This window comes from Trichosurus vulpecula, chromosome 8 (assembly GCF_011100635.1).
Source record: "Trichosurus vulpecula isolate mTriVul1 chromosome 8, mTriVul1.pri, whole genome shotgun sequence".
NCBI classification, from domain to species: domain Eukaryota; kingdom Metazoa; phylum Chordata; class Mammalia; order Diprotodontia; family Phalangeridae; genus Trichosurus; species Trichosurus vulpecula.
Genome location: NC_050580.1, coordinates 122,595,431 through 122,731,087, shown reverse-complemented (window position 1 = coordinate 122,731,087; position 135,657 = coordinate 122,595,431). Strand labels below are relative to the sequence as shown.

General features: G+C 39.2%; 1 protein-coding gene across 1 annotated transcript; it reads right to left on the bottom strand.

Annotated features, from left to right (window-relative positions):
- Positions 1 to 70,782: 70,782 nt before the first annotated feature.
- On the bottom strand, positions 70,783 to 126,307 carry BLM (BLM RecQ like helicase). The gene is made up of 22 exons (XM_036737230.1): positions 126,191 to 126,307; positions 120,437 to 120,538; positions 117,659 to 118,356; positions 113,877 to 114,039; positions 112,457 to 112,587; positions 110,272 to 110,404; positions 108,386 to 109,149; positions 103,134 to 103,325; positions 96,500 to 96,618; positions 95,151 to 95,264; positions 94,367 to 94,465; positions 93,909 to 94,057; positions 90,178 to 90,284; positions 89,302 to 89,462; positions 85,307 to 85,502; positions 83,691 to 83,881; positions 82,606 to 82,753; positions 81,335 to 81,534; positions 80,767 to 80,959; positions 79,610 to 79,732; positions 75,604 to 75,790; positions 70,783 to 71,995 (listed from the first exon to the last, which is right to left on the bottom strand). The coding sequence occupies exons 2-22, from the start codon at positions 120,532 to 120,534 to the stop codon at positions 71,827 to 71,829; spliced, it is 4,335 nt and encodes a 1,444-aa protein (XP_036593125.1). The 5' UTR covers positions 120,535 to 120,538; positions 126,191 to 126,307; the 3' UTR covers positions 70,783 to 71,826.
- Between the last annotated feature and the right edge of the window lie 9,350 nt (positions 126,308 to 135,657).

Sequence of the window (135,657 nt, the reverse complement as noted above, 5' to 3'; positions counted from 1 at the left end):
TAAGTTTGTTGCTATTCCTCCTACAGACACTATGCATATTTATGGGAAGATGTGCCCAGATTTATGGGGGTGGGGGTGGGGGGAGAATGTTTAATTGCTACTGTTCTTACATGTCATTTTAGTGAATGGCGTAGTAAGCCAAAAGCTCAAAACTTTTGATTTGAGCTAATTTTGTTGTTTTGAATTAATTTGCTTTGGGAAGCTAGGTGGTGAAGTGAATAAAACTTGGGCTTGGAATCAGGAAGACTCATCTTCCTGAGGTCAAATCTGGCCTTAAACACTTAGATGCTATGTGACCCTGGGCAAGTCACTTAATCCTATTTCCTCAGCTTCCTTATTCGTAAAATGAGCTGGAGAAGGAAATGGCAAACTACTCCAACATCTTTACCACAAACACCCCAACTGGGGCCACACAGTTGGACATGACTGGACAACAACAGTTTTGTCTACTGGCTCACTATTAAAGACAAGCTCACCAATGGAGGCTTGTGGGCTACAGTTTTAGGAGTAGAAGCTGTCCTCTGGGGACCCAACCTGTGAGTATGAGTACAAGTCGGGGAAATAGTCATAGAAAGGGTGGTATACTTATACTCTTGATCCTACCCGCTTCCATCTACTTAGGCAGATTGTTTCATTCTCTAATCTTCACTCTCCATCAGGCTTGTTTCCCATAAATGTGCACAGGTTTTACATATCCTTAAACAATCCTCACTTGACTGTATCTTAAGGTATAGACATATACCTTTCTTCCCTTTCACAGCCAAATTTCTAGAAAAAGCACTCACTTGCTTTCTTTCTTCCTCTTACTTTCCAACTTCTTGAAATCTGCCTTTCAACCTTAGTAATCAACTGAAACTACTCTCTCAGAGATTACCAATTCTCTTTCTCTCTAAATGATTTCTTAATTGCCACATCCTAAGGTTTCTTCTCATTCCTCATCCTGCTTGACATCTCTGTAGAATTTAACACAATTTATCACCTTTTCTTCCTGGATATTCTCTCCTCTCTGGATTTTTCTGAAATGGCTCTGTTTTGATTCTCCTTCCACCTATCTGACACTACTTCTTAGTCCCTTTGGCTGGATCTTTACCTATGTCCTACCCCCAAACTGGATAGTACTCAAGTCTCTGTCCTGGGTTGTCTTCTCTTGTCTCTTTATACTCTTTCTGGGTGATCTTTATCAACATCCATGGGTACAAGTTACCTCTTCTCTACTCTGCCATGACCTCAACCCTAAGTTTTCTTTTCCTTTGATCTCTCCTCTCTTTCCTAGTTGGTTTCTTAAAGAAAATTCACTAGCTTGATGTCAGGGTTAAGCCTGTCTTTATTGGTGAAGTTGGCTTTTCCCCTGTAAGGGTAAGATCTTTTGGAGTTTGGTTTTCCAGGATCCTTGGCCATAACAATCTCTTGTCCCTACGTGTTAGATATGAGTTCTATGGTTCAAAACATCTCCACCATGACCAATGTAGATTGTAAGGGCCAGGCATCACATATTTAGATTGTAAAGGTCAGGACCCTGGAGGAGTGGAGTGTAAGTATAAAGCAGGTGAGCAGTGGTCAGTGAATAGGGAACCTTAGGGTTGAAATGCACAGGCTTGGATGCTGTGTGTGCATTGATCAGCCCCCATCAAGGCTTGGGGGGAATCTATGTTTGCCTCAACTGGCCCCCATTGAGGCTTGAGGGGATTTAGGGGAAGGCACAAGTTGTGCCTATCTCCTTTGGCCCTATTTAGAAGTAAGGGGAGTTGCCTCCCACCCCTTCTGAAGGGTGATTAGGGAATGCTATAGGAGTTGGTGCTCAGCAACCCTTGTCAGAAGGTTAGATAGAATAAAGTCTGCATTGTTTAATTGTTAATGTCTTTGAAGCTGTCTTTCCTTTATAAAAACAGATCAAAGAACCCGTGCTAGCAGGCCACTCTGGGTGTGCAAGGGTGCTTGCTATTACATCCCTTCCCTCCCCCCGCCCCCACTCTCCCAGTGCCTTAGACTCCTTTTGGGAGGCCATGTAACCTGTGGATTACACAGTCTAGTCTTCCATGATCTTTGAAAGCGCTTACAACTTTTCCCTTTAGATTTAATTTCTTCCTGTTCAAGTTGGCACCCTGGATTTTCTACCACATTCCTGTTTCTGGCACTCAGTAGCTTCCAGTTTATTGGCAAAGCTGAGATAATAGATACATATTGGTATCAATGAATAGTGGAACTGATGGGGTGATGGGACCTGGACCCTTAAAAGGAAAAGACCAGACGTTAGAGGGGGCAGAGCCAAGATGGCGGCTGGACAGCAGGGACTTGCCTAGGGCTCTCCCCCAGGACCCTCCAAACACCGACAAAAAATGGCTCTGAACAAATTCTAGAACTGCAGAACCCATGAAATAGCAGAGGGAAGCAGGGCTCCAGCCCAGAACAGCCTGGATGGTCACTGGGTAAGGTCTATCTCATGGACTTGGGAGTGGAGCAGAGCAGAGCCCAGTGTGGGCTGCGCCCGGACCAACCAGACCACAAGCCAGGCAGAACAGGCCCTAGTGCCCTGAATCAGTGAGCTGTGGCAGTTACCAGACCTCTCAACCCACAAACACCAAAGACAACAGAGAAGGTTAGTGGGAAAAGCTGGGGGACAGAGTGAAAGGAGTTTGGCCACCTCCCCGGGGGCAGTGGAGGTGGTGCAGCTACAGAACTACAGCTGCAGTTGCTTCTGGCCCCAGGCCCACCTGGTGGGAAGAATTAAGTGGTGGATCAGAGCAGGAGTGCAGAGCCTGCTTAAGATCTGAGTCAGGTCCCAGTTGGCAGTTCTTGGGGGAGGAGGAGCACTGGTGTGGCAGAGCTTGCTGTGAGAAATAGCTCTGAAAACAACAGCGCATCCCCTCAAGCTTGGAACAAAGTATTCTCTACTTTACAAGCAGTCATCCCCCTATGAAAAACTCAAGGGTCAAGTAGTTGGCTGGGAACATGGCCAGGCAGTAAAAACGGATTCAGATTCAGACTCAGACTTTGGAATCTTTCTTTGGTAACAAAGAAGACCAAAACATGAAGCCAGAAGAAGTCAACAAAGTCAAAGAGCCTACATCAAAAGCCTCTAAGAAAAACATGAACTGGTCTCAGGCCATGGAAGAGCTCAAAAAGGAATTGGAAAAGCAAATTAGAGAAGTAGAGGAAAAATTGGGAAGAGAAATGAGAATGATGTGAGAAAATCATGAAAAACAAGTCAATGACTTGATAAAGGAGACCCCCAAAAATATTGAAGCAAACAACACCTTAAAAAATAGACTAACTCAAATGGCAAAAGAGCTCCAAAAAGCCAATGAGGAGAAGAATGCCTTGAAAGGCAGAATTAGCCAAATGGAAAAGGAGGTCCAAAAGACCACTGAAGAAAATACTACCTTAAAAATTAGATTGGAGCAAGTGGAAGCTAGTGACTTTATAAGAAATCAAGGTATTATAAAGGAATGAAAAATGGAAGACAATGTGAAATATCTCATTGGAAAAACCACTGACCTGGAAAATAGATCCAGGAGAGATAATTTAAAAATTATTGTACTACCTGAAAGCCATGATCAAAAAAAGAGCCTAGATATCATCTTTCAAGAAATTATCAAGGAGAACTGCCCTAATATTCTAGAGTCAGGGGGTAAAATAGAAATTGAAAGAATCCACCAATCACCTCCTGAAAAAGATCCCAAAAAGAAAACTTCTAGGAATATTGTTGCCAAATTCCAGAGCTCCCAGATTAAGGAGAAAATACTGCAAGCAGCCAGAAAGAAACAATTTGAGTATTGTGGAAGCACAATCAGAATAACACAAGATCTAGGAGCTTCTACATTAAGGGATTGAAGGGCTTAGAATATGATATTCGGGAGGTCAATTGAACTAGGATTAAAACCAGGAATCACTTACCCAGCAAAACTGAGTGTCATGCTCCAAGGCAAAATATGGATTTTCAATAAAATAGAGGACTTTCAAGCTTTCTCAGTGAAAAGACCAGAGCTGAATAGAAAATTTGATTTTTGAACACAAGAATCAAGAGAAGCATGAAAAGATAAACAAGAAAGAGAAATCAGGGACTTACTAAAGTTGAACTGTTTTGTTTACATTCCTACATGGAAAGATGATTTGTATAATTCATGACACCTCAGTATTAGGGTGGCTGAAGGGACTATATCTATCTATCTATCTATCTATCTATAGACAGAGGGCACAGGGTGAGTTGAATATGAAGGGATGATATCAAAAAAAAATCAAATTAAGGGAAGAGAGAGGAATATATTGAGAGTGGGAGAAAGGGAGAGATAGAATGGGATAAATTATCTTGCATAAAAGTGACAAGAAAAAGCAGTTCTGTAGGAAGAGAAGAGAAGGTAGGTGAGGGGGAATGAGTGAATCTTGCTCTCATCAGATTTAACCTGAGGAGGGAATAACATACACACTCAATTGGGTATCTTACCCCACAGGAAAGAAGGAGGAAGGAGATAAAAAGGGGGGACGATAGAGGAGGGGGCAGATGGGGGAGGAGGTAATCAAAAGCAAACACTTTTGAAAAGGGACAGGGTCAAGAGAGAAAATTGGATAAAGGAGGATAGGATAGGAAGGAGCAAAATATAGTTAGTCTTTCACAACATGAGTATTGTGGAAGGGTTTTGCATAATGATACACATGTGACCTATGTTGAATTGCTTGCCTTCTTAGGGAGGGTGGGTGGGGAGGAAAAAGGGGAGAAAATTTGGAACTCAAAGTTTTAAAAGAAGATGTTAAAAAAAAAAGTTTTTGCATGCAACTAGGAAATAAGATATACAGGCAATGGGGCATAGAAATCTATCTTTCCCTACAAGAAAGTAAGGGAAAGGGGGATGGGGGGCAGTGGGGTGACAGAAGACAGAAGAGGGCTGACTGGGGAACAGGGCAATCAGAATATATGCCATCTTGGAGTGTGAGGGAGGGTAGAAATGGGGAGAAAATTTGTAATTCAAACTTGTGAAAATTAATGCTGAAAGCTAAAAATATTAAGTAAATAATGATTTAAACTAAAAAAAAAAATAAAAAAAGGGAAAAGACCAGGTCTTTGTGCTGTGTGGGACTGGGTTGCTTTCAGTCCCAGGCCTCTCTTGCCCAAGGCATCAGGCCCATCCCAACCCACCTAGATATTCAATAATCCTTTTGGGGCTCTCTGACCACTTTGCTTTCATTGTCTGCACCTGGACCATCCCAGGCTAGTTACCACTCCTTAAACCCATCCAGATCTTCTCACTGTCTTTTTTTGTATATAAGTATCAGTCCCATCCTCATCAAATTTGCAGACTCACTAGAAACTCTGCCAGTTCCTATTGACCAATATAATAGCAGATTTATTAGGAATCTGCTCCCCATGCTGGTGTTACAATGCAACCTCACTACTTTGACTGAAAGAAAGCTTGAGTGGTGGAATTCTTTAGTGGCAGACCTGCCCTGTACCCTTACATTTCAGGGTTCCCAGCACCCCAAATTGCAACACACTTGTGAGCTCTACCCATTTTCCTGTGCCTCTTTCGTGACTTTTCTTATTCGCTGAACCCAGGGGATGATAGCTTTCTAATCTCCAGATTTCACAATAGCAAAATAACTACTTGTCACATACAGTTAATTCTCTCCCTGCCTCTCCCCCATCTTCTAGCAGTGAGGCACGATATGGTCTCATACACTCGTTTCACTAAATGAGGAAAATGAAGCCCAGAGAGGTTAAATGACTTTTTCTAGGTCACATAGTCTGTTAGTGCCAGAGCCAAAACTAGAATTAAGGTTTCCTAGCTCCTAGTCCAGTGGTTTTTCCAATATAGCACTTCACCAGTTATCTGAAGGCAGGGCTGTTTTAGATGGAGTCATACCTGCTGCTCCCCAGGCTCACTCACAGCTTTACTGGAATGGTTTGCGTATTCAGGAATCTTGGTTGGAGGTATTTTTAGGATGTTCAAAGACATTAGACCTAAGAACTACTAAAGTCATAAGCAAAAGTTGATAACTCACACAGGATCCCGATGCCCCTTCCCTACATTAAATAGCACACATGAAGAGAAATCAGATGCATTTAAAAATAATGATTATAATTTTATCGGTTACTCTAAGGCTGACCTTTAGTCATGTCCTTGAGGATGAGGACTGTATGTATTAGCATAATAATATGCAACTATGAGGGACTTGATGAATATTAATTAAGGAAGGTTGTGTCAACCACCATTATCTCCAAGACTGTTATCTTTAGCTCTTTTCTCTTTCTATTCTACACCCACTTTTTTTTGCTTCCTTTTTCAATTTGCTTTCAAATGGTTAACTTAGTTCTACCCCTCACTTCCCATTCTCCTTTCACTTTGCATTCCCCTTACCTTTCCATAGCCGGTTCCATTTTCAAATGCCACTCTTGAAGCTATCTCTCCACTCTTTGGTTTAGTCTTCATTGTCCTTTTGTCAACATATCTGCCTGCTTCTTCTTTATTACTACAAATGCCTTTCCCTTCACAGGGTCTTCTGTTATAGGCTTTCTTACTTTACCTCCTGCCTCTTTTTTTTTTTGCTTTCCTGGCTCTTTGTAGGTGTTGCTTCTACTAGTCACTGTATGTGAATACCTGTGGCACACCAGGCATTATACTGGGAAATGAGAGACTATGATAATGGAAGCTCTTCTCCATCTGATAAATTGTTTCCTTCAGGCTCTTCCCTTTTTTGTCCTTCTACCACTATTCCCTTCAAGACAGGCAGCTAATTTTGGGGATTCCTCAAAGTCCTTCTTTAGGTCTTTGTCATTTAGGACATATTGAAGAGATAAATTCTGAATCTTCTCTCAGCACAAGCTCAGCAACAAATTGCAACTAGGAAATAGTACAAATTCTCTCTCTGCAGCATCCCATCCCAGGACCCTGAATTGAGGGCGGAGAATCCTTAGACCCAGAAAGCAGGAAATGGAAAGGAGGGTTGGAGTCAAGCAACTATGTCTGGAAAAAAATGAATGTATATGAGTGATCATAGTTCGATCAAATAATGACAAAGGTAGTGTGTGTGTGTGTGTGTGTGTATGTCTGTGTCTGTGTGTGTCTGTGTCTCTATGTATGCATTTCTGAGAGCATAGAGAAGCAGGTAGTGTAGATGGTGACCAATCTGGTATGACTTGAACCCTTTGACCCCAAATATCTCCCTTAACCCTAAATGCCAGAAATTACACTATGAGAGATATATTCCTTGTATTAAAAGTGCTATACTATATCTCCATACTTCTTTTGAAGAGCAAACACTCCAGCAATTGATAACATTAAACTATGCTCTTTTGTGCCTTAAGATGGTGCAGTAGGGAGTAGTTGAAAGAACACCAGACTTGGGAGTCAGAAGACATAGGTGCAAGGCCTGGTCCTGATGCTGGTTATGGGCAAGTCTTCCTCCCTTTGAACCTCAGTTTCCCTTTTTGTAAAATGTGGACCCTATTACTTGCATTACTCACCTTCCAAGGTGGTTGTAAGCAATTTGAAAAATACTTTGTTATGTGTGAGTCATTCATCTACCGTATATTAATTTGGCACCTATTGTAGGTGAGATGAACCCTGTCTATCACCTCAGTGAGATTGGGGGCTAGAGAGTTGGGAGGTTAGATGGGGAAAGAGAGGAGAGGGAAGGATTTTAAAGCACAGGATGATTCCAAGAGAGGGTGAGCAGGATGAAGGCAAAGGACACTCTTGGAAAGAAGATGTTCTGAGGGCTGAGGGCAACCAAAACGAAGAAAGAGAATGGGGCCAATTAGTCAAGGATAGGAGAAGGAAATTGTGAGAAGGAGCCTAAGAAAAATCCAGCTAAAATGACTGGTTCATTCTCCTAAGGTCTCAGTCTCCAGAGAAAAACCACTTTTTGGTGCTCCATTGTGCCTGAAATGTAGTAGCAATAACAACTTGCGCAGTCAGCCAATCAGCAACATTTGTTGTGTGTGCCTACTATGTGCAGAGTACTGTGAGGCACATGGGGGATGGAGGGAGAGAAGGATGAGAAAGATTGGTAGAGTATGGACGGTATGAAGTAAATTGTGTCTTCATTGTCCCTGGCCTTCAGAAACTTACCTTGAGCAGTCAAATCCTCAAATTGATGGATGATCTCATCAACATAGATGTTTTCTTTAATGAAAAAGATCACAACCTTGCCTGCCCGTACTTCGCAAATTGTCCATGTTGTCTTCTAAGTTCAACACAGGGGGTCCACCCCGACACGCCAGAGGCCTTCCTCACTTTCTCCTGACATTGGAAGGCCACCAGTAGAGCATTCTGTTTGTCTGCCTGTCATCACTCAGCCTTCACTAGGTAAATAGCCATGGCTTGAGTGGGATAGATGATAACTCACATTTCTTTGTGGCTTTGAAGTTTGCGAAGCACTTTCCTCATAACGACCCTGGAGGTGGGTAGTACAATTATCTTCATTCTGCAGGTGAAGAAACTGAAGCTCTGAGATGTTAAGTGATTCCATGATAGCACAAATATTGACATGCAGTGTGAGCTGTCTGAGCCAGAATTCAAACTCAGGGCACCTGACTCCAAGTCCAGTACTCTCTTCACTACATACCAGAATGCCTCCCCTTTTTTGTTTTAGACATAGATAAATATAATAGTTAATAAGGACTGGACAGGAAATTTTGAGGTGTTCTAAGGGACTTTAGAAGAATTTGGACTTTCTCAAAGCCTTTAAGCTGAGCCAGCTGACTGGAAGGAAGGGCTCTTTGTCATGGGTAATAAAGCAGCTGCTGCCACATCTGAGAGATACCTTTTTGGCCTGACCTCTATTAGAGAGCATCTTTACTCTCTTTAAGAGTTGGCTTCAAGGTAAGATAATATAGTGACGGTTATAGGGTTTAGAGCTAGAAAGAACCTTAGAGAGCATCCAATCCAATCTCTCCCATCGCCCATTGTAAAGATGAAGAAACTAAGACCCAGAAAGGTTAAGTGATTTTCCCAGAATCTCATAAGTTGAAATAGCAAAATGGAGACTTGAACTCAGGTCCTGTGACTCAGCACCTAGTACTATATCCATTATACCAGGGAAAAGAACATTGGGACAGGGGTCAGTTAAACATGGCTAGCTGTGACCCTGGGAAGTAATTTAACCTCTCTGGGCATCAGTTTTTCCACCTATAAAATGAGGGATTTAGACCAAATGATCTCAAAGGTCCCTTCCAGCTCTGACATTCTTCGATTCATTCTGTGAGTGGAAGGAATCAGACAAACCCAAGTCTTTCTCTTCTTCTAAGGCCCTCATTTGTACTAAGTCTTTCAATTCCTGTTCATCTTAAATTTGAGCAACTCTTACTCAAACCCCTTGAGGTTTTCCTGGGACATGGAAGAGGCAGAGGTTTCAGAACCACAAAACATTCTTCCTGGGAGTCAGCTTCAGGACCACCAAAGTGCTGGCCCTTTCTGAGGTTCTTTTAGTCACACACAGAATCCCTTCCTGCTCTCCTCCCCCAGCATATGAGCACTGGAATCAGCAAAAGCAAGGCTGACCAGAGCAGATCTGTGCATCTCTGAAAGCAGTTTTTAGGAAGGACGTTGCATCAGATTTTGGATATCCATCTCAATTGTGGCTCACACTTCCTCTGAGCTCTTAGAACTTGGAGACACTGGTGAAATGGAGGTGAGGGAAGTCCTACAACTGAGGGGGGGTTGGATTTGGCTGGATTTTAGTGGTTTTTAAATGCTAAGGAAAAAAAACCCCAACACAGCCTGTATTTTAAGCTCTGTGTATGGGTGGGTCCTGTTCATGGAGAACAGACTCTAATGATAGGGTGGGTGTAAGTTGACTCTTAACCCTTGTCCCCATGTTCTAGTCCTTGGTACATTTTCTCCTGGCCCAGTGAGGTAAGGTTCTATTCCCTTTCCCTAGAAAGGAACACCTTCAGAGCTTGCTGTGGTTTTCTTCCTTCCCTTTCTGGTCTCTGAGAGATCTAGGGCCATGGTTTCTTTTGCATTCTACCCTAGCCAAGGGTAACTATAGCAACTAGGGAGAAGAGCTCCTAGCCCCAGAGAGGATGATCTTAGCAGGAACTGTGGCTTTCTCCCACATCCGTCTGGGTGGTAGATATGCCAGAAATCAGGCCATGGGGACTGAGAAGAGACTGACGATGAAGGGACTTTCCCTGTAGCATCTGTTGCTGCTGAATCAGAATGTTTGGCTGTTAGCTGGAAAAGGGTGACACAGCATGAAGGGTGCTGTTTGTCTACGTGAACTGGTTGGAGATTAACCTAGAGGATTTGCCTGGGAGAGACTTTAAAGACAAGACTAGAAACTGGAAAAAACAAAACAAACAAAGAAACAAGAGTATATCTTCCACAGCTAATTAGTCACCAAATCTTATTCATTCTTTTCCATAATGCTTCTCTAGGCTATCAGCTCCACCATGCTCCCCGTATTACAACTGTAGTTCAGGCTTTCATAAACTCATACTTGGGTTCTTTCAACAACCTCCTACCTGGTCTTCTGACTGTGGACTCTCCTTTTTTGTATCTTTGTCTGTCTTGTACAGTAGTGTCAAATTTACCTTCCTAAAGAAGATATTATTATCTTTAAGCAAATTACTTATGTGCTCCCCCATGCCTACCAAAAAGAGTCCAGATTCCTTACTGTGGCATTCAAGACCTTCCACAATTTAGTCCTGTCCAACCTTCCCAGCATTTCCCACTGCATACACTCCAACCAAACTGCTCTCCTCATGTCCCCAAACACAACTTCCATCTCTTTTGCCTCTATGGCTTTGCTCATGCTCCTCCCTCAGCTTAGAATGCATTCTCCCCACTTCCAACCAGACCCTGCCATCATCTCTGCATGTTGGAATTCATGTTATCTCTTAAGGCCACCTCCTCTATGAAGATATCTCCTTGATTCCCCCAGCCAGAAGTAATCTCTCCCTCTGGACTCTAGAGTACCTTGTGGGAACTTCCCTTACCACACTTGTCACAGGCTGCTTTGTACAGCTTAGAAAGACCTGAGTTCAAATTCTGTATCAGACACACTCAACTAGCTATGTGATTTTGACCAAGTCACTTGATCTCTTTCATTCTCAGTTTTCTTTGTCTATAAAATGGGGAAAATAATAGCACATGTGAAGCATGTTGCAAATCTGAAATCTTTCAGGTATTTATGTACTTGTTTAATCCTCTCCCACCTCACTAGGTTATCATTTGAGGGTAAGGTCTTGTCTCTAATTCATCTTTCTATTATTCAGTTACTTGGACACAGGGAAGGGAGGAGGGAATAATTACTTATATAATACAACCATATGCCAAACACTATGCTAAGTGGTTTTTTTTTGTAATAAGAATTATCTCACTTGATCCTTATATAATAAGTACTCAATAAATATTATTTGGTTGATTTTTATATCAAGCACTTAAGGCCTCCCACAATTTGGTTCCAACCTACATTCCCAACCTCATTTCATATCACTCATCCTCATACAGACTTTTTTCCCAGCCAAACTAGATCACTGGCTGTGCCCCATCTCATCTTAGTGTCTCCTCCTGCCTTTGTGAGTTCAGCCAACCCATCTATGCCTGCAGTGCACTGCCTTCTGATCTCACCCTGTGGGAATCCTTTTCCTCCTTCCAGGTTTATCTTAGGTGCCTCTTACTCCATGAAACCCTTCTGTCTCCACCTCCCCCCCTCCTCCCGCCCCCACACCCACACTCTACCTCCTTAGATTTTCCTATGGAGTTTTGTTTGCATTTCTCTTTTGCTCCATTTGATCACACTCAACCCTATGTTATACTTACTTGTCTAAGGATACCAAATCCTCCTTAGTAGATTTCAGATTCCTTGAGGGCATAGACTGTGCCATTTTAAAATCTTCTTATCAGTGTCTTTGTGTCATACAGTTTGGAAGGAAGGCATTAGTTGTGTCCTTCTGTAGCTATGGAATTCCAAGTAAATGTGATGTGCTGTCAGTATCAGTCCTGGCAGACCCATTTTAAATTAGTATTCATTTTTTTTTACTTGCCCAATGGCTGGTTTTCTTTAGGCCCAGACTGATTTCTCTCACTCCAGCATAGGACCTGTGTTAAGCTGAACCACTGTATTTTACTGATTTTACTCTTGCCAACACCACACAAAGGTCCTGTATTGGTATGAAGAGGACACTCCTCTGGGGAACCTCACAGCACTGGAGGCCCTCAAGTTACTGGCAAGAATATTTTTTGGGGGCATTTCCAGCCAGATAATCATTCTGTTTGTGAACCTCAGGGCTAGCTAGCTCATCACTAGAGTCTGTTATGAAAACACCTTTAGTTCATAAAACTAGGAAATTAGAAGTCTGGGAACTTACTGTGAGTCATGGATATTCACTGAGTAAACAGCATTGCCCTAAGTAAACAGCTTTGCTCCTTCAAGCTAGCAATGAGTGCCTGTTTTCTCCAACTCTAGGATGGTGCTATTCCTTGGAATCAATGGATGGACTCCCTGGCAGGCAAAAACTAATGAACAGTGAGTTCTGCCCAGCTGGGCTGTGGAGAAAAGAGCTTCCAGAGTGCCCACATAACTGTTCCTCTGGGGCCTCTATAGTGTTGATGTGTCAAGGGTTAGGAGGGGACTGGGCAGTGGTGGGGAGGGTGCTTAACGGGAAGGCCAGAAAGGATCAGAGTTGGAAAGGAATCTAGAGGTCATAAAGTCCAAACTCCTCATTTTACAGATGAAGAAACTGAACTCTAGAGTGGTTAAGTGACTTACCTAGGATCATATGGTTAATATACCTCTGAGGCTAGATTTGAACACATGTCTTCCTCCCTCTGAGTCCAGTTCTCTATCCACTATGAAGTGCTGCCTGTTGGGTACCAGAAGCTGGCTAGGCATGAGGAGATTTGGGGCCAGAGCAACTGAGACCAGGATTTGGAATAAGAGGAGTGAGTTTCAAAGTGGGGTGGAGAGCAGGTCATAGTGAGAATTGCATAAAGAGATCATTGTCTGGAAAGAAGACTCCTCTTTGGTCCTAAGTTTTTGTTTTTTTCTTCTGTGAAATGAGACAGTTCGACTATGCAATCTTTAGGGTTCCTTCTAATTACAACTCCAGTAATCCTATAATCCATATGCCGCAGAACTAATGTTGCTGAAAGGTAGTCCTCATAGTTTAGAGGGTGAAGCCCAGGACAGTTCCTGGAAAGGCTAAAATTTCCTTCATCTGTAGCCCAGTTTCATTCTTAGTCAGAGACTAGGCCTGTGGTCTACATTGTGTTAATCCTAACCTCCAAAGGGACTGCTAGTACTTGGAGGGAAATGTAGCTGCCACATAGCCCTGGAAGGAGTAGGCTAGATGGGAAACAGCAGGGATTGAGGATTAGAAGGACAGCAAGTAGATCCTAGGAGTGGTTCTGTTGTGGTTTGAGGCACTTGGAAACCCAAGAAACAAGGGCACAAGGGGTCTGCCTAGAAAGAATTCAACCACTCAAGCCTTCTTTCAGTCAAAGTAGCAAGGTTTATTTGTGACCCCAATTTGTGGCCCTGCCTAGATTCTAAGTGAATCTGTGCAATTTAATGGGGGTAAGATTGGTACTTATATGCAAGAAAAGACAACAGGAATATCTAGATGAAATTAAGGAATGGTAAATAGCCTGGGGTGGGCCAGGTACAGACAATGAAAGGAGTTAAGTGGTCTGTGTTGGGTCTGAGAACCACAGTGAAAGGATTGTTGAGTATCTTGGTGGGCTAGGATGGGCCTGATGCCTCAGGCTGGACGCCAGGGACTGGGTTGCTGAAAGTTCAGGGTCTAGGTCATATCACCCCATCAGTTCCATGGTCTGGTTTTTATTTTTCCCTTCTCCCTTTTCACTCAGGTACCTTCTACAGGCTGAATGAGGAGGAATTGTCAGCCTTTTTTTTTTTAAATAGATTTTTATTTCATATTTGATTTTTACATTGATTAGATTTGCTTATCCTTCCCTTCCCCCTCTCCCAGAGAACCATCCCTTACAACAAAGAATTTTTTAAAAGAAAAAGAAAAAAAAGCTTAAGCAAAACTAATCAACACATTAAAAAAACTATTATTTATGCAATGTCCCATATCTGTGCACCCCAGCCTCTACAAAGGAGCCACAGTAGTGTTTTCTCTTACTTCTTCTTTGGAATCAAACTTGTTTGTTTTTTTAAATTTTGTAACATTCAGTTTCAACTGTTTTGTAGTTGTTCTTTCTTCTTACATTGTTGTAGTTATTGTGTATGTTGTTTTCCTGGCTCTGCATTCTTTCCATGTTTCTCTGTATTCATTGAATTCCTTGTTTTTTACAACACAATAAATTATTGTATTCATGCGCCACAATTTGCTTAGCCACTCCCCAAGTAATGGATATCTACTTTGCTTCCTGTTCTTTGCTAACACAAAAAGTGCTGCTATAGGTATTTTGGTGTTTATTGGATCTTTTTTGTCAATAACCTGCTGGAGGTATATGCCTAGAAGTGGTATTTCTGGGTCAATGGGTATGGACATTTTAGTCACTTTATTTGCATAATTCTAAATTGCTTTTCAGAATGGTTTTACCAATCCACAGCTCCACCAACTATGCATAAGTGTGCCTGTCTTTCTATAAATGCTCCAGTCTTGACTGTTCCTGTTTTTTGTATGCCTGCCCTTCTTTGCTGGGGATTCAAAACATACTTCTTTTCATTCCCTCCTCCCCAGCCATCTTCTCAATAACCTAGCTAACTACCTTCCAACTGCCTGATTGTCCTTTCCAAGTCCCTTCTCCTTCAATTATGAAATCACATGAAATCAACTCTGCTCTTGTTTCTGGATGGGCTGCATCAACCTCCCCCTCTATGATTTCACTCCCCATTCCCTAAATTTCTGTATCAAAATTGGCCCTTCCAGGTTACCATGTCTCTTCCATTAGGAAAAAAAAAAAACTCTGAAGGTGGGAGCTGTTTTTGGTTTTGTGTTTGTACCTTCATTCCTTAGCATAGAGCCTTTGTCATCCATTCCTTCATGCATGGGTAGGCAACTTGTGTTATATATATTCCAGGTCTAGACCCCTTGTCACATTACCCTCTCCGCCTCAGGTAGAAAATAAGAGATATTCAATTTCTGCAAATGTGGAAGTTATGGATGGGGAAGGGAAAGGGGGAGGGTTGAGATTAGGGAGAAAGAATTTTTTCTTGTTTTTTTTTTCTTTTCCTGGACGGAAAAGAACATTTTGAGAAAATTTTAATTTAGGTGTAATATTTCTTCAAAGCACTCTTTGTAGTCCTAGCATTACTTTATCAGCTTAGAAATAAATATAACAACATGTTATCATATAACTTGGTTTATTTATGGAATGTGGAACTTATTAACTGTAAATTTAATATGTAAAGTAATATAAAGTAATAAGGAAATATAAATATATGTAAATGTAAAATAATGATGTACATAAAGTAATAGTACATCAATATTATAAAGTAATATAATAATAATAGTGCCATTTTTATAGCACCTTAAAGTTTTCATGTTGCCTTACTTGGGTAACAACTTATACCTGAAGTCTTTAAGAACACTGACTCTGTGCTCCTAGCTATTTTTCCTAGGGTCAGTGTAGCTGTTTTGGGTAATAGCTATGTAAATTATGGGCTGAACCCCCATTCAGTACAATGGTCTCTATTATGGCAGCATATAAGGATCAAACAGTACTTTGTTGATATTCAACAATATCAAAAAGCTCTTAAGATATAAAACAGTAGAAATAATAAGAGGGAATCAAGTAGGGAAATCATTCTCTGTTTCCATACCTGAAGAGGTGTAATCTCCTACAGCTCCAGGTGATGGATGAGATAGAAACCTACCAAGAAAACTCACAAGTTCACCCATTTCCTCTCAGTATGCTCTCAGTAGACAGAAAGGAGCCCTGCCAAGCACCTCTGGGGACAGGCTGGAATCTGTTGAAGTCTCTTGGACTTCAGGACAGTCAGTTCTACTGGGACTCTTGGGTTTGAGGATGCCATGGCACTACTGATCCATGTGTTCTCTCTTCTGCCCCCTCACTCAGACCATAGCTTGGAGTTTGCCTCTTTGTGAGAAAACACACACACACACACACACACACACACACATGCACATGTACACACGCACGTACACACACACATTTTAACTTCCGTATCTTCTTTATTTGCATCCCTAATCACAGCTTCTCAGGAACACACCAAAACCCCCTTTTTCTTTACAACTCCCCATCTCTTTTACTAAATTCATGTCATGTGATGCAATCCTCAAGTCCCCACAGAACCAGACTTCCTGGAGATTTTTCTAATGAACACCAAGCAGCATCCTTGCCTCATCATTGTGCCTGAAGCTGAGTTGAAGAGTTCCCATTAAGAGCAAGCTATTACAAATACATTATCTTGGCTGAGTATCACCACAGCCTAAGCTCTACTCTAGCTGGCTCAAACTATCTCTAGACTTGTCTCACATTACTCCCCCTCAAGAACTGGAGAACTGGATATTCCAAACCAAATGTGCCTACTCTCCATACACACGATCCCATCTCCTGCCTCTGTGTCTTTGTATCTAGGCTGTCCTCCACGTAGAACGCTGTCTATCCTGACCCCTGCCTAGCTGAAGTGTCACTTCTAACGAGGTCTTTCCTAATCCCACCAATTGTTAGTACCCTATCCCTCTTGAAATTACTCTGTATATATTTTGTATTCATATATGTGTGTGTGTGTGTGTGTGTGTGTGTGTGTGTGTGTGTGTGTATTTGTACATGTTTCCCTCCAGTAGTCTGTAAGCTCCTTCAGGGTCAGCTCTGTTTCATTTTTGGCATTTACAAGGAGCTAGGTAGAGTAGTGGATAGAGTGCTAGGCCTGGAGTCAGGGAGGACTTGTTTTAAAACTTGGCTAAGTAAGGTGCTTACTAACTCCATGACCCTGGGGAAATCACTTGATTTCTTTCTGCCTCAGTTTCCTCAGCTGTAAAACTGAGATAATCATAGCACCAGGGTCCTTGTGAGATTTGTGAAGAGATTAGCTCAATGCCTGTCTCATCTTAGGCCCTTAATAAAGGCTTGCTCTTCTCCTATTTTATTTTTACTCCTATCATTTGGCATAATACCTGGCACATAACAGGCACTTAATAAATGATGATTGAATTGAACAGGTACCCTAGATATTATTAATTCTGTTTTACAGATGAGGAAATTAAGGCTTGGTCACAGCTAATGTCGGATTTGAATCCAAGTCTTCCTGACTTCAAGCCTGAAAGGCTCTCCATTGTGCTTATTCAGCAATTAATTATAAATTTGCTAATTGGATTTACTTTCAAATGTTTTAAATTTTTAAAAATGAGAAGAGGTACCAGCTGTTGAACTTTAATGAACCTGTTTAAGTCAGTAACAAAATCTAGCCAATTCTACCCTCTCTGGCCAAGACCCCATTGGACTGATTACCCCAGAGGGCAATCAGCCATTGGCTCTTTGTTTGGCAACTTTGTTGGCTTTATTAGAGCAAGCCTGGCCTGAGTTCTCTGGGGCCTCTGGCTTGGGATTTGGCATAAGGGCCATTTCGTAGGCCTGTTCAAAAGGGATTGTCTCACTCGGAATCTCACTGTATTTAGAGACTCCCTTTTCCTATTAACCTCAAATTTCCCCTCTTGATGCCTTCCTGGTTGGTGTTCCTTGTTCTTTGCCAGATGTCTAGAGATGGCTTTTTGCTTTTCACTAGTAAGCCAGCTTTTCTTCTTCATCCTAGGAGAGTTCCAATGGATTCCATTTTCAGCCTCCCTTCAAACCAGACACTCTAATCCCCTTCTAATTCTATATGTACCATGGTGTGATTTTTAATCCCTTTTTGACTCATATCTGTTATGAGCAAGATTTGTCATAGATGGACTGCTTGGAGCTCCATAACTATCTCTCCAAGAACTGGGAAGGGAGGTCTGCTTACCCAGGGCATGGCCATTAGGGATCCAAGATGCTATTTATCACTGATGGACTTGGTATCAAAAAGACCTGGATTTGACTGCTACTGGATCTGTATTCCAAAGGGATCACAAAAAAGGGGAGAGGACCCACATGTACAAAAATCTTTATAGCAGCAATTTTTGTGATGGCAAAAAATTGGAAATTGAAGGGATGCCCATCAACTGGGGAATGATTGAACAAGTTGTAGTATATGAATGTAATGGAATACTATTGTGCTATAAGAAATGATGAGCAGATGGACTTCAGAAAAACCTGGAAAGACTTAGATGAACTGATGCTGAGTGAAGTGAGCAGAACCAGGAAAACATTGTACGTAGTAACAGCAATATTGTACGATTGACCAACTTTGATAAACTTAGCTCTTCTCAGCAATTCAGTGATCTAAGACAATTCCAAAAGACTCATGATGGAAAATGCTCTCTACATCCAGAGAAGAACTATAGAGTTTGAATACAGATTGAAGTATACTATTTTCTCTTTTTGTTTTTTCTTTCTCTTGGTTTTTCCCTCTTGTTCTGATTCTTCTTTTACAACATGACTTATGTGGAATTTTTTTTTAAAAGACCTTGATTTGATGCAAATTAAAACAACTCTGAGGTATCACCTCACACCTATCAGATTGGCTAATATGAGAAAAAAGGAAAATGATGAATGTTGGAGGGGATATGGGAAAGCTGGGGCACTAATGTACTGTAGGAGTTGTGAATGGATCCAATCATTCTGGAAAACAATTTGGACCTATGCCCAAAGGGCTACAAAACTGTGCATACCCTTTGATCCAGCAATACCACTACGAGTTTTATATCCCAAAGACATTAAAAAAAAGGGGAAAAGGACCTATTTGTGCAAAAATCTATAGAGCAGCTCTTTTTGTGATGGCTAAGAATTAGAAATTGAAGGGATGCCCATTAACTGGGGACTGGATAAACAAGCTGTGGTATATGATTGTAATGGAATATTCTTGTGCTATAAGAAATGACAAGTGGGATGATTTCAGAAAAACCTAGAGTCTTTCATGAACTGATGCAAAGTGAAGTGAATTGAACCAGGAGAATGTTATACACAGTAACAGCGATATCGTTTGATGAAAAGCTGTAAATGACTTAGCTATTCTCAACAATACAATGATCCAAGAAAATGCCAAAGGACTCATAATGAAGCATACCATCTGCCTCCAGAGGAAGAACTAATATTGTTTGAATAAAGACTGAAGCATGCTATTTTTCACTTTCTTTCTTTCATTCTTTTTCTTTTATTCAAGTCTTCTTGTATAACCTATATCTTTTTGCTTACTGTCTCAGGGAGTGGGGAGGGGAAGGAAGGAAGGAGGGATAGAATTTGGATCTCAAAACTTAAAAAAAACCCACAGATGTTAAAAAAATTGTTTTAACATGTAATTCAGAGGTGGGGGGAAATAAAATATATTTTTAAAAAAGACCTGGATTGTAGTCCTGGCTCTACTGCTCATCAACTATGTGACCATTGACAAGTCACAACTTCTCATCAACTGTATTCAACAAACATTTGAGAGCTTTCTTTGTGTGCTGTGCCAGGTGGTGGGAATACGAAGATCAACATGGTCCTTGCCCTCAAGGAGCTAATATTGTGTAGGTCTCCTCAGTTCTCTTATTTGTAACTAGAATAATACTACTCAAAATAGTAATAAACCTCCTTGAAGTGTTGTGAAAGAAGAAATTGATCATCAATTTAATAAGCTCCCTAATCAAGTTGGTAAGCTTGGGTTGTGAGCCTCCTAAGCCTTTGATGGGCTCCACATGGAGAGTGTTGCCATTCATGCCCTGTTGAGAAAATGGGGACAACTCCTGATTGGGTTTCAGGGATTAGGGCTGTTTCCAAGATGATTTACCTAGTACCTTGGGGAAGATAGATTCTTTTAAGGCAGCTGGTGGTGCAGTGGATAGAGCCCTGGGTCTGGAATCAGGGTGACCTGCATTAAAATCAACCTCACATACTTATTAACTGTGTGATCTTGGGCAAGTCACCTAACCTTGGTCTGCTTCAGTTTCCTCAATGTAAAATGAGTTTTATAATAGCATCTACCTCCCAGCGTTGTTGTGAGGAGCAAATGAGAAAATATTTCTAACACGCTTAGCACTGTGCCTGGTACATAGTAGATATTTAATAAATACTTGTTCCCTTTCCCATTCTCCCTTGTAATCATGAATTGGAGAGTTTCAGAATCTGTCCTTTTAGCCAGAGAAAGGCAATTTTCTAGGCAGTGTTACATTCCAGAATCTAGCCTTCTAGTCAGAAAATTGAGATTTCTTGGGCAGTGCCAGCTTTGAGGATTGTCTCCAAAGTAACCTTAAATTCAAGAGAAGGGGTGTTTTCTAAATAGCAGACTTCTTAAAGAAAGAAGAGTATCATCAACCTAGTGCCTGTAGAACCAATAAAAGTTAAAGCTACATCATGGGGAGGAGTAAGATATCAAGTCTTTGCCATCCCCTAATATTATTGTGAATGATTTGCACAGTGCTGGTCAGATGGGAAAAGGGCTGCCTGCCCAGCAGCTGTTAAGTGTATCTCCCTTATAAATGAGTCCAAGTCCATTTATTCACTTGCCCCAAAGGTCATTCACCTCTTAAAAGTAGACCAAACAACAGGGGACACTAGTCGTCTGAGAAGAACTGTATAGGATCCTGTAGGAGAGCTAAAAATTCCCTGAAATGTCAGATATCGCCCTGATTGCCACCCCAAGTTCAGTCCTTTCCGAGTACTATGAGTACTTTATGTCTTATCTGTATGTCTGTTTATGGGCTCTTATGAATCTTTTCTTATGTCTTTCTGTGTGGTGAAATAAAGACTATCCTGTACCTGATAATCGAGAATTCATTTGTTACCTTGGATACTTATACGGGATCTGGGAAGTCTTTGCACCTACATCTGTAGAAACAGCAATCGTTAGAGATTATCCCAGAGTAAAATCTGGATAAAGATGAAATGCCCCAAATAGGAAAAACTGACCTAGCTCATGTGAACTTAGAGTTGAGGGAGGAGAGGAGAGAGTAGGGGCTAGGCCTTGGGTTATGGTTGTGAGGGAAGAAATTTGTAAAGCATAAAACACTTCACAAATGTGAGCGTTTATTATTGTCAACAAATGGAGTGCTTACCAGGTGAAGGCAGGCCTGGGAGTACAAAATAGACAGCATAGTCCTTGCCCTTGAAGGACTCATAATCAGGTTGAAGAGACAGGACATTTATTCATTCATTATTTATACTTTATTGATATTCTTTTCATTTATTTTTTACATCGCTGTTATTTCCCACTTACTCCCCCCGCTCCCATCTCCCTTGTAACAAATCAATATAGTAAAGCAGAACAAATCCACACAATGGCCATGTTTTATTATTCACCTCTAGTCTACTGCCTCTCAGTTAAGAGGCTGGAGGCATACTTTTCCATCAGTTTTTTGAAATTGTGTTTGGTTTTGGCATCTCTCATAGTTCAGAAGTCAGTGATGTGGTCATTGTGTAAATTATTCTTAAGTGAGGACATTTACATAAAAACAAATTAATACAAGGTAGCATAAGCTAAGTACAAATGAGTGGGAGAGACAATAGCAGGAGATCAGAAAAGGGAGATGTATCATTGGCCACTTTATAGAGGATGGTGGACTTAAGATGGGCATAGAAAGAAGGAAGGACTTCAGTAAGCAAAGAGGAAGAAAAGGACATTTAGGTAGGGGAAATCGAGCTAACACAGGGAGGTGGAAATTTTCAGGGCCAATTTAAGGTATCAGGATGAGTAGTACCACTTTGGCTGGAGCAGATTACCTGTTAGATCGTCATGGAAAATAAGTTTGGGGAAGTAAATAGGGTTTCTTTTCTCCACATACAAAAAATTCCCTTGTCCCTACTTCTCTGACCTGCTTCTCCCTGCTAGATTGTCAAAAAACTTGCTTCTGAGACCTGTGCAAAATCTCTCCTTTTTCCTCATGCCCCCTCTGTTCCTGAGTGCACTGAAGGAAAAAGCATAGTAAAGTTCCTGTCCCTTTAAGTTATGGCTGCAGCTTGGATGTACTCAAAGGACCCCCTCCCCTGTGGCTTTTCCTTTCCTTTTATTTGCATAAAATTTGCATGACAATCAACCTGGCCCAACTTAACTTTGAGAGCACTTGCATTGGCTTTCCCCAGTTGGTGTGGCAGAGCAGAGTTTCCCTTCACCAAAGAACCTTTTTCTGGGTTAAGAAAGTACACTTGCGCTTCCAAGGCAACAGGCTGAGAAAACATGGCTCTTGCCAAGCTGAAGGAAGCTCATAGTAATGGCCCAGGACTCTAGGGTGTCCGGGAATAGGAAGGAGGAAACAGAGATAGCAAGGGGCTAGGGAATGGACAAAGAGAGAGTCTGACTTGACACCTGAGAATCACTAGTAGCTCCCCAGGGCTCAAAGATGTAGGGTGCACAGAGCCTAGATTTGGAGTCAAGATTGGGGTTGAATTTCTATCTCTGCCATTTACAGCCTGTGTATCCTTCGGCAAGATAGTTTTCTCTATTTGGTCTTCAGTTTCCTCAACTACAACATTAGGGGGGTGGACTGGATGGTCTCTAAGGTCCTTTTTAACTCTAGCGCTATGATCCTGTGACTGCACTATGGAGTTCAATACATGATTCCATGGAAAGAGCACTGGGTCTGGAGTCAAGAAGACGTGAGTTCAAATGTGACCTCAGACACTTACCGGGCAAGTGACTTAGCCTCTGTTTGCCTCAGTTTCTTCAGTTATAAAATGGGGAACGTGAAATACGACGATATTTGTAAAGCTCCTGGCACATAGTAGGTACTTAATAAATGCTTGTTTCCTTCCTTCCTATATAAATGCTAGCTATTATAATTAATGGGCAGCTAGGTAGCTAGGTGGATAGAGTACCAGCCAGAGTCAGGAGTACCTGAGTTCAGTAAGCTTCAGACACTTACTAGCTGTGTGACCCCAGGCAAATCATTTAACCCTGTTTGTGTCATTTATAAAATGAACCGGAGAAGGAAATGGCAAACCACTCCAGTGTCTTTGCCAAGAAAACCCCAAATGGGGTCATGAAGAATTGGACATGACTGAAATGACTGAACAACAATTATTATTAATATACCCTTCCTGAGTGAGACTTCGACACTCAGCGGTTCACTGGTAAATGTTTAACAACCACCTTCCCACCCCCACCCCCAGGGACACATGACTTTTTAAAAGTATGACACATACTTTTAAGTTTAATCTGCATTATTGGTATTTTCTCCATTACTTTCTTAAATTTAGACAAGTAGCATAATAACTCAAATCCAGATTCGTTTTATTTGCTGATTTCCATGGTGTAAATGCTCACAAGGAAAATTTAACAATCAGTCCTTTGAGCTATTTCAAGCTGGATCCTTCATACTTTCTTGGCCCCTATATTTCACACTGAAGTCAGAATTAGTCTGAACTATGAGGGACTCATTTACTTGAGTAAGTATTTTCTGGCCTCTTAAAGAGGTCTCTCCACAGAATACCCTTCATCTTGTCCATGCTGAAAGAGGAAAGAGGAAAGTTGAGGCTGGAATTCTTTAATTCATTATTTTTCCTTCACCTATACATACTGACTTTAGGAAAGGATTAACTCTCCAGGGTCCTGAGTCTTCAAACCCATGGTGCAGAGAAAAAGAATACTGTCAATCCAAGTTCTTGGAAATGAATTCCAGCTTTGTTACTAACTAGCTTTGTGATACTGGAAGAGTTAATTCACCTCTCTGTTTCTCAGTTTCTTCACCTGAACATAATATTGAGTGGGGAAGTTCCCATATGAGCATATATGGTGGGGGGAGGGTATTTTCCTTTAAGTAGTATCTCATTGATAATCTAGACGAGGTGGGTAGAAGGTAGGAGCCAGGCTGGATGCTTGAGCCTAGGCATAGGCTCCCCTTCAGGCAAGACCTGTCAGGAATTTAAGGGATATTTTCCTTGAAGAGCAAGATATTTCACTTGATAGTCAAGATTCCCCCTTTCCTAGGCTTAGCTCAATTTTCCCTCAAGGGGAGAGGGTTATTTTCTCTTGGAATACACACACACACACACAAACATGTACATATAAATAAAATATACACATATACATGTATAGTATGTGTTCAGGGAGAATGTGTATATCTATATGAGAGAGAGAAGATAATACATAACGATATTACAATATTATTATTATTTTCTCTTTGCTTGTGGGCTCTCTTGTTTATGGAAACTTGCTCCAAGCAGGGTATGATTTCAATATGGCTGCAATGCATTTGGGCCTCCAAATGGAGTCATTGTCTGTTGTTCCTCTCCCCTCATATTTAGCCTTGCTGATGCAGGTTTGTACCTTAAGTCCCTTAATAAAGATCCACCCTCTCTCCAAATCTTTACCTGGGCTAGTATTAACCAAACCAGACAAAGATTTTAGCAGCCAACAAATTTTGTCTTTATAAGGGAAGGAACAAAGCGATAGTTGAAAAGAGTGGGGAAGGGGGAAAACTGTTCCTTTGGGTAAGATAGTGGCTCACTCCTGACTTTCAAGGCGGAATCAGTTTCTCCTCCTGAGGCTCAGCCCTCTCCCAATGGGAGAACATAGTGTCCACCAGCTTAACAGAGATATCAGCTCTGAGTTAATCCTTCTTTAACTGGCAACTGAAGGGAAATGCAAAGTTCCTTCCAGCTGCAGTAGTCTCACCATGCATGCCCCATCAGTTCCTGCAGGCTAGGCAGAAAGGCTGCTTCCAGTTCCATGGTCTGCATTTGGAGCTTATTGGGCCATGGAGGAAGGAATAGGGAGGCTGAGACAAATAGATTAGGTACCCTGTTAGAGTTTGCAAATGGCTGCTTGTTCTGGTTTCCAATGCCTTTTTCCCAGAAGCCTCCAAAAACTGCCCCAGAAATTCCGGTTCTAAACATGTCACCAACTGGTAAGCCTAGGAAAGAGTCAGGTCTCCCATTTCCATTACAGTGCTATCGGGTTTCAAGGAGCTCATGAAACCAGAGATATGAACAAAATGGGTTAGATTAGATAATCAGGTCTACTTTTCCCAGTACCACAGCTGGGTTGACTTGCTTCTGATTTGTCTCTGAGGGGATAGGACGGGAAGAGGAAGCTTGGACCATATTTTACCAGAATCTGTTTTCTCTTACTCTTGTCTGGTTCTGACAGTTGGAACTATTAGGGGCTTTGGAAAAGCTTAGGCGTAGGTTTAAGGATATGATTCATAGGACTGGGATTACCACCGACATCAGCAACTTAGCCTCTCTTTGTGGCTGGGATATTTCTGCAATAATGCCATTGTTCCTCTTTGTCTCCATGCCTCCATTTTTCTTGAGGAACAGCTTGTGTTCTGCACAGAAGCCTGCCTACCTCTCATATCTTGTTCATTTTTCTTGTGTCTCTCCTAAAACTATCATTTGACGTTTTATTCTTTATTAACTCTTTGGCCCTCAGACATTCCTATGAAATCTGGGCATGATGTTGCTTTTCTTCCTTCCCCTACATTCCCCTGTCTTTATCTTCTGGCTTTGGAGCCTCATAGAAGAGACCTCCGTAACAAAGGACTGGTGGCTCAGAAGACCCCTTCCTTCAAACCTGCACTGTCTGAATCACTCTAATATGGGGGTGGGGGTGGGATAGTGGCAATGTTATCCATATTCCATGAAGAAAAACCATTTATTAGGCACTTATTAAGTGCCAGGCACTCTGCAAAGCATGGGGATTGCAAATATAAGCAAGCCAGGCAAGCGCTTCTTTCAGGGAGGTTACATTCTAATAGAGAACATAATACATTGTGGCAAGGTGAGCTGCAAAGGGGGAAGGGAGGGTATGGGCATGGTGACATTGTGGAAATGGATGGGAAGTGATATGGACACTTTGTCCCAGGCAAAAATTCACTTATCAGACCCCAAAGGCAGAGTCCAGGATTTTGGTAGGAGGGGTATAAGGATGATGGTAGAGTATAGGTGGCATGTTATTCCCTTTGCTGTGACTTCTCCAGTAGCAGGGGTCACATGGAGGACCCTTTTATTTCTCCAGTAGACATTCGGTTCAGGAACTACCTTCCTCTTTCTAAAAGGTCAGTTTTTAACTCTTGAATTTGGGGGTTACTCTAGGCTAGAAAAAGGGTTCTTACCCTCTGGCAGTCTAGTGAAACCTGTAGACTCTCTCTTGAGATGTTTTAATATTCATAAAATAAAATTTATAGGATTATGAAAAAACAAATTATATTGACATAATTATCAAAATATTAAAAAAAATTCATGTATCCCAGGATAAGAACCTTTGCCCTAGCGGCAATCCCCAGTGCTGGTACTGTCCAAGTAAAGGACAGATTGTGAGATCAGTCTACTTAGGAAATTTGCATTTTCACTTTCTGCACAGGATGTTGGGACCCAAGCATAATGAGCATGAACTCTCCTCTTGGGCCACATGGCCAAGAGCTATTCTGTTTTTGCCATGGGCTTTAAAAAATAGATTTTTATTGATATCTTTTATTCTCACTTTGCCCAGATTTCCCCCTGTATTTCCTTTCTTGTACGTGCTTTTGTAGAAACTCTTGATACATTTTCACCACCTCCCTCTAGTTCCTACTGTTTCTCTGATTGGCAAAGATCACTGTCAGGAATTCTCTTCTATAGTAGAATGGGAAAGAAAGCTGTAGGTGAGCATATGGAGCTCCCAGTTGTTTCTGCCCCAAAGCAGAATTAATGGTTCCTGGGGACACTTCCTTCTCCCTGAAGCTAGGTCACTTTACTGGGCTCTGGTCTTTCTTCTGAACACCAGTCCTACTGGGTTTTCCTCATTCCTTCCTTCTTTCCCTTTCCTCTATCATTATCCTAATTTCTTACTTCTCTTCTAGTCCAGAAGCAACCAATGTCCCAGAGTTCTTTACCCCAAGGCAGACCTAGGTGAGGCTTTCATTCCTGTAGCTTACAAGGTTTCTGTCTCCTACAGGCTCCTGATGTTAAGTGCTAATCTTCATCCTAACATGTTGTATCTCCTGGAACTCATCTCTACTAGGGTGGAATTCCAGCCCTCTAGCAAGCTTTCCTCCTCCAGCATTTTCTGATGGTTTCCAAACCTTGACCAATGTTGTATGTGCTGTGTAGACATGCATGCATTGTAGCATATCTTGGGCAGCACTCTGTGCAGAGACAGCTGGATGAGAGTGATAAGCTGATAGGTTGAAGTCAATGCACATTATCTGTCATGGAATAATAATTCTTTCCTCCTCTAGCTATGTTGAACCTTGGGGCCTCATTTCATTCCCTCTTTGTTCTTCTTGTCTCTTGCCCTCTGTGCTTCTGATGTTAACCTGGTAACTTGATATTCCATGGACATCCTGATGATAATAATAGCCGCTTTTATGTAGGGGCATTTAGGTGGTCTAGGATAGAGTCCTGGAGTGGGAGCCAATAAGAGCTGAGTTTGAATCCTGCCTTAGACCTTTATTAGATGTGTGACCCTGGGCAAGTTGCCACATCTGTTTGCCTCAGTTTCTTCATCTGTAAAAGGAGATAATAATAGTCTTTACCTGCTAGGGTTGTTGTAAGGATCAAATGAAATAATATATGTGAAACACTTGGTAAACTTTATACATACCACTGCCAACCTTGCAATGTAAATATTAGCTGTTATTGTTAAGTAGTACTTTGTCACACCCAGGATCAAAGACAATGAATATAAAATGCTTTAAAAACATTAAAGTATAAATTAAATCATACTATATAAGAAGGCAGCTAAGTGGTGAAGAGCCCCAGGCTTGGAGTTCTTATCTGGCCTCAGACACTAGCTGTGCGACCTTGGGCAGGTCTTTTGACCTTTATCTGGCTCAGTTTCCTCTATGGTAAAATGGGGCTAACAATAATACCTACTTCCCAGGGTTGTTGTGAGGATCAATGCTATAATATTTATGAAGTGTTCAGCTTTACAGTGCCTGGCACACAGTAGGCGCCTAATAAATGCTTGTTCTCTTCCCTTCCCACTACATAATGTGTCATTGTTATTACAAAGCACTGTCTTCACAATAGCCCTGTTGCCTCTAGTTTTATTACTCAAACTTTATAGTCTCGCTGTATCAGTGTCAGGATGTCTCTTTATTACTTTTACTTCTGTACTCTCACTGAGGCTCAGAGTTAAGTGACCTGCCCATGGTCTCACAGCTAGCATATGATGGAGCTATCTCAAACCCAGGTCTTTTAAGTCGCATTCAAAGAAGTGAATTGTCTTAGCCGTGGTCACACATATTATAAGTGGCAGATGAGGCTCTTTTGATTTCAAGTCCAATACTCTTTTTACTCTGAATTAGAGGAAGCTGTCCTCCAATAAATGGATTTTGTAGTACTTTTGTAGTACTTTTCAGTATCTGATCAGGCAAGGTCAATGGTGAGAGGGAGCTAAAAGTCAATGCTGCGCAGAGACCTAATTTGGCAGAAGGCAGAGGAAATGGAATGAGCTACCAAAAGCCCCAAATATTACTAAATCAATACCTAGGCATCCCTGGTAGTACCTCAGCCTGCCAGCTTGCCCAGGAAGTCCATTCCTCTGCTGAGCTTGGGCACACACCTTCTTTGGTTCTCATTCTTTTCATGTACCCACTCAATAGTTTTGTTTAGCATTTGGCCCTGATTAATCTTGCTATAACTTCTCAGCAGCAAAGTCTAGAGCCTCTTTGTCCTGAGTGGAAGGAGGCCAGGTTGTGTGTCCTCATTTCCTTCTCCTGGTTCCCTGGTAGCACCCTCTCCCAGCTGCATGAACCCATATCCTTTCATCTCCCTCACTCTCCTGAGTCTCCATAGTCAGATCAGAGCAGGAATTCTTCGTCCTTGTTTTACCAAAGCTGGTAGTTGAAATGGTCGAGGTGATGGCTTAGGTGAAAAGTACAGCTGTTTGGAATTGGCACCCCTCCCCTGTACAATTCCATCTCATTTGCATGGCTGCAGGGGTTAGCTTAGCTTTCTGCTGGGCTGTGTGCTTCTGTTCACAATACCCTGTGGTGCTTAGTAGAGTGCCCTGCAGTGCCCTACAGTGCTCCACGGTACCCATAGTGCTTTGCTCAGAGCAGACTCAATAAATATCAATATATGTTGGGTGAATGTTTACTGAAGAAGGCAGGGATCCCTCATTTCCCTCTCTCTCTCCCCAGACTGGTTGATAGGGAAAGAGACTCAGGCTCCATCGGCCAGGTGCTACAACCCTGACCTGAAGGTACCATCAATACTAGGCTGATACAGGAGTAAAGGCACTGCTTTCACACCAGACTGCCCTGCACCATTGATATTAGTCAGTGTTAGCTGCAGGCTGGACAGTATTACTCTCCAGGCACAGTGGGCCACTATCTCTCTGGCAGTGAGATTCATAGCTGGGGGTAGCATTGGCCTGGCAGGCCAAACCTGACTTTCGAGATGTATTTAGTTTTTCCTTGTGTCAGTATCTACTTGCAATTCAAATCAACTTGCTTTCTGCAATTTAAAAAGTAACAACCACTTCTCTTTTTTTTTTCCTTCTCTATTCTTCTCACCCTTCGGTCTTATTCTCCAAGTGTTGGATTGAAAAGCCCAGATTTAAGAGGGCAATAATATTGACCCCTCTTGTTTCAATGTTGTGATTTTAACTTTCTGGTCCATACTATAGGTTTATTGGTTTCTAGAGCTGGAAAGGACCTTTGAGATTGTTTAGCCCAACCCCATTTTAGTAATAAGGAAAGTGAAGCCTAGCCAGGTACAATAGTTGTGGCTTGTTCTAGGCTGTAAAACTTTAGTGGGCAAGGAGGCATTGGTTTAGGTGTTTTGAGGTGAAGTAGGTCCCCTTTCATTCGAGGCCCAAGAGGAAAGTCAGGAGACCCACTTGAGAGCAAAGTTGTAAAAAGGGATTCTCAGTCAGGTATCTGGTCCCAGAGGTCTCTTGTAAACCTAACATTTGGTGATTCTATTTTATACTGTGACCAGCTCAGAAACATTAAGCAAATAGGTCTCCTCCTGAACTCTTCTTTTTCCATTTCCTGTCATGGGCAAAAACCATGATTCACAGCAACCATCTAGTTCAACTTATCCCTAACCAAGAATCCCTGGTATAGCATTTATATTTAGCTTTTACTTGAAGACCATCAGTGAGGGGATGAAAGGTCGGCAATTCCAGTTTAGGGAGTTTCTGATTGTTCAGAAAAATTTCCCCTCATATCTAGCCTTAATCTCTCTCTCTGAAACTTCCAACCATTGCTCCTACTTCTGAACCTTAGACCAGGGGTGGAGAAACCTCACAAGTTTCGATTCAGTTGAAGGGCCATACTTGAGGACCTAGAGGGCCATGTGTGGCCTTGAGGTCATAAGTTCCCTGCTCCTGGGCTAGACAGAAGGTGGTACAGAGCATTGGACTTAAACTCAGGAAGACCTTACTTCAAACCTGGCTTTCGACACTTGCCAGCTTTGTGACCCTGGCCAAGTCACTTAACCTTTGTTTGCCTCAGTTTCTTTATGTGTAAAATGGGGATATTAATAGCACCTACCTCCCAGAGTTGTTATGAGGATCAAAGGAGATAATATTTGTAAAGTGCTTAGCACTTTATGTAAGTGTTAGCTATTATTAATATGCTCTCCTGTTTGTTAATGTTTTTCCCAAAGTGTAGCACTCACAATTCAGAACCTTGGATATGGTCCAGCCTGAGAAGAGTATCATAAGACTATTACCTCGTGTGTGTGTGTGTGTGTGTGTGTGTGTGTGTGTGTGTGTGTGTGTGTATTCTGGCCACTATATCTCAATGAAGACTAAGATCACTTTAGCATTTTTGACTGCCATGCCTAACAATTAACTCATGTTGGCCTCATATTCCACTAAAATCTCCAAATCTTTTTTAGATCTAGTCATTCCTCTTCCCTACATTTTCCTGAAAATTTGATTTTTTTAAAACCCAAGCATAGGATTTAATACATATCTCCAATAAATTTCACCTTCCAACAGTCTAGACTGTTAAGATTTTCTGGGATCCTAAATCTGTTATGCATTATGCTTTCTATTCTTCCTAGATTTATGTCTTTTGTAAATTGGATAAGCTTATTCGGTTTATGTTTTCATCCAAGTGTAACACCCCTCTCTAGGCTCATTCATCTAATCCCTGCACACGTTGGCAGATTGGGTCCCCAGGGAGGGTGACCACTATCAATCAATCAATTGATAAACATTTATTAAGCATCCACTGTGAAAAGAGGCATAAGATAGTCTCTGTCCTCAAGGAACTCAAAATCTAATGGAGGAGACAATAAACAAATAAATATATACAAAAAAGCTATATAGAGGATAAATAGAAAATAGCAGAGGGATGGCACTAAGATTGAAAGGAGTTGGAAAGTCTTCCTGTAGAACATTGAATTTTGGTTGAGACTTAAAGGAAGCTAGGGAAGACAGTAGGCAGAGAACATTCCAGTCATGGGGGACATTCAGAGAAAATACCCAAAGCTGAGAGATGGAACCAGTGTCACTGGATCAAAGAGTATGTGGCAAGGAGTAAGGTATAAGAAGACTGGAAAGGTAGGGAGGGCTAGGTTATGAAGGACTTTAAACTCTAAGCAGAGGATTTTGTATTTAATCCTGGAGGTGACAGGGAGCCACTGGAATTTATTGAGTAGGAGGAGTGATGTGGTTGGATGTCACACTTTAGTGGCTGAATGGAGGATCGATTGGAGTAGGGAGAGATTTGAAGATTTGTAGACCTGCTTCAAGCAAGCTTTGCATTAGGCCAGGTGATGAGGTTCTGCACTAGAGTGGTGGCAGTGTCAGAGGAGAGAAGGGGGCATATTTGAGAGATGTTGCTAAGGTAAAATCAACAGGCCTTGGCAGTGGGGAGTGAGAGATAGTATCGGCACTAAGGTTTTGCACCTGAGGGACTGGGAGGATGGTGCTGCCCTCTACATTAATAGGGAAAGTAGGGAGGGGGAGAATTTAGGGAAAAAGATAATGAGTTTGGTTTTTAGACATTTAAGATATCAACTGGACATCCAGTTCAAGATGTCTTAGAGGAAGTTGGAGACTTGAGATTGGAGATCAACAGAAAGACTGGACAGGATTGGTAGATATGAGAATTATCAGCATAGACATGGTAATTAAATTCATGAGACCTGAGGAGATCACCAAATGAAGCAGTATAAAGGGAGAAGAGAAGAGAGCCCAGGACAGAAACCTGTGGGATACTTAAAGTTAGAGGATATGATCTGGATGAAGATCCAGCAAAGAAGATTGCAAAGGTGTGCTCAGATTCATAGGAGGAGAACCACTAGAGTGGTATCTTGAAAACCTAGAAAAGAGAGTATCAATGAGAGTGTGACCAATATTGTCAAAAGCTGCAGAGAGGTCAAGGAGAATGAAAATGTAAACAAAATCCATTGGACTTGGCAATTAAGAGATCATTGATAACTTTGGAGAGAGTAGTTCAGTGGAATGATAAGGTTGAAAGCTAGATTGGAAGGGATTAAGAAGAGAGTGAGAGGAGAGAAAATGGTGGCACCTATTGTAGACAGTCTTTTCAAGGAATTTAGCTGCACGGGGCAGAAGAGATACAGGATGATAGTGTGGATAGAAGGATCAAGTAGGGCATGTTTGTAGGTAGTAGTAAAGAATGAGTCAATAGACTGTAAATTCCTTGAGGGCAGGGACTGTCTTTTGCTTCTTTTTGTAATCCCCTGCATTTAGCACTATACCTGGCACTTAGTAGGTGCTTAATAAATCTTTATTGATTGATTGAATGCTTTCTCCTTTACATTTCAATTTTGGTGTCTTTTAGCTAGGATAGACCTTCAACTTTTGTTTGTCTCCCTGGTCTATGACCTCTTTCGTAAGTCATAGATGAAACTATTAAATAGCACAAAGCCAAGGATACGTTTTTGGGTCAATCTATTGGAGACCTCCAAGTTGATGTGGAACCAGTAATGAGTGCTTTTTTGATCTAGTAACTCAGGCAGTTCTGAATCTTTGACTTCATATTATTCAACCAACATTTCCCTGTTTTGTTTATAAGAATATCATTAGATACTTTATCAAATGCTTAAATGTAGGCGATCTACATGTATAGTTTGATTGGATTCAATAAACATTTACTAAGTATCTACTGTATACCAGGCACTGTGCTAAGTGATAAGGATACAAATAAGAAAAAGAAAAAGTTATTGCCCTCAAGAAGCTTATAGTCTAATGAGAAAGACAACATACAAAAGGAAGCTAAAAGGGGTGGGGCACCAAGGGGTACCTTTGTAGGTAACCATGCACCATGCCATGATGTTCTATGGAGTTGAAACCAAACAGAGCTGCTGATGGAGATTTACCTGAAAAATACAGAAAAGTTCAGTGTCCTCTATAAAGGAAGGCTGAGAGGAACTTATTGCTTTACCCTCCAGCCCTCCAATAAGAAGGAAGAGGCAACTGAAGGGATCTGAGAAGACCTTGAGTATCAGAAACTGAGTCAATCAGCAAGGTGATGAGCTTTCTGGTGACCGGCTTATCTTGGGTGAAGCCTGATATTCACAGCAGTCAAAGCCAAGGAGAGCCACTGATGGCCTGGAATATAGCACTTACTTCTTTAGCATCCTTGTCAATAAAGGACATGCAGTTTAGTCTGGGATTACTGTTCTTGATGAGGCCATACCTATTCAAGCTTAGTAATTACTGCTTCTTTTTCTAGACATAAACCAGCTCTTTAAAAATATATTCCAGGTTTTTCCAGGAATCAAAATTAAATTCACTGCCCTATCATTTGCAAGCTCCACTCTCCTCTTTCTTTTTGAAAGTCAGGTTATTTTATAGTAATATAGAAAAAGAAATTGTAGGAATTAGAATAAGCAATGAGGAAACAAAACCGTCATTCTTTGCAGATGATGTGATGGTATACTTAGAGAATCAACTAAAAAACTAGTTGAAACAATTAACAACTTTAGCAAAGTTGTAGGCTATAAAATAAATCCATGTAAATCATCAGCATTTTTATATATTACCAACAAAGTCCAGCAGGAAGAGATATAAAGAGAAATTCTATTTAAAATAACTGCAGACCATATAAAATACTTGCAAGTCTACTTGCCAAGACAAACCCAGGAGCTATATGAACATAATTAAAAAACAATTTTCACACAAAGACAGATCTAAACAATTGGAAAAATATTAATTGCTCATGGGTAGGTTAAGCCATATAATAAAAATGACAATTCTACCTAAATTAATTTACTTATTCAGTGCCATACCAATTAAACTACCAAAAAGGTTTATAGAGCTAGAAAAAATAATAACAACATTCATCTGGAAGAACAAAAGGTCAAGAATTTTAAGGGAATTGATGAAAAAATGTGTGAAGGAAGGTAGCCTTGTAGTACCCAATCTCAAACTGTATTACAAAGTGATAATCAACAAAACAATCTGGTACAGGTAGATCAGTGGAATAGATTAGATAGATAATACATAGTAGTAAGTGACCATAGTAATTTAGTGTTTGATAAACCCAAAGATTGAAGCTTTTGTGACAAGAACTCACTATTTGACAAAAATTGTTGGGAAAACTATAAAGCTGTTTGGCAGAAACTAAGTACAAACCAACATCTCACACCACATACCAAGTTAAGGTCAAAATGGTTACATGATTTAGACAGAAAGGGTGATATTACAAGCAAATTAGGGGAGCATGGAAAATTTTACCTGTCAGATCTAGGGATAAGGGAAGAATTTATGGACAAACAAGAGATAGAGAGGATCATGGGATGTAAAATGAATACTTTTGATTATTTTAAACTAAGTTTTTGTTAATAACAATAATTGGGACACTAACGCATTGTTGGTAGAATTGTGAACTGATCTGGAGAACAATTTGAAACTATGCCCAAAGGTCTGTAAAATTGTGCATACCCTATAGGTATATGTCCTAAAGGTTATACAACCCTATAGGTTTGTATGCTAAAGAGATCAAAGTAAAAGTAAAAGGACAAAATTACTTATGGCTGTTCTTTTTGTAGTGGCAAAGAATCAGAAATTGAGAGGATGTCCATCAATTGGGAAATGTTTCAACAAGTTGTAGTATATGACTATGGTGGAATACTGTTGTGCTATAAGAAATGATTAGCAGGATCCTTTCAGAAAAACCTGGGAAGATTTTTATGAACTGATGCAAACTGAAGTGAGCAGAACCAGGAGAACATTGTAATAGCTATAGTGTACAATGATCAACTGGGAATGACTTAGCTATTCTCAGCAATACAGTGATTCAAGACAGTTCTGAAGGAGTCATGATGCAAAATGCTGTACACCTCCAGAGAAAGATTGAAAATAATTTTATCACTTTCCTTGTTTTTCTTGATTTTTTCCTTTGGCAACATGGGTAATATGGAAATATGTTTTGCATGATTTCACATGTATTAGCTTCACAATGAGTAAGGAAGGAATGGAAGAGAAAGAATTTGATACTAAAAATTTTTTTAAAATGAAGGCTGAAAATAAATACATAACAATTAAAAAAGAAAAATTATTTGCCTTTCTTCAGTTTCGCAGCACCTCTCCCATTTGTCAGTCTTTTAAAGATGTCTCAGCAGTTACATCTCAATTTTTTCAGAACCCATCTAGGTTTAGTAACTTGGATTCATGAGGGTAGAAAGGTGCTTTTCCCCCACTATCTCTTTATTTATCTTGAGTTTTAACTGCCTATCAACCATTTTTTGTTCTGTCCTTCCTTTCTAGTCCAAAAATCATCCTCCTTGGCATAAAAGAACCAGAAGCAAATTAAGAGTTGAATTGTTCTATATTATTTCTATCATCTTCTTATCTTTATCCCTGGTGTATCCTTTCTTTGATTCTCCTATTTTCCCTAATATAGTTTATTTATTTTTATTGATACTTTTTGTTTTCCTATCACATTTATTTATGAATATATGACTCATCCACTCGCAGGTCAAGTCTTTTTTTTTAATAACAAAAGTTTAGAAAGCAAAAATAATTTAGCAAAACCAGGCAACACATTGACTGCATTTGATAGCAGATATATTATCCCATACCCATGGTTCCTCACCTCTCCAAATAAAGTTGCATTTTTCTCATCTCTTCAGTACCAGGCTTGCTAAGCTTTGTCATAGTTAGCCTGTAGTCTCTTTCATTTTACCTTTCTTTCTGCTTACATTGTTATTTTCATTGTGCATATATGTTTTCCTGCTTCTGCTTACTTCTCTATTATTTAATATAAATTTTCTGATGTTTCTTTGGATTCTTTATATTTGTCATTTCTTAATGGTGCTTACATTATGGTGCTTGTTTCTAGTTCTTTGCTAGTACAAAAAGTTCTGGTGTGAATAATTTGGTATTTGTGGGGCCTTTCTTCCTGTCTTTGACCTCCTTGGTGTATATATACTTAATACTGGGATCTCTGGATTAAAGGGTATGGCAATTTTAATCAGTTTTTTAAAGCACAATTCCAAATTGTTTTCCAGATACCCATATATTTAAACATTTTGAGTTTAATTTTATATGATTTTTAAAATTAGCCTACTCCTCTCACTGTTTAATAAAAGAAAAAAAAAAGAAAACCCTGAGTACATACATGCATAGTCCAGAAAAAACAAATTCTGCCATTGATCATGTCTGAAAATGTATGTCTCTTTTCTGCATTTGAGTCCATGACCTTTTTGGCGGGAGCTGAGTGGTGTCATTTTCATTATTTTGGACTCATGCATTAGAGTTTTAAATGCTTTAAAGTTTTTTCCTCCCCATAATATTACCATTGTAAAAATTGTTCTCTTTCGGGGTGGCTAGGTGGCACAGTGAGTAGAGCACCGGCCCTGGAGTCAGGAGGATCTGAGTTCAAAAGTGGCCTCAGACACTTGACACACTTACTAGCTGTGTGACGTTGGGCAAGTCACTTAACCCCAATTGCCCTCCCTTCCCCCCTCAAAAAAAAAAAGAAAAAAATTGTTCTCTTAGTTCTACTTTGCTCTGTATCAATTCATAAAGGTCTTCCTAATTTCCTCTGAAATGGTTCATTTTGTAATTTCTTATGGTGCAATAATATTCTATTACATTTATATACCACAATTTGTTTAGCCATTCCCTCATAGGAAGATACCTTTTTAGTTTACAATTTTTGACTATCATGAAGAGATCTGCTGTAAATATTTTTGTGTAGATGTCTTTTTCCTCTTTCTTTGATTTCTTTAGGGCTATCAGTCTAATAACCATGTACTTAAAAAACATTTTTTAAAAATTCTGAACTTAAACACCAGAAAGAGAGCATTTTTATACACATAGGAAAACACAAAAAGAGAATTCCATAATGAAGTCATGAATTTCCATTACTTTAAAAAAAAATTTCCTCCATATATCGGTAAAAGTCCTTTTTATTGCCCTTGATATGCATTACCAATCTCAACTCATTCTGAACTTTAGTGTTCTTGAATGATTTTTGCAGAGCCATGTAACAATTATTTTGTATTAATATTCTCTTACTTGCCCTTGCTTCCATCTTTTATATATGCTTTTTAAAAATTTAAGTTGTGGGGGCAGCTAGGTGGCGCAGTGAGTAGAGCACCAGCCCTGGAGTCAGGAAGACCTGAGTAGAGCACCAGCCCTGGAGTCAGGAAGACCTGAGTAGAGCACCGACCCTGGAGTCAGGAAGACCTGAGTTCAAATGTGACCTCAGACACTTGATACTCCTACTAGCTGTGTGACCTTAGGCAAGTCACTTAACCCCAGTTGCCTTGCCTTCCCACCTCCAAAAAAAAAGATTAAGTTGTTTAATGAATTTTCTGTGTATCCAATTTGGACTCCTTAGATAGTTTCCTTTTTTCTTCCTCGTTGGAATTATCTCAGAATTTCATTCTTAAGAACCCCCTATCACTCTTGGGCCCTACAAATTTTAGGCTATGGGATCTCATCAATCTTTGTTCTGAATTCAGTGACGTCTGGTCTCCCACACTCTAGGGTGAATACTAGAATATGCACAGCTCTCCTTTCCTTTCCTATTATGAATTCTAAGATGAAGTGGTCACTTCACTCCAAGGGTGCCATTTCTGCTCCTACTTTGGCAACAAGTTCTATCTTTTGAAGGATTGAAATCATTATTAAAGCAAGCCAAAAATTTACTCTCTCTCCTATTTTTGTCAGAGAGGGCACTAGTAGATAAGTAAAGTCTGACATCAGTACTTTCATCATGCCCCCATTCTTGAATTGTGATTTGTTTTCCAAACATCTCATCCACTGACTCCTTCCGTCCAGATGGTTTGCAGTACACAACCATGCCGGTATAAAGTAGGTCAAGCCTCTAGCCTATGGTCTTTGTCCCTCCTCCAGAGCTCAATGTTTTCAGTTTCCTTCCTGGTAAAACCTGCTCTCAAAATGAGTTGAAACCTGAACTGAAGTGTAAATGACTCATGATAGTTTGAGAGCTCACCATCCATGGCATTAGCATTTTAGTAAAGCTGAAGGAATGAGGCTCCAGTGGTGGAATATCAAGGATCATTGGGCAAATGAGGGAGGTGTTTTTATGGGTTAGAAGAACTTTTCTAGCTTTGTTAGAGTCATATGATGTTGTTGTTGTGTTTGTCCTTCGTTTTAGAAGAGGACCATGACATCAGCGAAATGATGACATGACTTGCAGTTGACTTTGATTAGAGTGAGGGAGGGCTGTGCAAGGTCACCAGCCTCACTTTCTCCTCCAGAGCCATGTGGATCCAATGACTTGATGTTTATCAGGATGACTGGAGATGACCCAGGAAGCAATGGGAGACCCTGGCCCTTTTAGTCTCAGGCCTTTTCATGTACTCACTTAGAGTGAAGGAGGGCCCATTCAGTGAATAGGCCTCTTTAAGAAATAAGTCAAGGGATGGCACCTTTAATTAGAAAAAAAGAAAAAAAATTAAGCTGGGAGGGGAAGACCCTGAGGGTTGCTGTTCCAAAGTGAAAGTTACCATTGATATTCACTTTAAGGGCCCAAAATACAACCATTAAGTGGTCCTTGGGCAGGGACCTATTGTCGTCCCAGTTTACCTCCTCCATGTATCCTTAAGGTCTGTCCTAGCAGCTCTTCTGCTGGGACCAGATGGGCGTAGTACTGAAAAGCACTGGCTGCATTGGAGCACCTTTCTCACAAAAGTAAGCCAGCTAGCTAGCCGGGTCTTCCAAGAGTGTCTGAGGTGTAGGAACTGAAAAGAATGCTGATTTTAGAGGAAGGGGAACTGAGCTGAAATCCTGGCTCTGATACATAACTATCTTTGTGACCTTGAGAAAGTCTGACCTTACTTACTTACAGTTTCCCCATCTATAAAATGAGAGGGCTTAGCAGGAGTGACCACTAAGGTTCCTCCCAACTCCAAATCCTTTGCTCCTATGTAAAATCTGGCTGTGGGAACCTAGGGCCTGCTGGAACAGGGAATGGTCAGGCTGGTTATACATCTCAGGTGCCACTTCCTACAAGAGGCATTTCCTGATTCTCCACCCCTCCCCAGTTTAAAAAAAAAATCATTTTTATTATTATAAACTTGACCAACATCAACAAACACAAATGGTTCTCTATAAAAAGAACAGAAAAAGACGGCTTCCTATGAAACCACAAGCCTCTGCTGTATAAGACTTATTCTTCCTCTCCCACCTGGGTGTTAGTTCTCTACCCCTCCAGACAAATTACTTTGTATTAATTTTGCATATATTTCATACATATTGATCTGGGTACATGTTATTTTCTTCCCAGTAGAATAATAGCTCCTTGAAGGAGTTATTTTGTTTTGCCTTTATTTTTACAGTGCCTAAGCTTGGTGCCTGATACATAGTAGGCACTTGATAAAGGCTGGTTGAATTGAGCCTAAGTTTGTGTGTGTGTGTGTGTGTGTGTGTGTCCCTTTTTTGTTGTTGTTGTTGTTCAGTTATTTCTGACCCCACTGGGGGTTTTCTAGATACAGGGCCGGTTTGCCATTTCCTTCTCTAGCTCATTTTAGAGATGAGGAAACTGAGGTTTAAGTGACTTGCCCAGGGTCACACAGCTAGCTAGTAATTGTCTGGGGCTAGATCTGAACTCAAGGCTTACTCCAGTGCTCTATTTACTGCCCCACCTAGCCACCCATCATCCCCTGGTCCCTTTGCTGTCCATTCACTCACTCATTCAACAAGATTTAGGTCTGTAGGGTATGAGCCTGGTGCCAAAGTAGGGGTGGTGGTGGGGAATTCAGAGATATTTAAAGGCATTCACTCTTCCTGCCTTCCAGGCGTTTATAATCTAGTTTGGGTTTGGGGCAATAAAGGCCTGAAGGCTGTTTAGAGACTTGATAGTAATGAGATAAGATCAGACTGCAGCTGCTTGAGGCCAAAGGATTTAACCGTTAGAAAAGCTTTGAAAGCTAGAGCAAAGGAGGGGAAGAAGAAAGGTGGGTTTCTGGAGATTTCTCTCTGCCAGAGACTGGGGGAATGATCTTAGGATACCAGGCCAGTTTCCTTTCTACTACCACCACCTCACACTGCCTCTTATACCTTACTGTCATAGTTTTGTAGTCTACATGGCTGACCCAGGATTGTGAATCTAAAAAGACACAGGCAGAAGGAATATACATACATCAGCAGAAAAGAAGGGGGAAAGTTCCCTCTAATTCTTTCCAGTGATGCCCATGGAAAATTCCAGCTCACAAAGCCTTCTGTTTTGGGGGATGGGGTGTGCCTTGGGCCTACTTTATCATTTTGTACCCTGAATGCCCTATTGCAAATATCTGACATTTGCGGCTTTTATAGGAAGGAGATCTCACTTCCTAACATTTTTCTACATCAGATAACATCATGGCCTCTTGTGATGTGGTAGTCATTTCCTATAGTTCTTATAAGAGAAGCTGCGGACACTGATCTTAGCATCAGGAAAAATAAGGTTTAAGTTCCTCCTCCAACGCAGTGCTTTAGCTTTCTGAACCTGTTTCCTCATCCATAAAATAAAGATAATAAGACCTGCACCATCCAGCCTGCACAGAGGTGAAGACGTTGCTCCATAAACCTTAAAGCATTATAAAATGTCAGTCCAATTCAATAAGCATTTATTAAGCGCTTACTATGTGCCACAATTAAATAATACTTGACTTTAAGGAGCTTACATTATTCTTAAGCAGATGGTGGTAGTGGGTTTGGAGGAAGGAGGACAGATATCATACACAGATAGGTAAATACAAAATAGAGAGAAAATAAATACACAGTAATTTGGGGAGTAGCCATGGGAGAGGAGGGATCAGGAGACGCAGAATATAGGAGGTGGTACTTGAGCTGAGATAGTTAGGGATTCTAAGAGATGGAGGTGAGGAGAGAGATGGGTTATTATTGTTATCCTAGAAACACATTCCCTCACAGTTTTATTTATCTAAATCCTCGAGGTTTGGAAGGAAGGAGCTGAGATTGTTCTGAGGGTAGCAGATGGGAGGCCTAAGGGTGGGCTGGGAGGAGGAGGGATTCTGAAGAGATGAGAGAAGGGATTTGGTTGGCTGACCTAGGCTGGATGTGTAGAGAGACTGGGAAGGGATAACAACAGACTTCTCAGTCTACTGCTGAAACGGCGAACCAATATGAGGTCTGCCTCAAATAGGGTGGAGGGTACACAAAACTCACCTGCCAAAGTTTGGACTTCCCTGGGGTTTCTGGAAACAAGCCTCTGCTAGACCAGCTTGTAGCATGGCCATCCGAGAAAGGGTGATTCTTTTGGACCAAAAATGTGAGCCTAAGAGGCTTAGTGTCAAATAGTAGGGGCTCTGCAAACAGCAGGGCTGAATCAAAGGGCCTCTCTGTACCCCGGCAGAACCCATGTGTTTGTAGGGCTATTTGTGAAGTCCCCTGGCCTCTTCCCCCATTCTTGCATACACTGAGAGCAGTCAGCCAGGAAGAGAATATTCAGCTAACAGGACAGTGAGTGATATTTATAGCGTGACCTGACTCAAGGCAGTGAATGTGGGAGAGTGGGGAAGGGATTTGAAACTGAAAAGGATTTTGGAACTAGAAGCAACTGGGTGAGAGGCATTAAATCGACTTAATTTTTTTTTCTTTTAAAATGTTTTATTGATTTATTTTTTCTTTTTAAACATTATTGTGACTTCTCAATGACTTTCCCCATTAGAAGCCTACCCTGTAATAAATAAGCACAGTCAAGCAAAACGAATTGACCCATGGGCTGTGGCTAAAGATGCATGCCTCATTCTGAACCTGCAGTCTACCACCTCTCTGCTGAGAGGAGGGAGGCAGGAATGCTTCATCAGCAGTCCTCTGGAGTCATGATTGATCATTGAACTGGGTCTTTGACTGTTGTTTTCCTTTACATTACTGGGGTCATCAAGTACACTGTTCTCATGTTGCTTAGTTGGAATTCTTCACCTTTGTCATCTCTTAAAGAGCAATAACATCCCATTACGTGGATGTAGGGCAGCTTGTTGAATCATTCCCCAGTTGGTGGGCACCTACTTTCTGGTTCTTTGCTATTGAAAAAACCACTTTAAAGCAACCTTTTCTACACTGCTCTACCCTGCTCCCTTTACTCTTTGTTATCTGTGCTGTGCACTTCCAGGGTGGGTGACCCACATCAATGATATTGCTATATTCATAATGATAAGATTTAACTGGGCACCTGGGTAGCACACACTAGCTAGAGCATGAGACCTGGGGTCAGAAACTCATCTTTCTGAGTTCAAATATGGCCTCAGACACATATAGCTGTGTGACCCTGGGAAAGTTGCTTAACCCTTTTTGCCTCAGTTTCCTCATCTGTAAAATGAGCTGAAGAAGGAAATGGCAGACTACCCAAGAAAACCCCAAATGGGGTCACACAAAGTTGGACATGACTGAATAACAATAGACATTTAATTACTTGTTAACAGACTCTAGCAGGCCCAAGGAGTTGGGATGACTTCTTCCACCAAGCAGCTCCTGCTTTGGACTCATGCATGCTCCTGGGTTCAGGCCTAGGGGATACCTGCCTTTAAGGAGTGAAGTCAAACTCTTCCCCCACAAACAAAACAGAACAAAGCAAAACAAAAACTCTGGGAAGAAGTTCTTAAACAAAGATTAGGTTGACTGTTGACAAGGGATTAGAACGTTAAGCAGTGATAGCCAACACAACTTCTATTAGACTCTCCTGTTAGGTTAATACAATCTAAAAACATGAAATACTTTGTGGGACTCCCTGAATAGCCATTTTATCTTGATCTTAGCTTTGTATTGTCCAGTTAGCTTTCTCAAGGTCTAGGTCTTCTGACAAACCAGGGTGTGATTTTTGCTCGTCCATCTGTCAGTAATCATCTTTATTTTTTTTCTCCCTGAGAAGCATTGCAGTAGCTGCAGGGAGTTTTCCTGGTACTGGGCTCCCAGATGTTCCAGTGATTCCAGATCTCTGGAATCCTCCATGTAGCTGTTAAAGGTGGAATCATCCATCTCAGGATCGCCCTTTGGTTACCTGTATTCAGAGAAAGAAACACAAAGCAGAAGAGGCATCTAGGGTCTTGCAATTCAGTCTCATCACATGCTTTCCTCACTGTGTGTATGTGCTATAGCCTTACATTCAGAAGAATGGAAGAAGACAGAATGAGAGTGAGAGTTGTCTTTCCCTTCAGTAGGGGTTCTTAACCTTGGGGTCTGCGTACTTTTAAAAAATATATTTTGATAACTATTTCAATGTAATTGGTTTCTTTTGTAATCCTATGTATTTTCTTAAAAACATTATTCTAAGCAGAGGTCCACAGGCTTCACTAGACGATTAGAAGCGTTTATGATGAGAAACGTTAGGAACATTTGCTTTAAAGTCTTTTGCTGCACAGGGGTCAGGCCTCTTTTATGTAATGACTCATCATGGGGCAGAGGGAGGCACTTAGAGACCCACCAAAAGACTCTGCTTTCCACAGTCTTTTAGAAAGGAATCTGCTGGAACAGCTAGGTGGCGCAGTAGCTAGAACATGGGCCCTGGAGTCTGGAGGACCTGAGTTCAAATACTGCCTTAGACACTTACTAGCTGTGTGACCCTAGGCAGGTCACTTAACCCCAATTGCTTCCAAAAAAAACAAAAAAGAAGAAAAGAAAGGAATCTACCTTTGAGAAGGGAGAGGGGTAGGGGAGGGGGACATGCTCTGAGCTCCAGGGATCTGAAAATTTTATTGGCTATAATTTCATTTCTAGAGCTAGCTCTGGCAGTTTGTGCATCAACCTCACCTTACCATCTATGTGTACATCCCTGGAAAATATATTGCCAGGGTAAGTGAACTTTATCCATAGCATTCAAAATCTCTCCATTTGCTATAACCAGTGGCTCCAGGTATGGATGGTGAGATGCTGGCTAGTGGAGAACCTCTGTTTTCTTGGTGTTGTCAGGCCAAAATTAGCCTAAGTGGCAGTGAATTGATCCATACTTTGCTGCATCTCAGTCTTAGAGGCTGCATTGAGTAAATAATAATCTTCAAACAAAAAAGTCACAGACCAAGTCTCTCTCCACCTTAGTCTTGGCTTGTAGCCTTTTCAAGTTAAATAATTTACCATCAGCGTGATAGCTGACCTTGATGTCATTTTTATCCTTGTTGAAGGCATCTGACAACATTGCTAAAAACATCATGCTAAAAAGCCTGGGAGCAAGCACACAGCCCTGCTTCACTCAATTGGTGACTGGGAAAGTGAGAGAATATTGTCCATTATCCAGAACCTGTGGCAGCATGCTGTTGTGGAACTGACACCTGATACTGATGAACTTTGGGCAACCAAATTTTGCCATGATTTTCCATAAGTCCTCATGACCAACAGTACCAAAGGCCTTGGTCAGATTGATGAATATTGTGTACAGACCTCTGTTCTGCTTCTGGCATTTCTGTTGAAGTTGTCAGCTAGCAAACACCATATTTCCTTGGCCTTTTCATCATATTTCCTCATAGTTCCTTGGCCTTTTCACCATATTTCCTCATAGTTCTTTGGCCTTTTCAGAAACCACACTGGTTCTCGGGTAGATGACCATCTTCCAGGTGAAGCATCAGCCTATTAAGGAGGACTCTGGCAAGAATCTTGCCATCAATGACTAATAGAGACCCCTCCCCTCCCTGCTGTCTTTGTTACAGGACAATCTGTTTCCTTTTCATTTATAGAGATGAAGCATCCTTGAACTCCTGGAAGATAACCTCCTCTTGCCATGTAATCTGGAAGATTTCAATCAGCTTTTGTATGAGCAGTGGGCCCCCTGCCTTGTAAATTTCGGCTGGAATGGAGTCAGCTCCAGGTGCTTTGCCACACAAGAGGAGCCTAATGGCATTCAAAACCTCTTCTTCAGGTGGAATTTCGGCTAGAGAGTGATTGACTTCAACATGAGGTAAATGGTCAATGGCTTCAGCATTGGTTGAAGGGGGTGTATTGAGATCACTCTGGAAGTGTTCAGCCCATCTTCCCAGGATCATGTCCTTATCACTAATCAACGTGGCTCCATCAGTGCTGAGTAGTTGAGATGTACCATAGACCTTTGGCCCATAGCCTTCAAGGCATCATAAAAGTGCTTTGGGTTGTTACTAACAGTGTAAAACTGAATTTCATCTGCCTTTTTATTGAGCCAAGAATCCTGCATCTCTCTGAGCTTTGCTTGCACTTTACTTTTGATGGAGTTAAATGCTGCCTTCTTAGAGACAGATGAACTATCCTGCTGGTAAACCCTGTGGAGTTCTTGTTTTTTTAACTTAGCAGCTTCTGAATTTCCCCATCATTTTCATCAAGCCAATCTTGATGTGAGTGTTCTGACCCAGATGAGTAAATGTAATGCTGGACACCAAATCTCTGAAAGCTGCCCACTCCTTTTCTACTTCATTGCTGCCAACCTCTTATCCTGAGACCTTTTCCCCAGATTTATCTTGCTTGGACTTCTAGAAAGGCAGTTGAGATTTCTATACCTCCCTCCACTGCCACCCTCCCCTCCTCTGACCCTTTATCTGTTTGTGGGCAAACCCTAGACATGAACCATACTTTGTTTTAGAGATTTCCCTGAGTTTTTTTCCCCACGGTGGGGGCAGAGCCAAGGAGACAGTTTGACTCCTTTGGGGTCAGACCTCCCAGGATTGAACTTGGTCTGTGTGACCCCATAGTTCCTTTTTGGGGATGCTTGGATCACAAGGTATATGTAAATGTAGAGCATTACACTAGATGATCTCCAAGGATGCTGGCACATAGTAGGCATGTAACAAATGCTTTTTGATTGATTTATTATGGTTATAAATCCCATCAGCTTATGGTTGTTAAAACTCGGTTGAATCCTACAAACATTTATCATACACCTACTATATTCAAGACACTGTGTCAAACACTAGGGCTACCCAGATGAGCAAAGTCCGGGTCTTCAAGGAGCATATCACAAGCTAAATTGGAGGTGGAGACAGTACCAGTAACTGGAAGGATCAGACAAAGATTCCTGGGAGAGGGTACTTTGACTCAGCTCAGAGGGTTCTGCAGCAGTGGAGATGAGGAAGTACCTTCTAGGTGTGGAGGGCTCCTTTTACAAGTGTTCAAAGGTGGAAGATGCAGTTTTGAGTTTGGGGAGTAGTTAACAGCTAGTCTTCTCCCAGTTTGTCCTTTAGGAATTGTTTTGTTTTCATCTTGGTATCTCAATGCCTAGCACAGTCCCTTGTGCATAGTAGGTGATTTAATATGTGTTCAGTGAATTTAATTGAATTGGAATCAGGGGTATGCTGGAATCAGCTCAAACAGAGCTGACTGTTAAATGTTCAGTGTGGGCCTTTATACCTCGGAAATTGGCAAGCTACAAATGAGGGTTGGCTTATTATTCTGTTGATTATCTAGACTTTGGAAAGTGATGGAGAAAATGTTAGTAGTGCAAATTAAATTTTAAAGGGTGTCCTGCAGTTTTTCAGAGATCCAGTTGTTAAATATTTACCAGCATATCTCTGGCTGGAACATGGCATTCAAGGGAATAATGTGAAATAAAGCTGGAAAAGTTTATAGAACTCAGTGGGGAGGGCCTTAAATGCTAGGTTAATGAGGAAGGTTAGTAGGAAGATTGCCCTACCCACCATTCAAAAATTTATTTATTTATTGCAATCATATAAAACATTTCCATATTAGTTATTTTATACAAGAAGACTCAAATTAAAGAAAAAGAATGAAAGAAAGTGAAAAATAGCTTGCTTCAGTCTATATTCAAACAGTATTAGTTCTTTCTCTGGAGGCAGATAGTATACTTCATCATTAGTACTTTGGGATTTTCTTGAATCATTGTATTGCTGAGAATAACTAAGTCATTCACAGTTCTTCATTGAACATTATGCTGTTACTGTGTATAATATTCTCCTGGTTCTGTTCAATTCACTTTGCATCAGTTCATGTAAGTCCTTCCAGGTTTTTTTTTTAAATAATTCTGTTTGTAATTTCTTATAACACAATAATATTCTATTACAATCATATACCACAGCTTGTTTATCCAGTCTGCAGTTGATGGTCATCCCTTCAATTTCCAATTCTTAGCCATCACTAAAAGAGCTGCTATAAATATTTTTGTACAATTAGGTCCTTTCCCCCTTTTTTTGAAGTTTTTGGGATATAGACCTAGCAGTCCTGCCAGTCAAAATTATGGTGTATTTTATCTCTTTTTTTTCCTGAGTTTTTAATCAATTGAACAGTTAATCTCCTCTTTGTTTATATCTTGGAACTAATACTTTAGCCTATACTATTCTATTCTCCTGTGGTCGTACTGTGCAAGTTAGCATGTTAGATTGTCAATATATAACACTGATGAAATAAACACTCTTCCTCATCTTCAAAAGTTTGTTTGAAGACTCACCTCCTTCAGGAAGCCATCCCTGACTAATTCTACTTAGCTCAGCTTACACCATCATTTCCTCATCATCGTTCATGTAAATATTGTGGTGGAGCTATATCATTCTTTGTGCTTATTCCGAGACATCATTATATGTATTCTTTTGTATTGTGGTGAGTGTGGTATGCTGGAGGACAGTTGGAGGTCACTGTCACCAATAAAGACAGGCTTAACCCTGACTCAACAACAGCCTAGTGATGTGACAACTAGGACGTCACTACCCCTTTCTGGGAAGGAACTTCTTAATTTTCTGTAACATGAGGGGATTGGACTACTCTAGCAGTTGGAAAATCCTGTGATTCTATAAAATCCCCATATAAATGGATAAAGCATTTATTAAGCTATTACTGTGTGCCACAAACTGCTAAATTCTAGGGATACAAAGAAAAGCAAGATGGTCTCTGCCTTTGAGGACCTCACAATCTGATGGAGGAGACAAAATGCAAACAACCATGTAGCAACAAGCTATATACAGGATACATAGGAAATGATCAGCAGAGGGAAGGCACTGAAATGAAGAGAGATCAAGAAGGGCTACCTGTAGAAGTTAGGATTTTAGCTGCGATTTGAAGGAAGGCAGGGGAGCCAAGAGGCAGAGATGAGGAAAAATACCTTTCCAGGAATAGGAGACAGCCAGTGAAAATGCCTGGATTACTGCTTGAGGGATAACTCTACTGGGGGCAATACTGTGTATCTTCTATTTAATTTTTAAACTCCATGGTTCTAGATTCTAGAGCAATACCTTGCAGATAATGGTAATTGACAGGAAGTGAACTCCCACCTACATTTCCAGTCTTATTACATGTTTTTCCCCTTTACCTGTCATCCACTTGTCAAACTGGCCTTCCAGTTGTTCTCCATACGCATTACGTTTGTAGCCTCTATGAACAGGTAGGAGTACCTCCAGATCAGAATGATCTCCCTCCTTACCTCTACCTCTTAGCATCCCTAGCTTCCTTTGAAGCCTTGCTCATGTGACATCTTCTGCATGAAGACTTTCCTGATTCTGAAATCACTTTTTATTACCTTCCACTTATTTGCTTGTATATACATGTGTTCCCCAGTAGAATGTAAGCTCCTTGAGGACAGGAATTTGTTTTATTTTTGTATTTTCTATACCTAACACAGTGTCTTACACCTAGTTGACCCTTGAAGAATGTTTGTTGAATTGACTTGAATTCTAATTCTGCTTCTCCTCTTTCTCCTCCTCTTCCTCCTCCTTCTTCCTCCTCCTCCTCCTCTTCTTCCTCCTCCTCCTCCTCCTTTTCATCCTTCTCCTTCCCCCTCTCCTCCTTCCAATTACATGTAAAAACTTTTTTTTTTAACATTTTAAAAAATTTTGAGTTCCAAATTCTATCCTTCCCTCCTGTCTCTTCCCCACTCCTTGAGAAGGCAGGCAATCTAAAGAACTGGTTTCCATTGAGGAGGGAGGCAGTAGGGATACATGTTCATGGAGATGTCAATATGGCATTTATAGCAAATAAATATATGGCAACCTGGGCAGGGGGCATTAATAACTGAGAGAATTGGGAGAGGCCTGTGAAGGACATTATTTATTTATTTACATTTAATTTTTATTATGTTTTTTCTCAATTACATGTAAACATGTAAACAAAAAAATTTAAAATTTATCTTTAAGAATTTTGAGTTTCAAAATCTCTTCCTTCCTCACTCCCTTCCCCCCCTCTTTGAGAAGGCAAACAATTTGATATAGATTATACATGTGCAGTCATGCAAAAATTTCCATATTAGCCATGTTGCAAAAGAAAACATAGACCAAAAAAACCCAGGAATAATAAAGAAAGTTAAAAAAAAGTATTTGAAGGATATTATTTAAGCCAAGTGTGGAAGAGAGCTAAGATTCCAAGAGTTGGGGGTGAGGAGCAAAAGCATTGCAGACATTAAGGGGGGAAAGCCTATGCAAAATGCCTCTATGTGGGAGATGGAATATTGTGTATAGAAACGGCAACTAGGCCAGTGTGGTTGGAGTGTAGCATGTGAGGAGGAGTAATGTGTAATAAACTTGGAAGGAAAGGCTGGAGCCAGATTGTAAGTGTTTTAAATGCCAAACAGAGGAGGTTGTCTTTTATCCTTAAGGCATCGGGGAGCCACGGAAATTTCTCTCAAGTATGGGGTTAGACCGAGTTAGGAACGCTAATTTGGCAGCTGTGTGGAGGATGGAGTAGAAAGAGGAAAAGATCAGCTGTAGGGAGAAAAACTATTGCAACAGGACTTCGACCAGAGTGTTTGCGGTAGCAGAGACAAAGGGATGGACGGGGGAGGCGTTAAGATAGAATCAACAGAATTTAGCAAAGATTGGGATAAGCAGGTGACTAAGAGTGAAGAGCAAGGAATGACTCCTAGATTGTAAACATGAGTAACTGGAAGAAATGGTTAAGTGAGATATTGTTTTTTATTCTGAACATATTGAGTTTAACACTTTCAGGTGGAGATGCCCAACAGGCAAACCACACTGAAGCTCAGGAGAGAGGCTGAAGATGGATACATAGATTTGGGTGCTGTTTGCATATAATGGTCCAATCCATGGGGGCTACTGAGATCACTGAGAGTGAGAACAGAGGGTCCAGGAAAAAATGCTAGGGTATACCAACACTGAAGGAGCTGGACCCGAATGAAGATCTAGCACAGGACACAGAGAAGAATCATTTAGATAGGTAGGAAGAAAACCATGACAGGTCAGTGCCACAAAAACAGGGAGGAGAGAGTATTCAGAAGTATAAGGTGGTCAGTAGTTTCCAGTCTGGCAGAGGTGAAGAAGGATAAAGCCTAGGAAAAGGCCATTGGATTTATCAATAAGGGGATCATTGTTGACCTTGTAAAGAGAAATCTTTATGAGTAGGAGGGGAGGAAGAGGAAGCAATGGGTGTAGACAACTTTTTCTAGGAATTTGGTTGGGAACAGAAGATCTCTCTCTCTCTTTCTCCTTCTCCCTCCCTCCCTCCTATCCCATGAGAATGGTTGAATTGAATTTAAATAACTCTACTTATTCAGAGAGGGCATCTTCTTTTTTTTTTTTTCAGCCTCCTGTAGTACCTTATATACAATGTTGACTGATAGGAAGTGAATAAAACATATGGGGAAGGAAAATGACTTAGTCAGTGAGCAAGCATTTATTAAGCACTTATGTGTCAGGTATTGTGCAAAGTAAGAACTGGGAGAAGGTCCCTCCCTTCAGGGAGTACACATTCTAAGAGAGGAGATGACATGCAAACAACTATGTCGAAAAGAGAGATAATGAAGATGATATTTGTGAAACTATTTGATTTGGACAGCAAAGGACAAGAAGCTAAAAATAATGAGACACTGGACCTGGAGTCAGTAAGTCCTGAGGTCAGATCTGGCCTCAGACAGTAGCTGTGCCCCTGGGCATGTCATTTAGCCTCTTTCAGGCTCCATCTTCTCATCTCTAAAATGGATATAATAATAGGACCTACCTCTCTGAGTTGTGGAGAGGCTCAAATGAGATAATCTATGTATAGTACCTTACAAACTTTAGCATGCTATGCAAATGCTATTATTATCATTATTAAATTCAACAAACATTTGTTAAGCACCTATTATATTCAAGGCATTATGTTGGCACTAAGGACACTGAATATCTCTGTCCTCTATGAGTGGGGAAGGTGGAGGGGGAGATAGGATATAGACACAAATGAAAGAATACAAGATAATCTCAAGATAACTGGAGAGAGCCCAGTAGAGATCTTTTGTAGGAGGTGGCCCCTTAGCTGAGCTTTGGAGGATGCCAGGGATTCTATGAGGTAGTGGTAAGGAGGGCATGCTTTTGAGGCATGGGGGATCATTTGTTCAAAAACACAGAGATACGAGAAAGAATCTCATGTATGGGGAACAACTCACAAGCCAGTTTGACTGGAATGGGGAAGTAAGTGGGTGAAAGAGAGTAAAGTGAAATGAGACTGGAAAGGTAGGTGGAAGGCAGATTGTGGAGAGCTCTTGGTGCCAGGCAGGGAGGCTGGGGAGAAGCTGGCTGCTGTTCCATCATATTTGACATTTACTGAAAATCTCCTATGCACAAAGTATTGTCTTGGGTGCTTTCTGTGCGGGGGAGGAATCCAAAATAATTAGAAGTCAGGGTCTCTGCCCCTAGGGAGCTTGTAATCTCTGCTTGGGGCCAGAATATATGTGAGAACAATTAAAGAAGCTATTTCCTGAGCAATATATCAGCAAATGCAGATGATTTGGTATACAATATGTTCTTCCACTCACATAAAGATGTACATATATGTGTTAAGGGAGTTAATCACTATCCCTTCCAAACGGCACTGAATCCCAAGTGGTTCATTCAATCATGAAATATAGGTTGATCTCAGTTCTACTTCTAGCTGGATTCATTCCTTTCTAGGTCACATGAAACTGACTGCTCCCACCTTGGACACTGTAGGTGATGTTTAACATTCAATTTGGGGAAAGAGTGGGGTAACAGACATTTTCCCACCGTCATGATGTCATCCTTTTGTTTCCTTAAGGAAGCTGGGCAGCCAGTCTGTAGTTGTCATTCTTCTGTATTCTTCAAGGTCAGCAGCAATGCTTTGGCTTTATTTTGAGTCTTCAGTCCTTTAGGCACCATCACTTTTTCAGCTGCCCAACTGGAGCCTCCAGGGTTTAGGATAAGACGGGGTCTTTTGGAAATGGAGTCACTAGGGCTCTCGCTATCCCCCTCTCCAGTTTAACCACCACCAACCGGTTGCTTAGGCCCCTGCAGTGACAGCTAAGGGATAAGTGGGGGAAAGGTTGGGGTTTTCTATTTCAGTTCTAGGAAATGTATATGTTGGGTTTGCCCACAGTAACCTGGCCTCATTAACCTGATAGGAGCTACGTCACTTCCTGGCTCCTGAGCATTGTGGAAGAAGCTTCCAGCACAAGAGCCTCTTCCTTCCTTCTAGGAAATTGTAGAGAATTAGAACAGAGATGATCTGGATATGACCCAGAAATTTTTACTGGAAATCTCAACTGTGCTTTTTCCTAGATGATGTTATACAAATGTATGGTATCTTTCATGCCCAGCCCCCTATATGTGGGTCTCTTTCGGGGAAACTCCTCTTCCTCCCACCCCATTCACATCCTGATGCTTAGATCTAGACCTTCACTGTGGACCCAGAGATGCTTTGGAAGTAGGGGCAATGTCATAGTGACCAAGGGCTGGTGCTAGAAAAACTATTGAATGCAAGATAACTTTAGATACAAAGCTTAGCAGTGAGACAGGTACAGATCTTCCTGGCCCATTTCACCCTGGAGGTAGAGGGGGGTGAGGTGTCCTAATTTGTGTACTATATAGAAATGACCTGAGAGGTTTACAAGTTCAACATCCCACTTACTGTAAGCATCCCTTCTGGAATATTCCAGGCAGGTAGTCATTCATTCTCTGCTTGAATATCTCCAGGGATGGCTCACTCACTACCTCCTGGGTCAGTCTATTACATTGTTTGACAGGTATGTCAGAAAGTTGTTCCTGATATTGAATTGCAATCTCTACTCCTATAACTCTATCTTTTTTAATGCATTTTTATTTTATTTCCAGTTTCTCCATCCCTAGAACTCTACCCAGTGGTCCAAGTTCCACCTTCTGGAGCCATACAGAACAAGGTTATTCTTGGAGCTGTGTGAACTGTGCCCTCCTTAGGCAGAGGACCTGGAGGGAAGTTTCTGCAGGGAGAGATTTTCCTTCTGTATTTCCTTAAGTCCCATCCATGTCCTCAGACCTTTCCTATACATCCTCACCCTAGAGTCATTAAACATCATTTTTTGGGTGTGTTTTTCTTTGGCACTGGCCAAATTAATGTGGCCATTCAGGAATGTACAGAACTGTAGCATCTTTGAGTTGGAAGGAGACTTAGAAGCCACCAAGATCATCCCCTTCATTTTGTAGATGAGAAAACAAGCCCAGAAAAGTCATCTCATCGCAAGTCATTGGCAGATATCAGATCTCGGGTCTCCTGACTTCTTGACTGGTGCCCTATCTACTGCACCATAATGCCTACCTCTCCATCCTCAGGTGAGTTGGTGGAATGGTTCCCAAGGAAACCTGTGTAGAATTGGCCCGCTTAATTGTTATCTTGGTTCATTAGAGATACTTTCCCTTAATCTCACCCAGAAAATTGGGGAAAGCTATTGGCCTGAGTCCTGTCCTAGCCTCACAAACCCAATAGGCAAAATCTTTTCTTAATGAGGTTATGTGGGGGAAGTTAAAGGAATTTTTTTGAAGTCCTTTATATGGTCATAGATGTTCCTTGACTTCGCTCCCCACCAAAACCCCCCACAGATAATAATGCTGATAGATGGCCTTTGTAAAGCACTGTACATTTGATATTCCAAATTAACCCTGTGATGTAAGTGCTCTTATTATCACCCCTCACAGATGAGGGAACTCCAGCTGAGAGAGGTTAAGTGATTTGTCCAGAGTTACACTTCAAGTCCAGCTCTGTATCCACTATCAGAAAGTTCTCCATCAAAGAGGGCTATAGAATCTCAGAGATGAAAGGGTCCTCTTGGGACACCTATTCCAACTGGCCCCAAATCCTCACAGAGCAATGATGACAATTGATTACCCAGGCTCTTCTTAAAGAGGTCCCGCAAGGGTAACCTGTCAGTTTCCAATGTAGCCCATTGACATTTGGACAGCTATAATTATCAAGAAGCTTTTCCTTACACTGATTTGATATCTGCCTTTCTGAAACTCCTACACATTATTTCTAGCTCTGACTTCTTCCATATGAAATCCCTTTAAAACACCTGAAAGCTGTAACATCCCCCCTGCCCAAGTCTTCTCTTCCAGTTACACACCTAGAGCAGAGAGGAAAGGAAGGTAATTAATTGATCTTCACCTTCCTACCTACCTTTCCTTGTTTCTGTTATAGTCTATGATTCTGATACGGAGTTTGGACACCTTTTCCCTTATTAATTTTTGTGAATTGCAGGTAATGGAGAGACTTAGCTGCATTCAAAGATCTCAAACAGCAACTAAGAAGAGGTGTAGATGAATGGAGTTGGGTCCCTCCGAATAGAAACACTCGAGCTATTTCCTTTCCATTTTGTTCTGTATACAATAAACTACATGGCCATAGCATGCTAATCTTTGAATCCTGTGAACATATGGAGCCACGATAGAGGGGAATCCAGAAGGAGCTGGGGCTCATGAACTAGGCATAGACCACAGGTTTATATTTTAATATTTCGACCAATAATTCCATTTCATCTCCTTGATTAGTTTTGGATCTGACCAGTGAGAGTTAAACCTAACTGCTTAGAGCAGCTGCACCCAGTATGGGCTCGTCAGTATGGGACCAGTTCAGGCATTCCCAAATAGAGCACCCTTTGGTGGCCAACAGAGATATATTGCAGACCCTTAAGAAAGGCTATCCAGTCCACATTCCAGAAAAAAAAACACTGACAAGACAATTGAGCTGGTGGCTCAAGTAAGATAGACACCTGATAGGTAGGTTAGAGCAGTCATTCACTGGATAATTAATGTAGTGACAGCTGCCTTTCTGTGGGCTGGAAGCCACATGACCCAAGGGCCCCAGGATGGGAGGCCAGGGTTACACGTGTAACACTAATAGACCATCCCTTTTACTATGTTCTAGAATATCCTAGGAATTTGTTACATTCATTACATTATAATTTGCAGAATATAACATCATCCTGTTTTAGAAAATTAGAAAATTTGCTTTTCTTGAGTCCTACGGTGCTTCTTGAATTCTCCACCAGTATTCAAAGATCACTGGCAGTGATTGCTAACAGTGACAGCTGCCAGTTCTTTCAACACTTGGAGATGGAGTGGCTAGCATTCATATAGGCCTGGTAACAAACTCATTGAGGGCAGCAAGGTGCTTTATTACCATCCTCACTGAGTCATCCCGCCTTGACCCAGGGATCGGTCTGGCCCTGTATGTTGCATCTCCATGGCTGTGATGGGTTAGTTCTCTCTTCTTTCTCCTCACCATGGTAAAGAGGGGCACAAGGGCCTGTTCTATCTATAAATGTCTTTGGGTAATGCTAACCATTCCTGGTTCTTAAGCCATGGCCACAGTGTGGTGACTCTGTAGGCGTGGCAAGATTGACAACCCTGACTCTAATTGGCTATGTGACTTAGGCGCATCACTTCATTGGGCCTCAATTTCCCCATTTGCAAAATGGGTACTTGGCTGGACAACTTTTAAAACTAGCCGAGGCAACTTCCAAAAGGCAGCTCTTAGCTCCAGTGTCCTATGATTCCATCTATTCCCTGTGGCATTTACTGATGCAACAAGAATTTGTCTCCTGACCATCACTATTGAGCTCACCCTATCTTCTGAGATTCACATGATGATAAGCTTTCTTGTTTTCCTAGCCCCTTCTTGCATTTTCCTCCCTTTCTAAACTTCTCAGAATCTCTGTAGAACTAGGCTTCTGCATCAGAATGGGAATCATTTTCCTATCCATCCACTTAGGAAAAAAACTAATGTTGAAGGAGTATAGCATTGGTTAAGTCTCAATGCAATGAGTGTTCCGGATGGTTTTTTTCTTCTCTCTAATCTGCCATCATGACACTATCAGGTTAATCTTTCTAGAATGTTATTTCCATGATGTCACTCTCCTTCCCCACAGTCTTCAATGACTTCCCAATCATTACAGAACAAAGTCCAAACTCGGCCTTGGCATATAAGGTCCTCCATAATCCAGTCTGTTTTTCCAACCTTATCTCATTCCATATACATCGGCTCTAGTCAGTTTGGCCCACTTACAGGCTGTGCTCATTTCTACCTCCATCCCCTTGTTCACCCTTTTTACATTCCCTAGCCTCTATCCCCCATCTCAATTCAACTCATTCTTCAAGGTCCCACAGAAGTCCCACATCTTCTACAATATCTCTTCTAAGTATCAATACCCATAGTAATTTCTCTTCTTTGAAATCCTGAGGGTCTCAGTATCTACAATCTCATATATTCTCCTTTTTTTGTGGGCAGGGATGGAGCCTTATAGCTTCACATCCCCCACAGAAAGTCCAAGGCATACCAAATAAGAGCATTTTCCACATACATGTTTGGTTCATAGGATCATAAGATCATAGATTTAGAGCTGGAAGAGACCACAGAGAGGCTAAATGACTTATTCAGGGTCACACAGTTAGTGTTTGAGGCAATACTTAAACTCTTAAAAGGTTTTTCTGATTCTAAGTTTAACACGCTATTCACTATGCCATTTAACTGCCTTAAATACTTTTTGAATGACTGCCTAATTGGTGCATAGGACTGGGGGGAAAGTAAGCTAAGATATATAGTTCTTCACAGGCTTCACTAAATGTAACCCCAGAAGACCACAGGGAAGGCCCCTTCCTTGAGGTTTGGGCAAAGAAGGTAAACCGATGGGTTCAAATATTTAGATCTAGAGTAAGAGAGGAAGAAAGAGAGACATAGAAGATATGTGGTTGGTGGTTATCAACCTGACCTAGATTACAAGGCAGAGCTGACCTTTGTTACTAACTAGACTCCTTGAGTGGGCTGGTTCATGCCTCTGGACACAGAATTGTCTTGTGATCTGGTTCCTCCCACCAAAAAGGAATAGGCGGGATCTCTCTAACATGGCGTCAGTAGGCCCTGAAAATTCAGGACAAAGAATGTAATGACTTTTCACCTAATTTTTTTCATCTTGAAGGGGCTCTTCAGGGGGAAGATGCAAGGCCACCCTCAGAACATGTGGGAGAGAAGTCAGTGGGAACTCATGTCTGTATCATTAGTATCAGTCATTAAGTAATGAGCAGATGTCACTTAGGACTCAAAGAAAGGGATAGTAGAATTATGCCTACAGGCAAGCCAAGTGTAGGTGTCCAGGTGTAGGTGTTTGGCTCTCTCTTATAATATGAAGTTGCTCAGACTAAGGGACTAGATGCCTTTGCCCCAACCCTTCTCAAAATTGGGCAGGTGCCATGGTGATGTTATATGACCCTCTTGAGTATGGGAGGGGTCATATGACAAGGTATCTTTTCCTCTCCCGACTGAGGGACAAAGAACCAATCACAGAGAAATAATCTAGGTTTTTAGGACCTGAATTATTCTGCTTTTAGACCTTAAACCTAAAAGCAGAGTCAGATCCTGACCTTGTAGCAGGTACCCCAGGGGCACTGTTTTGCTGCCAATAAGCCTGGCTTTGCGCCTTCCTACATTACCCCCCTCTTCACCTCCCCCCAGACTTAGCTTTTACTCTGGGGTTGGCCCAGCTGCTCCTGGCCTTTACCTTCTTGGACTTTTCTCAGAGTTGGACACTTTCCCAAAGCAAAATGGGCAAATTCCCAAGCTGCTAGGCCATTAGTCAGAATGTCCGGGGACAGCAGAGCTTTGCTGTTGCCTGTCTAACCATCTTTGTTTTGTTGCCCCCTGCTTCTCTCTCCTTTGAAAAGTACAAAAACCACAGGCTATTTTACTGGTGCATGGTCAAATAGATGATTACTCTCTGGGATCCTCTTATATTGGCTTGCCTCTAATTTGTTATGAGATCTGACCAGTTAACTGTGCAATCTTGGGCAAATCGCAAACCTCTCTGGGCCTCACTTTTCTTATGTATAAAATGAGGGGATTGGACTGGACAAGGGGTTATTTAGCTGTGGTCCATGAACTTATTTTATATTTTTTGGCAAGGCAGTTGGGGTTAAGTGACTTGCCCAGGGTCACACGGCTAGTATCAAGTGTCTGAGGCCACATTTGAACTCAGGTCCTTCTGAATCCACTGTCGGTTCACTGCCATGAACGTATTTTTAAAAAATATTCTGATGATTATATTTCAGCATAATTGGTTTCTTTCGTAATTCTCTGCATTTTATTTTATTCATTTAAACACGTTATTCTGAGAAGTGGTCCATAGGCTTCACCAGACTTCCAGGAAGTGTCCATGATACACAAAAAGGTTAAGAACCCCTGGACTAAATGATCTCCCAGGTCCCTTCATGCTCTAAATGCTTTGAGAATCATGAGATTCTTTTGCTCCCCCACCGTGTATACATAGAAGCAGCACCCCCAATTAAAATCCTGAGGCCAAGGAGTGCCCACTGCTGCCACCCAGTGGTTGCCTCCTGAACCACTACAGCTATTTTGGGCAAGTGAAGCCAGCCAGATACTGGTTCCAATCCTCTGATCCAAGTGGCTTAAGACTTTATGAATGAAAACATTTGATCCTGCTCCCTGAAGAGAGCTTGGTTCAGAAGAGCAAAAAGTATGACCTTGATGGGTAGTTCTCTGGGGAAAGGGAGAGTCTTCTGGGGAACAGTGTTGAGTCTTCTTAACTCTGAAAGTTTTTCATTTTGTTAAATTCAGTTAAGCATCCATTCATTAAGCACCTTCTATGTTCAAGACATGGTTCCAGGCACTAGGGGCAGAAGAATGAAACATGATAGTATGCCTGCCCTCAAGAAGTTTAATGGAAGAGGAGGGGGTATGGCATGTATAAGTAAAGCACATGTCAATCCAAGTCAGCATTCATTAAGCATCATTTATGGGTGAAGCACAGTTCTTTGTGCTGAGAACGCAGAGAAGTAAACAAAATACCCTCAATGAGCTTACATTCTAGGGGCAAATATGACATAAGCACAAGTAAATAAATAAAAAGTATGTACAAATTAATAAGAGGGAAAGCATGCTAATAGGTGGGGGTGGGGAACAGCCTCATACAGCAGGTGGCCCCTGAACTATTCTTTGAAAGAAGCTAGGAATTTTTGACAGGTAGAGATGAGGAGGCAAGCACCAGAATGGGAGATGGGATGTTGTGTATGGGAAGCATTTTTTGTTGTTTGTCCTTTGTTCTCAAAGAGGACCATGACATCAGGGAGGTTAGAAAGCTAGAATGGAGGGCCCCACTCAAGAAACTTCAGTGGCTCCCCATCAACTCCAGAATTAAACATAAAATTTTGTTTGATGTTCAAAGCCCTTCACAACTTTCCTCCTTCCCACCACCTTTCCAGCCTTTTTAAACCTTACACCCTCCACTGAGTACTCTGCGATGTAGTGACACTTGCTGTTCCTTGAACAAGACACTCCATCCAGCTGCCAGCTTCCTGAGGGCATTTTCACTGTCCCCTATGCCTGTAATGCTCTCCCTCCTCATCTTCACTTCTTGGCCTCCCTCAAGGCCCAGCTAAAATCCTGCTTTCTACAGGAAATCCAGTACCTTCTCCTTGTTAATATATCCAGAACATAACTTGTTTGTATATAGTTGTTTGAATGTTGTTCCTCCCATTAGACTGTGAGCTCCTTGAGAACAGGAACTGTCTTTTACCTTTCTTAGTATCCCCAGTGCTTAGCACAGTGCCTGGCACATAGTATACACTTGGTAAATGTATATTGGCTGACCGACTGAAATAAGACTAATATAAGTTATGAAATAACATGGGCTAGGGGGTGATGGTGGGAAGAACAAAGGAGAGGTTCAGACAAGGTACTCTAGGAATATTTGAGGAGGGAGCAGGGCAAGATCAAGTGTGTGAGAGTGGTGGAAGAGGGTACCATGTAACTAAAACGCTTAAAACCACTGTGCATTCAAGTGTGTGGTTATAACTGGCTCAAGCCTTCTTCCTCTTTTGAGTGGAGACCAAAGCCCAGAAGGGTGTGGCTGATAACTCACAGCTGATTTTGATCCTAGAGAAGACTAGGGAGGGAATAAGATAGCTGTCTTCATGTATTTGAAGGGTTTCATTTGGAAGAGGGAGTTAGATTTGTTTTCTGAAACACTAGGGTGCAAAAGCAGGGCCAATGAATACACATTACAAGGAGGTAAATTTAAAATGCAATATAGGGAAAAACTAAAAATTAGAGTTGCCTAATATGAGGTAGTAACTTCCCCATTCTCTGATGTATTCATGTCCATGCTGAAATACTTTTTCTTCTTTCCTCACAAGTTTTATAACATTTAACTTGTACTTCTCTTGTATGAAGGAGAGCATATATAAAAGCACATATATGCTCATCACATACTACTTCTCATTTATATTATCTCCTGTGCTTGGGATAGTAATATTGAGGGTAGGCAGCAGTTATACCTTATCTTTGGACACTCCTCCACTCCTTCCTTCCTCCTTCCCTTATCCCTTACTTACTTTGTATACAATAAGCTCTTAATAGGTGTTTAATGAAATGATTTAAATGACTCTGGGATAGTTTAAGAATGAGCTTTCTATCTGTATCAGAAAGATCAGGAGGGAGATTGGATTAGATGACCAGTAAGGTCCCTTCCATCTCTGTGACTGATAATATTTGACCTGTTTATTTCAGAGTTATAAGAAAAGCACCTTATAAACTTTGAAGTGCTATTAAATATGTTATTATTAATTATTCTACAGACTAGGGAATTCCTTTAAGCATTCAAGTAAACAGGATTCTGTGATAGCTAGTCTTATTCTTTCATTGTCTCCAGAAACTTGGTTGTTGGGGACAGAAAAGCCATCGATCAGGCTTGGGCCATGAGCTTCAGAATTTAAGGACCTACAGATGACTCAAAAAGTCTCCTGTCTTCAAAAAGTGAAAGAAGACACAGAGAGTCCCCGTCTGCTACCTGAGAGACACTGATAAAAGAAAGTGAAAAAGAGTCTTGCTACCTGTTCCAATGGTATTTCCAACTGGAGGAATCCACTTGAGGACCCATACTTTATCTTGAGCAAAAATGTCAAGTGCTGAAGTATTGAGAAATTGGCTTTAGGGCAAATTATTTCTGTTTGAGTGATGGTGGCCACATTGGAACTAGGAGATAATTTCATTTGGTTATAGACAAAGTGCAGGGGACCCCATACTTTATTTCAGTGTCTCAAACATTTCAACAGACATTAAGTGCCTTCAGAGCGTGAGGAGCTGTTCTAGTTGCTGGGAAGAAAACAAAAGATGACATTTATAAAGCATGTTGGGGTTAACAAAACACTTGTCACATGCATTATCTTATTTAAGCCTTGATGTAATCTTGTGAAGTAGTAAATTTATATTATTTCCCTCACTTTACAAATAAGGAAACTAAGGCTTTTTCTCATGGGCATATGAATGGCTTCATCTCTGTCCTCTCTTGGACAGTAATGGATCCATTTTCTAATCTGATCTACTCTGTTCTTAAGGGAGTTGTCTTTTTTTTTCCCCTATGGATTTCATCCTGCTTAAGTAACAGAGGGGAAAGGAGCTTTATTTTCTTCCTTCTCCAAACTTGGCCATGGTGACTGGGACTCTAAGGAGCAGACCTGGTGATTTGGTCCTGGTCACATCACAGGTATATTTGTTTTTTTAACCACAATCCTGCCCAGACCTGATACTCAGATATTGCTCCTAGAAAACAGGCAAATGTGGAGTGTAGAATCTCTATTTAATGTGTCTGTGAAAGATTTTAAGATAAGATAAAAGACATTTCCAAAATGAATTTGGAGGTGATTCCCTTTGAGTCAGGTGGCTCCCAATTTTTCAAGGGAAAGAGAAGCCCAGTCAAAGATTTTCAGGGGTCATTTCATCAACTGGGGATGGTTAGGCTACTTAATTCCATGTGGCTCCTCTCATCCAAAGCTAAGAGATGGATTCTTTCCTTATAGGAATGAGTCCTATGAATGGATCTTTTTGTAGGATGAATTCCTATGCCAGAAAACTTGGCTTAATACTTGGCCACAATTAACACTTAATGTCTGTAGAGTCAAACTGATTCACAATCTACAATCTGCAAATGCAAGGGATTGTACCCTAAGCACCGTGTTAGATGCTAGAGATACAAAGACAACACCAACCAACAGTTCCTGCCCTCAAGTAGCTTAAATTCTATCAGAGGAAACATCATATATGCAGTAATATGTAACAAGCCTGAAAAAATAGGCTGGAGCCAGATTTGAAGGGATTTAAATGCCAAACAAACAGAAGCATTTGCATTTCATCCTAGAATCAATAGGGAGCCACTGAAGTTTTTTGAGCAGAAGAGGAATTTGGTCAGATCTGTGCTTCAGGAATATCACTTTGGCAGCTGTATGGAGGATAGACTGGAGAAGGTAAAACATAGTCCGTGCTCTCAAGGAACTCATACTATAATGGGGAGACGATATACAAACAACCATGGACAGGAAAAATTTAGAATAGTCAAAGAGGGAAAGCACTAGAATTAAGGAGAATTGGGAAAGTTTTCCATGGAAGGTGGATTTTAATTGGAGCTTTAGTTCAGGAGGCAGAGATGAGAAGGGGAATATTCTAGGCATGGGGGGACAGCCAGTGAAAATGCCTGGAATCAGGAGATGAAATGCCTTGTTGGAGGAACAGCAAGGAGACCAGTGTCACTGGATCCCAGGATGTGTGGGGAGGCAGAAAGTGGAAGGCGACAGGACAGGTGAGGGCAAGGGGCAGATAATGAAGGGCTTTCAGTGACCACAATTTTTATATTTGATCCTGAAGGTGATAGGGAGTGACAGGAGTTTTGTGAGAATAGGGCATGACATGGTCTGATCTGTGCTTTACGAAGATCACTTTGACAGTTGAGAGGATGGAAGGCAGATCAACCAGGAGGCTACTGTAATAGTCCAGACTCAAGGTGATGAGGGCCTGTACCAGGGTGGTGGCAGTGTCAGAGAAGAGAAGGAAGTATATACTGTGGTGGATGAAAGATGAAATGGCTAAGGAAACAAAGGTTCCAGCTTTTGAGCATTACTGATTTATTAAGCAGTGTCAGTGTGGTTCACTCAATTTCCACCACCACTTGTTGCTCCAATCCCTTCAATTTCCTTAATACAATAAATGTTAATGAAGGAAAAATCAATAGACGTTGGCAGCAGGTTGGATATGGGGAGAGAGAGGCATTTAGGATGACACCTAAATTGCAAGCCTGGGTGCCTGAGATGATGGGGTACCCTCAACAGTAATAGGAAAATTAGGAAGAGGGAGGGGCTTGGGGAAAAAGATAAGAGTTTGGTTTTGGACTGTTGTGTTTAGGATGTCTACAGTTCGAGATGTTCAATAGGTGGTTAGAGATGTGAGCCTGGAGATCAGCAGGTTAGAGTTAGATAAGCAGATTTAAGAAACATGAGATAATTGAATTTGGGAGCTGATGAGATGACCAAGTGAAATAGTAAAGAAGGAGAAGAGGGCCCAGGACAGAGCTCTGTAGGAAGCCCATGGCCAGCAGGGATGACTTAGATGAAGATCCATCAAAAGAGACTAAGGAGAAGTTGGACAGATAGGCGAGCCAGGGTAAAAATAGTGTCAGGAAGGCCAAATCTGGCCTGCTACTTATTTTTGCATGCCTCCCCTCCCCCCCGGCTAAGAATGGTTTTTACATTTTAAAAACTAAGATATCATTATTCATTTTAGAGCAGTTTTAGTGGAATAAGGTTGTAAACCAGACTATAAGATAAAAGAGGAGCGGCCTTCCTCTAGGTCTTTTAACTTTCTGTGTGGGTACCAGTGTGGCACTTAAGCTCTCCATTGGTTATCTCTTGTTCTCATTACATGACAAGCCCATCACTTTCTTCCAATCACACATTTCCTGGATGATATATCTTATGATATCTCTTGCACACAAGTCCTAGTCAATATGCTGCGGACAACTTATCCCCACAATATGTCTCTCTGTGGTTTTCAAGATAACCGTTATTCTGATTTTTTTTTTTTGAAGGCAGGGTGGGGTGGGGAAGCTTGTGGTCTTACATGTTTCAGTCATACAGCATCACTGGGAGAATATTCATGTTAATCATAGACTGTACAAATACTTCAACAGTCGGAGGATCTGTAGGAAAACAGACATAGTGATAAGTTGTTGGAACCGTGAACTGGTCTAGCCAGTCTGGGAAGCAATGTGGAGCAATGTCTGAAGTCCTTTAATTGTGCACACACTTTGACCCAATGATACCACCAGTATAATGCAGAATGAAATGAGCAGAACCAGGAGAACTATGAATAATAACACTTAAAAAACACACACCCAACCACACAACATTGAAATATTTAAGAACTTTGATTAATACGATGACCAACTAGTATTTCAGTGAGAAAAATGTACTAACCTATCTCGTAACAGAGACGATGAACTCAAAGAGCAGAATGAGACACACATTTTTGGGCATAGCCAGTGTGGGGGCATGCTTTGAGTAACTCTATCTGATGCAAGGCTATTATATTTCTTTCTTTTAATGGGGTAGTGGGAGTGGGGAGTTGGAAGGGGAGAAGCTAGTGATAGGGCTATCAAAATTTTTAAAAAGTAAGAAGAGAGTAAAAAACGCACAGATGAAAATAGAATAAAGGTTAGTAGGAAACAGACAAGCAGGACAATTTTGGAGATAACATGTTGAATTTATTATTTGCTTAAAGAGAAAAGCAAGCTGTTCATGATATAGATTGGCAGTTCCACAGATAGCCCTCTTTCTGTTCTTTTTGTGTAGAAATGTTCATCTTGCAGGGCTGTTGGAAGCAGTGAATGAGATAATATTTGTAAAGCATTTAGCACAGTGCCAGGCATATAGAGTGCTATATAAATTTTTATTCCCTCCCTTGATCCTGTTTGATGTTAGTTAAGTCCAGAATTAAAAAAAAATTATAAGTAGGACAATATAATGAAATGAATGCTCATATTTGAGGTCATTTCTTCTACATCAATTAAGTTGCAAATGAGAAAAAATAAGGACATTTTCAAAATGAAAGGTAAAATAAACAATAACAAAAATGATAATCTAGTTAATAAAAAACAAAGAACTACTGAAATAGTCAATAAAATCGATAAGTCATTAGCCAACTTAATAAAAGGGAAAATTAAAATATTAGGATAAAAAAGAGAAGGAACAAATTACACTAAGTAGAGAAATAAAGAATATTATCAAATTTTTTTCACTACAATGAAGCTATATTTGTACCAACAATTTAAGGATTGTACATTAGGAAGATAATTGGCATAATAGATCATATTAATATCAAATCAATAAAACTTCATGATTATATCGATAGATACAAAAAAGGCTTTTAAAAAGTTTTTATACATACATACATACACACATACATACATACATACATGCATATCAAAGAAAGCTAAAGAGTTTTCCTAAATACAGTAATAAGCATTTCTCTGAAACCACAAGATAGTATACTATCAAATGGATATGTTAGACAAGTTTCCATTATTAACAGAGGTGAAACATACTTAGTAAGCCATTATTTGACATATCTAGAAATGCTAGCTATAGCAATAGCAAGACAAGAAAAAGAAATTAAAGGGATGAGCCCTGGCAAAGAAGAGACTATCTCTGTGGATGATATAATGATTTATGAAGAACAAAGACACCAAAATTTAACTGAAATGAGTAACTTTAGCAAAGTATCAGAAATAAAATAAACCTACAAATCATTAGTTTTATATATTACAAATAAACCCCAAGAGAAATGAAATACTACTTTTATATCACTACCACAACCAAACAATTTTTATGAAAGTAAAAGAACTAAATAATTAGAGTTACTCAGTGTACATGGCTTGGCCAAGCTAATATAAATAAAAAATGACAAAACTGCCCAAACCAGTTTACAAAATTAATGTTGAGCCCATCAAATCACCAATGGAATATATTATGGAACGGGATAAAATAATAAAATGCAAGCCGAAGGATAAACTGTCCAGAACATCAAGAGAAATAATACAAAATTTCAGGAGAGAGGAAGGATTATTATCTGAAACTACTACAGTGGAGTAATTACCAAAATTATTCAGCACTGAAGGAAAAATAAGTACATCAGTGGAAAAGATTACAGAAGTAAAACATAGAACAAAATGCATCTTCTATTACTTGGGAAGAACTTCATTATTCTAGCAAGACTACTGGGGAAATTGGATAGCATTTTGCTGGAAAATGGGAGTTAGACCAACATATTATACCACCTGCCACAAATTCAAAATGGACCAAAAGTCTAAACATAAAAATCATACCATAAAAAAAAATCATTTGAGAATAATAGGATTTGCCTTTCCCTATGGATATGGGAAAGAATAACCAGTTGTGATATAAAGGAAATCACAAGAGATATTTTGATTAAAGTTTTTATATAAAGTCAATGCTTCCAGAAAAAGAAAGGATGTAGACTAAAAAGACTACATTAAATCTCTGAAAAAAGCCTGACCAAAAAAAAAAAATCTAGTGTATTGATAGTTTCTTCAACTATAAAATGGGGATAATAACAGTACCTCATTCTCAGGGTTGTTGTGAGGATCAATGAGATAAAACTTGTTATTCTTCCTGATATAAATATACAAGAATAAGAGCTATTTACTATTAGATCAACAGTCAGATAATATAAACAGGTAGTTCATGAAAGAATAAACACAAATTATCAACAAACTACCTGAAAAATAATATGTAAAAAAGAGTAATTCAATAAAGGTTTATTAAAACAATGTGCAAAGCACTGTTAGCACAGACAGAAAGACAGAAATAAATGGTGCCTGCTCTCAAGGAACATTTTACTGGGGACATACAAAATAGACACATATAAATTCAAGGTATATACAAAGTAATCTTGAGAAGGGGAGAATGTAACAATCGAGGTGAGGAAAATTTCAGGAAATTTCTCACGTAGGGGGTGGTAGCCCAAGGTAGTGTTTTGAAAGACGTAAGACATTCTTTGAAATCAAAGTAAGAATGTATTAGAGAATTCCAGATTTTTGCAGAGGCTTGAAGATAAGAGATGGAGTGTTATATATAAAGAATAATAAGTGAAGAGTAACATGAAAAGAGATGAGGTAAGTGGGAGCCAGATGGCGAAGGACCTAGAATATCAGGTTGAGGATTTTGCATTTTATCCTAGAAGTAACAGGGAGTCAATAAAGTTTCTTGTGAGAGGGGCTGACATGGTCAGATCTGGTTTAGGGATGTACATTTGGCAACTGTGTAAAAGACTGGAAAGGGTAGATAGGGTAAGCTAGAAGCAGGGTGAGCAATTAGGACCTTTTTCTTTTTATTAGTCTAGGCAAGAGATGAAGACCTAAATTAACATAGAGGCTGTATGAGGGGAAAGAAATGGACAGAGGTGAGAGATGTTATGGGGATAGCATGGCAAAGCTTGGCAATAGATAGAAATGAGAAGTGAAAACAGCTGTGAGGTAGTATCTCATACCCAAACTGGCAAAGATAGTCAAAGATGACAAAATTCATTATTAGCAGAGATGTGGGGAAAAAAGTCAGGCTAACTCATTGCTGCTGGAACTGTGAAGTGGTTCCATCATTTCAGACGACAATGAAAGGTACAAAACTATTCATATCCCTTAACTCATCAATCCCACTTTTAGGTTTGTGCCTAAAGGAGCTAGTAACAGGAAGAAAAGACTCACTTGTAGAAAAGTACTCCTAGACTTTATCAGGAGTTCAAATCTGACTTGACACTTACTAGTTGTGTGACCCTGGGCAAGTCACTTAACCCTTTCTGCCTCAGTTTTCTCATCTGTTAAAAAAAACTGGAGAATGAAATGACAAACCACTTCAGTATCTTTGCCAAGAAAACCCCAAATGGGGTCACGAAGAGTTGGACATAATCGAAATGACTGAACAACAGAAGTTGATCAGTTAAAAACAAATTTAAGGTGGCAACATTATGAGAGATGTAATCCTCCTGGGCAGCTATCAGAATAAGTGGGTACTCCATGTTCTTCCTAGTTTTAGAAAATTTTAGCTCCATATCATGTCTCCCTGGTCCATGCAATCTCATTGTTTGTTCCTAGCCCATCTAAGAACCAGAAAGGCAAACAAGATGTAAAAGGGTTAGTCTAGTGTGCGTTTCCATCAGGAGAAGGGAGGAAACTTCTAACAGATGCTCAAATTGATATATTTTAGGAGGAAAAGAAATGACTGGTAGGTAACCAGGGAGACATTTCTTCTAAACTGGAAGGATAGCTCCTGGCAGTTGAAAGTAAGTAACTATGGAACCAGATCACAAGCAGACAAGAAGTAAGTTTGGGCACTTAAAACTGCCACCTCGCTCTAGGTGGGAGGTTAGGTGTTCTGTGAAATGTTATGGGGAAGACTGGAGAGCTGTTCTGCCAGTGGGGCAGTGATGTTTCTACCTTAGGTGAGTTGCAGCCAAGCTCCTTTTGCCTCTATTAAGAAAGAGGCTCAATGCCCATCATTTTGGGTCCAAACACATGATTTCATTAGTGTGTAGAGAATTTCTGATGTGGAAATTCTTTCAATGTAGATCTGTAGGTCATTTCAGAGATTGCTCAGGGTAGTACAGCTTAACCAGTGGTCATGATGGCTAGTGTTTGTCAGAGGTAGGCCTTAAAGCCAGGCTTTCCTGACGCCAAGTCACTGAAACTCACTGCCTCTTGTAACGCAAGAAAATAGCTTTCTAAGAAAAGGACTTTTAAAAAATACCCCAAATATGATTTATACCAAAGGGACAAGAAAAACTTTGGGTGTTAACCTGATGACCTCTAGGCTAAGTAATAATAGCTTTCTTCATAACAACACTGTGAGGCAGGAAATGTATCACTTCCTTTTTATGGATAAAGAAACTAAGGTGCTCACAGAAAAATTAAGTGATTTGCCTGGGGTCACAGTTGCTAAATGTGTGAGTTGGGACTAGAACAGTTATCTGATTTTAGCTTTTTACTATATCACACAAAGAAATATTCATGGGGTGGACGGAGAGCTCTCCAAAGATATATGGGATTTAGACATCAACTCAGGCAAGGAAGTTGGATTGAGAATAAGACTAATATTGTCCTTTAGGATTCTAGTGAATAGGGAGGTCACACGCATCTTCTGACCAACCACTAGGAAAGTCTGGGAGAGACACTTGAGAGAACAAAGTCCATTTTTTAAAATTTTTTTATTTTTTCAGGGTGGAAGGCAGGGCAATTGGGCTTAAGCGACTTGCCCAAGGTCACACAGCTAGTCAGTGTGTCAAATGTCTGAGGCTGGATTTGAACTCAGGTCCTCCTGACTCCAGGGCCAGTGCTCTACTCACTGAGCCACCTAGCTGCCCAACAAAGTCCATTTTTAACAAGGCTTTAACAGGGTTAATTTTTTTTTTTTAAACGTGCCTGGGTGATCAGAGTCCCGATGACATTTTAAACAGCTTCTGTAAGAAACATTTCATGGGAAGAATAGCTAACGAGGCTCTACCTGGCTACTATGTCATAGGGTTGTTGTAAGGAAAGCCTAAAGACTATGTTATAAGCTACTATTACTGAAGAGATGCTGTAGAAAGAGGGACTTTTATCTACTGAAACCCAAGGCTAAGGTGGGCCAGTCTTTGAACTCAAGGAGATGGGGGTACTGCACTTGAGAATTTCATGGAGAAGAAATACTCCTCACCTAGCACCTTTTCACCAAGGGTTCTTAACTTTATTTTGTCATGGTCTTCTTCTAAGGGTAATGATTTTAAATGCATAAAATACAAAAGCTTATAAAAAACCAATTATGGTGAAATACAATGATCAAAATATTAAAAAAAACAACAGTTCATAGATTGTAGGTTAAGAATTCCTAACATAGAGGGAGTTCAAAAGTAGTACTTCAGAAGCTTTCATTCTATGAAGAAAAGAGAGATTAAAGAATAAGCCACTAGTCAAAGAATAAAAGTTTAGAATAAATAGGAAAGAAAATCAATGAAGAGAACAAGGTAAAGAAATCCTTACAAAGGGGGGAGGATGAAAACAACAAAAGATAAGCAGAAGGGGAAGAGAAGAAGAAAATTATGAATTAACCATTTCTGAGGGGGGAAAAGGATGGGAAGAATGAGATAAGATATCAATAAATAAGTAAAACTCCCAGCTGAAGAAAGAATTGACAAAAACAGGAGGGAAGGGGACATGAACAGAAAAAGCGACTCTGTGGGAGCAGGGCTGCATCAAAATAGATAGAGTAAAACTAATTATAGGGGCAAAGCACTGATTTAAGAGGAACCAAAAATTAAAAAAAAAATCCTAATTAAAATACTAGAAATAGAAATGGGAAAAAGTCACAATTTTAAGTCTCATGCTCTTAAATGTGAATAGACTAAATAATCCAATAAATGGATAAGAACACAAACGACCATGATCTGTTGCTTACAAGGAAGGCATCTAAAAAGCAGACAAATAAAAACGAGAGGCTGAAATAAAATTTACTATGCACCAGGTGAATCCAAAGAAGGAGTTTGAAGTATGCTATAACACAATGTAAAATTAAACATTTATAATATAAGTGGAGATGAACAAGGAAATTGAATTATGCTTAAATGAACCCTAGATAATGAACCAGAAATAATATTAAACATAGCATCTAAAATCATAAAAGTAAAAATTAAATTGCAAAAAGACAGACAATAACACAACAGTAGGAGACTTTAACGTTATTTTCTTGCTGACAAAACTAACAAAAGTAAATGAAAGGAAAAATATAGAATTGAACAAATTACTGGAGAAATTAAAACTTAATGACTTATCATGCTTCTGAATAAGAACCACTAAAGAATTTAAATATTTCTCAGCATCGCAAGGCACTTTTACAAAAACTGATTATCTATTAGGGCATAGAGGAATTGCAAATAAATATAAGAAGGCAGATATACTAAACATCCTTTGCAGATAATAATACAACAAAAATAATAATTCAGATAGGTAATAGTGGAAAAGATATTTTATGTTTGGGGAAGGAGGGAATAAGTTCAGTTTCAGACACCATGAATTTAAAGAGATGAAAGGATATTCAAATGATAGTATCCAGTAAACAGTTATACTTATGGGACTAGAGCTTCGGAGAAGGGTCAGGGATAGAAACATGTTGGGGAAACCTGTGTATTTGGAGTACTCCTGAAATGGGAAACCAGAGCAACCACAGATTTTAGAAAACTTTATTGTTAATTTCACTGGCTGAATGATAGTCCAACTTTTGCTACAGATTATTCTGCAGAACAATGGCCATGGTACATAAGATAACAGCAAACTATGAGTATCTGGAAGAAGTGTCCCTCTCCACCTCCAAAAAGACATATTATATCCAAATAAGTGAAAAGATCTCTAATGTTTAACATATACTTCATTAAAAATAAAATTTACAAGTTGTATTATGGCAGTTACCCATTACAATTGGTGCAGGTCAGATGATGACAGATATAAAAATAAGAACTATGCACATTTGTGTTTGGTTGTTACAAAAATGAATATGATGGTTGAAGGAATGGTCTATTTTTAGGCTTTGGTGGAGCCATAATCCCTAATTTTCTACTGGCTCCTGAAGTTACTTGAGAACTATAAGATGCTGGATTGGATCCAAATGCATTTGAGGATTTGCTTTTAGAAGATGTCTTTCTGCATCCCCTAGAAATATGACCAGAGAAATCCAAATTAAACCATGTTGATTTCATTTTGAGTGGTAAAATAAAATTACTCTTATCATGACTTAGTTTAGGCTAACATCTAAATAAAACTCTTACCAAACCAAATGAGCAAAGACAGTAAGAAATGCCCTAGAAATGGAATAACACAAGGTAAAATGATCTACAAGTCCAATCCTGTCACTAGTAGTATTTCCTATATTAATACAAGAATTGCCATACTGAGTCATACACATGGTCAGCCCAATGTTGTCTTTTGCAAAACCAAAGATGTCTTGAGTGGGTATGGTTGCCCTCCTCAATGTGAATCTCAAGAAAACTGAGGGTATGCCAAAGACATTATTGTTTTGTTTAATAATCCATTATGGGTTTATCTAATTCCCTTTTTATACCTATCTTTATTTTCAGCCTGTACAACTTCTTGGTGGTAATAAGTTCCTTGAGTTTACTGATATGTAAAGTAACCTTTCATTTACCTAAGTATACTTAAAGAGAGTTATCCCCTAGATCAGGGAATTCAATAAGTTCATTCTATTTATCCCCATGCTTAGCAATTTTATAGATTTTGATTTCATATCCCTTTGTTCCAGTTTGTTACAGTTACCCACCACTGATTCTGTTTCAAACAACTTAAATAAATGAAAACACCTTAAAGTAAAGCCCCCAAACTCTTGGCCCATGTGTACCATGTAATCATATTCACATTTCAGGAAAATGTATGTCTGGGAAGAAGTGGTGAGAGGGCCATTTTCTCATCTCCCAAACAGCCTACTCTTGGCGTGGAGGAAACTCCTAGGGTAGGTAGGTGAAACCCTGCTGATGCCTTTTAAAATGACAGCAGAGAAGACAGAAAGTGGAGCTGGTCTGCTGGGTGGGCTTAATAGGCAAAGGGAACATGAGCTGCTTTTGGCTCCAATCCACTGGCCTAGTGTGGGAGGAGCTGCTTTCTGAAAGTTGCTTCCCCAACATTCTATCCCACTGTTGCTTCCAACTCTACGTCCAATTACCTTTTAACTCAGAAAGGAAAGTGGGAGTGGAATGGTAGCCTAAGAAGGTGAGGAGTTTCCAGTGGCAGCTCTCACTCCCCAAAATGGTTTATTCTCAAGTCCTCCCAGCACCGTCACTTCCCCTGCTGACCTAAAGATAATGGCTTTTTACAAAACAAAAACAAAAAAAACCCCACACTGCCAGACTGCTTACAAAGATAATGGCAGTGTTATCTATAGAAGCTTTTTGCCACAGAGCTATTTCCTGCTGTATTGTAACTGTGCTGAATTTATGCCCAGCATTAATTCCATGGCATTTTGACATGCCATTACTGTTTCTGCATGTCTTTGGGGCATGTTGTTATGACTATAGTCTTCTGTTGGTCAATGCTGGTCTTCTTTCAGCACTGAAGACTTAAGACTTTTGTTAAATTAACCCTTGCTCTTCTTAAGTAACTTAATGTAGAACATGGCTAGGGCCTGGATGATGAAGTAGGTCTTGGTTGTTCTGAACTGGAAGGGAAACACTTTTTCCTGTTTCCATAAGCTGACCTCTTGCCGAGAAATAAAACCTCAAATGAATACCCCTGCTGTTTTTCCTGGATTTGCTGAATATTAAGTTTGCAAATAGTCACTTCCATTTCACCTGGGCAGTTTTTTTTTTTACCCATAGTCAGAACATCAAATACACAACTGGCTTATTGTTTACTGTTCAGAAGAGGCAAAACATGGGGATAAAAGAACCCAGGGTAAGGGTTCTGAAAGACAGTCATCTAGTTGAGTGGGCACAATATAACGGGAAAATTCTCTTCTATAGCAGCTTGATGAGTGAAAATGGAATAGTAATAATAAATTGGCTTTTCATTTCTAAGAGAGGGTGTGATGTGAAAAAAAATCAATAACAAATATAAGTGTATATTGGAATAATAAGAGACACTTATGCTTGATAACATGATTAAAATTCATCATCAAAATCTGTGAAGCTTTTTGGATAAAGCTGAGTTTCATTTAGCCTGACAAGATTTGAGGCCAGATTATAGTGGGAAATGTTTCTCTTTAATAAGTAAACAAAACAGCCCCTGGTTTAAGATTAGACCCAAATAAAAATTATTTAGAAGATAATTCACCTGTTTAGGAAACAATTACATTTTGTGCATACTCTATTAGAGAATAAAACATTTCCCAAAGCAGCAGAGCAAAGGAAGAAAATAAGAACATTAAAAAACCCCTATGGAATAACTGCTGGTCTCTGGTGTACTGAACACTATAAAATTAAACTCATTCTTAGTAATGAGCATACATTCCTGGGCATTGGCAGAAGAACTAGCATAAAAAAGGTAGTGATTCCACATAGAAAGTGATAACTAAGGAAAACATGACCTCTGTCCCAACCCCAACATAATTTTCAATTTTACTCTCTAGGAGGCCACAAGGGAGAATACAATAGCTTACAAAGCTTACTACAGATTTTTCCCATTATCTAAAAACATCTCTGTGAAAATGTCGTTATTTTTAGTTTCACATTTTTTAGATTTAAGTAACAGCCACAACCCTACCCATCCCTTAACTAAACAGGCAACAATCCAGAGCTCTCTTTTATGGCTATAATAGGAAGGCTTGCAGAGAGGCGACAAGGGTATAAAGAAATGAAAAATAACCAAGCACTTTGAATTATACTCCTCTATATGGATTCGACAAATCAAACACATGAAGGTTTTGCTTTCCTTACAAAAAAATAACCAAGGTCTACATTTTCTTTCACCCTGAATTCACCAAATAACACTGGTTTTTAACTGGCTCCTAAAATGAAAGGTTGATGATGTTATATTGGTACTTGGAATCATTAACTAATTTTAAATTAGGATTTACAATTAACTGCTGGACAGATAATGTATGTAGTCCTCTTCTGGATCTTCCAGGTTACAACCCTCTCCTGGATATTGTTGCAAGGGTAGGGAGATGAAATCTCTGTCTTATATAAAAACAAGCAGAGGTTTTTTTTTTTTTCATCATGTTCCTAACATACCAATCCACCAGCTTGTAGATTCAGAATCATATGATTTTGAAGAATTTTAATGTAAGAAACAGCAAATATTAATTAAATAGATAATTCTATAGTGATGAGTTAACTACTTGGTATTTATGTAGAGGTATTATGGACTAGTATATAATCAGCTCAAGAAAATCATTTATTTTGAAAATAATCTAGATGGAATCACTGTAGTCCAGAACAGATAATTCAAGAATCTGAAATATAATTTTTTATCCCCCTCAAATCTGAGCTAGCAGTTTGTTAATGGGAAATGTAACCATTAGTCATTTCGTCACTCTGAGCCTTGGTTTCTTCATTTGTAAAATAGGATAATAATATCTGTCTGTAGTATTATCAGGACCAAATGAACTAATGTACATAAAAATATTTTGTCAAGTGAAAAATACTAAACAAACATAAGGTATTATTCAAAAGCACCTAGCATCATGCATATACTTTAATAAATATTTGTTGGATGACTAACAAATGCTTCAAACCAAACCAGAGAAATAGTGTAGTTTTCTTCCTGCTACGATGGGTTGCAAAATATAACCCAAAGCAAAAGAAACATACCTCCTTGAATTTGATTGCTGGCTCCCATGGCTTGTTTTTCTCCTTTTGGACTTTTGAAAGGTTGGCAACCTTCTCCTCTTCCTCTCATTTTTAGTTTTATTTGAAAAATAGTGAGAAGATACTTGGGTTTCTTCTTCATTTCTTTCGGCATCGTGAGGACTTAACCGTAGGGGATCATTATCATTACCTACAAATGGACAATAATACATACTCTTAGGCAACATTGTTTTGGTTTCAAATCAATATTTTTATAGTTGAGGGAAATAAAGCTTTTGGATACAACACTTCCTGGTATCTTGATAGTTCTATGGGTTTGGGAATTTAAGTTAAAACAAGAGAGAACTTATTGGATTTCAATCTTGGAGTTAAAACTTTCTTATCTCTGAGTCCCATGAAAGCAATTCATTCATAATGTAAGCTACAACTCAAGAAGCAATTCGCAGCATTTTGGGAGTTCTGACACTTGGTGATTTATTCATTTTCATAACATCCCTTTCCTACTCATATCCCAAATACTCAATGGCAGCACGCACACAACTAAAGGAATATATATATATAAATTTATTTTTTTACAATATCAGTTGAGATAACTACATACAATCTGGGCCATCACAAAACCAGGATTGTGAACCATTCTCTTAGTGGTTCATATTACATAGCCCCTGTAGGACATCTTGAGTATTTGACAATAGATAAATACCATGCAAATACATCATTTCCCAGAAGTATTACTGCAGCTTTAAGCTATTAAAGCTAGCATTAATTTAATTATAATAGAGGAAAAAAGGCCTGTTGGACAGGAACTACCTTTAGCAAGGTCTATATTTGACTAGTCAGCATGGTATATACCATGCTGCTCACTGGACTGAGTTAGCAAGGAGATCAAGGTTCTAGTCCTGGTGCTGCCACAACTTGCTGTGTGATTATGGACAAATCACTTCATCTCTGGGTCTCAGTTTCCTTATCTATAAAATGAGGATGATGATTCCTGCTAAGGTTCTTCTCAGTTCTTAGCATTTGACGACGCTGTAACTAACTGAACCATGTTTAATAAGGACAAATACTTCAGTACAAGGTAGAAACTTATTTAACAATTAAGCAACAAAAAATTCTAGACAAACTTTTCTTTTGATATGTGCAGACACATCTTCACATAACAGCTGTGAACATTTCACTAATTATGTTGTCAAAGAGTATCTATGAATGTATAATTCTGCAACAGTGATAATTTACAAAATGATTTGCATTTCAGAGTACTTCGAAGTCACGGAATTTGTCTGCAGAACACAACTGTGACTCTATTTCTATTTTATAAAGAAAATCATTTGTTGAGTGGTTGGTAAGCCAGGGCAGGGGATAGGGAAGAAGTCTTAAGAAAAATCTGCTCCAGTCCACTCCACCATATGGATGAATCTTCATGTTATCACTAGCATAGAGGCAGCGTTCACCATCCATTATGGTCCTATTTCATCTATACCTAAGCAGCTTCCAAATATTTGTACTGTCAAGGGTACCACCATCGTTCTAGTTGTGAGCCTGAATGACTAGAACGATGGTGGTACCCTTGACAGTACAGGGAAGTTAGGAAGACCTGGGTTCAAGTCTTGCCTCTATTATATACTTGCTTTGTGACTCTGGGCAAGTCATCTCTTTAAGACTATTAAGTTGTAAAGAAGTGCTAACCTGCAACCAAGGTCAAGTCCCTATCCCTAAGACATTCAAAAAGAAACTATCTGCAGAAGTGAATAAAAACATGAAAACTGGATCTTGACACTGTGTCTAATTACAAGGCAACATATTAGAGGAAAAATATAAAAAACTATTCCTTTGGCATAGGATAATATAGTTTTCATTCCCACCAGTCCCCTTTTTAAATCTTAGTAATAATGAATATCAAGAGGACAGCAGCTATAGGAGTCTTTTGCCAATGCTTAATCGAATGCTTAGAAATAGTTATATTTCTGTGGAATTTTTGTAACAGGTATTTTTATGGACAAAGAATACATAGATTTTATATTGTGCGTTCTTTTGACAAAAATTCTGATCTACGTTTTGACTTTATTTTTACATTATTCATGAAAGTAGATCATCTTCTAGACAGTGAAACTGTGGCACAGAAGTTATATGTTGCTTTCCCAAGCTAGTTAATAGCTAAGTTAGAATTAGCATCCACAACGATTCCTCTCCCTGTATAAATCACCGGCCACATAAGAGCAAACTACCTCCAATTCCTACCTTCTGTTTTTTCATTCCTATCCTTCTTGATCCTACCTTACCCATGCCTCACTTCAAACCCACTCAGGCCTTCCACTAGTCTTTATGGGATTCAGTTCCATAATGAACAGCTACCTCTTCTCCCTGGACCTGTTACTCTTTCATTCACCCTTCTGTCGACTAGTCCTCATGACACCACAACCTCTCCAGAATAGACTATATCTCCCCAGCTCCCACTCTGTCCCCCTGCAATTCCCACCTTTCCCTATCTATTGGTTCCTTTCTTACATAATTCAAACACGCCCAAGTCTCAGCACCAAGCCACTGTTCTATATCTCTTACCTTTCTTAGCCAGACTCCTTGAAAAAACCACTTACCCTCACTGACTCTACTTCCTCTCATTCACTCCTCAATCTTGGTTTCTAGCCTCACTCAACTGAAACTGCTCTCTCAAAGTCTTTTTCCTCTATCCTTTCTCTTGGTTGAGCTCCCAGGTTTATATATCCAATCCAGGCTCTTTCCTGAGCTTCAGTTCCCTATCACCAACTGCTTACTAGACATTTCAAATCAGACATCCCAGAGACATCTTGAACTCAAAATGGCCAAGGCTGAACTCATTATCCTTCTCCATAAACTCCCCCCCTCCTCCAAACTTCCCTTTTTTGGGTAAAAGGTATGATCATCCTTCCAGTCTCCCTGGTGACTAATCTTGGGATTGTTTTGTATTCTTTTGTTTTCTCCCTTCCCTCACATATCTAATTAATGGACAAATCTTACTGTTTCTATCTCCATAACATCTTTTACATCTGACTCCCTCTCTTTGCTTATAGATCTATCACCTAGTTAAGACCCTCTTGCCTGGATCATTACAATAGCTTCTCCTGCCTCAAGTCTCTCACCACTCCTGTCCATCTTATAGACTTCTGTCTAAATAATTGTCATTAAGCATAACTCTGTCCATGTTACTGCCCTACTCAATCAGCTCCAATGGTTCCTGTTGCCTATAGGATAACATATGAGACTTTCACAATCTGGTCCTGGTCCTGACCTATTTTTCAGTGTCACTGGACATTGCTCTCCCTCTGGCATTTTCTGATCCAGTCAAAATGATTTCCTCTTCTTTGTTCCTCATAAAATATCTCCACCTCTTCCATCTGTGTCATTATAGCGGCCAGTGCACATTTCTGGAATGCATTCCCTCCTCAGCTCTGCCTCAAAGAATATCTCCCTTCTTTCAAAGACAGAACTCAAGCACAATCTTCTTCATGCTCTTTATTGATTTTCTTAGTTACTATTTTTTCTTCCCAAATCATCTTGAATGGATTTCCATTTATTTCTTCATATTTATTCTGTACACAAACACACGCACACATGCTTCTTGTCCTTCCCAATAGAACGTAACCTCCTTGGGAATGGGGATTTTTGTATCCAAATGCCCAGCACAGTGCTAGGCACATTGTAGGAGTTTAATGAGGTCTGTTAACTTTGGTAACTTTTTCTACTACATCATACTATTCTATGGTCCCACCTTCAGGCCTCTAAGGCAATAATTAATTTTATTTAAGTTATATTCTAAAGTACTGGGTACCCTGTTTAAGAACAAATGTTACTGGCCTACTGAATAACATGCTTTTGGTGTTGTTGGGTCTGGCTATGTCAAAGTGTAAACACTTAACAGAAAGTAAAAAAGCCATGTGCTTATCCAGGGTTTTTTTTTTAGAGACATAGATTATATAAATAACTCTTAATTAATAAACAAAATGAGATATTGAATATTGAAGAGATACTGAACCTGGCAATGTACACTCAGAGTATTTCTGGAGGACTGAAATCACTTCAGCACCGTATTTTTCCAGTTTGTCTTCTGTAACACCATCAATTTGAAGCAAAACCTCAGGATCAGAAGATAAAGACTCTATGTACAGGTATAAAACAAACAGAAATCAGATTCTTATTGAACATTTATTAAATAAATAGTACAAATTAAGCAATGGGGATTTAAAATACATAAAAATATTAAAAACATAGTCTCTACTCTTGAGGAGTTTACAATCTATGAGAGGCACAGGACATACAAAGGCAGAATCCAGTATCAACATTATTAGTCCTTGTTAAGGACCAAACGAATGGCAGTCAGAAGAGGGAGTAACCATGAAAAGCTGATATGGCTGGAGAAGGCTTTGTGGGAGAGACAGTACTAGGACTGGGCTCTGAAGTAGTAAAGAACTGCAAAGAGAGCATCTATGACATGAAGGACAATGTAAATAAAAGTGTACAAGTGAGAATGTGCATGACTTAACCAGGAATACAATTAACAGATCTGTCTGATTGGAGTACTAGGGGCAATACTGGAGATCTAGGTAGGAGCCAGACTGTAGAGGGACTTGAACGTCAGCTCAAGGAGTCTAACAGTCTTTATCCTGTAGGTAACAGGTTTGGAAATTTTTGAATGGAAGAACAGGAAGTGATGTGAAGAGCAGTGTTTTCCTCTGTGGAAGTACTGTTTAGGACAGGCTGGCTGAGTAAAAAGACTGAAGACATGAAGGACAACGTGATCATTATAACTATCCTAGGACTAAATGAAAGGGACTAGGCCAGGGCGGTGATGGAAGAACAGAAAGGAAGGGGTGATTATGAACCACCGCAAAGGAAGAATCTAGAAGAAAATGAGTGTTATTCTCAATCAATTATGGCAGATTTTAATGCTGAAGCTGATGAGATCATGAAAACACTTCCCATCCTAAGGCATACCAGTAGAGAACAACATCAAAAACAGTGGAATGCAGGATACATTTTTACTAAAGGGCTATTTTATCCTGACTGAAATTAAACCACATTTTTAAACTTTCAACTCTCCAGAGACCATGAATTTTAGACAAGAAGATTCATAGTAAAATTAATTTTTGGTCTATTAATTTATAGTTCAAGTAACTGAAGGTTCATACATACCTGCAAGCTTTTTTAGAGTAACAGTATTAAATATATTGAAGTAATGGACACCAAAAGCCTTCCCGAGCCCTTTGCAGACCTCTGTAAGTTCTCCCAGGCACTTCTTAACTAGCTCTTCTCTCTGGGATATCTTTGCCACTAAAGCCTTTTGCTTTCTTATACCACTGAAATTCTCAGTTTCCTGAAAGTCCACCTTTGGGGGAAAGAAAAAGCCATATATGGAACTGTAAATAAGCAAACATGCTTTCTAAGTAAAATGAAAATCACTTATGTGCCAGTGATCTGATGGACAAATAAATTCCATTAAATTTTGATGTACCCAATATGACTATTTTGATTCAGTTTTTATTTAAACTTTCCTGAGAAATGATTTTGAAATTCATAAGGACAGAATGAACACAAATTTACAGGACTACCTTTTATAAAATATGTAGTGCAATATATACACCCACACACACATTTAAACATACAAATGTTTATGGTCTGCCTAACACACAACTATTCCTCTTTGTTTACTTGAAAGATGCAGACAGAAGGTAAAGATAAATTTAAATTTCAAATGATCTACCTTTAAATACCCATCCAGAACCACCTGGGCTTTCTCGCCTAACATCACATAGGCAATTGCTTGGTCATTAGCATTGATGTACAAGTCTTCATCCAAAATTTTGTCAAGTATTAGCTTTTTCAAAAGTCTTTCGGCATTATGTCTTGAATAAGCGGCTCCCTTCCCAAATATGCCTGATTGAGTCTTAGCAGTTTTACTCCCTGATGAGAAAGCAAAGTTTCTTTAGCATGTATAGGTAATACCACCAATATCACACTCCCTTAGTGATTTCCATAGATTGACAAATAATTGACGGGTAAGTCTGAACTAGACAGAACATGGATTAAATCTGAACATACTATTTCATAGAAAATCTCAAGGAGAGATATAAATGGATGGATGTTTCTTACATCTTTAGATCTGTTTTTTTCTCTTAAATCATCTATGTAAAAATACTTGCCCTTCCCCCTTCATGATAAAAAATAAGATGTGGCATCTTACAAATATTATACTTCTTGGGATAAAATCCTCTTAAAGCATATTAGTATTTAAAGAAATGTTCTGTATAACAAAATTAATTCTATAACCTTAGAAACAGTGTTTTGCTGATTGTTGCTCATATAAATTATTCTTATTTTTGAATAAAAACTTTCAAATAAAAAACAAAATTGACTTGTGTGTGAATTATATGCCATTCTGTTCTTATGCAGCAAAAGAGTTGTTTTGATTTGCCATTAAGCAATATTAAACATAGACTCCAACTGCCTCAAAATATGCTAAAGAAACATCGTCAAAGAAACACAAGTAATTTCTAAATCATGTACCAAAAAAAAAAATAACACCTAAATAGATCCAAAACAATATGGAGGAAAAGGACAGAAGAAAAAGCAATGTGCTTTTGGTGTTTGTTTATTATTTTCTGGAAGACTGCACATTCATTTCATAGAGGTTTTGAAAAAAGGAATCCTAACAATGGCCTTGCCATGAATACAACTTCATGGCAAGGATCTATTTTGATGCTCTAAGAAGCTTACTATGAGAACTGACCTGTAACAAAAGTGGCTAATAGCTTTTTAATATAGCTTCCCTCTAAAACATTAATACCTGCATCCTTTTCACATAAACTTTTATAAAAGTGGTTAAATAATGATATTATTTTTAAAAGCTAATTTTGTGTTGTTATAACGCTGTTAAATACTACAGGAATATAGAACTGCTTTCTTCTCTGTATCTGTAACAAATTCCCTGGATTTTATTTACATAGAGTAAAATCTACCAATGAAACAACTTACCCAGGAAAATATCAACCAGCATGTTTAGAGTAAATCTTCCACAAGAGCCCATATTCCTTTTATTTCTTTCTCCATTCAATGAATCATGCTCTTGAACAAACTTTATGATGTTTTTCACATCTTCTGTCACATCCCTTGTCTTGTAATCCTACCAGTAGTAAACAATTGTTTCTGTTATAACTAAGATGGCAATTGGTTTTCAAACTGCTAGGGTTTAAAATGAATTCGCATATGATTATACTTTATGTTGCCCATAAAAGACCATTTATACAAGACAACAAATTATAGAATTTTCAGATTCTCTTTCTTCTCCATCTTTATAGGTCTTCCCTAGAAATCATACTGCCTTGTTCTCTAATTGTTTCATAGATGTTTGTCTTATTTCCTCAACTAGATTACAAAATATCTGAGGGTAAACTGTATCTTTTACTTTCTTTGTGCTAGGCTCCAGAGCACCTAGTACAATGAGAGGCATACGGCAGGGGTTTGAGGAATACTTGTTTGAATTAACCAAACTTTCTAAATACAGAAAGAATAATTAGGTAACTATAATAACACAAAAGGGGCCAGATCCTATGAGACTAGCAAATTATTCCTGAAATGTAAATTAGATAAAGGTATCTGCTGGCATTCTATAAATTTTATTAATTTTACAAAATAACATGGTTGGTCTAATACACAGAGAATTACAAATCTATTTGTTTTCCTGGATGAAGATAAACCTTATTACCTACCTCCACTGAAAACAATAGTTTTTGCCCTAGATCGTAAATACATTTTGCTTCATTTTAAATGTTTCATGTAGCTGTGCTTTTGATCCCCACCCTGCCAATCTTGAAAAACTAAAAATTCGCCTTAATAACCAATAACTAACTATTCTGGAGTATCCAATATCTTTTTACAGACCTTTAGGAAAGGAAATAGCATAAAAATCACTTGTCCCAACATGTTTTCAGTAACAGTTAATTTTACAGGATCAATTTTTTTCTCCCTGTTCATCTTTTAAATCTTACTAATATTTCATTTCAAAAGCAAGCAAGTTACCACGCCTCCCCCATAAAATAAATAAAATCCCCTCATTTTACCTTCTTTTTGCAGCAGTTATCACAAGTCACATCTGGGTACTCCTTGCAAAAATTAGGATTAAACTCATTTTCTCCAAAGTATGACAAAAGCTGGAGTCTTCGGCATTCTATTATGTTTTCACAGTAATGTACCATGCTATACAGATTGTTGAAGTGAGTCTGTCGTGTATGACTGTTTCCATCTTTCTCCACTGAAAAATTTAAGGCACATCAAAGAAAAATACACTTAGTAGAACAAAAACAGATGAATATTACTGTTGATAGTGGAAGCAAGATAACTGAATGAAATCAGAAAATTACTGATATATTACAGGTGAAATCCTGTTACAACGAACTGAATGGGTTAGCTATAATCCTATATTTTGCTAAAATGTTAATGAATTGAGTTTTTCTTGGAATAAATAACTGATAAGATAGGGCTTGGAAATCTTTTTGTTAGAAACCTTTTAGTTTCTAAATGGGAGTTAACCTACTAACTATTACTGAATCAAATAACAAGTAATTTATTATGTGCCAGGCACTGTGTAGTGATAAACCAAAAGTAAGTTCCTGCCCTCAAGTGCTTCAACAAAGTACTTAGTGAACTTCCTTTTTATATATGGTATAGAACCATGCACTTCCCAAAAACACTGAGCTAAAAATGGTTAAATTTGGAGTGCATTATAATCTCCAGTAACCTTGATCATATCATTTCACTTATCCACTGGAAAACCCAAGGCCAATAAAATAAAAACAATTCAAATTTATATGACATTTTTCATTTTATAAAGTGCTTTCGCTACAACATCCAATGTGTAAGGTTGATGTGGCAGGTAGAACTATTCCTATTTTACCACTGAGTTAAGACAGGTTATAAGAAAAGTCTTAACCTTCTTTATGTCAAGGATCCCTTTGGCAAACTGATGAAACTCACGGATCCCTTCACAGTACGATATTTTCTGTCTATATTTATAACTGAAAGAAGTGCTAGATTTCAGTAGAGGTCAGAGAAAATATAACTTTTTTTAGCCATCCAAGATCATAGAACTCCTAAAACTATATCCATGAATGATGTGGATGGGGGGTGGGGAGTGGTCCATGACCCCAGATTAAGAACCCCTGGGTAATATAGTAATTTGCTCATAAAAACAGAATGAGAAAGTGCTGAATCCAGGTGTCTTACTGATGTTGCCCCGCCACTTCTTTATACTGTTAATACTTACCAAAAACTTCTCCAACCCCTTCATTAAGCAAAACAAATCGACACATCAAATGTAGAGTCAGTTATACTATCTCACCCTTCAAAGTCTGATACTAAAGTGTTATTATGAGTATTTAAAATATAATTTTCAACGTACCCTTCATTAAATTTTAGTGCCAGTTTTTAAAATTTTAGTCATTTTGAAATCACTCCCTTTCTATATGGAGTGTTCCAAAAGTCTTAGTTAACAGATTTAAGCTAATAAAGCTTAAGTTTTTAAGCTAATAAAGCTTAAATCTGTAACTAAGGCTCTTAGGACGCCCTGTATAAATATTTTGGTTGTTCTTCTATGACTATGTGTTAATCTAAGGGTAATAGGACCAAGGGGACCACAGACTAAAGACTCTGTAACACTCAACAGAAAATTTTAGCTTACTAAGAATAAGTCTCTTAAGTCTGGTTACATCATGGTAGCTGTAGAAAAGCAAACAGTGAGACATTTCACCATCTCTTCCAGCTCTGCCAGATTCCTGGTAATATCCTTCTACTGATTTAGGGAGAGAAGAATGGATAACATAACGCACATCTGGTTTGTCAATCCCCATGCCAAAAGCAATTGTTGCACAAATAACCTGAAATAAAATCAGAAAAGATTAGTTTGTAATAAAAAAATCGACAAAATCTAAGTTTTAAGCTGTGAATAATAATAATATTTAAGCATAATGAAGTTTTTAATGAAAGACTATAAAGAAAATATCAATAGCTTTCTGGTTTTTCTTGTTTTTTTTTAAATTTTTTTTTGGTTTGTTTTTTGGCAGGGCAATTGGGGTTAAGTGACTTGCCCAAGGTCACACAGCTAGTACATGTGTCAAGTGTCTGAGGTCCCCCTGAGTCCAGGGCCGGTGCTCTACTCACTGAGCCACCTAGCTGCCCCTTGGATTTTTTTGTTAAAGAATTTTTTAATGCAAAATTCAAAACCTCTCAAAAAAGCTTTCCTTATGAAGACAAAACTAGGATTGCATTTCATTTAAAATATGGGGTGTCCCAAAAGTTTAATATAGTTTTAAGCTATTAGTCTATATGGTTTCCAAAGAAAAATTTGAATAACAGATGCTTCTAAGAGTTGTATCACCAAATTTTCCTTTTAAATGTTCTAATGAACTATTCATGTTAGGTTAATATTTCAGTTTAGTCACCTCAGTTAGCATAAATAATTAATTCTCACACTGGTAATACACAATCTCCAGAAAACTCCAAAGTAAAGAAAGGCTCAGCACTGCAGTAAGGTATCATATTACTGAAGTTGTCTTGTAACCAAATATTGCTGAGTATTATGAGATAGCTAAGCCCATCATCAATGACAGTCAACCTTGAAGCCCTGTGCCACATTGTTTGTTCTTCTGGGGTTTGGATGTCATAGAGAGAACAGATTAGAGATGCTATGAACAAAGTTGTTCCAACTGTTGTGCATTTTCAGAGTTAATCAAATAATAATGACCACCTTCTCCCATAACTCAATCTATCTATCAGTTGCTCATCTCACCACCACCTTACAAGCTTCCCTTTCTTACAGCTGAACTATCTTGCCATGTAACATCCCCTGGCTTGCATTAATGGTAGCCCAACTTTCAAATTCAAGACATATCAAAGTTTAGTGGAAATTCTAGCAGCATAATGCCTTAAAGTATATGCTGAATATACTATACCTGTTGACTGGAAGAATGAATCTTGTGAGCACCAAAATTTAAAGTGGATCACACTGAAAAAAGGTTTTCTTCAGAAAGCACATGACGATTTAAAATCAAGAGGAATAAGTTACCAATTGACGACTGGTGAATCTTTGCCTGGAACCACCATATCATAAAGTTCCAGCCAGGACACACTTTGCTACTGGTTCACTTTCTGGTCTGCTCCATCGCCACACTGCTTTGGCCCCTTGAAGGTCTCCTCCCTCCCCTTTGTTTCCACCTCTTCTTTATGTGTTATTTTTATGAATTTGAATATGAGCTCCATGACAGTAGGAACCACTTTATTTTCTTGTTCTTGTATCAACAGTGATTAGCATGGTACCTGACACAAAATAAGCACTTAATAAATGCAGTATCTATCATGTACTGAAAATGGTTTGTCAGTGAGAAGTCAACAACATTTTGCTGATGTTTTCACTCATACTTTTTTGAAAAAAAAAAAATGGGCTGCTCCTGTAAGAACAGAATCTTAAAAGCAACTGATGGTGAAACTGAAGGAAGAAGTGCCATGGACTTGTTTTACATCTGTGACTAATATCAGAAAAGGGAGCTGCAATTTACCTAATGTTTACTCAGCAAATGTGTACCCTTATCAAAGTAGAGGTTAACTGTGCTGCACTCCAGATTAGCTGTCCTTCTAAAAATGCATGGCACTGTCATCAAGGTCAAGTTTTCTTAGAAGGGAAAGGTATAATGCTCCCTTTTTGGCAGATGGCAAGGTGTCCAGAGAATGCCCATGTATACACAACAGTGGGATAATGAATTGTAAGTGAGGGTTACATTTAAAGGTAACTGCATTTTAAAAAGGATATCTTTGAGCATATGATGATAAGGCATGGTGCAAAGTCAGAAACATCCAAATTGCTGAAGGATGCCCTGCTTGGATCTGGGTCACAGCCCTGGTTGGCGGTTCTTGGGGGAGCAGGAGAGCTGGTGTGGCAGAACTTGCCATGTAGAAATACCTCTGAAAACAGCAGTGCAATGCCCTGAAGCTTGGGACAAAGCACTCGCCATTCTGAAGTCAGTCATACCCTGACAAAAACCTCAAGGGTCAAGTAGCTGGCTGGGAACATGAACAGGCAGTGAAAGACTCAGACTACTGAATCTTTTTTTGGTGACAAAGATCAAAACATACAGCCAGAAGAAGTCAACAAAGTCAAAGATCCCACATCAAAAGCCTCCAAGAAAAATATGAATTGGTCTCAGGCCATGGAAGAGCTCAAAAAGGATTTGGAAAGGCAAGTAAGAGAAGTAGAGGAAAAATTGGGAAGATAAATGAGAGTGATGCAAAAAATCATGAAAAACAAGTCAATGACTTGCTAAAGGAGACCCAAAATACACTCACATGCATACAAAAGTGCTTGAACACACACACATACACACACATACACACACACACACACACACACACACACACACACACACACACACACACACACACAGAGAGACACAGGGCAGAGGGTGAGTTGAATATGAAGGAAGGATACCTAAAAATAAATAAGTAAATACAATTAAGGGGTGAGAGAGAAACATACTGGGAGAAGAAGAAAGGGAGAGATAGAATGGGGTAAATTATCTCACATAAAAGTGGCAAGAAAAAGCAGTTCTATTGGAAGGGAAGAGGGGGCAGGTGAAAGGGAATGAATGAATCTTTCATCTGACTTAAGGAGGGAATAACATGCACACTCAATTGGGTATCTTACCCTACAGGAAATTAGGGGGGAAGGGGATAAGAGAGAGAGGATGATAGAAGGGAGGGGGGGGGGGGGGAAGAGGAGGTAATCAAAAGCAAACACTTTTGAAAAAGGCTAGGGTTAAGGAGATAAAATTGAATAAAGGAGGACAAGATAGGATGGAGGGAAATATAATTAGTCTTTCACAACATGACTGTTATGGAAGTGTTTTGCATAATGATACATGTGTGGTCTATGTTGAATTGCTTGCCTTCTCAAGGAGTGTGGGTGGGGAGGAAAGAAGAGAGAAAATTTGGAACTCAAAGTTCTAAAAACAAATGCTCAAAGTTTTTTTTTTTTAACATGCAACTGGGAAATAAGATATACAAGCAACAGGGTATAGAAATCTATCTTGCCCTACAAGAAAGCAAAGGGAAAGGGGATGGGGGGGCGGAAGAGTGGGGTGACAGAAGGGAGGGCAGACTGGGGAAAAGGGAAATCAGAATATATGCCATCTTGGGGTGGAGGGAATGTAGAAATGGGGAGAAAATTTGTAACTCAAAATCTTGTGGAAATCAATGTTGAAAACTAAAAAATATTAAATAAAGAAATAGAAAAATAAGAAAGACGATTATTTAAAAAATAACAACAAAGAATTCACCTTGACTGTATGGAATACCTAATCAAGTAGTACAAAAAATAACCATTTCATTTGAGTAGTTTTTACTTTTTCTTCAAATGTGATATGACATAGGAAAGCTAGAAGACCAGAGCTAGATGTTATGTTAACATTATATTTGGCTCAGCTCAGAATTAATAAGTTTTAACTTTATCTCTATAAAACTTAAATGTTATGAAAGCTAGAGAAATAGTCTAAGTTCATCCATCTTCCAAATGAATTTCAATCCTGTTCTGATGTTGGGTGCCTTTCATCTACTAAATATTCCTAGATGTTATGTACACTCTTACTCATCTCCTGTGAGCTTTGTGGTCTTCTGCTTTCGTGTTACCTGGCAGCCATCTTGATTAATCCACTTGTGCTGTACTTCATCTCTAGCTGAATCACTGAGGCCAGCATGATAAGCAAGGGCAGCGAGACCATCCTTCTGTAAGGTGTCAGCCATCGTGTCACATTCACGCCTGGAAAGGCAGTAAATTATCCCTGAGTCATCTGCAAACAAACCAAAATAGTTTACACTGAGAAAAATGGCCTATTTTACCTCAACACTATTTAAAAAAAAAGGACGGAGGAAGATCATATCGAAAGCATAGTTCAAATAGGCGAATTCCATGAACCAGAAGTAAGTTCTAATCCTGGCTCTACTATTGACACGTCAGAAGACCTTGGACAAATTATTTACCCATCTGTAGGTTCTTATTAATAAAATGGGAATAATAAATGATGCTCTTTTTCTTTCTCACATGACAATAGGAAGTTAAGTCTCAGTTCTCTATGGTGATGGGAGAAAAGGGTTGCATAGATAAATGAAATTAACCTTAGGTCTCATTTTCATATAACCAATTAAAAAAGCAGGAAGTGGGTGGGAGACGGCATAGAAACAAAAAAATCTGGATAACATACATGCTGATACTAAGACAGAGAAAGTAATTATCGACTCAAAAAAAAAATCACAATTGAGAGTTAACAATACAGATGCAGGTGGTATATTTCATATATCTTGTGTTAGTGATTACTGTTGTCAAGCCAAATGGGGTTTTACCAACTCCAGGAATTGGAGAGTTGAAATATTTTGTACTATAAATAACTGCTTAGCGCTCTCATAATGAGAAAAGAATTGTTAAATATGCAATCTTCTATATCCCATGTGGTATTAAAAAGACATTTATTTAACACTCCCAAACATAATTCACAAGTCTCTACTCACGTGGGTGATGTTTTCTGATCCATTCTAAGCAATCAAATGCCACCTTTTTCGGTTTTTTGGGCAACACACTATACTTCAGATTATGTCTGTTAAAACTCATGCTAAATCTAGAAAAGACCAAAGTACAAAATTTAATCTTCTTAGGCAACTTGACTTTTACCATTTCCAGAAGTTCAAAGCAGTGATCATCCAAACAGGCAGCACAAATACTGACTTGTCTTGACAAGATGGGTGGGGCTCTTGGAATGGTACACAATGAACGTACAACAATAAAATGGAAGCAAGCAAAGGATGAGGAAGGGAAGGAAGTGGTGACGGAGTATACAGGAGAAACATATATTAAAATTAAATCTGTTCTCTTGCAAAAATTTTCACAAAGTTGCAAGATCTTGACCAGTGTTACCCACACATAACATCATACAATTAGCCTTCCTAGACCTTGTCTTCCCTATGTTTAAAAGCAGAGGGTTGGACTAAATGATCTTAAAAGATGCTTCCACATGTGAATCCAGTAATAAGATATATTATGTCTACCTACTGTTAGGATAAGAAAACACAGGTATCTGTCTATAGCAGTGCTCACTAACAATACAAATTTTCCTTAAAAAATTTCATAAAAGTTATTCAGAGAATACCGATTCCCCCCCACTTCTGGGCATATGACAATTAGCATAGTTGATGTAAGAGAATGCTAACTGGCAGTCACCATAACATAAGGCTGATAGAAACATGCTGAAAATTATTTCTATTTTTTTCTCTTAAGCTTTCACATATCAATGCAGAGCTTTTAAAATTGACTTTTGCATGTGGCATAATACTAGAACCTGAAGTATAATATTTGATACATCTCACATACAGAACATTAATTCTGTCAAATATGAAGGGAAAAAACTCCAAAAAAAATTATCATGACTTTATGTAGGTAGCACTTCAAATATTTATTCATATTTTTCTGAAACTGACATTACACTAAAATATTTAATTCTGTATTCTAAAGATTACATTGATGAAATTCTGAAACTCATCATATTTCTATATTAGAGTATCATGGCTTAATTTTATGGAAAATACTTATTAGCATTAGATTACTAAGACTGGAAGAAGCCTTAAATTACTTAAATTTCCTATTTCACATTGTACAATTTAACAGCTCCCAATATATTTTACAAAGTCTTGATTGTTATCTAACTCAAATGTTTGTTTTTATTTTATACAGAACTTTAAATTTCTCTCAGATTAAAAAAAAAAACCTCTATAATCAGACTAGTTCATTCTTCCTTTCTCTTCAAATGCCCCCATAAATTGCTGTTTTTACTCATCCCAACATCTCCTCTCTAGCCTTTCACCTTTAGACTATGCCTTATCTCCATTCCAGATTTATACATTGTTTCATGGCCTTCTAAATGTTCAAATGGATTCGTGGCCTCTTTTTGTAGAATTTCCCTCGAATGATACTGTTTTCAACTCACCCACGCCTGCCTATCCTGAGTGATTCCTGCTCACATTCTCTGACAAGTCTGCCATAAGGAGATCCACCTAACATGATGAAGCCATCTTTGATTTTTTCTGACCCTGAGAGGATACTAACAGATCATATAAGCTGTCTACTGGTCATCCCTCACTCTTTCCTGTGGCCAGTCTATCTTATGTTTTGATCATACATTTTTTATTCACATCCTTCACTTTGGTCCTCTATGTTTCTTATTTGCTTTATGTTGCAGCCTGCTCACATCTACTGTGGAATCTCTCCACTTTATTCTTTGGAGGCTGAAGTGTTCTATGATTAAAAGTCATAAAATCATATGATAAAATATAGGTATTAAAAAGAGAGGTCTTTACTTTGGGAGAATTCTGGGGTCATTAAAGGAGCTTTGTACTTTCTCATAGGAGGTCCCACCTACTCTCTTTCCTCTTGTTCAATTCTGGGCCTAATTCACTGTTCATATATAGTGATGAACAAGATCAACAGTAGATTATATATCTAAACACTGTACATCATGCATTTGGTTTTCTGATGGTTTTTTCAGTGGATATGTCTCTCTTACAGAATGGTCTGTCTTGATGAATAAGAGCTATTCCCTAATTGATAAATGGTCAAAGAATATGAACAAGCAGGTCTCAAGGGAAAAAAAAATCTGAGATATGTATAACCACATGAAAAAATGTTCCAAGTCACTAATAATTGGAGGCATGCAACTTAAAGCAGTTCCAAGATTCTACCTCCCATCCATTGACTAAGATGACAAAAAAAGGAAAATCACAAATACTAAAAGGGCTATGGAACAACAGGAAAACTAATGTGCTATTGGGAGAGATGTGAATAGGCCAACCATTCCAGAAGGCAGTTTATAACTATTCCCTGAAAGTTGCTAGCTATGCAAACCTTTGACTCTGAGATACCAATGCTAAACCAGTTCTGTAAAGAGAGCAAAGAACTGGAAATTAAAGGGGTCTCCCTCAATTGGAAATGGCTGAATAAAAGACGGTATATGTGTGGCGGCTAGACTGTCATGTACCACCCCTCCCCCTCGTATGAAGGTAATGGAATACTATTGTGCAATAAGAAATTACCGAAGGGATGGTTTTAGAGAAACTTGGGAAGACTTATGTGAACAGAGTGAAGTGAGTAGATCCAGTAGAACAATTTATACAATAAGACAGACAACTCTGAACTCTGATTAAATGACCAACAAACAATTTGAGAGGACTGATGAAGCATGCTCCCCAGATGTATTTTTTGGACATGGCCTATGCAGAAAATTTTTTTGACTACGCAAATTTATTACAAGGGTGTTGTTTTTCTTTCATTCTTTTTTTTAAATGAGAGGGAGAGAAAATAAATTTGTAACTTAAAAAGGTATATTTTTTTAAAATGAAGAAATATCATTTGCAAACAGGAGTACCATATAGGTGATCTCATCATCTATAGGGAGTCCTCTCTTCAACCTGGAATCTGTGTTGCGTCTCCTCCATGACAGTAGGGATCAACTTTGATGAACATGTATCCTTGTTTAATGTCTTAGCCATTTTTTTTTTTTACATTTTAACTCAATTTTATTAGCAACTCATAAAATGAATGGATTGGAATTTTAAAAATAAGTTATACTTTATTTCAATACACGTTAAACCACATGCATTTGTTTTACAAATTTAAATGTGGGACTAGAGTTAGGTCCAACTAATATACGTAGGGACACTATAATTTTTAATTTTTGGATGACTATCGTATAGGTAGAAGTAAGAAAGAGTTTACTGTTAGGATGTGAACAAGCTAAAAAATGTTTTGTGTGCCTTGAGAATAGCTTCCATGATCACAAATACTGTAATATTAAAATGTGAAGCAGTTTGGGGTTAGCTGGAGAATTACATCCTAGGATGTAAAAGATCATCGATTTAGGACTCAGAAGACCAGGACTGGGTTCAACCGTTGGCTCTGCCACTTATCAGCTCTGTGGCCCTGGGTACGTTACCTCTTTGGCTTTAGTTTCCTCATCTATAAATAGGGATGATACCTGTAGTACCTACCTTACAGGGTTGTTGTAAGGATCAAATGAGATAATAGTAACAGTCTGCAAACCTTAAGGCGCTAAATAAATGTCAAAGGTTATATGTCCATAAAATACAATGTATAATTTAATCCTCCTAAAAAAAATGGAGGGACACTGTCATATTTCATAAAGAGAAGAACAGTTTTGGGGGATTTTATACCAATTTTTTCCACCATAACTTACATTTGAGGGTTGAGAATCTTCAACTGAGTTAGGATATCCTTCTGCACCCTGGGGTTAGCAGTGGCTGTGAGAGCCATCATTGCAACAGAAGGAAATTTCTGTCGAAGCATATTCAATCTCTTGTAGTCTTGACGAAAATCATGTCCCCACTAGTTGAAAAATAAAGAACAGTGTTTTTTTTTTTTTCAATCATTTAACTCTTCATTTGAAAAAGATACAAAACAGAATCCAGGCAGTATTTCATTTTAGTAAAAATATAAAAATTACAAAACTATTACAAGAAGCTATAAAGAGCTAAACTGATTTAATTCTTTAGAAAATGGTTTTTAAAATCACTCAATATGAGTTTTCATTGAAGATTTACTAAAGAATGGATTTCAATGGATTTATTATACATATAATATATTTAAACAAAGTGTAACTTTTAAATATTTCAAACATAAAAAGGCAACATTTACCTGACTGACACAGTGTGCTTCATCAATGACAAAACGTGCCAATAATTTTCTCTCGTACAGATTTTCCATAGTAGAAATCAGCCTGTTACTTGCACAGACCTAGACCAAAAATTTATCAAGATAAAGTTCTCCTAAAAAGGATAAAACCTCACGCCATTTCTGATGCAAAGTAAGCAGAACCAGGAAAATAATTTACACCACAACTAAAACAACCAGAAAGAACAATAACACCACAATTCAACTGAATGCTATGAAATTATGATGACTAAGCTTGGCCTGAACAAGAGAGAGAAGGTAGCCCTCCTTTCCCTCTCAAAAAGGGGAGAGATTACGGCTGCAGAACATTCTAGACGTCAGATTTTTTCCCCCAATGTGTTGCTAAGTTCTGTGAAACTAATTTTTAAAACTTTTATTCTTTGTTGTGAAGGATGGCTCTCTGGGGGGCAGAGTGGAAAAAGGCTAAATTGGGATATGTAAAGTGATGTAAAAATAAAAGCTACCAATAAAATGTATTTTATAAACTTAAAATAGTTTTTTACTTCAGGCTATAATGCTATAAGAAACAATGTTACAGTAAACTGTATTTCTGCAATTTTACTTTTAGGGAGAAGTTTCTATGCTGGCGAATATGACTTTTAGCATTTAGGCAAATAAATTCTAAGGAACATCTTCTGAAGTTAATATACTTGATAAAGTATAATATCTAGAAAAACAGACACAACAAGCTTTCAAAAAGCAGGGTATATTTTAACACCATGTTTTAAAATGACAATATAATACAGACCTTTTCTGGAGTAACATACAGAAGTTTTATGATTGGATCTTTTTTTGACAATTGGAGATAAATATTTGCAGCTTCAGAATCTGTCTTGTCACCTGTTAGATAAGTGGCTGGAATCTAGGGAAAAAATAAATATATTTTTTACATATTTATTTACTTAAGCTCAATTTATATAGTTTATAGTTTTGTATTTGAAAGTCATACAAGCTTTGACCCCCAGTAATAGTTTTGGAAAAATGAATCAGGCATTTGGTTATCAAAAAGGAGAGAAGATTTGATGGCCAAATGATGCTAGGTAGCTAAGGAAGACACTCAGGCCAAAATTCATATTATATAAACTGTCTTTTCTCCTGGGAGAATTGATACTTGGGAGATTGACAAGAAACCCAAATCTCCCTTATAGGATATTAGATCTCAAATAAACTTATGGAGAATAGGCAAAACTCAAAGGGACCCTGACCTTCTAAGAAGGAAAATGGATATAGGAATACCGGAGAAGGTAGATTTCCCAGCAAAGGAGCCAGCAGCCTGAAGACTAAAAGCTAGGAGAGGGAAACATAGAACATAAGGGAAAGAGATACAGCCAGTTCAGACTGAGAAGTACAACCAGCAGATTTAAACTGGTAGAAAGGTGCAATCTCCTCGCAGCCCCTTAACCTTTCTGGGCCTAAGCTTTCTCATCTGCAAAATGAGGGGGTTGGATCAGATGATTGGTAAGGATACCACATCTTATATTCCATATTTCCTATGACCCTATGGAGGATTCTGCAGAAATACAATGAAGGGTTGTTGCCATTATGGTATTCAGAGTGATCTAATACAAACTATCTCACATTAGTGTTTTAAGATTAGGTCATATTCCCCTCCCCATTTTCTTGGGAAGAAAAATTGTGACAGTGATCTTGCTATGGGGTAGCTGGTGGTGATACAGATGGTGACCCAAAATGTGCACGAGGACTAAGCTACGCCCACATGCACTATGAGAAAATAACAACATACATGACTTTCAAGTGTTTAAAGAGAATGAGAATCATGCTGACTCGGCAGCATACAAAACTTTTTCTATATAAACAAAAAGTTCAGATTAGCAAAAAAATAGGAGAAGAGTTCTCTTATCTTTCTATAATAATAATTTTGTATCCAAATAAAATTAGATTGATAATCTTATGAAGTACAAGAAGAATGTGCTAAGTATTTATTTAACTATGCAAGGCAAAATAACCATTTTGCTTTATATCTCATCAATATTACTTAATAACAAATCCCAGATTATTGTATTTCAGTCTTTACTTAATAGCATCACTTTGCTGTTATTCTCACAAAAAGTTTTAATGGTTTGAATTTGTACTTACATCCAAAGAAGTTAGCTTTTGCACTTGATCTACTATTAGTGATCTCAGTGGAGAGATCACAATAGTAACTCCAGGAGAAACACAAGCTGGTAGCTGGTAACACAGGCTTTTACCCCCTCCTAAAAAAAATTAAGAGAAAAGTCTGTCAAGCTATGCAATACAAAGACCAACGTCTGAAAGCTGTAACAGAAAGTGATAACATAATGGCCTAACAAGATAGCCAGTTATTTTCCAATAGTGGCAGCATTTCAGAATTATACTCTACAAGTGACTAAATTGCATATACCCTCTGACCCCAATAATACCACTATTAAGAATATATTCTAGAGAGGTAAAAGACAGAGGAGAGAAAGGTCATATATAATGTTTATAGACTGCCTGAACAAATTATGGTATATGATTATTGTATTGCAAGAAATGACAAATATAAGAGAATTCAGAGAAGCTCTGGAAGGCTTGTATGAACTGATACAGTGAATTATCAGGACCAGGAGAGCAATTTACATGATGACCACAAAAAAGTAAAGGAAAACAACATCGAAAGACAAAAATTCTTCAGAAATCAATGCAGTGACCAATTATGACACCAAAAGACTGACACTGGATCTTGGGGGCGGAGCCAAGATGGCAGCTGGAAAGCAGGGACTTGCTTAAGCTCTCCCCCAAATCCCTCCAAACACCTGTAAAAAATGGCTCTGAACAAATTCTAGAGCTGCAAAACCCACAAAAGAGCAGAGGGAAACAGGTTTCCAGCTCAGGAGAGCCTGGATGGTCGCCGGGCAGGGTCTATTGCCTGGTATTGAGAGCGGAGGGCAACCTAATGTGGGCCACACCAGGACAGACCAGACCTGGAGTCAGACAGCAGATCAGGCCCTACGGCCATGAATCATTGAGCTGTGGCAATTACCAGACTTTTCAACCCACAAACGTCAAAGAGCAGGTTAGTGGGAAACTGCAGGATTGAGTCGAGACCGACGTGGCCACCAGCTCTGGGGGTGGCGGAGGTGCTGTGGGGGTGGCGGTAGCAGCAGCAGGAAGCTCCTGAGGCTGCTTCCAGAGCTCCAGCATCGGCTGCTTCCCGAGTCCCTGGCTCACATGGTGGGAGGAATCTAGCAGCGGATTAGAGTGGGAGTGCAAGAGCGTTTGTGGGCACAAAGGAAGGTTCTCTTGCTGTGCCCTGCTTGGATATGTATTGCGGTCCTGGTTGGCGGTTCTTGGGGGAGGAGGAGAACTGCTGTGACAGGGCCTGGGGTGACGGTGGAGTTGAAGTAGCTCTGAAAACAGCAGTGCTTGGACCCCAAAGCTTGGAACACAGTACTCTCTTCCCTACAAGCAGTCATACACTGACAAAAAGCTCAAGGGTCAAGTAGTTGGCTGGGAACACGAACAGGCAGTGAAAACAAACTCAGATTCAAACTCAAACTCTAGATTCCTTTTTTGGTGACAAAGAAGATCAAAACATACAGCCAGAAGTAGTCAACAAAATCAAAGAGCCTACATCAAAAGCCTCCAAGAAAAATATGAATTGGTCTCAGGCCATGGAAAAACTCAAAAAGGATTTGGAAAAGCAAATAAGAGAAGTAGAGGAAAAATTGGGAAGAGAAATGAAAGAGATGCAAGAAAACCATGAAAAACAAGTCAATGACTTGCTAAAGGAGACCCAAAAAAATACTGAAGAAAATAACACCTTAAAGAATAGACTAACCCAAATGTCAAAAGAGCTCCAAAAAGCAAATGAGAAGAATGTCTTGGAAGGCAGAATTAGCCAAATGGAAAAGGAGGTCCAAAAGACCACTGAAGAAAATACTACCTTCAAAATTAGAATGGAGCAAGTGGAAGCAGGTCACTTTTATTATAAAACAAAACCAAAGGAATGAAAATGGAAGACAATGTGAAATATCTCATTGGAAAAACCACTGACCTGGAAAATAGATCCAGGAGAGATAATTTAAAAATTATTAGGCTACCTGAAAGCCATGATCAAAAAAAGAGCCTAGATATCATCTTTCAAGAAATTATCAAGGAGAACTGCCCTGATATTCTAGAACCAGAGGGTAAAATAGAAATTGAATGAATCCACCAATCGCCTCTTGAAAAAGTTCCCAAAAAGAAAACTCCTAGGAATATTGTCGCCAAATTTCAGAGTTTCCAAGTCAAGGAGAAAATACTCTTAAGCAGCCAGAAAGAAACAATTTGAATATTGTGGAAACACAATCAGAATAACACAAGATCTAGCAGCTTCTACATTAAGGGATTGAAGGGCTTGGAATATGATATTCCAGAGGTCAAAGGAGCTAGGATTAAAACCAAGAATCACCTACCCAGCAAAACTGAATGTAATGCTCCAAGGCAAAATATGGACTTTCAATAAAATAGAGGACTTTCAAGCTTTCTCAATGAAAAGACCAGAGCTGGATAGAAAATTTGACTTTTAAATACAAGAATCAAGAGAAGCATGAAAAGGTAAACAAGAGAGAGAATTCATAAGGGACTTACTGAAGTTGAACTGTTTTGTTTACATTCCTACATGGAAAGATGATTGTGTAACTATGAGACTTTTCTCAGTATTAGGTAGTTGAAGGGAATTTATACACACACACACACATATATATTATATATCTCTCTATATATATTTCTCTATATATATAGAGGGCACAGGGTGTGCTGAATATGAAGGGATGATATCTAAAAAAAATAAATTTAAGGGGTGAGAAAGGAATATACTGAGAGAGGGAGAAATGGGAGAAAGATAGGAAAAGAGAGAGATAGAATGGGGTAAATTATCTCACATAAAAATGGCAAGAAAAAGCAGTTCTGTTGGAAGGGAAGAGGGGACAGGTGAGGGTGAATGAGTGAATCTTGCTCTCACTGGATTCAACTTGAGGGAATAACATACACACTCAATTGGGCATCTTACTACACAAGAAAGTAAGGGGAAGGGGATAAAAAAAGAAGGGATAATAGAAGGGAGGGCAGATAGGGGGAGGAGGTAATCAAAAGGAAACACTTGAAAAGGGACAGGGTCAAGAGAGAAAACTGAATAAAGGGGGACAGGATAGGATGGGAGGAAATATAGTTAGCCTTTCACAACATGAGTATTGTGGAAGTCTTTTATATAATGATACATGTGTGACCTATGTTGAATTCCTTGCCTTCCTAGGAGGGTGGGTGGGAAGGGAAGAGGGGAGAGAATTTGGAACGCAAAATTTTAAAAGCAGATGCTCAAAAAAAATAGTTGCTTTTGCATGCAGCTGGGAAACAGGAAATATAGGGAATGGGACATAGAAATCTATCCTGCCCTACAAGAAAGTAAGGGGAAAGGGGATGGGGGGGATTGGGGTGACAGAAGGGAGGGCGGACTGGGGAATGAGGCAATCAGAATATATGCCATCTTGGAATGGGGGGGGAGGGTAGAAATGGGGAGAGAATCTGTAATTCAAAATCTTGTGGAAATCAATGTTGAACACTAAAATATTAAATAAAAATGATTAAATTCAATAAAAAATTAAAAAAAAAGAAGGGGTCATCTGAGATCATGAGGAAGGTCTGGGGTCCACTTCATTAGAGGGAACCATAGACCTTTTAATAAAGTGCTGTTGTCTCAGAAAAAAAAATAAGAGTGACATTGAAGCATGGCTCTTCAGAGGTTTCTTTTTGACTATACTTATTTGCTACAAGGTAGGGTTTAATGGTTGTGGTGGTGAGTCAGTGGGAAGTGACCACAGTGTTTTTTAAAAAAAGGTATCAAGGTGGGGGCACAAAGCCAAGATAGCAGAGAGAAGCCAGGAAGTTGCCTGAGCTTTCCCTAGTTTCCCTCAGAAACAATGTTAAATCAAGCCTCTAAATGGATTCTGGAGTGACAGAACCCACAAAAAGATGGAGTGAAACAATTTTCCAGCATAAGGTAACTTAGAAGGACTTCAGGAAAGGTCTGTCTCACTTGCGTAACAGGGGAGTGTGGCCCAGTGCAGTGTCCAGGCAAGCCAGTGGGAAGCTCTTAGTCACAGCACAGATCAGCAACTGAGGCCCTGGCTCAGCAGGCTAGTGGCATCGAAGGCCAGCTGTGAGGCCTCCAACCCCAGTGCAGAAGGCAAACTGTCTGAACTGGAACCCTGGCAAAACAGGTACAACTAGGCTGGGCTGGAAAGGCTTACATGAACTGAGTGAAGTAAGCTGAACTAGGAGAACATTGTGTGATGATCAACCATGATAGACTTAGCTCTTCTCAGCAATGTGATGAGACAAGACAACGACAAAAGACTCATGATGGAAAATGCTGTCCACATTCAGAGAAAGAATTACGCAGTCTGAATGCAGATTGAAGCATCCTATTTTCACTTTTTTTGGTTTTTTCTTTCTCATGTTTTTTCCCTTTGGCTCCGATTCTTCTTTCACAACATGACTAATGTGGAAACATGTTTAATGTGATGTACGTGTATAACCTAACTGTTTGCTGTCTTGGGGAGGGGAGGGGGAAGGGAGAAAAATTTGGAACTGAAAGTCTTACAAAAATGAATGTTGAAAATATCTTTACAAGTACTTGGAAAAAATAAAATACTATCAAGTGTATGTGGGGGGAAGAGCATCAATAAAATATTTTTTTCTTCAAAAAAGAAGGTAAGTACTACTAGGCTTACAGCCCAAAGAAATCAAAGAAAGGAGGTCATTTATGCACAAAAATGTTTTTTGCAACTCCTTTTGTCATGTAAAGAGCTGGAAGCTAAGGGGATATCCATCAATGGGGGACTCACAGAACAAATTATAATTTATGAAGGTAATGTAATACTAATGTGTTGTAAGATACAAAAGAGCAGAACCTAGGAAGACTTGCATGTGCTAATGTAGAGTGAACAGGACTGGGATCACAATTGGTACTATAACAACACTGTAAAAATGAAGAATTTTGAAAGACTTAAGAAAGAATTCTAACCAATGCCATAATCAATTACGATTCCAAGGACTGATGAAGAATGCTGTGCACCTCCTCGAAGGGAGTTAAGATTGATAGATAAAATATGCAGAACGAGACATATTTTTTTTAGGACATAGTCAACGTGAGGATTTGTTTTGCTTGACTATGCATATTCATTACAAAGGTTTCATTTCTCTTTTTCCAAAGGGTAGGTGAGGATAGTGAGGGATATGAGAAGAAAAAAAATTTTTGACAATTAAAAAAAAACGAAGGTAACTTGTCAGGACCTTTGTGCACTGCCTCAGTGCTATCATTCTGCGCATCACACATTCATAAATTTAGAGCTGGAAGGGACCTCAGAAAATCCAGAAACCTTTCATTTTATAGACAAGGAAATTGAGGCCAAAAGAGGGCGAGTGGCCCAGAGCCACACAGTTAGTACATTTCTCAGGCAGTTTTTGAACTCGGGGCTTTCTAACCCACTGCATCACACACCTGCCTCAAAAAACACATGTGCAGAAATGCTAATTAAGAGTTCCAGTTAACAGAATGCAGATAACAGAATTTACTGTACTGACAGAGAAGAGGACAGTGCTTATTAATGTCGTATTTCCAATGTCCTCTTGAAGTAAGGATTGGGTAGGGGGTGAAGGGAAAGCAGCAATAGTTTCTAAATCACTGAAGGTGACCGTAGAAAAATCACAAGGAGTGCCTGATGACAAATTAATCTTCTGCTTATTCTCAGGTTTTCAAGTTCAGTCTGACCACTAGTGAGCTGGGAGTCAATGCTGGGGAGTTTTAGAGGCTAAAAGTTTTACTATTATAGAAATCATATTTATTCTTTATTGTATTTGCAAGTAAGGAATGCTCAATTCTGTGCTACATGACTAAGTGCACAGCAGAAAATGACCAGAGAGCTTATGAAACTTGAAATGCTAATGATTAAAATTCAGTATGCATTATGAAACCAGTCCAAAAATTTTTAGCTTTGTCAATACTTAATATAGTTATTAACTGTTAAATATTAATTTGTCACTGAACAGTATGAATGGTTTGCAGAAAACCATTAACTTGTTGCAGAATATTTGCTTATCAACATGCTTATTGACAAATTCTTATTTTGGACATTAGCGGATTAGGGCTTGTAGGTGAAGACTTGTGTGCTTGGGTGATTTTAAAGACTTCCAAAACTGAAATGTAGGTAATAGTGTAAAAAATGAATGACTGTCCATTTTCAAAAAGGTTTGTGAGATGGTGCCTTGAATCTTCTGGAAGCATTATAAATCCTATATAAATATACAACAGGGCAAAGGTGATTTATAGTAAATTTATTCACCATAACCTCCCTATAAGGAGCTGTGCAACTCTGTAACGGTAACAGTAGCAAAGGCTATTGAATCTGAGGCAAAAAACAAAACACTGCAACTGTCTGTATTTAGCCTGTTTGAAAAAGGGAAAGATTTCATAAGAAACAAGTCAATTGATTACATATACAGCAAGTTAATTCAGGCTGAGAGGCAGCTGTCCCCATGTTAATAACAAGAACAGAGTATTGGGGACAAATGTAATGTATTTCCCAGTACAGCAGAAAAATTTTAGAGGTCTCCCAACTATTGAAAGACTATAAATGCATACTTTTTATTTCTTGTTAAAGAGCTTAGATGTGTTTTCATTTAACATCTGCCAATGGACTCCCACCAATTCATATCTATAAATACATACCAGTGGGCATTAGGACGAAACAGTCTTCACCAAGCAGAACAGCATTGATTGCCTCTAGCTGATTTGTACGAAAATGATGCAGGCCAAATTTTTTGTGAAAAATCTTCATCATTTCTTTTGAATGTGGAAAATCAAGACTTCTGAAACGCTCATGTTCTGGATTTCTGGATGGTCTATTTTGTACCAATTTATCTTGTAAGAAAAGAATCAATATTATGATTGCACATCTGCAGCAAAAAAGAATTTTTATTCACTTGCTATACACCATGTCCCACATTTTAGCATTCAGTACTACAGAATGAGTTATACTGTCTGCCTCCATTTCCTTAAAATTTCTTACCCTTCTTTAGCAACCTGCAATCTAGTTTTTGGTTACACAGGAGAGACCTGTCGTCTCAAAAGGCCACCAGTGGCCTCCTTATCAAGAAATCCAATCCTAATTTGCTTGGATTTCTCTAAAGAAAGTGACACTGCTGATCCTGTCTCTGAAATTCTCTCCTCCTTTGGCTTTCTTTATTCTCCCTTTGTCCTCCTCTAACTACTTTGACTCCCCTTCTATTTCTGTAATACTTGGTTTTACTGGCCACCACAGCTGAAAAAGATACTTTACAAAGCTATGTAATTATAGATGGAAGAAGTGTATTCATTGTTGGCTGTGCTTATCATTAAATGATGTTACTAATTTTTCCAATCCCATTCACCAACTATGTAAAGTTTTTTGTTGAAATTTGGCTAGTAAATTTCCATCTTTCCTCAGGTCAGGCCAGGGTCATGGTCTCTAGGGTGTAGAGAGGCAGATAGGAAGAGGTCAAGGTAGACCATGTTTTCCTGGTGATGGATGGCTTTGATTTTCTTCCAAGACATTCGGTGGGTTTGGAGAGGTATTAGGAATAAGGCTACAGACCTGAGAGTTCTGTGTTTGCTCCCACTGCTACTTGCATCTACCATTGTTGGGCGTTCTCTGGGTTCTCCTTGCTACAGCAACTACTGGCCTTGAAAAGGTTTCCCATCTCTTATGAAAAAGGGAAGAGAAGAACCCAGGTAGGCAAGTAGGAAGTCTGTCTTCAGGATGAATTTTCCCCATGCTGGACCAATCCTGATGTCCACTCTACCTTCCCCCTTAAACCGAGACACTATTTAGTGTGCCCTGGTCTCTCTTATTTTGTGGAGTATATATGCTCCATCCATCCATCCTCCCCTGAGGATGAAGCCCTTCATGGGTTCTGAAATCAGGGTCTGTTACAACTGTGGCCTAGGACTCCTGGGGGTCCAGGCAGTGTACTCTCTTGCTCTCCTGAGGTGGAGGTAGGACATAGGAAGCACCCATTTCATATAACTTCCACCCAGATGGAGGTCTTAGAAGGATTCTGAGTTGTAGGAAGCAGGGACTGCTTGTCCCTGGTTAAGGCCTCAGCTCCAAGGCGGTTTGAATGGTGCACCAACTATCTTTCCTAGTGATGAAGTGAAGTACTCAGAAAATACCCTTTCTATTCATCCTCCCTTGAGGTCCTGAAAGGATTTTTGTGTCCTTGCATCTGGGGAATTTGGGTTTACCTGTCCTCATCAAAGCTTGGGCCAGGGGACATAAAAGGCATATGTTGGGTCTATAGTGGAGGCAGAGGAGAGAGAACAGAGGGATGTAAGGGTCAAAAGAAAGAGGCTGGAGTCAGCCAGGGAATTAACACCTGCCCGTGGAATGCATTTGTTTGGGTGACCAACCGGTGTAGCCCACATTGGGCACAAGCAAAGGGAAAGAAAAGAGAAGAATCAGGCAGCAGCTGCTTGCACATGGAAAAGCTGTGCTGGTCTCTTCAGTTCTAGTATTTTTTCATACACTTCCTGGATCACCTTGTGCATCCACTTTGAGTTCACTGGTTTGGACAATAGGTATTCTTCATCCACTTGGTTTTTCCCATGTGGAGAGACGGTCAAACTCAGTGATTGTGGATTTCAATTATGGGGATATAAAACATTCAGGGCTTTATGCAATCAGCACAATGTCACCCACAAAGAGGAACATCTGGAAGACTTCACCATTTAAGGGAAGCTTTTCTTCTACTTGGACTCTATGCTGGACACTGTGATTTTGGCAAACACCTTCTGTAAGAACACGCCTCATTGTTTTATATTTCTCTTGATATTAATAACTAGAGGTTAAGCAAGGTTATTTCTGCTGTGAATTCTTTCAATATTCTTACACATACAGAAGATAGCTTGTTGGAGAACAGCTTTTATGGTAATGTCTTGCTTTACCGTATCAACTAGTTTTTCTATCATAAAAAAATGCAGTGGGATTTTGTCTTTATAACTTCCAGTCAATTGTGTGACAGTAAAGATATGATTTATTGTGGAATACTGTTTGCAAAAGCCTACTTATTCCATTCTTCTACCTTCATCAAGGCTGATCTTAATGAAGGTAGAAGCTTACCTCCTAACTTACATATGGCTACAAAGTCCTTTCCAATTCTAAATCTGTAAGCGTACTCTGGGCTTTCTCAAACCACCCCCTGTTTTTTTGGTAATGACGAGGTCTAAGATTTTCCTGTCCCTTTGGTATCTTCTCTCAGATAGCCTGAGAATCTATCCCACAACACCTTCACATTTTTATGGTCTGTCTACAGTATGAAGTATATGCACAAGGTGTATACTTGATCTGATCCAGCTGCTTTCCCTATCTTTTTATTTCAGTGCCATTCCTTCTTTCCCACAACTGGGAAGGCACTGTTACAAATTAAATGTGGGAGCTCTACTACCTTTGATAGTGATGTTTATTGTAAAAATGTTTACAGATCTTTTCCTTTTTTTTCCTGTTGTCTTTAAATGTCTGAGATGACTTTTGCTTAATGGCATTGCTCACCAAATACTATTTAAATTTATCTTTCTTTCCCTGCTTCTTGATGTTTTGAGGCACTACTTACAGTCCTGTGCTATCCTCCTAAATAAGATTTTACCAAAGGAGCTACATTCCATTCAACTTTATGTCACATTATCTCTTTCTGTCTGGCAAGGAGACCAGATGTTTATTGGTTGAGGAAGTGGCTAGAATTTAATGGTTTTCTGATTATGATAACTGACCTGTGTAAGTTAAACTTCCTTGGAAAATTATAATAGTCTATATGAATGTCTATTTTTTTGTTGATGTCAACAGCATACTTAAATTTGTCAAGTTAGAGCTGCCTCAATTGCGTGCCATATCTTCTCAATTTTAATCTTTCTCTTAACTTTTAATTTTGATAACTTGGTATAACAAGTTGGTTGTCTGACTGGTAAGCTGATTTCAGAAATTTCTACATTAATATGAATTGTTTCCTACCTATTAAAATAGAATCAGTTTCATTTTGGGGGATGTTTTTTGTTCCTTGTGTCTAGTCTATTCCAATTCTTTTATCTAAGTATTCGGGATACACAGGCATCAGGCTTCCGTATGGTCTACAAACCTTTGGTCTCTCACTTCTTACTCCTGAACTATGCTTTCCAATTTTTCACTGTTCTTACTTATGACCACCTTTGCATTTAAGTCACCAAGTATCAAGATATGTTGATTTAATTTAGATTTTCTGCGTTTCTTCATCTTCTCCAATAAACTCTGATGCACAAACTGTGATTTTTTTCCCCACAGTGGTCTTTTGCAAATACAGGGTGGCCCTGAAGGCTTTGGGAAGTTTTAAGTATCTTTTGAGCATGGAAGAAGCTGCCAGAACTTGTGTTCTACCGGTAGAGATTCTAAGAACCCAAGGTCACCTACATACCATGATTATGTATCACAATAGGGCGTAGTAAAAGATAATAACCCTGAAATAACATGCTATTAGTAAAAGGAATCACTTTTTTTACAAAAGGTGACTGGGATAGTGGATATTACACAGGGAAAAATTAACTTTAACTCATACGTCATGACACATATTATGATAAAATATGATAATATACTTATCCTAGCTGTGGAAAGAAGACAAATTTGTGGCAAGGGAAGAAGTAGAGGGTGTCTTTAGGAATGAGATGGATGTCTGAATATACAACAGTACAAAAACTCTTGCACATTTAAATGTAATAATAAAATTTCCTGAGGAAAGCAAAAGACTGGGGGGAAATGTGTAACACATGTAATTGATAAAAGCCTTCTCTCTCATACACATTTGCCTTATCACGTTAAATTCAACATGTTGAGAATAGAATTTTTCTTCTCCCAATGCCAGCTCCACCTACCAAGTTCCCACCTGCTGACTTCCCCATTTCTGTTAAAGGTAAAACCATTCTCTCAGTGACCAATCACAGCCATCTCATCCTTCCTTTTCCTCACCTCCCACAATCAGTTAGTCACTAAGTCCTGTTGATTCTTCCTTCACAATGACTTTTTTGATTCCTACTGCCACCATTCTAGTTCAGTGTAGAGAACAAAATACACTAATCTTAGCTCTGGCACTCACTCTAACTGCAACACTCAACTGTCTCATAAAGATATTTTGTACATCAATTATGACACATTATTTCATCATATTACAAAAATAAATCAATTAATGTGCAATTTTAAAGGTTAAAAAAACAAACCAGAATCTTCATGATACTGATGCATTAAAAACAAGATTTTATGAAATTTTGCACACAAAGTTATTTCAGCTAAAAAAATTTCTTGTAAAGTTTTATAGGGCTGATGTAAGGTTTCATTATGTTCTGGCTTTCATCTGTTATTCTTTTCAAATAACTCCTCTTTTCAGTGGCTAATCTAACATTTCCAAGTTTCTTGCAAAAGGTTTATTTTGATGAAAGTTGTGACTCCACAACTCATTGGGCTTACACTATGTGCTGAATTTTCTAGCATGTAAAATTTCAACTTCTGTTAAACTAGATCCTTAACTATTTAATAATCTGAAAATACGCACAATTAAAATTCATGAAAAAAATTTTTTTGCTTTCTTCTGGCCCCAAAGAATCATTAGTCTAATTGTTTTAGGGAAAATAAAAAATTATTTAAATGTAAAATACTTATAATGACTTCAGAGTTTTCTCTGCAAAAGACTAAATTATAATTTCCTATTTTATAAAACTACAGTGACTATAAGCCACAAAATAAGATTTTTGGGGGAATAGACTTATAATTTACAATGCAAGTACAAACTTGCATAGAAATAATGTGATTCTTAGTTGAAAGTTTGGTATGACTTTAGTCCATGGACAATTTTGTCTTAGAATCACAGAACCTTGTGTTTAAAGGAATCTTGGAGATCAGCAGACAAACATTTAACATTTTCACTTACCAGGGCAATTCTGGATTGAGATGCCTCTATTTTGGTTAGCAGGTGCCACTGAGAGAGAGTTTGTCTTGGTCTTAGGAGTTCTTTCTGAAAATGATTTAATTGTCTGACCTTCCCGAATAGGCAGATATATATTTTTGGATGATTCTTCCTCTACTGAATTATAACTTGGGTTTTCCCAGTCATAATCATCAAAATCATCTATATCAAAAATATCAATATCCTGGGTTTCAGAAAAATTGTTACTTCTCAGGTCATTAACCAAATTAATGTGTTTATTCTGATCTTTTATAGCAGTGCTTGTGAGAAAATTGCCTAGGAATTGAGACCTTTTATATTTCTCTTCTGTCTTTGATATTTCAGCAGAATTGCTAATAACAAAGGGTTCTGGTGATTGGGAACTGAGTAATATTCTTTCAGAGACATTCGTCTTGGCAGATGACAGCTCTGACTTTTCTGGAGTAGCTCTTTGTGGGCTGTGCATCCCTGTTGAAACATCCAGATTTGGAAACGTCCTTGTAGTTTTATCAAGAAAATTTCCTTGACAATCAGTAGTAGAGACAGGATTAGAAGGAAGGTGTAGAGATTTAAATTCTCTTACTAAATTCCCTGTGAAAGGAGATTTACCCTTTTGAAATGAATGCAGAGAGGAAAAAGCTGTCTTGCCATTTACAGACAGATCCTGTGAATTAGGCTGGTATATCCAATTCAAGGGTGGAAGACTAGTATCATTTTTGTTGGAATTTGCATCAGCTAAGAGTTTTCTTCTAAAGAAAGAAAAAAAAATAACACCAGGTCAAAATCTATTGGCTCTAAAGACATACGTTCTGTTCTCATTCACCCCACCTCTCAAATTGGTTTAAGAAATAATCATTTTTCTCCTACCTCAAAAATCTGAACTAAAGGGATATTTTAAAAAAGGTAATGATTGAAAATGGTAACTATATAGACTTTGGCTGATTTAAGATCATCCAGACACAATTCCTAGCCAATATCTCTGAACATTTTGGCATGGAGGTCTGCACTTACCTTTGCTTATTTTCAAGAGGGTAGAAGTAGGGTAAATTTTTTTGGGAAGGTTGGGCTGCCATATCGTAGTGGTAGAGAATGGAAGATTACTGGGTCTCATAAACATCTATCCACTCCCATGGCTGGGTTTGGGAATGACAGACAAAAGGTGAGGCTGGTAGATATTTGGATGCTGGCAGCTCTTATTTGGGCAATTCAATTAAGATTATATATCTAGTTAAGAGCAAGCTCATAGGTACAAGAAGAAGAAATTGTTGGAGACCACTGGTCCAGAGATAGGTGATAAAACTCCAACTGTTTAGATTTTAAAAAAATTTTCCTATTAAATAAAACTTTTACATCAAAATACATGAATGGTCAAGTATACTTTTGGCAACCATGGAATTCTGAACATCTTAAAAAGAATCCGGCATGGAGAGGGGGTTAGGAAAATGATCTGTTCTGTTTTTTTCCTCTCTTTCCACTACCCTCAACCTCCCTCCTTGTCCCATTCTTTGCAGAAAGGGCTTAAAATGCTTGGCTCTTGAGGGATCTCAAACTGCACAAGCCCTTTTCCATTTCCCCACTTTATAAAAACTAATTTTTAGTTGCTTGTTTTCACTTTTATAGCTAATAAAGTCATTTTCCATAATTTCCAATGACTAATGCTCCCCAAGCCTCTTGACTCTAAAAATCTCCTATCAGAACAGTACATTCACAGGGATGTCTAGAATACACACAGACACACACATATACACAGACATACCCATATATACTATACGTATTTTGAAAGACTAAAAAATTTTAAGTAGCTACAACACCTCACAAATATTTTGTACATAAATAGAATATGTATGACAAATAAGAAAAACTCAAAACACCTGAGATCTCGATGCTGGAGAAGTTTGTTTCCGCAATCCAAGCCTTGAAGTTGATAAGAAGGAATAGTATCAACTAATGAACAGATGTCCTCCATCACGTGAAAAAGCTGTTGTTGCAAACTTAACAGTTTACCTGCAAAATAATACATTTGAGTTTCTCTTAATAAGCAACATTTTAAGATATATCAGAGAGCTATTCTTTCTATTTAGATGATTAGAAACAGTAACATTAAACATTTTTTAAGAAGATTACTAACATCCTACACTAAAGTTCTCCCTCTGATGACACGGCTCATGACTGGTTTGTCTCCAAGGATGTTGACCTAGAAAGGTGAAAGGGACCACACGACTGACATTGGCAGAGAGTAGCCACACTAAGGAAATCCAGGTACTGAGGTACATTACCACACATGTTCTTTTCATAGCCTAAATGAAATGATTAGTTGGATCTTTTACACTTGTTCTCATTTCTTAGCTTATATTGGCCCACCTTTCTGGCCAAATAATAAAGGAATAAAGAGGAATAAAGAATGAGAGGTTAGAGTTTGAAGGGGCTTTCGGGATCATCTCAATCTTCTCATTTTATAGGAGTTGAAAGATCAGGTAAGCTTAAGGTCATGAAACATTCTGAAACCTCAAATTGTCAGGAGAACTAGTTAAATAAAATAACTATACAATACAATATTCTTCAAGAAAAACTTTGTGTTTAAATGTGAAATGAGTGATATTGTAGAAGGAATCCTGGATTCACAGTCAGGAGACATTGATTCCGTCACTTACTAGCTATGTCACCATAACTTTAGGAGCCAATAGCGAACAGTAAAATGGAGACAAAATCCTGGCACCACCCATCTTACAAGAAAAATGCACACGGTAAATGTGAGTTATTATTATTGTTTGACTTCATGCTATTCACTGTTTGTCTTAAAAGGGTGCTCAGAATGGTAGAAGTCACAAAAGCCACGAAAATTTTTTCCTTACATATGGTTTTAAAAATTAATTTATCAGTAGTACTCAATTCTCCCTACGCTTAGGGAGCATAATCAAAGGTAAAATATTCCACTTATATGTTACAGTCACTCCTACTGGGGGAAACGATGTAGGGAAATATATTGGTTCCATGTCAGCCCTGTCCCATTACATACATTATAGGATCCAAACAGAGCAGAAGAATTAGAATACTATCTTCAGGGAGAACAGGACCAACTGCTAGTCAGGGGAAGGAAAGGCATCTATCTGGCCTAGACAAAGAGGAGAACTAGAAAACATTTAAATATTGTACAATGTTTTAGGAGTTGAGAGAAAAAGAGGAGTGCCAAGATCTAGGAGAGGTTTGGGCTTGTCTTGGGCAGCGGGAAAGGGACCAATTGAATATTAGAGAGTGGGAATAATGGTGGGGAGTAACTGAGAGGGGGAATGAGGTCGTTCTTTAGCTGAGAGACTGGTGAAAGAGGGAAGAACAAGTATTTATTAAGTGCCTACTATGTGACAGTCACTGTTCTGAGAGCTTTATAAATGTTATTTGATTCTCGCAACAATCCTGGGAGCTATTATTATTATCATCCCCATTTTACAACTGAGGAAATTATGGCAAAAGGAGGTTAAGTGACTTGAGCAGGGTCACACAGCTAGGAAGTGTCTGAGGCTGGATTTGAACTTGGGTCTTTCTGACTTCAGGCCTAGGTCTTTCTGATTCCAGATGGGGGAGGTTCAAAGAAAGAAAGGAAAGAATAACCAACGTAAGAACTGGGATAGAGTCAGTTAGGAAAGAACAAAAGGACTGCTTGGCCAAAATGTGGGCCTGAGACTTTATGGTGGACTATCCAGTATGGTTGCATGACTTTCTCCAGTTACTACAGTCAAGGCAAAGGATGGTAGTAGCAATCCAGGGTTGGGGATTTCCAACACCTTTACAGCAACAGTACAAGGGACTTAAGAGTAGAGGATGACACTGAGTTGAACTGATACTAAAGAGTCAAGCTTGGGAAAGGAGGAAAGTGAAGACGGAGCAGTGGAAAAGAACTGTGAAAGTTCTAAGGAAAATAATCATAAAAGAAATGGAAAATTAATCATACTTAAAATGCATGACCAAAGATGAAAAATAAACTTTTGTACAAACTCAGGTGCTTCATCATCCTCAAATGGGAATAACAAACATTTGCTATATAGAAAATGTTTTTCATACCATCATATTTTGTACTGGTCTCCTGTATCGGCTGTGGGCTAGTTGTTTTCTCAGATTCTGATGAAAAGTAATTTGATAGCTTAGTACAATTTTTTTTCCCATCACAGATGGAAGGTGCCTCCTTCAGAGTACTGCAAATGACAAAATAGAAAATAATTCTAACATGGACTACCCCAAAATATATTTCTATGGATATCTCATTTTTGTCTCTGATATTCCTCCATGACAGGTCTGACAAGAAACAGAAAAAATTTAATTATAGGAATACTATTACAAAAAAGTTCCCTACATAACAAAGCTATTTTCCATACTCCATGGATGGTGCAAAACAAGAATGTTTTGCTGATCCAGTAAAACTAATTCCCTCAGTGAATAATCTTTTGAAACAAGTTTCTTAGTCCTTTGCACAGAACAGGCACTTAATAAGCCTCTCTACCTCCTTTTCAGAAGGGCAGACTCTGCATATGCAACACTGCAGTTACTTTCATGATTGATATGAATAGCTTGGTTGAACACTTCTTTCCTTTTTATTCTCTTTTATAACATATAACTCTAGGAGGAGAGAGGAAGAGAATTGATGAGAATGAAGATAATGCAAAACTAAAAGATTATTAATAAAAATTAATCTAAAAAAGAAAAGTCTGTAACTGAGATTTTAATTATATAAGGTTTCAAGTGCTTGGGGTGGGGGGTGGGGAGAGGAACTTTTTATAGTTCCCATGTCCTATCAAATAACAATTATGCCTTGACTTTGCTTACAACCTCTAAATTCTAACCAACCATCTCTTAAAAAATGCATGAACAGAAAAGGGGTGGTATAGGATATACACAACACTTTACTTCTCCTGCTGTGGAATTTTGCTACATTCTAATTTGAGAGAAATAGCACAAGATATTTACTATCACTCAATGGAGGGTGTCAGATTGGGAAAAGGAAAGACCACTCAGCTGGTGATGCTCTAGTTTGGAGGATAAGGAAGACGAGGACTAGCAACTTCAGGCATCAGAAGAACTCCACAGATTCCTCTCTGGAATATCAACTCACTTCAGTTTTATTAATGACGTGTCATGTTAACAAGAGTAGGGGACAACCCTACCTCACTGGGTCCAAAGCACTTCATTTTCCTTACTGCTTATAAAGCTGGGGGTGTCAGTGATGCTTCATTTAGGCTGAGAAACTGAGGAATGATTCTCGGTAATATATTCCTTATTATAAATCCAATCACATCAAACAATTGGGAGGCCCATGAAGATTTTAAATGTATAAAATGAGTAGTGATATGGGTTTCTTTTTTTGTAGAATGAGCAAACAAGAAAATAGAACACACTAATGTACAGGATTAGGAAAATGTAACACAACTTAGCCAAGTCAAATTATTTAGGGCACCTCAATAATAAACAGAAATGTTTGCTATTTTACCTAAGGCACTTCAAAGTAGAAGAAAACACTCCTTCTTCTGGAGAAGGTGGAATAAAATCTATATCAAAATCATCTTCGTTAAATTCCTCAGAGTCAGCACCTAAAGATTCATCAACAGTATGTAGCTCAACTTCTTCAGGACATTTCTTCTTTTCATTGTCATCTAAAACAAAACAGCTAATGAACACAGATCATTTCCATAATAGAAGACAGTAGTAACTTGAGCGCTTAAAAGAATCTTTAAAAAGAAAACCCTAAAATCCATAAATAGCTCATATGTACAGCTGCTTTAATGTTTATAAATAAAATAAAACCTATTTAGTTTTCATAATATCTTTTAAACCAGAGGGCAGGGAACCCTTTTTCTATTAAGGGCCACTGACCCCCTCCTGGGATGGAGGAACAGAAAAGGTCACATAATTTGAAAAACAATTTTTTGTCTTTTTTTAAAAAAAAGTTTTAAAATTTATTTTAAACTTAAGTACAAAATAAGAAAAAAATGGCCATATACACAGCAGAACAAGAGAAGATTCAATATAAAGCAATAAATTTCCATTTCAATAAAACCCATATAATACTATACATTTTTTTCAAAGCTGTCCAGCTTTTCTTTTGTTCTCTGCTGTGTACTTTTTACTTTGTCTCCCGTGTACCTTCCCAGGCTACAATTAAGCCCAGATACACACACCACACACACACACACACACACACACACAGAGTTATCTATAAATATACACACATACACTCATACACACATATGTGAGACCACACTATGCTTATTTCTACTTGTTGTTTGCTTCTCTGAAGGTGGACAGCATCTTTTTTCATAAGTCCAGGTCTTTCCATGTTTTTCTAAATTGACCAGCTCATCATTTCCTACGCGGCAACATTCCAACCTGATCCCATTCTATCTGAATGATTGTCTATGGAAAATTTCCCCCAATTTCCTGCATACCCTCTATTCTTGGCTGCATAGGTTTTATTTATACAAGAAAATTTTGTCCATTTTACACTTCAACAATGCTCTCACCTTATAATACAGTTTGAGGTCTGATACTACTGGATCTACTTCTTTCACATCTTTCCCCCTCTGGTTTCTTAGAAGTTCCTGACCTTTGATAATATTTTTTTGTAACTCAGTAAGATAATTTTTAGTAATTCAATTGGGATGACATTAAAGAGATTAGTTAGGTAAAACTGTGATTTAAAAAAAAATATATTGGCTTTACTTACCTATGAACAATAAATATTACTTCAATTATTTAGACCTAACTTTCTTCGTATAAAAAGCGTTATATGTTTATATTCGTATAGTTCCTGTGCCTGTTTTTTGCAGGTATACTCTCAGGTATTTTATAGTGTTTAGTTATTTTAAACAGTCTAAAACAATATTGAATAACATGGCTGACACATAGTGTAGTTTCTTAATTTAGTTTAAAAAAAATTCTGCCTGCCTGTTTTTTAACTTAAGAGAACATAAAACTATACTCAATAAAAATATAAAATATGTGTAAAAAGTATAATAATCAGACTGATTTTTGAAAAATAAATATACCAGAACTCAAACGACTAAATCAATGTCCTTCAAAGAAATCATTTTGGCAGGCTTATTACAACAATGCTGCCATTCCGAAAAACATTTCTGGAATTACATTCAGAGACCCTTCAGAAGCTATAAAAGAACATTAGTTTCCTTACTTTATAGTCCCACTCTGTTCTTTGATGGAGAACACATTACCAAGTGGGGCCACCCACTTCACTGGTTTTGTTCCCCACTCCCCCCGCCCCCATTAAGTCAAATCCACCTTAAAGGCATTAAAACTTGCATTGCTTAAGACATTCAAGAGGATATCCCTTATTTCTTATTCAAGAAATTGTGAGGGCAATTCTAAAAGAGGAATTCTAAAAATATTTTGAGTAATGGTGGCATTATTATAAAACATACATATCCTTCCAAAGTGACTGCATTGAAGGGGACATTTGTATAGATATAAGTTCTGACATGTTTATAAAACACAGCACCAATGCATAATGTATGACTATAAAAATAACTTTGTTTTTTAACAGCCATACCTCATAAATCAGTAAGGGAACATGAAAGGGGAAATCTAAGGGTGCAAAACAGACAAATACAAATAAAGAAAAGCTAGAGAGAAATCTAAGTAGAATACCTTATAGCACAACACATAAGTGTATGCATACAAACACGAACACCCCCACACCCACCCACACACCAGTTACCACAGCTAGAGACTTTCATGGAATAAGAGCCCCATCCTGTGGCCCTTTAGGATACTGACACTGAAGACTTTCAAATTAAAGTCTTATTTTCACAACTGCAGGCATAAATAGAGCTACTGCCTATTGGTTTTAAGTAGAGGGCTAAAGGTTTCCTACAGGTAAGTAAATACAAGGTAATGTGAAGGAGAGAATACCAATAATTACAACGATCTGGGAAGGTTTCATAGAAGTGATATGTGAGCTGAGTCATGTAGGAGTTTTGAAAGACTGTAATGATGGTGTGCATTCTAGGCATAGGGGCAGCTTGTGTGAATGCATGGAAGCAGAGGATGCTGAGTTTGGGAAATAGTTAATAAATAGTCTAGTTTGCCTGGAATGTAGAATGCATAAAAGGAAGCCTTATGAAATAAAATTGAAAAGGTAGGTTGGAATCAGGCTGAATGAGAGGCTAATGAGCTGGTATTTTATCCTAAAAAGGGCCACTAAAGATTTCTGAGTAGGGAAATGGCATGCTGAAATTTTTGTCTTAGATTATTTTGGAAACTGAATGGGGAAAGACAGGAATCACAGAGACCAATTAAGCAGCTATTAGTCCAGATGAGACTGAGCTTAACTAGGGCCAATGTAAATGAAGAGTCAGGGATAAGTGTGAGAAATATCAGAGAAGTAAAATCAGTAAGACTTGGCAACTGATTGTATATGAAGTGGGAGTAAAGAAGAGAACATATTTAGGATAATTCTTAGGTTACTAACAGAAGGCTTTGAGAGAATGGGAGAGATGATCTTACTAAGAGAAAGAATATAGAAAGAGAAGAGTGTTATGAGAGAGTATTAGGGGACACTCATACTTAGGAGGGTGGGTTGGGACGTGGATGATGATCTAGCAAAGGACCCTGAGAAGGAACACTCAAATAGTTAGGAGAAAGACTGGGACAGCAGTACCACAGATGCCAAGGGAAGAGAGAAGATCTAGAATTTGGTACAAGTGTCAAAAAAGAAGTCAAGGAGAAGCAGGCTTGAGAAAAAGCTATTGGATTTAGCAGTTATTGGAATTTTGACTATCATATATGAATCTGAAAGGCTTTTGCACAAATAAAATCAATGCAATTAGGATAAGAAAGGAAAGCATCAATTAGGAAAAAATCTTTGTATCAAATATGGGATAGCTATAAAATGTACGGAATTATAGAACCAAGAATCATTCCTCAAGGGATAAGCAGCAAAAGGATATGAATGGTTTTCCAAAAAATTGCCACTATTAGCAACCATAAGAAAAAGTACTATCATTAATAACAAGAAAACTGCAAATCAAAACAGCTGAGGTTTTACTTCACACTTTGCAAACTGGCCAAAAAAAAAAAAAAGGAGACGGAAATACTTAACATGTTAGAAGGGCTATGAAAAGATAAATACACTAAATACACTGTTGGGAGAACTCTGAATTGATTCAGCCATTCTGGAAAGCAATTTGGAATTATGCTAAAAAAGCAAGTAAAATTTAATTAATATATTGAAAGAAAGAGTTCTATAGCAATCATTACCTCTTTCATTGCCCGGTTGAGTTTTCAAAGTATGGCTTTCTTGAATATCTTCATTTTTAAACTCTTCGGAAATGGAATCCTCATCAAGGCAAATCACAGGACTGCTTAGCTCTTCTGATGCAGGCAACTCTTTTTTAGTCAATTCTGCTTGTCTGCTTTTACCAGATGGAAAATTCAAAAGCTCTGGATCGACCTTCTTCCCATTTGCTTTACATGTCTGTGTTTTAGATAAGTTATTTTTATCCCCTTTTGATCTCTGAGTATTACTTAGTTTTGTACAACGAGTTCTAGAGGGTGTAGTGAAAGTTTTTGAATTCCCAGAAGTATCAAAGTCATCTATGTCGTCCCAGTCATTGATGAATATGGCAGAGTCAAATGAAGAATTCAATTCTAATTTCTTAGAATCTTTACACAATTCCTTGTTGCCAGAGCTTTCTTTTGTAGGAGGTTGTAAACTACATGAAGTTTCGTGGGTGTTCTTTGAAGAATCTGATAATATCTGGTTTGAACAAAACTTCTGGATTTGTCCTTTTGAAGTTCTCTCTGAGAAGGCATTGATACTTGTCTGCTGGTTCTTGGTATTGTGGAAAGGCTTACTGAGAGGAAAGGTCTCAGTAACATTAACATCCTTCTCACTTAACACAAGAGTTTGAGTTACACTGTTGCTAGAAGGTATTTTCTTTTTAAAAGTGAAACCTCTGAAAAGGTATATGAAAAACTGATATATTATTTTAACATCCCCATAAAAGACACATTTTTAAAAGAAAAACAAAACTTTCTTAGTTAAGCTAATTTATTTGTGAAGAGTTAAGCTGTAGTGTATTATGGTTTTTACCAATCTACTTTCATCCTCCCTGATTCGTGGTTTTAAAAAAACTGCTTAATGACTTAGAGAGTACATCGGATATCCAAATTCTCAGTTTTTAAAAAAATGTTTTTCAGGACCTATGATTCCATCTGTGTGGTAAATCCCTGGTATTCGGGCAGGAACTTTCCCGCCCAGAGAAGGAATACAGACCAAACAACAGATCTCTAACGTAGGGTCTTAGAAGAGCTAGCTGCCCAGGACACTGAGAGGCAGTAACCTGCCCAAGGTCACAAAACTTAGCAGGTTTTCTATCCACTATGTCATAACTGACCCTGTGACTACTTAGGAGATGATCATTCATCATACAAGCCTTTCGACTCTCTACTTTTCTCCCTCAGACTGCCTGTCTTCTGGTTATTTTATACTCATTAATTAACACCTCTTTCAGAGGGCGGGCACAACAAAATAAAAGAAACTTAAGCCATTTCCCCCTAGTTGTGAACAGCTCTTATACGGGTTTTGTAGAGGAGTCTGAAGTTACTGGTTAAAATGAGACTGTTGGATTATCCTTGGATTTCAGTTAATAGTGGACTATTCCGATACTCTACTAATACTTTTACTCTGCTATATTTACAAAGTTTGTTATTAAAAATAAACTTTACTTAAATAATATGGACTTAAGTTTTACGCAAGAGTCCTAGGGAATAGACATATTACCATAAAGTCATGCTTAACTATCAAAGACAGAAAATGAAAAAACTGCATAGTTAAATATCTGTGTCTTGTATCTAAGAGATCTCCAAGATCATCTAGTTTAGCCTTTTTACTTTTTTAAGAGGTAAAAATTGAGGCCTAGAGAGGTCAAGTGATGTGTTCAAGGTGATGGAGGTATTAGGTAGCAGAGCCAGCCAGGATTTAAATCTAGGCCTTTTGACTCCAAATTCAGGGCTTTTTTTATTATACCACCGAAGAATAACTGAAGGTACTTATGAATAACTAATGGCTCAATAAGTAATTTGTCTTATCAACTGCCCTCATATGTTATGTCACAATATGAAACAAAACCTTTAATCTATTCAAGAATTCAATGTTCTATATCTGAACTGATATATGGAAATAGATAGGGGCAAAACATCTGCAAGCACCAGAGAGCCAACTATAATAGGTTTGGCCTGCTAATATTTCAGAGGTTGGATGGGTACTAGATAAAGCCTCTGCACTTAAGTTATTAACAACATTAACTTGACTCTCCTTCAAATGAATGGGGATCAGGAAAGAAATGGGGGATTAGGGCAGGGTCACTGTTTGGTGAATCCCTGGGAATGGCTTACAAACATGCTGCAGGGCCTCAGAAGACAACGGTCAATGAGAAATGAAGCCCTTCGAGAGAATTACCTTAAGCTAGTCTGTACTAGCCTCAGTATGGTTTAACTTGTTGCAAATGGTTTTGTGCTGATCAGCTAAAACATTGTCAGGGTCAAAACTGTGCCCTTTTAACCACATAGAAAGGATGAGATAGTTAAGGACAAAAAGTTGAAGAAATGACTGAGGTGCAGAATCTTTAAAGAATAATGGAACCCTAAGCTTCTAGATCTACACTGAGCAGGTAATGATATTGGGCAAATCATTCAATCTCTCTGGACCTTCATTTCCTCATGTATAAAATGTGGGGTTATGCTAAATGACTTCTAAAATTCTATGTTTTCATGCATTTATACCATTTTGTATCTCATATTGGGACAGGGACTAGTGTTGTGATCTCATTGGTAAGCAGGTTAGCCCCTTCTCTGCAGCTTATAGTTTTGGGGAGTTGTCTATAGCACTGAAAATTTAAGTGACTTGCCTAGGATAGTGTGTGCCAGAGAGCAGGACTTGAACTCTGATCTTTCTGGCTCCAAGGCTCGTTTTAGCTCTGTCCACTTTATCACATTGCCTCTCATTGTAAGGGCATAACAGACCAAAATACTTACGTAGATTTGGGTTTCAGAACATTTAATTTATTTTGAATTTCTTTGGCTGAGTGACGCTCTAGCTGCTGTTGCAGATTATTCTGAGGAAGAACAGCCATAATTCTAGGTGGAAAGAAAAAAGTGGTATCAGGTACTCGACATTTATTACAATATTTATAGGAGGGAAGGCACACACAAGACCTACTGAACCCCAAAACCCAATGTTTCAAAAGTGTCCTGAGTGATAACATGCTTGTTTTTTTAGTGTCATAGAATTAAAATATGGTAACGTTTGTACATAAAATACATTGTAAACTTTAAGATGTCATATCATTCAATCACTGATGTCCTATTCTGATGCCTCATGACATGCAGCAAACCCTGGGTTCTAGTTTATACCAAGAGTGGCATTCTATGCTCTAGAACAGGGATTAGCAAACTGTAAGCCCAGCTGGCCACCCTCTGAGTTAAGGACAGTTTTTTTGGGGGGTGGGGTGGGGTGGAGGAAGAATGGTTTTTATACTCTAAAAATGTGAAAAACATTCTTAGTTCACTGGCTGTACCAAAACAGGCCACAGATGGCATCTGGCCCATTGGCAGTTTGCTGTTCCCTGCTCTATAAGCTCCTATTCAGGCAAGAAAGACTTCAAGTTATGGGCCTGGTAATACAGTTGATATTCTTCAACTTGGCCCCAGTTTGGTTAAATTTGGAGAGGCGTTTCTGGCTATTCTTGAAGACAACATATCAGGGCAGGGGAAAATTAAGATCTATGCTGGCAGGGGTACTTCCACTGGCAAAATCAGAGATTCCAGAAGCATTGTTAGGATACAAATAAGCAAAGAGGAGGAGGGGGGAACTCAAAGAGGAATTGAAAAGCCTAATTAAAAATTGGAAGAGAGTATATATTTCCTAAGCAGAAGTAAAATCAAGGCACAAAGAAGAAATCACGGTGAGTGGTAACAATGGCTTATTGAAGAAAGATTTATGCTAATTTACTTATTCCATGCCATGACGATCAAAGTACCAAAAAATATTTTATAGAATTAAAAAAAATAATAACCCAAATTATCAAGGGAATTAATGGAAAGAAATGCAAAGGAAGGTGACCAAGCTGTACCAGATCTAACACTGTATTATAAAAGCAGCAATCATCAAAACTACTTGGTACTAGTTAAGAAATAAAGTGGTAGATCAGTGGAACAGGCCTACAAGACACAGTAGTCAATGACTACAGTAATCTACTATTTGATAAACCCAAAGACTCCAGTTTCTGGGATAAGAACTCACTATTTGACAAAAACTGCTGGGAAAACTAGAAAATAGTATGGCAGAAACTAGGCACAGGATCAGCATTTTACACTGTATACCAAGACAAGGTCAAAATGAGTACAAGATTTTGACATAAAGGATGATACTATAAGCAAATTAGGAGAGCAAGGAATAGTTTACCTGTCAGATCTATGGAGAATGTAAGAATTTATGACCAAACAAGAGATAAAGAACATTATGAAATGCAAATTGGATAATTTTGATTACTTTAAATCAAAAAGTTTTTGCACAAACAAAGCCAATGCAACCAAGATTAGAAGGAAAGAAGAAAGCTGGGAAATAATTTTTTTATAGCCAGTATCTCTGATAAGATACCTAAAATACCTAGAGAACTGAGTCAAATTTATAAGAATGCAAATCATTCCCCAGTTGATATAAGGTCAAAGGATATGAACAGGCAGTTTTCAGATGAAGAAATTAAAGCTATCTATGGACATATGAAAAAATGCCCTAAATCACTATTGATTAGAGAAATGCAAATCAAAACAACTCTGAGGTGCCACCTCACACCTATCAGATTGGCTAACATAACAAAACAGGAAAATGATAAATGCTGGAGAAGATGTGGGAAAATTGGAACGCTAAGGCATTGTTGGTAGAGTTGTGAAATGATCCAACCAATCAGGAGAGGAATTTGGAACTATGCCCAAAACTATAAAACTGTGAATACACTTTGGTCCAGCAATACCACTACTATGTCTGTATTCCAAAAAGATGATTAAAAAAAAGGAAAAGGACCCACATGTACAAAAATATTTATAGCTGCTCTTTTCGTGGTGGCAAAGAATTGGAAATTGAGGGGATGCCCATCAATTGGGGAATGGCTGAACAAGTTGTGGTACATGAATGTAACGGAATATTATTGTTCCTTAAGAAATGATGAGCAGGCAGATTTCAGAAAAACCTAAAAAGACTTACATGAACTGATGCTGAGTGAAGTGAGCAGACCTAGCAGAAAACACTGTACACAGTAACAGCAACACTGTACGATGACCGACTTTGATGGACTTAGCTTTTCTCAGCAATGCAATGATCTAAGGCAATTCCAAAAAAAGACTCATGATAGAAAATGCTATCCACCATCCAAAGAACTATGCAGTCTGAATCCCGATCAAAGCATACTGTTTTCTTTTTTCCCCCTTTTTTCCCTTTTGTTCTGATTCTTATTTCACACGACTAATGTGGAAATATGTTTAATATGATTATACATGGATAGCTTATATCAGATTTCATGTCGTCTTGGGAAAGTAGGATGAGAGAGAAGGGGGAAAAGTTTAGAACTCAAAATCTTATAAAAGCGAATGCCAGAAACTAAAAAATAAACATACAAGCAAACAAAAAGATTTGTGGAGCATAACCCCAAAAAAAGACAACACATTTTTTTTTTTTTGCATATCAAATGCTTTACTGCTTAGCTTATTGCTGGAGTTTAGTATCAACTGAAATTATGCCTACTAACAGAAAATGGTTTTGAAAAATTTGTTTAATCCTTAATTCATAGATTTCAACCACCTAATAGAACGAAAGCTCTGAGGGTAAGGACTTTTGTCTTCATACGCCTAAGCACTGTGCCTTGAATACACATGCCAGTTGAATTAAAGAAAACTCTCATTTAAACTAATAATGTTAATCAGTCCAGTATTCTCACAACACTTTCGTTGGCAATTGACTTGTATTTCCTCTTCTTGTACTTTAATCCTGACCATCCTTTGGAGGAGGTACTAATAATGACTCCTGCAGAAATATTCTAGGAAAGATCTCACATTAGTTAAATCTCTCATGTCTGTGATGTCCTAGTTCCTCAGATCACTTCCTGATTTTGCACCCACTATGACAACTGCTCCTCTGTGTGATTCCCGAGATCCTCTCCTTTGTAAAGGTCTTTCATATTATAAATCATGGGGGGAAAACCCTAATTCAGCAATTTAACCTAAATATATTAAATCGGACTATAGCTCCTTGAGAGTACTGTTTCATACTCTGTATTTATATCTCTAGTGTCTAACACAATGCCTGGGACAAAGATGGAATTTAATAAACGCTTGTGGATATTGCTACTGAAGTTGGGGCAGAAGTACACAGGACTTCAGTCATAAGGGAAAGAAATGGAGCAAGGTGACCTGTGACAGTAATTATTTTACTGCATTTTCCAAATCTTAATAACGTCTATTGTTCTCTGCCAAACTCTTCCTAAATTCTCCATATTTTGATTGCTCCATTAGGAGTTAAATAGGCCTTTGATAATCTTAATAATGAAGCAAACCCATTCCAGTCCATCTTCCATTCAGCCACCAAAGTGATTTTCCTAAAAAGCAGGTCTCACCATAGCACCTGCCTACTCACTAACTCCAGGGACACCCTATTATCTCCAAGATCAGATACAAAATCCTCTGACATTCAAAGCCCTTCACAACACGACCTCCCCACCCCCACTTTCAGGCTTCTTATACTTTAACCCCTCCCTTCCCCATGTACCCCTGGATCCAGTGACAATGGCCTCCTTACTGTTCCTCAAACAAGACACTCCATCTTCAGACTCTGGGCACTTTTCCTGGCTCTCCCTCATGCCTGGAATGCTCTCTCACCTTATCTCTACCTCTTGGTTTCTCTGGCTTCCCTCAAGTTGCAGCTAAAATTCCACCTTCTACCTTCCGCCTTTCCCAGTCCCTCTTTATTTATCCTACATAAAATGTATTTGTACATAACTGTTTGCCATGTTGTCTCCCCCATTAGATTATGAGCTTCTCAAAGGCAGGGTCTCTCTTCTGTCTTTATTTGTATCCCCAGAACTTAGCACACAGCCTGGCATAATAACTGGCTGACATGTTGATTTTAAGATGTCTACAGGATATCCAGTTTGAGATGTCCCATAGGTACCTGGAGGTAGGACACTAGAGGCTGGGGGAGAGGTTAGGGCTAGGCGAGTAAGATTTGAGAGTCAGATATCAGCACAGAGGTGATAACTGAAACCATGGGAGCTGATGAGATCACCAAATAGTATATTGGGGGAAGAGGGCCCAGGAGAGACTTGGGGAGGGGTCCCCCTTGGTTGGCAGGGGTGACATGGAGGAGAACCAGGACACACCAACGTCATAAAAACCTAGAGAAGATAACAAGGAAAAGAAGGTGACTGACAGCGTCAAAGGCTGTAGAGACCCCAAAAGGATGAAGATTGAGAAAAGGCCATTAGAGCTGAGAAATAATAACATTCATTTGCTGTTTAAATTTAGAATTTTTAAAAATATAGCAAAAACAACCCTACAGCAATATTGCTCACACTGCTGTGTTCAACTCAAGGCTGTCTTTTCCTGTTTTAAGGGACACTGCCTGTTCTTCTCAGGGACAATGTCTATCACCAATGACAACTACTGGTGAAATTCTACTACTTCAAGGGTCTATGATTTCATCCATCATCCTTTCACCATGCACACGTATCCTTTTATACCTTACTAAATGGTCTTCATGAATTGCTGTTTAGGAAAAATTCATAACCTTGTGGCCAACGAAGTAACAATCAAAGCAGCCTCTCTCAATTGTTAGAAAGGTCCAGGGATGAGACATATCTCCCTTACGATTGGAATGGATTCCTAGTCCACAGTCCATTGTTCTATAAATATATCAGTGTATAATTGTGATGAGAGCCAGCCTCAGAGCCAAGAAGACCTAGCAGTCCTGTCTCTGATACTTGGCTGTGTGATCATAGGCAAGTTGCTTCTCTCACTGCTCCGGGGCAGAGAAGATGGCAATCTGCATTGGTGGAGGAAGTTGTCCATACCAATGAAATCGGGAGTCCAATCCCTAATGCAACCACTGGCACTGGTAGGAACACTGCCAACTCCAAGTGTAATCCGAAAACTTTAAACGTCAGATTTGCACAAAGTCAAAGTAAGAGAAACTAAATCCGCTGCTCTAAGACAACTACTTTTTCTTATTTTTTCTATTTCTCTCCTGTCCATCCAACAGATTTCAGATTTGTCAGTGATATTGCTTAACCCTGTCGGGTTCTTACAGCTGAACAAAATGCTGCTCCTCAGTATCAGTGAGCCTGCAAGGGGACTTAGAAACACTAGGCTTTTACAGATGAAGAAAGTCAAAGAGGGGTTCTTTTCTCCCCTAGACTCTTAGGAATAAGCCGAGCCAAACCTGCCTGGGTAGGGGTCAAGGGTAGTAGGTTCAAAGGGCTAAGCTTGTATACCCTCAGACCTCACTTTCCCTTTCTGGAAGGCGAGGCTGGCCTCCAAGTCTCCTAGCTCGAACTCCATGACTCCAGGGGCCTCTCCAGCTCCGCCCCCCGTCCCCGCTCTCCACCAGGCCAGCCCGGGGCAACAGCGCCGACCCACCGGGAGATGGCCCTGGCAGAAGCGCTGGCACGTGATCCGGGGAGCCTCCGCCTGTGGAGTGTAAAGCTGGCTCTCCTCCAGCTGACATCGCACCCACGCACTCACCTTGCGGGGGTCCTCCCCGCCGCGGTCACTCAGGGTGAAAATAACACCCAGGATGGCTCCTTAGACAGAACGCGCGCGGTTCGCGCGTCGGGAGGTCTTCTCCCAATTGGTTTACCCCCTCGTGGGAATCGACCAATAGTGTTATTTCTTGGGGCTTGGCCACGCCTTCTCCGAGGCGGAAGCAATTGAGTAGCCACTGGTAAGAGCGAAAAGGAGGCGGTCTGTGAGTCATGTGACTCAGAATTGACTAAGGAGGTGTGTGACCTCAGGGCGCCGGAAATTGCGTATCGTTGCGTCCAGAGGCATAGCGGGAACTGCTGTAAAAGTCCTGCCCCCTCTTATCACGTCTCTTCTAGTTGGGTGGTTCTTGCGGATGTAGCTACGCTTTGTTTATTTTGGAGTTTCCAGGTTCTCCTGAAACACCTGAAAAAACACCAAAAAGACCGTGTGACCTGAGGATTAAGGAAAAAGGTCTTACACTCAAACCTGGGTTTTATTCCTTTGTATTTGTCACCCCTGGATTCTGTCCTCTGGCCTCCGAAAGTAGCTAATCTCAGTATCGTCTTTTGAAGTTAGCATAGAACTTTTCGTGATCCTGATCTCGTTTTATGGCCACAAATCGTGTGAAGCAGGCAGTATAGGCATTCTTATCCCCATTTTACTAGTGAGGAAACCGAGGCTCAGAAAGTTGAAGTGACATAGCCAGGGTATTATGGGATTTTAGGATGTAAAGCTAGGACCCTCCAGACTACAGGTGCAGCATTCTTCCTACCTTGTGTTAGTGTGTTGACTGTAGCCGACTGCAGTTCAGAAATCGTGCAAAACCTCACCATTATGACAGCTGTGCAAGTTGGGTGACTGAGAGTTCTAGTGCTTAGTTTTCCTTCCATGAAATTATGTTTATTGGATCTACGGTCTAGAGAACTCAAACCCATGAGGTCACCCTTGAACTACAAAGATAATAATAACATTTATCTAGAGCTTTTAAGATTTGCAAAGCCCTTTACAAATATCTTTTGATCCTTAAAACAACACCTGGAAGCCGCTATTATAGGTGCTATTATAATTCTAATCTTATCCTTGAAGAAGTTGAGGCAGACCGCAGCGACTTGCCCGGAGTCACTCTGGTAGTAGGTTTTTGGAGCTGGATTTGAATTTACATAATCCCGACTCAAGTTCTAGTACTTTACTGCACCACAAGCTGCCTGATTTACATTTTGCCCAAGTGAAGTTACATGATACTTGGTTATAAGGGACTTGGCCAAAACTTAAGGAATTTCTTCCCACTTTCTACTTTCTTTCCACAAAAATATCGACATCTATTTACAGAATATCCGTTGTAGAAAGAAAAACAGAAATCCAGAAATTCAGATCATATCTTGTTTATGCCGATAGTCTACAATTTTTAAAAGATTCTGCCAGCTCTTCTCAAATTCCAATTAACAGTATTACTGTCTAGTTTAATTCAAATTAAATAAACATTAAGTGCTTGTGGTGTGGAAAGCAAATTGTTAGGATACAAAGATGAATATGAAAGTATTCCTTTAACAGGTTGACAATCTTTTGGGATGTATAAGACATGTACATAGATAAATATTTAATCAATCAGTGGAAAGTGTTCTGGATTTGGGTTCAAATCTCCACTTGCTTTTTCCTACCACTGTTACTTTGGAAAGTTCCTTTAATGGACTTAATTTTCTCATATGTGAAATGCAGTTGCACTAGATAGTCTCTAAGATCCCTTTCAGCTCTAAATCAATGATCTTAAAGATACTAAATAAGTTTTATTTTCCTTCATTTGCTAAGCTTGTTCAAGGAATGAATGGGAATCTCCAATGGGGCTTGTGCAAAAAGAGATCTGTTACCTGGAGAACAAATAATATAGTAACAAGAATATTGTAAACACAAATTTGAAAGACAACTCAACAATCTGATGATCAACCACAATTCCAGTAGACTGAAAATGAAGCATGCTACTCATGGAGGGATGATGGATTCCTGATAAGGAAAGAGACACATAGTTTTAGACATGGAAATTTGTTTTGTTTGATTATGAACTTTTAAAAAACTGTATTTTTGCATACACTTATAATCTGTTCTTCCCACCACCCTACTCCATTAAACCAAAAACCCCAAAATAAAGAGTGAAAAATAGAACCCTTATAAAGCACGAGTAGTTCAGAAAAACAAATTCCCACATGGGTTACACCTGAAACTGTATGCCTCCCTCTGCATGTTAGTTTTTTCTTCTCTAGGGCAGAAAGTGAGTAGTATGTTTCATCTTCAGTCCTCTAGACTGGTGCTTTATCATTACACTGAGCAGAGTTCTGAAGTTTTCCAAAGTTTTTCTCTAAAATGTCATTGTATAAATTGTTCTCTTTTGTTCATTTTGCTATGCCTCTGTTTATACAGATCTTTCCAGTCTCCTATACAAATATTTCATCATTTCTTGTAGAACAATAATATTCCATTACGCTAATATACCACATTTTGTTTAGCCATTTTCCAATAGGAGAATACCCCTTTAAAGTTTCCAAATTTTGGCCACTGTGACAAGAACTGACAATGTTTATTTGTTAAAGGAGTTTTGTTTTAGGAAAGTGGGGAGGAAAGTAAATAAATGCTTGTTAACTGAAAAAAAAGTTAGGAGGAAAAAGAGAGGGGATCTGCTTCTGGATATGAAGAACCATACAAACAAAGACAGAAGAGGAGGTGGAGAAGAGGGACCCTAAAAGGAACCATGAGCACTGCAGAACCAGTACCAGACAGAAACATTGAAAGGGTGATGATTATGAAGGGAACAGCAAAACTGTGGCCCTTCCCTTTTCTGGTACTCAAAAGATCGGTGTAGCAGAGAACCCCATACATGGAAGAGCAACATGTCCTTCCCTTCTCTTCAACTGTGAGTTATGAGAAATGCATAGGTCGAAGAGGTGGAGCCTAGCAGAGGGGAGTGTTGCTTGATACTCTCAGGAAAAGGAAAATTTTCCTAATAGTTGAGGGACTTAGGTATAAGAGTGTTTTTTTTTAAAGAAAACTTGCTTTATAATTGATGACATGTTAGCCTGAATATTTGTATAAGAGATGAGATCCTATTTTGGGAGGGAAAATGAGCCCAACACTGATGTTCTCAGAGTTTCTCAGGGTTGGTTGAGGGAAGAGCCACAAAGGTTTGTGAAAAACATGAACCAGATAATGATTGATATTCCTTGGGTTTTTCTAGGTAGGAACAATTTTATAAAGGTCAACTTCCCCTCCAAGTTAGCCCAGGTCATGTAAGAGTTCAGTGCTTAATTGACACATGGATTACAAATAGGATATCAAATAGAACATGAATGTATGGGATAGGCATAAGAACAATGTACCAAGGAAGAGAATCAGCACTTCTTAAGCATCTACTATGTGCCAGGCACTGTGCTAAACACTTTACAAATATCATCGTATTTGATCCTCATGACAACCCTGTGAGGTAGATGCTATTATTTTCTTCATTTTACAATAAAAGAAACTGAGTCATATCAGTGACTTGTTAAGTGACTTGTCCAGGGTCGCATAGTTAGTAAGTATCGGAAGTCAGATTTGAACTCAGGTCTTCCTGATTCCAGGGCTGGTGTTCTATCTACTTTATCACTTTGCTGCCTAAGAAATGATGCCTGTTTAGGGGTGAGAGTATCAGAGAAAGTTTTATGGAGGTGTTATATCTTGAAGTATAGTCAGGATTTCAGTAGGTGGAGATGTAGTGAAGTTCCAGACGTGGAAAACCATATGAGCAAAAGTGGGAAAACTTAGAACACATTTGTGAACTACAGAGCGTCCTTGTTTGGCTGAAGTGGAGAGTGTGTGAATGGGCAATGATGTGTAAAGTTGCAAAGGCAGATTGGAGCTGGATTTGAGAGGGTTAAGGAGTTTAAACTTTACTCAGCAGTAATGAGAATTGCTTATGAGAATGAATAGAAAAGCAGCTGGCATTGACAGTAGGAAGTTGGCATTGGAGCAAACTTAGGTTCATGTCCTGTCTCTGATACATATTAGCTTTGTGGCCCTAAGCAAATCAGTTGTTTCCTTAATGCCCAAACAATTCTAACTAGAGGGTGCAGGACAGGTGCTGATCTACATTGGAGCTCTTCCCTGGTGCTTTCTATACCAAATGAAATCTTAATCTAGTTTAAAAAAAGGTTTTTTTTTTTTTTTAGGAGTGGAGTATTAAGATCTTTTAAGGAAAATTATTGTGGTATAATTAGGCCTATATTCCAAAAAAGATTACAAAAAGAGGAAAAAGACCCATATATATGAAAATATTTATAGAGCCTCTTTTTCTAGTAGCAAATAAATGGAAATGAAGAGGGTGCCCATCAGTTGGGGAAAGGCTGAGCAAATTATAGCATAGTGCCATAAGAAATGATGGAAAGGTCAGCTTTAGAGAAACCTAGAAAGACTTAAATGAACTGATTCAGAGTGAAGTGAAAAGAACCAGGACAGGGGTGGGGAACCTGCGGCCTCGAGGCCACATGTGGCCCTCTAGATCCTCAAGTGTAGCCCTTTGATTGAATCCAAACTTCACAGAACAAATCCCCTTAATAAAAGGATTTGTTCTGTAAAACTTGGACTCAGTCAAAAGGCTGCACCCAAGGACCTAGAAGGCCACATCTGGCCTTGAGGCCCCAGGTCCTTACCCCTGAACCAGGAGAACAATTTATACAGTAACAGCAACATTGTAAAGACAAACAGCTTTAAAGACATAAGAACTCTGATCAATGCAACAACTAACCATGTTATGAAGCTTATCTGCTTATAGAAAAGTGGTGACCTTATGGTGCAGAATGAGACATGTTTTTTAGACATGGCCAATTCAGGAATTTGTTTGCTTGACCATGCGTGTGCAGTACCAGGATTCTTTCTCAGTCTCTGTCTGTCTCTGTGTCTCTGTTTTCCCTAATTTCTCCCCTCCTCCACCCTAAGCCATGTGGGGGTAGGGGGTGGGGAGGGTATAAAGATGGTAGCAGGGCAGATTTTCTTTTTGTTCATTGAAAAAATTAAATAAATAGAATTAATGTGGTAGTAGTATGTAGGAGGACTTGGAAGGTGGAGGATTAAGAACTTGGAACATAAATTAAAAAGGTCATTGTTTTGAGCTGGAAGAAGCCTTAGAGATACATCAGTTTAGTCCAACCCCTTCATTTCCAATGAAGGACTGAGTCCTAGAAAGAGAAAGTGACTTGTAACTATGTAACATTTATCATAGAAATCTACGTATAGGCAGAATCCAGGTCCTCAGACTCCAAATTCAGTGCTTTTCCCACTATACTGTGTTGCTGTCAAAGCTATTACAGTTGTCCAGTAAAGATACAATGGTGGCCTGGACTTTGGTGAGGTCAATGGGAATTAAAAGGAAAGGACAGGTTGAAGAGATATTACAAAATTGGAATTGATGGGACCTGTCAGGTAATTAGATGTTGGCAGGGAGAAAGGACGAATGAGATTGGACACTAAGATTTTATGTACTGATTAATGGGAAAATAACGGTTAACAGAATTAGTAGGAAATTCAGAAGGGCAGAGTTTGGGGTCAAGATGATAATTTTAGTCTGTTTTCAGTTGTATTATGTTTTTTAATGTAGTTTCTGCCCAACAGATTGTAAGTAATTTGAGGATAGGGACCATGATTTATTTATTTTGTATTACCATTGTGTTTAGGTAAATGCATAGGCAAATACTATGCTTTCAATAAATACATTCCACAATAGAAAATCATCCTCTTATAGGGAAACTTCACAGTTTAATGATAGCACATTTTCCTTAATGTTTTAAAAGTCCAAACTTGAAACAACCTTTGTAGCCAGTCAGTCAATAAACACTTATTAAGCACCTACTATGTATCAGGAACTGTTCTAGATGCTGGGGATACAAAGAAAGGTTAAAAGACCATCTCTACTCTGAAGGAGCTCAGATGGGAGAGACAACATGCAAGCAACTTTGTACAAACAAACTATATGTGGGATAAACAGGAAATAATCAACAGAGGGATGGCACTAGGATTAAGGAGAATCGGGCAATGCTTATTGCTGAAGGTGGGATTATAACTGGGACTTGAAGGAAGCCAGGGAAGTCAGGAGGCAGAGATGAGGGGGGAGAACAGTCTAAGCATGGGGGACAGCTAATGAAAATGGCCATAGTTTGGAGATGGAATGCTTTGTTTAAGGAACTTCAAGGAGGCCAGTGTCACTAGACTGCTGAATATATGGTGTGTGTGTGTGTGTGTGTGTGTGTGTGTGTGTGTGTGTTTTAGGTATAAGACAATTGGAAAGGTATGTTAGGGGAGTTTTGGGGGGAAATATAAGTTATAAAGTACTTTGAATGCCAGAGGATTTTATATTTGATACTGGAGGAGCTAGGGAACCCCTGGAGTTTATTGAGTAGGGGAGGGATGACATAGTCAGACCTGTGCTTTAGTAAGAGGACTTTGTAGCTGAGTGGAGGATGGAGTCTTATAGAATAGAGACCAACCAGCAGCCTCTTGCAGTAGTCCAGTTGTGAGGTCATGAGGGTGGTGGCAAGTGTCAGAAGATAAGAGGGCATATATGAGAAATGCTGGAAAGGTAAAATGAACAAACTTTGGTAACAGATTGGATGGGGGTGGAGTTAGAGAGTGAGGGGTTCAGGGTGACACCTAGGTTGTGAACCTGACTAGAAGGATGTGGTACTTTCAACAATAGTAGGGAAGTAAGGAGTAGGCAAGTGTTTGGGGGGTTGGGGAGGACAGGGCAGGAAGAAGTGGGGAAGATAATGAGTTCTATTTTGGACATGTTGAGTTTCAGATGTCTACAGGGCATTCATTTCAATATGTCCAATGGGCAGTTGGAGACATGAGTCTGGAGTACAACCCACAGGTTAGGACCAGATAAGTAGGTTTTAGAATCATCAGCATAGAGGTGATAATTGAATTCTTGGGAGCTGATGATATCACCAAGTGAAATAATATAGAAGGAGAAGAAAAGTAGACCCAGGACAGAGCCCTATGAGACACCCAGGGTTAGTGAGTGTGACCTGGAGGAAGATCCAGCAAAGGAGACCAGGAAGGAGTCATCAGATAGGAAGAGAAACAAGAGAGAACAGTCATGAAAACCTAGAGAGAAGGGAGCATCGAAAAGAATCAAAGTGTCAAAGGCAGTGCCAAATGCTGCAGAAAGATCAAGAAGGATGGGGTTAGAGAAAAGGCATTGGATTTGACAATGAAGAGATAGTAATTTTGGAGAGAGAGAAGTTTGGGAAGAATGATGAGGCAGAGAGCTAAGAGAGTGAGAAGAAAAGAAGTGGAGAAAACTATTGTAGATGGCCTTCTCAGGGAGTTTCAACACAAAAGGGAGGAGAGATAAGGGATGCTAGCTAGCAGGGATCAATTGAGAGTTTTTTAAGGTGGGAGGAGATGTGGACATGTTTTGTAGGGAATCATTTAGTAGGCAGAGATGGATTAAAAGCAAGGATGATAGAGGGAGCTGCTGGAGAAGATGGGATGGAAGGGGATCACTTGTGCCTATAGAGTTTACCTTAGCAAGAAGGGCCATCTCATCATGTGAGACAGGAATGAAGGAAGAGATGGTGGCATATCTGAATGATATGAGATGAAGAGGGGAGAAGAGGAAGCTTTCAGTGAATGTATTTAATTTTTTCAGTAAACTATGAGGCAAGGTTCTCGGCTGAGAGGGTGGGAGAAGAGGGGGGGGAGCCATGGGAGATTTTAAAAGGAATGAAAAGGGTTGGAAGAGCTGGCTGTAGTGAGTGGGATAGTAAGTAAATTAGGGAAATGTAAAAAGGTTGCCTTTCAGGAGTGAGTGCCCAGTTGATGTAATGAAACATAAATTCGTAATGGACCCAGTCAGCATGGTTTCATAATTTTTTCCAGCTTTGTTCAGTAGTAAGTGAGGAGGAGATAGGTGGCACAGTAGATACAGTGCCAGGCCGGAGTCAGGAAAACTTGGGTTTAAATTTGGCTTCAGATACTTACTAACTGTGTGACCTTGGGCAAATCACTTAATCCTGTTCTGTAAAATGATCTGGAGAAGGAGATGGCAAAACACTCCAGTATCTTTGCCAAGAAAACCCCAAATGGGGTCATGAGTCAGACGCAACTGAAACTGTTGTACCAGAAGCGAGTGAGACACACCACAGAGTATAAGTTTTAAGTGGAGAATTTATTAGCCGGCGGCCATCGGGGTACTGCAACCACAAATCAATGGCCCTGTGTTGGGGTGACAGCTTGTCTTTTATAGGATATGTGGGGGTACGGTGGTTCATCATCTCCTGGAACCTACAGGCCAGGTCACAGGGTGGGGGGAACAGGAACAAAGGTCCTGGCTGATCAAAAGATTCAGTCAGGTTATCGTAAAGTGGGACAATCTCATTGACATTCCTTGGTGGAGTCACTGAGCCCCAGGGATATCTGCTAGACATAAAGGTTATCCTTCAGTGGGATGGTCCTATCTCATTTACATTCCTTGGAGGAGTCGCAGGGTCCCAGGGATGTCTGCTAAATGCCGAAGAGATCTGAGTCCATTCTTTCTGGGGGTGCTTGTCAGTAGCTAGGGGTTTCTCAGGGGTTCCTAATTTTCCCTGTATTACAAAACAACTCCACAAAACAAGAAGTGTGCAAGGGAGATAGTGATGGAGGGACTGATGCCAGACTGATGCTTGGCAGGGCATGATTAACAATAGGATACTGGAACAAGGGTCTTGAGAGAAAAAGAAAATATTGTGTTGAACTGTTTCACCAAGGGGTTAATATGGGAAAAGGAGGAGAATGTACCTAGTACAGGGGTGATAGCCTGGGAAAGAACTGAAGAGTTGAGGAATTGGAGGTCAAGGTGTAAATGAAGAACAGGGTTTGGGGCTTCAAGGCAGAGAGAGAGGCGGAATGACAATAAATTGTGATCAGTCCAAGGAATTTCATAGTTCCTGAATGTGGAAGTGGTCTATCTGTGGGTGATGGAAAGATCAAGAATATGACCATCGTTGTTGTCTAAAGTATGGTGGAGTAGGTCATGTGAAGTGAGTAAGCCAACGAACCATGAGGTTAGGGTGTTTGAGGAAGTATTGACATGTTTGTTGAAGTCCCCTAGGATGAGAGCAGGAGTTGAGAAGGAGAGAAAAACTGGGTATCCGTAACTGAAAGTCAAACTAGGAAGCTGAAGGAAGAAAACAGGAAACAGAGAGTAGTGCATTCCTACATCCCCCTTCTCTGCTCAACACTCATGGGACTCATATCTAGCTTAGTGCTGTACCAATATATAGGAGAGGGAGAGAGACTATTATAGAAAAAAAGAAAGTACTACAGTTAAGTAATCTTCCTGTCTGGGCCCTTTAAAAATTTTTCCCTTCCATGATGTCATATAGCCAGGAATTCTGTCAGAGTTCCAAGTTGATAAGAGTGGTAGGACAGTCTGTAATATTTTCAAGATTGATTTGGGAAGAGGC

Coding starts and splice junctions, on each gene's coding strand:
- BLM (XM_036737230.1), bottom strand. CDS start 120,534: ATGGCTGTTCTTCCTCAGAATAATCTGCAACAGCAGCTAGAGCGTCAC. Junction 109,150..110,271: donor CTCCAGCATCGAGATCTCAG/GTGTTTTGAGTT, acceptor TTCTTTCTTTAG/AAGAAAACTCTTAGCTGATG. Junction 79,733..80,766: donor TACTCTAAAAAAGCTTGCAG/GTATGTATGAAC, acceptor ACCTGTACATAG/AGTCTTTATCTTCTGATCCT.